At 49.6% G+C, this 144,179-nt stretch overlaps 2 protein-coding genes across 5 annotated transcripts; both read left to right on the plus strand.

The window, feature by feature from the left end:
- Positions 1 to 26,837: 26,837 nt before the first annotated feature.
- Positions 26,838 to 88,473, plus strand: SLC38A10 (solute carrier family 38 member 10). Of its 4 annotated transcripts, none has more exons than XM_040330965.1 (18): positions 26,838 to 27,173; positions 30,395 to 31,001; positions 32,933 to 33,050; positions 37,259 to 37,304; positions 40,626 to 40,719; positions 42,509 to 42,652; positions 46,697 to 46,821; positions 53,066 to 53,168; positions 54,584 to 54,766; positions 56,323 to 56,434; positions 59,119 to 59,225; positions 65,674 to 65,833; positions 75,534 to 75,701; positions 77,445 to 78,029; positions 80,240 to 80,320; positions 82,860 to 82,883; positions 84,698 to 84,847; positions 86,639 to 88,473. In XM_040330965.1, exons 2-18 carry the CDS (start codon positions 30,912 to 30,914, stop codon positions 87,610 to 87,612), a joined length of 3,264 nt encoding a protein of 1,087 aa, XP_040186899.1. In that variant the 5' UTR covers positions 26,838 to 27,173; positions 30,395 to 30,911; the 3' UTR covers positions 87,613 to 88,473. The 4 variants fall into 4 exon arrangements, with proteins under 4 accessions (XP_040186899.1, XP_040186897.1, XP_040186898.1 ...); XM_040330963.1 differs by having other exon boundaries at positions 26,839 to 27,173; positions 80,237 to 80,320; XM_040330964.1 differs by having other exon boundaries at positions 26,839 to 26,966; positions 80,237 to 80,320.
- Positions 88,474 to 97,168: 8,695 nt separating this feature from the next.
- TEPSIN (TEPSIN adaptor related protein complex 4 accessory protein) lies at positions 97,169 to 115,013 on the plus strand. The gene is made up of 13 exons (XM_040330967.1): positions 97,169 to 97,268; positions 100,051 to 100,123; positions 101,722 to 101,813; positions 101,888 to 101,981; positions 103,586 to 103,653; positions 104,604 to 104,682; positions 104,884 to 104,955; positions 106,155 to 106,352; positions 106,556 to 106,733; positions 109,138 to 109,251; positions 110,328 to 110,406; positions 111,744 to 111,878; positions 114,361 to 115,013. Exons 1-13 carry the CDS (start codon positions 97,233 to 97,235, stop codon positions 114,811 to 114,813), a joined length of 1,671 nt encoding a protein of 556 aa, XP_040186901.1. The 5' UTR covers positions 97,169 to 97,232; the 3' UTR covers positions 114,814 to 115,013.
- The last annotated feature ends 29,166 nt before the right edge of the window (positions 115,014 to 144,179 follow it).

Raw genomic sequence — 144,179 nt, forward strand, 5'->3', positions numbered from 1 at the left:
CTACGCAAATCCCTATTCGCGAACGACTTACAACGCAATTTTTTTTTTAATTCTACGCGGGAACGACGGCCATACTTAACATTGAGTACGCCTCATATCAGCAGCTTTAACTATACGCTGGAAAAAGCCGAACGAAAACGGCGTAAAAAAATGCGCCGGCCGGACGTACGTTCGTGGATCGCCGTAAATAGCTAATTTGCATACTTGACGCGGTGCACAAATATATATATATATATATATCTCCAGAAGCTATGGGAACATCAGTAAAATATTGACATGGAAACACTTGCCTAATAATCTCAGCTTCTGGTCTGGATTAGCAACAGTTCTTCCATGGGGACATGTGGTCTCAGCTCCTCTCTTTTTCTCACTAGTTCTTTTCAACCCAACCCTTCAGAGACAGTAAGTGATGCACATAAATATGTCTGATACATTAGCTGAACAGCCACTTAAAAATGCAAACAGTAAAGGACAGCAGATCCCTCATTCCTAGATCCTGTGGCAGCTGACGTGTTCTTTTCTTCTGCTCTGGGATCAGGTTGGGCCTCTTGAATTCATCCCATACAATGTAGGACCAATGGTGGCTGCTGGTTCTGCAATTAGCCACAACAATGTTGATGAGAGGGGGGGTGTGACCGGAGAAAGAGGAGTGGCTTCACTACATCAGCCTTACTACCAGGGTTGGACTGGGACAAAAATTTGGCCCTGGACTTCATCCAGACTGGCCCACTTTGACAGGTCTCTCCCATGGTGGCCGGACAACTCCTGCACCCCCCCCCCCCCGGCCACCCAAGCCCCCTCTCCCCCTTCACTAGCCACTAGCCGTTCTACTTTAATAGAGTAGAACAGCTGGTACTGGTACTCTTATAGGCAGTACCAGTAGGGAAGCTAGACATCATTTCACCCGGGACAAAGAATCAGTTAGGTGCCCCCTTTATGGGACAAGATTAGGCAGAAGTGAGAAACTCCCAGGCCATAGCTGTTGAGTCAGCTGTCTGTCCCTCCCCCCATGCTCCTCTATTGCCCCCCCTGCCCCTCTGGTCCTCCTCTTGCTTCTCTGTTCCCCCCCAGGTGAGCGATGCGGGGAGGGATAGGAGGTGAGCGCCGCGGGAAGTGAGAGACAGAGGAGTGGAGGGGGGCGGCGGTCTGCTGTCACTGAAGCCGGCCCACTGAGCCATCGGCCCACCGGGAAACTCCCTGTAGTCCCAATGACCAGTCCATCCCTGCTTACTACTGGAGTGGTCAGGAAGGAGTCCTATGGGACTGATAAGCAACATAAGTATTCTTCTTGTTAAAGTCCCCCTCCCCTAGACTAAACAAACATTGCGTCCTGCAAATACACAGTGGACTAGTGAGTAGTGCTTCTGCCTTATAGCACTGGGGTTCTGGGTTCCAATCCCAACCACCACATTGCCAGATATGCCGTCGTAACTCTGAGTCCGAGGCGTCGTATCTATGCGCCTGATTCTTAGAATCAGTTACGCATAGATTTGTATTAGATCCGACCGGCGTAAGTCTCTTACGCCGTCGGATCTTAACTGCATATTTACGCTGGCCGCTAGGGGCGTGTACGCTGATTTACGCCTAGAAATATGTAAATCAGCAAGATACGCAAATTCTGCCAAGTCTAATTCAATCCAAAAATAAATAAATCTTGGTCGGAGTCGGGCTTTAGGTTCCTGAGACTTCTTGGCACTTTCTTTGGGTCATTATGAGTGTCAGGATGGCAGGAGAAGATAAAACTACAAAAAGTGCGGAGTGTTTATTTTCAGATTCCTCCCCGGATTCGGTTACCTGCGTTGGCTGGCGGCCATGACAGAGCGGACGGATTGGCTGCCCCCAGGCGGTGTGAAAACAAAAAAAAAAGTCTTTAACCTCCAACCTGTATGGAATCTATGGGGTAGATTCAGATAGATCAGCGGATCTTTAGATCCGCGTAATCTATCTTATTTACGATCCGCCGGCGCAAGTTTTTGAGGTGCTGTATTCAGAAAGCACTTGCCTCGAAAGTTGCGCCGGCGGATCGTAAATCCCCCGGCGGAATTCAAATTCCGCGGCTAGGGGGAGTTTACTATTTAAATCAGGCGCTTTCCCCGCGCCGATCGTACTGCGCATGCGCCGCCGGCTAAATTTCCCAGCGTGCATTGCTCCAAATGACGTCATTGGTTTCGACGTGTACGTAAATTACGTCCATCCGTATTCGCGAACGACTTACGCAAACGACGTAAAAAAATTCAAAACTCGGCGCGGGAAACGACGGCCATACTTAACATAGGATACGCCGCATATAGCAGGGGGTAACTATCCGCCGGAAAAAGCCGAACGCAAATGACGTAAAAAAAAAAAAGCAACGGGCGGGCGTTTGTTTCTGAATCGGCGGATCTCCTCATTTGCATATTTGTTGCGTATACAAATGGAATCCCGCCCCCAACCTAAACCCAGCAGAAAATGGATAAAGATTAGCGTAATTTCTGATCAGGGCCGTCTTTAATATTGATTGGACCCTGGGCAAATACAGTTCTCAAAATCTGTTTGCTGAATGAGATCAGGCAGCAATTGAGATTGGTTGCTAGAGGTTACAGCACACATTACGGCTCACTGATTAGTTGCTAGAGGTTACAGCACAGGATTTATGCTTGTTGATTGGTTGCTAGAGATTACCGTACATCAATGGGATGCTGGGGATGCTCTGGGATGCTGTATGATGACATCATCAAGGTAGCAATAATTATGTCATCAGGCCTGAGGTACAATGGCCCAGATTCAGTAAGCAATTGCGCCTGCGTAACCATAGTTACGCAGCGCAATTGCTGACTTGCGCCGGCGTAACGAGTTCTCCTGATTCAGAGAACTCGTTACGCCGACTGCAGCCTAAAATCTGCGTGGCATAAGGCTCTTATGCCACGCAGATTTTAGGCTGCATTCTTGCGATGACCGCTAGGGGGCGCTCCCATTGTGGTCAGCGTATGGTATGCAAATTGCATACTTACGCCGATTCACAATGTTGCGCGCCCCCTGCGTACGCAAGTTACGTCGTTTCCGTACGGCGTGTTTAGCGTAAGGCTGCCCCTTCTAATAGCAGGGGCAGCCAATGCTAAACTATACCCGGCGTTCCCAGCGTCACGACGTTCGAATTTTACGTCGTTTGCGTAAGTGAATCGTGAATGGCGCTGGACGCCATTCACGTTCACTTTGAAGCAAATGACGTCCTTTGCGTCATTTGCCGCAATGCACGTCGGGAAAGTTTCCCGACGGAGCATGCGCCCTACGCTCGGCCCGGGAGCGCGCCTAATTTTAATGATTCCCGCCCCCGGTGGGATCATTTACATTGTGCGCGCCTACGCCGGGCAATTTTGCCGGCGCGCCCTCGCAATTTACGGAGCTACTGCTCCGTGAATCGAGGGCAGCGCAAAAATATTTGCGGGGGCGCAGGGCAAAATCGTTGCCCTGCGCCTCCGCAAATAGAGCGCAATTCTTTCTGAATCCGGGCCAATGTGTGCGAGTTCTGAGCAAAGGGGCAAATGATGGTCCACAGATGTCCCCCCAGCAACCCGAGCAATGCCAGGAATTAGCGTCACATCAGACCTAAATCCCATTGAGAATCTGTGGCGAGACTTGAAAATTGCTGATCAGACGCTCTCCATCCAATCTGACAGAACCTGAGATATTTTACAAGGAAGAAGAATGGGGAGAAATGTCCCTCTCTAGATGGGCAAAGCTGGTAGAGACCCCCCCAAAAAGACTTGTAGAGAAAGGGGGTTCTACAAAGTATTGACTCCGGGGGGCGCCATACAAAAAAAATGAAAACAATGTATCATTTTCCTTCCACTTTGTGTTGGTCCCTCACATAAAATCCCAATAAAATACATTTACGTTTTTGGTTGTAACATGACAACATGTGGAAAATTGCAGGGGGCATGAATACTTTTTCCAAGGCGCTGTACCCCTCGGTCCCTCCTGGGTGCGTCCCTCTCTTATCAGTCACAGAAATGTGGATTTTCCGGTACAATATCTGGTGCCGGGGGCTCCGGGGGGCCGATAAGATGAACACACAGCTGGTGGGGAATGTAAAGTATGTGGATTTCTATGACCCATGGAAGTGTTTCACCTGCAGCTGTGTCGTCCTCGGCAGCTAACGCAATCAGACGTGTTCATACTCGCCCCCCCGGCCCCCCCCCCCGGGTACAGGAGGAGGCTTTCTTCTGCTCCCAGGCCCCGCTCTCCCAGCCAATCCCCTTCATCTGTCCACGTCTGTGTCACCACACATGTTACAATCTCCATACAATCTACTTCAGAACTTCCCCCCCTTACATCACAACCCCCTCCCCCCTTACATCACAACCCCCTCCCCCCTTACATCACAACCCCCTCCCCCCTTACATCACAACCCCCTCCCCCCTTACATCACAACCCCCTCCCCCCCTTACATCACAACCCCCTCCCCCCTTACATCACAACCCCCTCCCCCCCTTACATCACAACCCCCCCTTACATAACAACCCCCTCCCCCCTTACATCACAACCCCCTCCCCCCTTACATCACAACCCCCTCCCCCCCTTACATCACAACCCCCTCCCCCCTTACATCACAACCCCCTCCCCCCCTTACATCACAACCCCCTCCCCCCTTACATCACAACCCCCTCCCCCTTACATCACAACCCCCTCCCCCCTTACATCACAACCCCCTCCCCCCCTTACATCACAACCCCCTCCCCCCTTACATCACAACCCCCTCCCCCCCTTACATCACAACCCCCCCTTACATAACAACCCCCTCCCCCCTTACATCACAACCCCCTCCCCCTTACATCACAACCCCTCCCTCCCTTACATCACAACCCCCTCCCCCCTTACATCACAACCCCCTCCCCCCCTTACATCACAACCCCCTCCCCCCTTACATCACAACCCCCTCCCCCCCTTACATCACACCCCCCCCTTACATAACAACCCCCTCCCCCCTTACATCACAACCCCCTCCCCCCTTACATCACAACCCCCTCCCCCCTTACATCACAACCCCCTCCCCCCTTACATCACAACCCCCCCCCCCCCTACCTCACACCCCCCTCCCCCCTTACATCACAACCCCCCTCCCTTCTTACATCACAACCCCCTCCCCCCCTACATCACACCCCCCCTTACATCACAACCCCCCCTTACATCACAACCCCCATCCCCCCCCTTACATCACAACCCCCATCCCCCCCTTACATCACAACCCCCTCCCTTCTTACATCACAACCCCCTCCCCCCTACATCACACCCCCTCCCCCCTTATATCACAATCCCCTCCCCCCCTTACATCACAACCCCTCCCCCCCTACATCACACCCCCCTTACATCACAACCCCTCCCCCCCTACATCACACCCCCCCTTACATCACAACCCCCATCCCCCCTTACATCACAACCCCCCTCCCCCCCTTACATCACAACCCCCTCCCCCTTACATCACAACCCCCTCCCCCCCCTTACATCACAACCCCCCTCCCCCTTACATCACAACCCCCTCCCCCTTACATCACAACCCCCTCCCCCCCTTACATCACAACCCCCCTCCCCCCCCTTACATCACAACCCTCTTCACGTCACAACCTCTCACCACCTTTCTCCTCTCTTTTCCTCACCTCTCCCCTATCCTCTCTTCACCTCTCATCTAATTTCCTCACCTCTTTTCTCTCCTCTCTGCTATTCTCTTCTCATCTGTCCCCTCTCCTCTTCTTACCCATCCTCACCTTTCTCCTCTCCTTACCTTTCTCCTCTGCGCTCCCCTATTCTCTTCTCACCTCTCTCCTCTGCTCTCCCCTATACTCGTCTCACCTCTCCCCTATTCTCTTCTCACCTCTCTCCTCACCTCTTTCCTCTCCTCCCTATTCTCTTTTCTTCTCTCCTCATTCCTATCCTGTCCACTATTCTATCCCCACCTGTCCCCTCTCCTCTTCTCACCCCTCCTCACCTTTCTCCTCTCCTCACCTCTTTCCTCTGCTCTCCCCTATACTCGTCTCACCTCTCCCCTATTCTCTTCTCACCTCTCTCCTCACCTCTTTCCTCTCCTCCCTATTCTCTTTTCTTCTCTCCTCATTCCTATCCTGTCCACTATTCTATCCCCACCTGTCCCCTCTCCTCTTCTCACCCCTCCTCACCTTTCTCCTCTCCTCACCTCTTTCCTCTGCTCTCCCCTATACTCGTCTCACCTCTGCTCTCCCCTATTCTCTCCTCACCTCTTTCCTCTCCTCCCTATTCTCTTTTCTTCTCTCCTCTTTCCTATCCTGTCCACTATTCTATCCCCACCTGTCCCCTCTCCCCTATTCTCTTCTTACCTCTTCTCTCCCCTTTCCTCTCCTCCCTTTTCTCTTCTCTCCTCTCCTCTTTCCTATCCTCTCCATTATTCTCTCCTCTTCTCACCCCTCCTTACCTCTCTTCTCCCCTATTCTCTTCTCCCCTATCCTCACCTCTTTCCTCTCCTCTCTATTCTCTTCTCCCCTATCCTCACCTCTTTCCTCTCCTCTCTATTCTCTTCTTTACCCTCCTCATCTCTTTCCTCTCCTCTTCCCTATTCTCTTCTCACCTCTCCTCTCCCCTATTCTCTTCTCACCTCTCCTCTCCTCACCTCTTTCCTCTCCTCTCTTCTCTTCTCACCTCTTTCCTCTCCTCTCCCCTATTCTCTTCTCACCTCTCCTCTCCTCTTTCCTCTCCTCTCCCCTATTCCCTTCTCTTCTCACCTCTCCCCTATTCTCTTCTCACCTCTCCTCTTTCCTTTCCCCTACTCTCTTCTCCTCTCCCCTATTCTCTTCTCACCTCTCCTCTCCCCTCTCCTCTCCCCTCTCCTCTTCTCACCTCTCCCCTATTCTCTTCTCTCCTTTTTCCTCCCCTCTCCACTATTCTTTCCTCACCCATCCCCTCTTCTCACCCCTCATCATCTTTCTCCTCTCCCCTCTTCTCTTCTCACCTCTTCTCACCTCTTTCCTCTCCTCTCTCCTATTATCTTATCTCTTCTCCTCTCCTCACCTCTTCCCTCTCATCTGCCCTATTCTCTTCTCACCTCTCCTCTCCCCTACTCTCTTCTCACCTCTTTCCTCTCCTTTCCCCCAATTCTCTTTTCACCTCTCCTTACCTCTTTCCTCTCCCCTACTCTCTTCTCCTCTCCCCTATTCTCTTCTCACCTCTCCTCTCCCCTCTCCTCTTCTCACCTCTCCTCTTCTCACCTCTCCCCTATTCTCTTCTCTCCTTTTTCCTCCCCTCTCCACTATTCTCTCCTCACCCATCCCCTCTTCTCACCCCTCATCATCTTTCTCCTCTCCCCTCTTCTCTTCTCACCCCTCATCATCTTTCTCCTCTCCTCTCACCTCTCCTCACCTCTTTGCTCTCCTCTCCCCTATTCTCTTCTCACCACCATGCTCATATATGTACAGAGGAGCACACACCAGACTCTTCTCCCCTCTCTCAGTCTTGGTGGTGACATGTGATTTTTGTCATACAAATGGCAATGCGCGGCGCGCTCTCCTCTCCTGTTTATCCTTCCCAGTTAAGCTCCCCAGAATCCGGAGATAATGGTCCTCCAGTGCAAACATTTACACGTCCCATTTATGAGAAGTCTCTCTGGCGCAGATACTGGAAGCCCCGGCGCGCAAATGGGGGCTTTAAGCAGCTTTACCATTGGCGAAGGCCGGGCGCCCACCGGCCAATCCGATCGCTCCGTGCCTCTAAAAACCTTTGAAGGGTCTTAATTCTGAGATTTTCCTACCAGAAGCCTCCAATACAGGAGACAGATGGAACGCGTTAGGTGGGGGGTAGGGAGGGGGGGGGGGTAAAAGCACACTGAGTGAATATAACGCAAACATTTGTACGATCCTTATAAACAGACCGCCATCCTCCGACCGATACAAATTGTTCAAGTGTCCCAAACACCAGCTAAAAAAGGTGCGCTCACATTTACAAGCATACGCTACAAATCACTTCTAACGAGCGCTCCACGCTTCCATTCCCCCGCACAGCGAGGGCCCGCCTTCCTAAAGAAGAACCGCGACTTCGCCAAGGTCTCTGCCAACCCCCAACAATCAACTCATCTTATGGATTTTCTTTTACATTGTTACATTGTTATTCTAAATCAGATCCTTTTTTTTATTTTTATATGCAAACAACATTGAGACAATACAGACATTGGGCTAGATTCAGATAGCCCGCCGTAAGTTTGTGCGGGCGTAGCGTATCTCAGATACGCTACGCTGCCGTAACTTAGTGAGGCTGGGGCTGGATTTACAAAGAACCTGCGCCCTAAGTTGCGGCGGCGTAGCGTAAATCTGCCGGCGTAAGCACGCCAAATTCAAATTGTGAAGAGGTGGGCGTGTTTTATGTAAATAAAACATGACCCCACGTACATGACGTCTCTAACGAACGGCATGCGCCGTCCGCAGGGATGGACTGGCCATTGGGACTACAGGGAGTTTTCCGGTGGGCCGATGCCTCAGTGGGCTGGCTTCAGTGACAGCAGACTGCCGCCCCCCTCTGCTCCTCTGTCTCTCCCTTCCCACAGCGCTCACCTGGGGGGGAAAAGAGAAGCAGGGGGAGGACCAGAGGAGCAGGGGGAGGACCAGAGGAGCAGGGGGGACGACAGAGGAGCATGGGGGAGGGGACAGACAGCTGACTCAACAGCTATGGCCTGGGAGTTTCTCACTTCTGCCTAATCTTGTCCCATAAGGGGGGCACTGAACTGATTCTTTGCCCCGGGTGAAATAATGTCTAGATTCCACTGGTGCCTAGTCTACCTTCATCCCTGCTGGGGACATCTCAAGTATTGAGCTATATGCGTTATGTGATGGAGGCACCTCTGATGTGATGGGGGGACCTCTGATGTGATGGGGGGACCACTGATGTTATGGAGGACCTCTGATGTGATGGGGGGACCTCTGATGTGATGGGAGGACCTCTGATGTGATGGGGGGGACCTCTGATGTGATGGGGGGGACCTCTGATGTGATGGGGGCACCTCTGATGTGATGGGGGCACCTCTGATGTGATGGGGGCACCTCTGATGTGATGGGGGGACCTCTGATGTGATGATGGAGGCACCTCTGATGTGATGGAGGCACCTCTGATGTGATGGAGGCACCTCTGATGTGATGGAGGCACCTCTGATATGATGGAGGCACCTCTGATATGATGGAGGCACCTCTGATATGAAAGGGGGACCTCTGACGTGATGGAGGAACCTCTGATGTGATGGGGGAACCTCTGATGTGATGGGGAGGACCTCTGATGTGATGGGGAGGACCTCTGATGTGATAGGAGGACCTCTAGTGTGAAGGAGGAGGACCTCTGATGTGAAGGAGGAGGACCTCTGATGTGATAGGAGGACCTCTAGTGTGATGGAGGAGGACCTCTGATGTGATGGAGGAGGACCTCTGATGTGATAAAGGAGGACCTCTGGTGTGATGAGAGGACCTCTGATGTGATGGGAGGACCTCTGATGTGACGGGAGGACCTCTGGTGTGACGGGAGGACCTCTGGTGTGACGGGAGGACCTCTGGTGTGATGGGAGGATTCTCATGTTATAGGGGGACCTCTGATGTGATGGGGTGGCTCTGATGTGGTAGTGGACCTCCCATGTGATTGGGTGGGGGGTCTGGGGTGATGGGGCCTCTAATATTAAGTTTCCTCTAGGCAGTTGTGCGCATCGTCCCAGGCTCAGGTTTCCCATTGATAAGTAACATTTTACGTGTTTTAGACGGGGGCTCCAGATTTTGTACTTCTAAAGGGCGCTGTACTGGAGATGGATTTTCCGGCACAATTTTCTGTCACAGATGCAAAGTTACGGTTTTCATTGTTCGGGATGAAAACAGCGTCACCGGTGTACAGATCTCAGCACCGCGCCGGCGCCATCGTACATCTCCACGGAGCAAACGGCGTCCTCCGAAAGCAAACGGCTGATGATACCAAACAGCTAATCAGCGTTGTCTGTTGTAAAAAGCGGCGAAGCTCCGGCGCTCATCCTACGCAGAGAGATGTGGCGCTCTTCATGGCGGCGTGTGACAGACAAACAATACGGCGATGACAGAGCAAGGACAGGTGAATCCGCCGGAGAGAGCAGACGGCCTGCGAGAAGCCGATTGTAAAGACGAGGGCATGTTTCTCAATATGAAATTACGGCGGCGGAATTGGCGTTTTTGTCACCGGCTGTCACGGCGTAAAAACATAAAACTGCATTTATTCGCGGCATAAAAACACGGAGGGCTTTAATTTATGCCTTTCAAGCCTCATTCTGCCTCTTCTTACGGGGATTACACAGAATGAGAATCCCGATCTCTTCTCTGAACGAGGAGCGAAGGGAACCCCGGAGGAAAGAGGGAACACCGCCTGAGGGGGCCGCTGGAAATGACTTCCCCCAACAAGACTTCTTAAAGGGCCAGTCCATTCAAAAGTCATGTTTTGGTTATAAGTGGAGCGCCTAGATTCCTACATTCTCAAGCAGTGGGAACCCCTCATAATGGGCACAGCGGGTGTACAGACCCGGGAACTCAGCACAGGGATGGTGGGAACCCCTCATAATGGGCACAGCGGGTGTACAGACCCGGAGACTCAGCACAGGGATGGTGGGAACCCCTCATAATGGGCACAGCGGGTGTACAGACCCGGAGACTCAGCACAGGGATGGTGGGAACCCCTCATAATGGGCACAGCGGGTGTACAGACCCGGAGACTCAGCACAGGGATGGTGGGAACCCCTCATAATGGGCACAGCGGGTGTACAGACCTGTGAACTCAGCACAGGGATGGTGGAAACCTCTCATAATGGGCACAGCGGTGTACAGACCCGGAGACTCAGCACAGGGATGGTGGAAACCTCTCATAATGGGCACAGCGGTTGTACAGACCCGGGAACTCAGCACAGGGATGGTGGGAACTCCTCATAATGGGCACAGCGGTTGTACAGACCCGGGAACTCAGCACAGGGATGGTGGGAACTCCTCATAATGGCCACAGCGGGTGTACAGACCCGGAGATTCAGCACAGGGATGGTGGGAACCCCTCATAACGGCCACAGCGGGTGTACAGACCCGGAGATTCAGCACAGGGATGGTGGGAACTCCTCATAATGGGCACAGCGTGTGTACAGACCTCGGAACTCAGCACAGGGATGGTGGAAACCCCTCATAATGGGCACAGCAGGTGTACAGACCCGGGAACTCAGCACAGGGATGGTGGGAACCCCTCACATCACAGCTTAAACCAGAACACACCCCTAGCCTGCTGATTGGATGACTCCTCTTATTAGCATGCTCATCATGTGCTCTGCATTAGAGTCTGATTGGCTGCTGGAGCTGCCCGTCTTCCTCCCAGGCTGCCAAAATCAAGACAAATTCAAAGTCCTCATACCGGTTTATTTTTCAATAAGAACATAACTGTCTCCTCTCCGCCCCGAACTCGCTGCCTTTGTGTGCTTTGTTGTTTGTTATGAATCATTATGGGATGTTTTCTGTGACAACACTCCAGACGTTTGTCTTAATTCTCCGCGCAAACATCCAGGAATCTCCTCCCCGGTAGAAGCCGCTCCGCTATTTATTGGGAAACGATTTTATTCCGACACCTCGGTGTTTGTGGAGAGTTTGGTAGGCAGATTATTTTATTTTTACTTTTGCCGGAATTGATATCATTTAAAGAGACCCCGCCGTGTTTTCCCCAAACCAGAAATACATTTTATTGCCTTTGCCTGGAAATTCAACATCTCCGGGAAATGTCAATTCCCTGCACGGCTCCCTCCCTTCCTTCCTCCCTCCCTTCCTCCCTTCCTTCCTTCCTTCCTTCCTCCCTTCCTTCCTCCCTTCCTCCCTCCCTTCCTTCCTTCCTCCCTCCCTTCCTCCCTTCCTTCCTCCCTTCCTTCCTTCCTTCCTTCCTTCCTCCCTTCCTTCCTTCCTTCCTTCCTTCCTTCCTTCCTCCCTTCCTCCCTCCCTTCCTTCCTTCCTCCCTCCCTTCCTCCCTTCCTCCCTTCCTTCCTCCCTCCCTTCCTTCCTTCCTTCCTCCCTTCCTCCCTCCCTTCCTTCCTTCCTCCCTCCCTTCCTCCCTTCCTTCCTCCCTTCCTTCCTTCCTTCCTTCCTCCCTTCCTTCCTTCCTTCCTTCCTTCCTTCCTTCCTTCCTTCCTTCCTCCCTTCCTTCCTTCCTTCCTCCCTCCCTTCCTTCCTCCCTTCCTTCCTCCCTCCCTTCCTCCCTTCCTTCCTCCCTCCCTTCCTCCCTTCCTTCCTCCCTTCCTTCCTTCCTTCCTCCCTTCCTTCCTTCCTTCCTTCCTTCCTTCCTTCCTTCCTTCCTTCCTTCCTTCCTTCCTTCCTCCCTTCCTTCCTTCCTTCCTCCCTTCCTCCCTCCCTTCCTCCCTCCCTTCCTTCCTCCCTTCCTTCCTTCCTCCCTCCCTTCCTCCCTTCCTTCCTTCCTTCCTCCCTTCCTTCCTTCCTCCCTCCCTCCCTTCCTCCCTCCCTTCCTTCCTCCCTTCCTTCCTTCCTTCCTTCCTCCCTTCCTCCCTCCCTCCCTCCCTTCCTTCCTTCCTTCCTCCCTTCCTTCTTTCCTTCCTCCCTTCCTCCCTTCCTTGCTTCCTCCCTTCATTCCTTCCTCCCTTCCTTCCTTCCTCCCTTCCTTCCTCCCTTCCTTCCTTCCTTCCTTCCTCCCTTCCCTCCCTTCCTTCCTTCCTCCCTCCCTTCCTCCCTTCCTTCCTCCCTCCCTCCCTTCCTTCCTTCCTTCCTTCCCTCCATTTCATTGCTCTCCACCAACAACTTCCATAACATGTCCCCAGTCTCCAACATCTCCTATATCATGCCCCCAGTCTCCAACATCTCCTATAGCATGTCCCCAGTCTCCAACATCTCCTATAGCATGTCCCCAGTCTCCAACAACTCCTATATCATGTCCCCAGTCTCCAACATCTCCCATAGCATGTCCCCAGTCTCCAACATCTCCTATAGCATGTCCCCAGTCTCCAACATCTCCTATAGCATGTCCCCAGTCTCCAACATCTCCCATAGCATGTCCCCAGTCTCCAACAACTCCTGAAGCATGTCCTGTCTCCAACATCTCTTATGACATGTCTAGAGTCTCCAACATATCCTATAGCATGTCCCCAGTCTCCAACATCTCCTATATCATGTCCCCAGTCTCTAACATATCCTATAGCATGTCCCCAGTCTCCAACATCTCCTATAGCATGTCCCCAGTCTCCAACATCTCCTATAGCATGTCCCCAGTCTCCAACAGCACCCATAGCATGTCCTCAGTCTCCAACATCTCATATATCATGTCCCCAGTCTCCAACATCTCCTATAACACGTCTCCAGTCTCCAACATCCCTTATAACATGTCCCCAGTCTCCAACATCTCCCATAGCATGTCCCCAGTCCCCAACAACTCATATATCATGTCCCTAGTCACCAAGATCTCCTACAATATGTCCCCAGTCTCCAACATCTCCTATAACATGTCCTCAGTCTCAAACATCTCCTATATCATGTCCCCAGTCTCCAACAACTCGTATAGCATGTCCCCAGTCTCCAACATCTCCTTATACCATGTCCCCAGTCTCCAACATCTCCTATATCATGTCCCCAGTCTCCAACATCTCCTTATACCATGTCCCCAGTCACCAACAACTCCTACAGCATGTCCCCAGTCTCCAACATCTCCTATAGCATGTCCCCAGTCTCCAACATCTCCTATAGCATGTCCCCGGTCTCCAACATATCCTATATCATGTCCCCAGTCTCCAACAGCACCCATAGCATGTCCCCAGTCTCCAACATCTCCTATATCATGTCCCCAGTCTCCAACATCCCCCATAGCATGTCCCCAGTCTCCAACATCTCCTATAGCATGTCCCCATTCTCCAACATCTCCTATAACATGTCTCCAGTCTCCAACATCCCTTATAACATGTCCCCAGTCTCCAACATCTCCTATAACACATCCCCAGTCTCCAACATCCCTTATAACATGTCCCCAGTCTCCAACATCTCCCATAGCATGTCCCCAGTCTCCAACAACTCCTGAAGCATGTCCCGTCTCCAACATCTCCTATGACATGTCTAGAGTCTCCAACAACTCCTATAACATGTCCCCAGTCTCCAACATCTCCTATAACATGTCCCCAGTCACCAACACTCCTATAACATGTCCTCAGTCTCCAACATCTCCTATAGCATGTCCACAGTCTCCAACATCTTCTATATCATGTCCCCAGTCTCCAACATCTCCTATAGCATGTCCCCAGTCTCCAACATCTCCTATATCATGTCCCCAGCCTCCAACAACTCCTATAGCATGTCCCCAGTCTCCAACATCTCCTTATACCATGTCCCCAGTCTCCAACATCTCCTATATCATGTCCCCAGTCTCCAACATCTCCTGAAGCATGTCCCGTCTCCAACATCTCCTATATCATGTCCTCAGTCTCCAACATCTCCTATAGCATGTCCCCAGTCTCCAACATCTCCTTTAACATCCCCAGTCTCCGACAACTCCTATAACATGTCCCGTCTCCGACAACTCCTATAACATGTCCCGTCTCCAACATCTCCTATGACATGTCCTCCAACATCTCCTATAACATGTCCTCAGTCTCCAACATCTTCTATAACATGTCCTCAGTCTCAAACATCTCTTATAGCATGTGCCAAGTCTCCAACACTCATATAGCACGTCCCCAGTCTCCAGAAAAATTCCGATGGAGCCTACACACGGTCCGGAATTTCCGACCAAAAGCTTACATCGAACTTTTCTTGTCGGAAGTTCCGACCGTGTGTACGCGGCATTAGTAGGGTTTTTAAATAAAAAAAATTCAATAAAGAAAGAAATGCCCTGCTGAGCTTATTTAAAAAATGCTAGTTGCCTGGCTATCATGCTAGCCCTATGGAGAAAGTCAGAGAAAAGTCAAGGGACCTGATTTGCATACTTCTTCTGGGTCATCAGCTTAGTGTTGAAGTCGGCATGACAGCCTGGGAACTTGCAGATTGGTCATTCTGGGGGAATGTGCAGCGCGGGGTCAAGCTGAACATTTCACTCCTCCTCCTCTCCCTCTTCTCTTCTCTTTCTTCATCCGGGGGAACAAGGGTCCATTCACAGGAGGCCGAGCGTCTCATCCAGAACACAGGCCCGCGGGCACAGAGGCGGGGGGGAAGAAAGGGGCCTTGTTCCCCCGGCGCGGCTCACAGCCCTGCTCTTTATTGCCGGGCCTAATGCGGACGGGGATGGAGATGAGTTGTGGAAGGAGGAATGTATTGGGACATTGTGGAGGACCCCACCACCTGGCCCTCTCCGCTGGGCGCCGCACGCACACGCACACACAGGGGCCACTGTGCACCGAGATGGCGGCGGAAAGATCGATAACAAAAGAATGGCGGCCAACCTTATAAAATAATATCCAGGGACACTTCGCCGCCGAGCTAATACCGCTAATCTGGTTGTGGACCGTACCGGAGAACGCCGCATACCCAACAAACGGCATTTATATTGTAGGGAATGGTATACGCTTCGGAAAAAAATCCATATATATATATATATATATATACACACAAACAGTATATATACATGAATATAGATATACTGTATATGTTCTGGGTCTGTACACCCACTGTGCCCATTATGATGGGTTCCCACCATCCCTGTGCTGAGTTCCCAGGTCTGTACACCTGCTGTGCCCAATATGAGGGGTTCCCACCATCCCTGTGCTGAGTTCCCGGGTCTGTACACCTGCTGTGCCCATTATGAGGGGTTTCCACCATCCCTGTGCTGAGTTCCCGGGTCTGTACACCCGCTGTGCCCATTATGAGGGGTCCCCCCCCCCCATCCCTGTGCTGAGTTTCCAGGTCTGTACACCCGCTGTGCCCATTATGAGGGGTTCCCACCATCCCTGTGCTGAGTTCCCGGGTCTGTACACCTGCTGTGACCATTATGAGGGGTTCCCACCATCCCTGTGCCAAGTTCCCGGGTCTGTACACCCCGCTGTGCCCATTATGAGGGGTTCCCACCATTCCTGTGCTGAGTTCCCGGGTCTGTACACCCGCTGTGCCCATTATGAGGGGTTCCCACCATCCCTGTGCTGAGTTCCCGGGTCTGTACACCTGCTGTGCCCATTATGAGGGTTCCCACCATCCATGTGCTGAGTTCCCGGGTCTGTACATCTGCTGTGCCCATTATGAGGGGTTCCCACCATTCCTGTGCTGAGTTCCCGGGTCTGTACACCCCGCTGTGCCCATTATGAGGGGTTCCCACCATCCCTGTGCTGAGTTCCCGGGTCTGTACATCTGCTGTGCCCAAACCCCCCAGGTGGACAGTAGGGAATTATAGATGGGAGCAGTGTGTGCAGCGCACCGATTGGATAAATGACTAAGGCTGGGCTCACACTAGTGCAGCCAATGTGGTCGCCCCAGGCGCAACATTTAGAGGGGCGCAAGCTAACCTTCCTGTCCCTGGTGCTGCAGGACCGGTGAGATGTGGGGGGGATTGTGTGTGTGATGGGTGATCAGAATGGAGGGATCTGGTGGGTGTGATCAGAGTGAAGGGAAATGGAGGGGTGATCAGCGTGAAGGGATCTGGGAGTGTGATTAGAGTGTGATCAGGGTGGGGGGATCTGGGAGTGTGATCAGGGTGGAGGGATCTGGGAGTGTGATCAGGGTGGAGGTATCTGGTGAGGGATCTGGGAGTGTGATCAGGGTGGAGGTATCTGGTGGTTTGATCAGGGTGGAGGGATCTGGGGGTGTGATCAGGGTGGAGGGATCTGGGGGTGTGATCAGGGTGGAGGGATCTGGGGGTGTGATCAGGGTGGAGGGATCTGATGAGGGATCTGGGGGGGGTGATCAGGTGAGGGATCTGGGGGTGTGATCAGGGTTTAGGGATCTGATAGGGGGTCTGGGAGTGTGATCATCAGAGTGGAGGGATCTGGGGGTGTGATCAGGGTGGAGGGATCTGGTAGGGGGTCTGGGGGTGTGATCAGAGTGGAGGAATGGAGGGGATTTGGTGTGTGTGATCAGAGTGGAGGGATCTAGGGGGGGGGGGTATGTAAAAGTCCATGGGTTAGGGGGTGCAAATGACTTGCCTTGCCCCGTGGGCTGACGCCCCCCACTCTACACCACTGCTTGCAGACGGCCATACAGGAACAGTCAGTTGTAAACTCACTTTGCATAATTTCATCGACCAAAGAAATGAAAGGAAGAAAACAACGATAATCAATAACGAAACGTCCGCAATCTGCTTTATTGTAACGCGCGATTCCACGAAGCATCGGTGTGAACGATCCGTAATTCCCTCCCCCGGCCTTACATGTCTCATTTTGTAGAAGGATCGCTTGTCTCTTATCACCCAACAAACATATAATAACACAACACACAATATATCCGTATTATATACAAAGTGATTTCCATACAATACATATCAAAGGAGAAGAGATCTGGACTTCAAAGTGCTGATCTGTGGGAAATGCTATTGGCCAGGAATCTGCCTGATTACGATGTGTACACACCTCCCCCTATTGGCGAAGCCGGGTAATTGCCCACATTTGCTGAGTGCGGGAGGTTAGGTTGGGATAAAGTGAACCTGTCATCATTATCCTTCACTTACAGCATCGCTCCCAACTGTCCCTGAGTCAGAACAAAGTCCCTCCTTCCTCCTCATTGGTCCCTCATGTTGTTCTGATCTGTAGAGTTCTATATAAAATGCACTTTTTATCTCACACTGATAAACATTTCATCCAATTTCTAAATTGCTGCATTTGTAAAATTCCAAAATCTAATATAAAGAAATAGTAGTTGTAATAAAAAGAGCACTTGTGGGTTTAACTAGTCATTTTTTTTGTATAAATCTCCTTGCAGAGGGCGTGGCAGGGGGCGTGTCCTATACAGGGCTGTCTTAATGAGAGGGCACACCTGGGCACTGCCCAGGGGCCCAAGCTGCATGGGGGGGGGGGCCTGAACTTTCCCCAAAGCAGCTGGTCCTTGAGCCCACACTGCCCTGAAATTGGGGGCCCCATGATGGCACTGAGAGTGATAGATGCACAGGGGAGACAGTCTGTCTCCTACCTACTTGATGGCTGTTTACCTGCACTGTCATCATTGTAGGGGCCCCAGAGCATTACTTTGCCCAGGGGCCCATGATGCTATTAAGACGGCCCTGGTCCTATACCTACATACTTTTTCTAACAAGTCTCCCTCGTTCCCATCTCAGAAGTTGGTTGGTAAGATACAGGTGAATAGACGAAGGTCAGGTGTATATAACAGGGGAATACACGAAGGTCAGGTGTATATAACAGGTGAATAGACGAAGGTCAGGTGAATATAACAGGTGAATAGACGAACGTCAGGTGTATATAACAGGTGAATAGACGAAGGTCAGGTGTATATAACAGGTGAATAGACGAAGGTCAGGTGAATATAACAGGTGAATAGACGAACGTCGGGTGTATATAACAGGTGAATAGACGAACGTCAGGTGTATATAACAGGTGAATAGACGAAGGTCAGGTGTATATAACAGGTGAATAGATGAACGTCAGGTATATATAACAGGTGAATAGACGAACGTCAGGTGTATATAACAGGTGAATAGACGAAGGTCAGGTGTATATAACAGGTGAATAGACGAAGGTCAGGTGTATATAACAGGTGAATAAACGAAGGTCAGGTGAATATAACAGGTGAATAGACAAACGTAAGGTGTATATAACTGGTGAATAGACAAAGGTCAGGTGTATATAACCGGTGAATAAACGAAGGTCAGGTGAATATAACAGGTGAATAGACGAACGTCAGGTGTATATAACAGGTGAATAGACGAACGTCAGGTGTATATAACAGGTGAATAGATGAACGTCAGGTATATATAACAGGTGAATAGATGAACGTCAGGTGTATATAACAGGTGAATAGATGAACGTCAGGTATATATAACAGGTGAATAGATGAACGTCAAGTATATATAACAGGTGAATAGACGAAGGTCAGGTGTATATAACAGGTGAATAGACGAACGTCAGGTGTATATAACAGGTGAATAGACGAACGTCAGGTGAATATAACAGGTGAATAGACGAACGTCAGGTGTATATAACAGGTGAATAGACGAACGTCAGGTGAATATAACAGGTGAATAGACGAAGGTCAGGTGTATATAACAGGTGAATAGACGAAGGTCAGGTGAATATAACAGGTGAATAGACGAACGTCAGGTGTATATAACAGGTGAATAAACGAAGGTCAGGTGAATATAACAGGTGAATAGACGAACGTCAGGTGTATATAACAGGTGAATAGACAAAGGTCAGGTGAATATAACAGGTGAATAGACGAACGTCAGGTGTATATAACAGGTGAATAGACAAAGGTCAGGTGAATATAACAGGTGAATAGACAAACGTCAGGTGTATATAACAGGTGAATAGACGAACGTCAGGTGTATATAACAGGTGAATAGACGAAGGTGGATTCAGGTAGGGGCGCGCAAAACTGGGGCGGCGTAACGAATGACATTTACGTTACGCCTCCGCAAGTTTTACGGGCAAGTGCTTGATTCACAAAGCACTTGCCTGTAAAGTTGCGGCGGCGTAGCGTAAAAGGGGCCGGCATAAGCGCGCGTAATTCAAATGATCCCGTAGGGGGCGTGGATCATTTAAATTAGGCGCCTTCCCGCCCCGAACGTACTGCGCATGCGCCGTCCCTAAAATTTCCCTGACGTACATTGCGGTAATTGACTTCGCAAGGACGTCATTGGTATCGACGTGAACGTAAATGGCGTCCAGCGCCATTCACGGACGACTTACGCAAACGACGTAAAATTTTCACATCGCGACGCGGGAACGACGTCCATACTTAACATTGGCTGCGCCTCCTAATAGCAGGAGCAGCCTTACGACGAAAACGACAAACGCAAACGACGTAAAAAAACTACCGCCGGGCGCACGTACGTTCGTGAATCGGCGTAAGTATGTCATTTGCATACTCTACGCTGACATCTATGGGAGCGCCACCTAGCGGCCAGCGTCAGAATGCACCCTAAGATACGACGGCGTAAGAGCCTTATGCCAGTTGTATCTTAGGCTACAGTCGGCGTATCTAGCTTTCTGAATACATAAAGTAGATACGCCGGCGCTACTTAGCAATTACGCGGCGTATCTATGGATACGCAGGCGTAATTGCTCTCTGAATCTACCCAACTGAATCTAATTAAAGGGAATCTGTATAAGGACAAGTCGGGGCAGAGAAGTCCTTTTGTTGGAGGTGTCAGAACGCGGCTGCTCAATCACTCCCCCCCCCCCATGACTGATGACACACCCCCGTCGCCATTCTGCGTCATCCGTGTAAAAATAATGGATGACAAAATGCAAATATTTTCTTTACTGCCTCGAATGGTGAGAATGTGAAAAATACTGAAAAGAGATTAAAAGATTAGAATTCCGGTAAAACCCGGACAGGTGTGTTAAAGGTGAACTCCGGGATAAGCAAACACGGTCTGAATACAAGAGGCGTGTGTGTACTGGAATCTGTGGTGGGGGGAGGGGAGGGGGGGGGTATTTATAACAATAAATTAATAAAATTCCCCCAAGTGAAAGTTTATGGACGTTCATTCTGTGCAAACGGGGTAAAAAAAAAAAAAAAAATGTGTTTAAAAGAGAAAACATCACATCTGACTACTAGATGGCGCTACTTATCATAGGAAATAATACTGAGCACCATCTAGTGGCCAAGTGTGGTATGTTCTATTTTAAGTCATTAAAAAAGGAAACATTTACAAAAACTCTTTTTGACTACTCTCTTCCTTACTACCTGCCCTGACCTCTGCCTGGATACTGACTACGCTCTTCCTTGCTACCTGCCCTGACCTCTGCCTGGATACTGAATACTCTCTTCCTTACTACCTGACCTCTACCTGGATACTGACTACTCTCTTCCTTACTCCCTGCCCTGACCTCTGCCTGTATACTGACTACTCTCTTCCTTACTACCTACTCTGACCTCTGCCTGGATACTGACTACTCTCTTCCTTACTACCTGCCCTAACCTCTGCTTGGATACTGACTACTCTCTTACTTACTACCTACCCTAACCTCTGCTTGGATACTGACTACTCTCTTCCTTACTACCTGCCCTGACTTCTGCCTGGATACTGACTACTCTCTTTCTTACTACCTGCCCTGACCTCTGCCTGTATACTGTTTACTCTCTTCCTTACTACCTACCCTAACCTCTGCTTGGATACTGACTACTCTCTTCCTTACTACCTGCCCTGACCTCTACTTGGATACTCACTACTCTCTTTCTTACTACCTGCCCTGACCTCTACTTGGATACTCACTACTCTCTTTCTTACTACCTGCCCTGACCTCTGCCTGGATACTGTTTACTCTCTTTCTTACTACCTGCCCTGACCTCTGCCTGGATACTGACTACTCTCTTCCTTACTACCTGCCCTGACCTCTGCCTGGATACTGACTACTCTCTTACTTACTACTTACTCTGACCTCTGCTTGGATACTGACTACTCTCTTCCTTACTACCTTCCCTGACCTCTGCCTGGATACTGACTACTCTCTTCCTTACTACCTGCCCTGACCTCTGCTTGGATACTGACTACTCTCTTCCTTACTACCTGACCCCTGCTTGGATACTGACTACTCTCTTCCTTACTACCTGACCTCTGCCTGGATACTGACTACTCTCTTGCCTGCCTCCACCTGAACCATGACCTCATGCAGTATCTCTCTCCCGTTTTCGGCAGCATAGTCCCTGTGACCCTTTTTTGGGGTGATCCCTAGGGTCACAACCCGTGTCACCTTGGGTCACTGGCCTATTACTCAGGGTGACCCGGTGAAGACCACGTTGTCTCTAAGCCTTGGGAGAGGCCGCGTCACCTACCAAGGGGTGTCACCTATCACAGCATGTGACCTCCTCCTTGCATGATGCTGAGGCGTAGGACGTGGCTTTGGCCCCCCATCTGTCAGCCCCAATACCAGAAGACATTGGATATTTTGAGGTGGGGGAAGGAAAAGTCGGAAAGGTTGGGAGGCTTTAAAGAGACCCTGTCACTTCACCTTGAATGGACAAGATGACAAGGTCTCTTCATTGACATTCCTCCCAATGTGGGGGGGGGGCTCTGCAACCTCCATGGCCGTCCGTTATTAGCCCGCGGCTAATGGAATTTATTACCAATGTCTCCGGTGACGGCAGCCACCATCCTTCCCCGCCAGGCACCGCGGCGGCGTCCTCTCCGCTAGAATCCGTGTCCCTCTTTGTCCCCGGCTCCACACGTGGGGGGGGGGGGGAACCCAGGAGACCGGATTTCCCGCAGATCCTCAGAAATTCACGGAGAGGGCCCCCCCCCCCCCGAGCGCGCCATTAGCGGGAGCTCAATTTCACACCGAAGGAATAATTTTATGCAGAGAAATGTCGGGAAGTTGATGCGGAAGCGATGTGAAATCTTTTGGGGTGGGGGGGGGGGGGCGGAGGAGAGGGGGGGTGGAGGAGGAGGAGTGGAGGAGGAGGGGGGGGGGCTTTTGAGAAACATAATTGAGTAAATGAAGTCTAAGTGTTCATTATACAGATGAGCGCCTTTGTCGCCGTGTCATTTGCATACTTACAATTTTCGGTCTCCTATTGATTTCTCCCCAGAAGTCGGAATCGCCGCAAAGCCGTTTTCTGAAAGCGCCAATGATTAATAATAAAACCGCGTTATCTGGCTCATTAGACATCAGGAATTTGGAGAAGGGACTCCGGCGGCTCCGGCGATCGCTTGACCCTTCGGCTGCCGGAGAAATGTTTAGACTTCTAATAAGGGGGTCTCTTACGCCGACGGATCTTAACTGCATATTACACTGGCCGCTAGGGGCGTGTACGCCAATTTACGCCTAGAAATATGTAAATCAGCTAGATATGCGAGTTCACGAACGTACGCGGCCGACGAAGTACAGATACGCCGTTTACGTTATGGCTTTTCCCAGTGTAAAGTTGCCCCTGCTATATGAGGCGTACCAATGTTAAGTATGGACGTCGTTCCTGCGTCGAATTTTGAATATTTTACGTTGTTTGCGTAAGTCGTCCGTGAATGGGGCTGGACGTCATTTACGTTCACGTCAAAACCAATACGTCCTTGCGGCGTATTTGGAGCAATGCACACTGGGATATGTCCACGGACGGGGCATGCGCCGTTTTTGTGAAAAACGTCAATCACGTCGGGTCACAAGTTATTTACATAAAACACGCCCCCCCTGTTCCACATTTTAATTAGGTGCGCTTACGCCGGCCTATTTACGCTACGCCGCCGTAACTTAGGAGGCAAGTGCTTTGACAATACAGCACTTGCCCGTCTAAGTTGTGGAGGCGTAACGTAAATCGGATACGCTACGCCGGAACAAAGATACGCCGATCTACGAGAATCTGGCCCATAATGTTTTTCTTTGTTTCCGTTATAAAATTTTGTAAATAAGTAGTTTTCTCCTTCACTGATGTGCACGGATAGGCTGCACTGATGGGTACTGATGAAATGGCACTGATGGGCACTTGAGAGGCAGCACTCATGGGCACTGATGAGGCGGCACTGTACTGATAATGAGGCACTGATGGGCACTGATGAGAAGGCACTGATGGGCATTGTACTGATAAGCAGGCACTGGTGAGGAGGCACTGATGGGCACTGTACTGATAAGGAGGCACTGATGGGCACTGATGAGGAGGCAATCTAATGCAGCATTGATAGGCGGCACTGATATGCAGTACTGATGGGCACTCCTAGACACCACTTTTGGCCACTGATAGGCGGCACGGATAGACGACACTGATGAGCGCAGATAGATGGAACTGGTGGGTGGCACTGATAAGGAGGCACTGAAAGGCATCACTGATGGGCACTGACAGGCTGCACTGATAAGGAGGCACTGATGGGCACTGTACTGATAAGCAGGCACTGATAAGGAGGCACTGATTGGCATTGTACTTATAAGCAGGCACTGATGGGCACTGATAAGGAGGCACTCTAATGCAGCATTGATAGGTGGCACTGATATGCAGTACTGATGGGCACTGATAGGAGGCACGGATAGACGACACTGGTAGGTGGCACTGATGAGGAGGCACTGAAAGGCATCACTGATGGGCACTGGCAGGCATCACTTATGGGCACTGACAGGCTGCACTGATGGGCACTGACGAGGTGGCACTGGCGAGCATTGATAAGGAGGCACTATTTTTAGTCTGATCACTGGGGGGAGGGGAGACTGGGGAAATGCCTCCTCCTCCTTCTACAAAGTTACAATGAACAGTCTGATCACTGGGGGAGGGGAGACTGAGGAAATGCCTCCTCCTGCCTGCAGCAGACTGATGACATCATCCCACCCTAGGTCGGGTCACCTTGTGGAGTTTTTCTGAAGAATGATCCTGTTGCTGTATATTGGGACACCTCCGGGATTTATTCATAGGAGACATTTATAGAAAGTGAATACAATGTATCGGGTGATTCGCACGGAACGGATTAGGAATCAATGTAGATAAATCTCGGTGTTCAGGTTCAGGATTTTTGTTGAACAATGTGGGGGAGGGGCTTGGTTTAGCGGGCAGTGCCCGACGCCTGGCTGTGCTCGGTGATATTCGGAGTAATACTTCTGCAAACAGACGGAATGTACGCTGAGGAAGGTATTTGCAGAGATGGAAGGCGGGTGCCAGGAATTAGATGGGGTGTAATTGTGGACATCCTGCTTGGCCCCTCCCTTATCAAACGCAATAAGGGGCCCTTCCCACGGGCCGAACGCAATGTACGCGCCGCGCCGGAACTTCACCGCCGCCAGGCAGACATTTAATTGTATGAATAATCCTCGTCACATTTCTGAGTTTATTAATTAGGGCAACGCGCAATAACGCGCAGCAACCAATCAGAAATGGCCTGTCCGTGTTCTGACTGTACCTGAGATCTGATTGGTTGCTGTGTGTGGCGCATCCGCACCCTGGTGGTGCCCTTCACCAGGGCCCCCATCAGGGGGGTACAGGCAGTACACCTGTAAGGGGCCCGAAGGTCCCCAGGGGCCCGGATGGCAACCCCCCCTTTTTTTTTTTTTATATATATTTTTTTATTAAAGGGCCATTTTTTTTAGGGGTCCCCAGGGACCCGGAGATCCCCAGGGCCCCAGATGACAACCCCCTTTTTTATAAAAAAAAATATTTTTTTTATATATTTTTTTATTTCTTTTATTTTATATATATATATTATTAAAGGGCTCAGAGGTCCCCAGGGCCCCATGTGGCAAACCCCCTTTTTTTTAAATGTTTATTTTTTTATTTTTGTTTATATATATTTTTTTTATTTTTTAAAGGGCCCAGAGGTCCTGGAAGGCAACCCCCCTTTTTTTGTAATTTGTTTTTATAAAAAATAATAATATTAATATATATATATACAGGGTCCAGAGGTCCCCAGGGCCACAGATGGCAACCACCCTTTTAAAAAAAATATATATATATTTCTTATTTCTTTTTATTAAAGGGCCCAGAGGTCCCCAAGGCCCCCCTTTTTTATATATATTTTTATTTTTTTCTTCTTTTTTTGTAAAGGCCCCCCCCCCTTCTCAATTTGCGGCAGCACCCCCCACCCCCCTCCTTTTCTCAATTTCAGGCGGCAGCCCCCCCCCCCCCCCCCAGTTGGTTCTCTGCTCCAGGGGGCCCATGCCTGAAGCTGTGTAAGGGGCCCTATAATTCCTGATGGTGGCCCTGCCCATCACCGTTGCTGTTTGTGGGGGTTTCCTCCTGAAGGTGACCATCTTCTTCCCTTGGCATTTTCTAAAGGTAGCACGATGCTAGGCGGAAGCCACATTGATGATCCTCGTTGGGGGCCTCCGTCTTAGTGTAGACAGTTCCATACACAGTAAAACCTTGGTTTGAGAGTAACTTGGTCTGAGAGCGTTTTGAAAGACAAGCAACATTTTAAAATAAATTTTGCCTTGATATACAAGCGATGTCTTGATATACAAGTAGCGTCATGTCACAACGGAGTATAAAAGAGAAGAGAGGCGCCTCTAAGTGTAGCAATATGGGTACATTTAACCGATCGAGGTCCGCCGCACGCAGATATACGTCGACAAAATGGCACGGCTGGGCACAAGGGCGTACATGTACGTCCCCCTTTAAGATCCCAGCCATGGGTCGCGAGCGCAGAAATCCGATCGTCTGTAGCAATTCCGACGCGCAAAATTCCGACGCATTGCTCGGAAACAATTCGACGCATTCTCGGAAGCATTAAACTTCATTTTCTCGGGAGGGGGCGAAGACAAGACCAGTCCCCCTGCACAAGGAGAGAGAGCAGAGCTGTGGGAGGGGCCCAGCAGGCTCCACCCGCTACAGGAGGGGGCGGAGACAAGACCAGTCCCCCTACACAACGAGAGAGGGCAGCAGCGGGCGGTCTTTATTACAGGAAGTCTCACACTGGATTACTGCACAGATCTGGGAGAAGATTCTAGAAGAATGGTCGATGGATTTATTATCCCAGGAATTCAGATTTAATAATAAAATTGAATGTAAAACATAAATATAACGTAATTCTCTTAATAACAATAGGATGTGAAAATGTAATATGAATATAATAAAGTGAAATGAACTTCTATTTATCAGTAGTAATAATACACAGTGTAGTGCAGTGCTGGTCATGTGATGATAATAAAAAATATAAAATAATATCATCTGATTCTGCTGGTAATAAACGTGGCAGGGGATTCCCCTCTAGCGGTGTATTGTTGGTCCTCCAGCCGTGCGGTGTCGCTATTTTCCCTCTCCCCCCTCCAGTGGCCGAGCTGTCCCCTCCCCTCAACTCGCTGGTGTGGCTCACTTCCTGGATACGGACTGTGGCGGAGAGAACCCGGAAGTGGAGAGAAGCTGCCTGTCTGTCACGCCGGGGATACGGGGCTGGGGGGTGAGCGGAGACCGGAGCCGGGGGAGAGGTCGGGAAGTGAGAAGAAGGATCCGCCGAAGGTGAGGGGGAGAGCGGTGACAGCGCGGCTCTTCTACCGCCACGTCACGTCTGTGTTTACCAGAGACACGTCATCCGCCCGGGGCATGCCGGGAAATGAGACTGACAGCCCGGAGCATGGAGCCCTGTAATCACCGGAGACCGGAACCCTCCGCCTGACCGGGGACACCGAGTGTGCAGAGCGAACCCTCCACCACCCCCCGATACCGGTACATGGATCGTCTGACTGGTCCCCTCTATCCCCCCCTGACTGGTCCCCTCTATCCCCCCCTGACTGGTCCCCTCTATCCCCCCCTGACTAGTCCCCTCTATCCCCCCTGACTGGTCCCCTCTATCCCCCCCTGACTAGTCCCCTCTATCCCCCCCTGACTAGTCCCCTCTATCCCCCCCTGACTAGTCCCCTCTATCCCCCCTGACTGGTCCCCTCTATCCCCCCCTGACTAGTCCCCTCTATCCCCCCCTGACTAGTCCCCTCTATCCCCCCCTGACTGGTCCCCTCTATCCCCCCCTGACTAGTCCCCTCTATCCCCCCCTGACTGGTCCTCTCTATCCCCCCCTGACTGGTCCCCTCTATCCCCCCTGACTGGTCCCCTCTATCCCCCCCTGACTGGTCCCCTCTATCCCCCCCTGACTGGTCCCCTCTATCCCCCCTGACTGGTCCCCTCTATCCCCCCTGACTGGTCCCCTCTATCCCCCCTGACTGGTCCCCTCTATCCCCCCCTGACTGGTCCCCTCTATCCCCCCCTGACTGGTCCCCTCTATCCCCCCTGACTGGTCCCATCTATCCCCCCCTGACTGGTCCCCTCTATCCCCCCCTGACTGGTCCCCTCTATCCCCCCCTGACTGGTCCCCTCTATCCCCCCCTGACTGGTCCCCTCTATCCCCCCCTGACTGGTCCCCTCTATCCCCCCTGACTGGTCCCCTCTATCCCCCCCTGACTGGTCCCCTCTATCCCCCCTGACTGGTCCCCTCTATCCCCCCCTGACTGGTCCCCTCTATCCCCCCCTGACTGGTCCCCTCTATCCCCCCCCTGACTAGTCCCCTCTATCCCCCCCCTGACTGGTCCCCTCTATCCCCCCTGACTGGTCCCTTCTATCCCCCCCCTGACTGGTCCCTTCTATCCCCCCCCTGACTGGTCCCTTCTATCCCCCCCCTGACTGGTCCCCTCTATCCCCCCCTGACTGGTCCCCTCTATCCCCCCCTGACTGGTCCCCTCTATCCCCCCCTGACTGGTCCCCTCTATCCCCCCCTGACTGGTCCCCTCTATCCCCCCCTGACTGGTCCCCTCTATCCCCCCCTGACTGGTCCCCTCTATCCCCCCCTGACTGGTCCCCTCTATCTCTCCCTGACTGGTCCCCCTCTATCCCCCCCTGAGTGGTCCCCCTCTATCCCCCCCTGAGTGGTCCCCCTCTATCCCCCCCTGAGTGGTCCCCCTCTATCCCCCCCTGAGTGGTCCCCCTCTATCCCCCCCTGACTGGTCCCCCTCTATCCCCCCCTGACTGGTCCCCCTCTATCCCCCCCTGACTGGTCCCCCTCTATCCCCCCCTGACTGGTCCCCCTCTATCCCCCCCTGACTGGTCCCCCTCTATCCCCCCCTGACTGGTCCCCCTCTATCCCCCCCTGACTGGTCCCCCTCTATCCCCCCTGACTGGTCCCCTCTATCCCCCCTGACTGGTCCCCTCTATCCCCCCTGACTGGTCCCCTCTATCCCCCCCTGACTGGTCCCCTCTATCCCCCCCTGACTGGTCCCCTCTATCCCCCCTGACTGGTCCCCTCTATCCCCCCCTGACTGGTCCCCTCTATCCCCCCCTGACTGGTCCCCTCTATCCCCCCCTGACTGGTCCCCTCTATCCCCCCCTGACTGGTCCCCTCTATCCCCCCCTGACTGGTCCCCTCTATCCCCCCCTGACTGGTCCCCTCTATCCCCCCTGACTGGTCCCCTCTATCCCCCCCTGACTGGTCCCCTCTATCCCCCCCTGACTGGTCCCCTCTATCCCCCCCTGACTGGTCCCCTCTATCCCCCCCTGACTGGTCCCCCTCTATCCCCCCCTGACTGGTCCCCCTCTATCCCCCCCCGACTGGTCCCCTCTATCCCCCCACCCCCGACTGGTCCCCTCTATCCCCCCCCCCCCGACTGGTCCCCTCTATCCCCCCACCCCCGACTGGTCCCCTCTATCCCCCCACCCCCGACTGGTCCCCTCTATCCCCCCACCCCCGACTGGTCCCCCTCTATCCCCCCCTGACTGGTCCCCCTCTATCCCCCCCTGACTGGTCCCCCTCTATCCCCCCCTGACTGGTCCCCCTCTATCCCCCCCTGACTGGTCCCCCTCTATCCCCCCCTGACTGGTCCCCCTCTATCCCCCCCCGACTGGTCCCCCTCTATCCCCCCCCCCGACTGGTCCCCTCTATCCCCCCACCCCCGACTGGTCCCCTCTATCCCCCCCCCCCCGACTGGTCCCCTCTATCCCCCCTCCCCGGCTGGTCCCCTCTATTTCCCCCCCTCCCCGGCTGGTCCCCTCTATTTCCCCCCCTCCCCGGCTGGTCCCCTCTATTTCCCCCCCTCCCCGGCTGGTCCCCTCTATTTCCCCCCCTCCCCGGCTGGTCCCCTCTATTTCCCCCCCCCTCCCCGGCTGGTCCCCTCTATTTCCCCCCCTCCCCCCTCCCCGGCTGGTCCCCTCTATTTCTCCCCCCCCCCTCCCCGACTGGTGCCCTCTATCCCCCCCCCCCTCCCCGACTGGTGCCCTCTACCCCCCCCCCCCTCCCCGACTGGTGCCCTCTATCCCCCCCCCCCTCCCCGACTGGTGCCCTCTATCCCCCCCCCCTCCCCGACTGGTGCCCTCTCTACCCTCCTAAGTAGTCTTTTTTAACTGCTTACTAGTATTCTTTACCCCTGGCTAGTACTCTTAGCTTATTACTTATTCCCCTCTACTTCCTGACTAGAAGTCTCTGTCTTCTGACTAATACCTTTTACCTGCTGTCTGGAACCTTCTGTCATCTGGCTGGTAAGGATGAGCTCCAGCGTGTTCACATGCTACACGTGCAGAGCCCGCCAGAAAGTCTGCACTGCGCTGCGCTAATCACAGCCAGGGAGGCATTTCCCGATCTCTGCAGCCGGCTGTAATTAGCGCAGCGCCGTGCAGACTTTCTGGCGGGCTCTGCACGTGTAGCATTCAAACACGCTGGAGCTCATCCTTACTGGCTGGTTACCCTCATGCCTCTGACTGGTATCTGGGCCTCTGCCCCCTAACTAGTACCCCCTGTCTTTTGACTAGTACCCCCTGTCTTTTGACTAGTACCCCCTGTCTTTTGACTAGTACCCCCTGTCTTTTGACTAGTACCCCCTGTCTTTTGACTAGTAGTACCCTCCACTTATCTCCTGATGCTGTCCTCTAACTAGTACCCTCTTCATCATATTTCTCTTCATTTCCAGATCCCCAGAAAAAAGGACCAATCAGGACTCTGCTAATCTGCGGGGCCCCTCCTTTTCCAGGATCAGAGGAAGGTGGCCCCGAGGACGCTGTGAGCTGAATTGTATTACAGAAGGAGGAGAACTAGTCACCTGACCCGGATTGTCATATAAAGAGGGAATACAAAGTGACATTCGCTGCTCAGGAGTTACAAGTTACATCTCTTCCAACTTCACACCCCTCCCCCACCAAGATCCCAGACCGCCATATCGGATCTCTTCCCAGTTACCGATTCGTCCGCTTTCACCTTTCCGGTCAGATATCGGACTTCCCATTTCTGTGCCGGCAGGAAGTTTTCTGTTTTTCTCTCCAAGTTGCAGTTTTGTCTTTTTTTTTTGTTTTTTGGACTCGTTTTAAAGGAAAAATTCTATATTTTGTATTTTTGGAACGTCCGATGTAACTTTTTATTTTTGCACAATTGAATATATATATCTTTATTTTGTATAATATAATTTATTTATACATCTCCACGCAACAAAGATGGCGGCTTCTTACTGGGGACTCATCATGAACATTGTGAACAGCATAGTGGGGGTCAGCGTGCTGACCATGCCGTTCTGCTTTAAAGAGGTGAGTGTGACTGTTGTCAGATGATTGGCTCTGTCATATGGGGGGGGGGGGGGTCACATTGTAGCCAATCAGCGATCACACAATTACTTTTTCTCTTCCGTTCATGGACGGACACAGCAGCCTTTGACCTTAGGGTTATATCCGCTTCCCTTCAGGAAGCGGATATAACCCTAAGGTCAAAGGCTGCTGTGTCCGTCCATGAACGGAAGAGAAATGGATTTTACGGTGAGTACAAAAATCCTATTGTTTCCCACCTTAGTACCGGCCCCCAAAAAAGGGGCCGCCACATCACCGCTTTACTCATGGACAGTACTTGTCCTGGCCAGGAATGCCTGGAGGAGCACAATCCCCACCCCCTGCTTGTGATTGGAGAAATCATAAATCCCGCCTCTTGTGTCCAATCACTGTGCTGTGATTCGTTATTGCACAAGCTGATTTTTGGGAAGGGGGGTGTCCCTGAATGGTAGTTTTGGAAATGTGGTCACCCTACCGGATGCTCCTAAAAGCAGCTGCAAAAACAGTCCACAATCGTTGGTGATCAGGGGTACATTAAACCCCCGCCCCCACATAAAAAACACCAATCATTGGTGATCAGAAGTGTTCAGTGGTACATAAAAATCACCCCCCCCCCCCAAAAAGGATTTCTCATCAGTGGTAAAATTAATCCCCCCACCACCTCAACAATCATTATTGGTGATCAAAGATACATTAACCCCCCCCCCCCCATTAAAAAAAATATCAGAGGTACGTTAACACCCCCCCACCACAAAAAAAGAGATCAGAGGTACGTTAACACCCCCCCAATAAAAAGATCAGAGGTACGTTAACACCCCCCCACCACAAAATAAAACATCAGAGGTACGTTAAATGCAGAAACAATAGTGCGCATTTTGTTTTGTGTTTTTTTTTTTTTTTTTTTAATCCTGCCTAAAACACACCGACACTTACTGATAACTAATTAATTTTATTTATTTTAAAAAAAAATTATCCTGACCTTGACCTTTTGACCCTAACACTAACCCTGGCACTGAGCTTGAGCTAGGTTGTTTTTTTGTTTTTTTTTAACACACACACGTTTGTTTGTCTCTCTCTCTCTGCAAAGTACCTTTCCTTCTTCTTTTTTTTTTCATTTTATTATTATTTTTACACAGTTGTTTGTTTATCTCCTTCTGTCTGCAAAGTATCTGCCCTCCTTCTTTTTTTTTATTATTTTTTTTGAAATTAGAATAAGATATTTTAAGATACAGTAAAACCTCGGATTGTGAGTAACGCGGTATACAAGCGTTTCTCAATACGAGCTATTTAAAAAAAAAAAAATTCTGACTCGATTTGCAAGCGTTGTCTCACAAGACGAGCAGGATTCAAGCCGCTGGGGCGCGCAGTACCGCATGTGGCCAGAGGTGCGGTGGCGCTGGTTAAGCTCGGAGACGCTCGGTTCCCGAATGTCTCTGGCGCCCCCCCACATCTCTAGTCAATCGGAGGCTATCACAGCGATCAGGTGACCCCGATCTGGGAGTTTTGGTTCCCTCTGAGACCCCCGGTCTGGAAGCACACTGTGTGGCGCACTCCCAGCACAAGGGCAGATACACATATATGCTTCCCCCCCATGGCAAAAAGCCCAGTTCAGTGAGGCCGCATATATTGCATAAAAGGGGTTAGTGGGGAGTATACTGTATATGAAGCCATTTTCCATCGGTTTGGCATTATACAGCAGTGTATACAGTTTTTATTTTTTTTGTTTTTTTTGTAAAGGTTAATGGCGGGATCTTCAGGTAAGAAATTTTGACAAAAATGTTCTGAAGAAAACTGTTTGCAGTGGACAGGATGCCAAACACTTAGAACTAGTCCTAGTGGACATTCACTGTAACTGCACTCATTACTTCCCGTCTCCTGAGCCGCCATCCTGAATTGTGTTGCTGTTTTTGTTGCAGTGCGGTGTTGTGATGGGCACTCTGCTCCTCATGTTGTGCTGCTGGATGACCCACCAGTCCTGTATGTTCCTCGTCAAATCCGCCAGTCTGAGCAAACGCAGGACCTACGCGGGGCTCGGTAAGTACATCGCATTTCTCCAAGAAGAAACTCGTTCAACCGGTTCGGCTGTACGACATTTTCTGCATTTTTATTTTTGTTTTGCACGCATGTAAAAAAATCTTCATTTTTGGCCATAAAATTACTTCTCACCCCCCCCCCCCTGAATGTTCTATATTTTCTCAAAGCGGAGGCCCTGGAGAATAAAACGATTGTAGTTGTCATTTTTTTTTTATGTCGCACGATATTTGTGCAGGAAGTGAGGTGGAATCTCCCCATGGAGACATCGATAAAAAACCTGGCAGATGTTCTAACCCTTCACTGCTGTATCCATAAGGAATGTTTATGCAGAGGGATAGCTGTAATGATGCTGCTGCACAGAGCTGTGGATGATGATGTCTGATTGGCTCCTTTATATAGGAAGAATAATAACATTTCTCAGATGTTTGAGGTTAAAGAAACCGCGTAAAATCTGACAGTGCCGATTCCTTTCTATGGGAAGGTTAGTGAAGGCCGATTCACACAGGACACATTTGTGTTATCAGTCTGGTGGTGAGTATGATGGCAGAGTGGTCAGCATTTATTGCAGCGTTGAGGGTCCTGGGTTCAGATCCCACCAGGGAGCCCCCCCCCCCCTCATCTGCTTGGAATCTTCCCAGAGCTCCGCATTTCCCCCTAAATTCAAATCCACACATAAAGATTAAAGGAGGACTCTGGACTAGTGTGAAAAGCCAGACTCTGTTTAAAGGGAACTCTTTTCCTACCAATGTGGGAATTACGTTTATAGTGATTTGTATCTCAGACGCTCATGGAAATAAACTTGTGCATCTTATTATGTCGGCGACCATCTCTGCATTCACTTCTAAGGCTTAGCTGAAGATCACTGAAGGAGAGCGATTTTTGTAGCTGACAGAGCTATGCTGCTTGTGAGGCTCACTGAGGTGCCCCCCCCCCCCCCCCCGGCAGCACTTATGGAGGCCTGATGCATGCCTGTTCAGCCTCAGGGCCACACAATGTTATTGGATGTTCAGGTGGCCTCCTATACCATAGCAAGCAATGATGCTGTGCAGCCCCACTGCTGGCATCCTACCAACCAGTGACACTGTGCAGCCTTACTGCTGGCATCCTACCAACCAGTGACACTGTGCAGCCCTACTGCTGGCATCCTACCAACCAGTGACACTGTGCAGCCCTACTGCTGGCATCCTACCAACCAGTGACACTGTGCAGCCCTACTGCTGGCATCCTACCAACCAGTGACACTGTGCAGCCCTACTGCTGGCATCCTACCAACCAGTGACACTGTGCAGCCCCACTGCCGGCATCCTACCAACCAGTGACACTGTGCAGCCCCACTGCCAGCAACCAGTGACAATGTGCAGCCCCACTGCCGGCATCCTAGCAACCAGTGACAGTATGCAGCACCACTTCTAACATCCTTGCAACCAGTGACAATATGCAGCACCACTTCCGGCAACCAGTGACAATATGCAGCCCCACTGCTGGCATCCTAGCAACCAGTGACTCTGTGCAGCCCCACTGCTGGCATCCTAGCAACCAAATATGCTATGCAGCCCCATCCCCAGCATCCTATCAACCCTGTGCAGCCCCCCGCCCCCCTGCTCATATTGTAGCAACTAATGACACTGTGTGGCATGGTCGCCAGCATCCTAAAAACCAATGGTGGAGGGCAGCAAAAATGGCAACCTCCAGTGTACATGCGCCTCCCAGTACAGCCCTAGGCATATATTTTAGGTATCTATTTAATTTGGGTATTGTATTGTGTTTTGTTTACTAAAGCTCATTAAAGTATATTTTTTCCTAAAAACTTGTGTTCGATAAACCTATACGCCCTAAAAATTGCAACAACCACCGTTTTCTTCTACAGGGTCTAGGCTTACAAAATATATATTAATAATTTATGTAATTTCCTAGCAAAAAAAAAAAAAAATGCAGATTTTTACATGTATGAGAGAGATGTCAGAATTGACCTGGACTGGAAGTGGTTAACCATGCCCATGCAAACTCCATGCTGATAGCCTCCTGGCTGGGATTCCAACCAAGAACCTCAGTGCTGTAAGGCAGAAGCTGTAACCACTGCCAGCAACCAGTGACAGTGTGTAGCCCAACTTCTGACATCCTAGCAACCAGTGACAGTGTGTAGCCCAACTGCTGGCATCCTAGCAACCAGTGACAGTGTGCAGCCCCACTACCAGAATCCTAGCAACCAGTTACAGTATGCAGCACCACTTCCGGCATCCTAGCAACCAGTGACGGTGTGCGGCCCTGCTCCACGGTCCAGCGACACGGCCGCCCAGAGCTCCGCCCACCCCCCTTCTCAGCCAGCGCCTCCATTCACAGTGTGGGCACCCAGTCGTGACGGCCTTCTGCTTCACCACGGCCGGGCACTCACTGCGCATGCGCGAGTCGCGCTGCGCTCTAGGAGTGGACAGGCGATCTCCTGGGACCTGTTACGGCTGCAGCACTGAAAGTGTATCAAACCTAAAATAGTCAAAAAAGGGGGGGGGGGGGGGTAATGCTGCGCTGTATAGGGTGAGTGGGAAAGGGACTAAGTGAATATAACTAGTATTAAAGGGGTTGTAAAGGTAAATGTTTTTTCACCTTAATGCATCCGACGGTAATACCACCCCTCCCCCCCCGAACCCCTGTTTTACTTACCTGACATCTCGAAAGTCCCGCGTGCGTCCACGTGATCCTCTTCGGTTCCCAGCCTGGCCGTTCATTGGCTAGGCTGGACGGATTGATGGCAGCGCAGTCATTGGCTGGTGCTGCTGTCAATCACAGTGGATGACGCAGCGCGCCGGGGGGCGGGGCCGAGTGATACAGTCGGGTGGCTATGCCCGCCGCTGTATCACGGGAGCGCGCTCGCAAAAGCTTTCCACCATGCAAGCTCGCTCGCATGAAGGTGGAAAGCTTTTGCGAGGAGGAGCCGAGTCAGCTGCGAGGGACCCCAGAAGACACGGATTGGGGACACTCTGTGCAAAACGAGCTGCACAGTGGATGTTAGTATAACATGTTTGTTATTTAAAAAAAAAAAAAAAAAAAAGTTTGCCTTTAGTGTCCCTTTAAGAAATAGTGATCAGTCAATCAAATGTAAGACGTATGTTAAAACAAATGAAACATATGTAACACTCAAACAAATATAAAGCCAAAATAAACCTAAAAAGATAAAGTGCTGAGTGCAATTGTGCAACAAACATGCGTAACGAAGAAAGTCCTCAAATAGAATGTTGTATTCAAAAATCTTCAATATTGCAACAATGTATAAACTTCAGTATTCATGTGCAAACAGCAACAACATAAAGTGCCAGTGCTGGTGTCAAGTTGCCAACGTGGATATCGAATAGGAAAGCGCTCATTTTCCCCTTGTGATTAGCTATGGAGGGGTGGGGGGTTCATTGGCTAGTCTTTCAGTAGCCCCTACTAAGTAGCCCCATTACTATATCTACAGCTCATTGTCCTCATTAGTGTAATGGTCATTGGGAAGAATCCCCCCTTTACAGATCTCTATAAAGATCGTTGCTGTCAGTAATTACTCCTCAGATCCGCAGATGTTGCTCATTGGACGAGGGGCCCTCAGCAACCTGTGGAAGGACCCCAGACTTGCATGCAGCCCTGGTTGGGAAAGGCTGCATCAGACTGTAAGCTCCTTTTGGGGGATGGGAGTGATGTGTATAATATGTCCAGGCTATAGAAATGCTGGAAATAAATACATGTTGCTGCAGTCGGTGGCAGGCTGGCTTGTATTGAATCCCCCCTATACTTATGTCCCCCCTCCCACTTATACTTATGTCCCCCCTCCCACCTATACTTATGTCCCCCCCTCCACCCTATACTTATATCATGCTTATGTCCCCCCTCCCCCCTATACTTATGCCCCCCCCTCCCATATGACTGAGTTTCTGGCTAGAAGCTTCCCACAGCATCAGAAGAGAGAGAAGACCGCCATACCGCACTTCACTGCACAGCTTTGATCTATAGATAGCGCCATTTATTACCGCAGCGGTCCTGTGTGCAGAGGCCGGCGCGGCTGTAATCCGAAATCCCACATCTGATGCGGAGCAACTCTATAATAGTTCTGTGTGAGGACGGGGGATGGGAATACTGGCCCCTCTTCCCAGCGTTCCTCTAATCTTTCCATGTATTTTATTTCCCATTGTAACCAATATTTAATGTTCCCCTTTTTTTTCTTTCTTTCTTTCTTGTAGCCTTTCATGCCTATGGAAAAGCTGGGAAAATGCTGGTGGAGACGAGGTGAGCGCTGTGATTCGCTGTAAAGGGGACCTGTCGTGAGAGACGCACACGGAGGGCCGTCTTTAAAGGGGGGCGGCTGCCCTGGGCCCTGTCACTGTTGTGTGGCCCAAAGCGGCTGCCTCATACTTGCCAACTATCCCAGTTTAAATTCCCTTGAAGATTTCGTTTTTAAATTCCCTTGAAGTGCTGCTACTAATGCTGTTCAGCTCTGCCCTATTGTTGTGTACAGATGACTCACCTGCAGACCCTGGCCCGGATTCAGAAAGGAGATATGACGGTGTATCTCCTGATACGCCGTCGTATCTCTGAGTGCGGGCCGTCGTATCTATGCGACTGATTCATAGAATCAGTTACGCATAGATTTTCCTAAGATCCGACCAGCGTAAGTGTCTTACACCATCGTATCTTAGGCTGCATATTTACGCTGGCCGCTAGGTGGCGCTTCCGTATAGTTACGCGATGAATATGCTAATTAGGTAGATACGCTGATTCAGAAATGTACGTCCGGCCAGCGCATTTTTTTTACGTCGTTTGCGTAAGGCTTTTTCCGGCGTAAAGTTACCCCTGCTATATGAGGCGTAGCTGATGTTAAGTATGGACGTCGTTCCCGCGTCGAGTTTTTAAAATTTTACGTCGTTTGCTTAAGCCGTTCGCGAATAGGGCTGTACGTAAGTTACGTTCACGTCTAAAGCAATGACGACTTGCGGCGTAATTTCGAGCATGCGCACTTGGATTTTTTCACGAACGGCGCATGGGCCGTTCGTAAAAAACGTCAAATACGCGGGCTCACAGTTAATATACATAAAACACGCCCACATCATCCCCATTTGAATTAGGCGGGCTTACGCCGGACCAAATACGTTACGCCGCCGTAACTAAGGGCGCAAGTTGTTTCTGCATACGGAACTTGCGCCCTAAGTTACGGCGGCGTACCGTATCTGCGATACGTTACGCCCGCCCATAGATAGACCATTCTATCTGAATCCGGGCCCCTGTGTTTACATGTAAATAACTGTCATTCATATGTATATCATGCCCCTCTGCAATGAAGAAATTATGTGCTAGAACCTCTAGCAACCGAGCAGTATTATTGTACAGTAACCTCTAGCAACCAATCAACAAGAAGAAATCATGTGCTGTAACCTAGCAACTAATCAGTGAGCCGTAATGTGTGCTGTAACCTCTAGCAACCAGTCAGTAAGCGATGATGCACTGTAACCTCTAGCAACCAGTCAGTACGTGGTAATGATATGCTGTAACCTCTGGCAACCAATCGCAATCACTGCCTGATCTGATACAGTAAACTGATTTTAAGTCTATCTGATATTTATTGTATGTCTCAGAGCAGGATGAGAGCAAAATTGCATGGGGGGGGCCCAAGTGGTAATGATATGCTGTAACCTTTAGCAACCAGTCAGTAAGCAGAAATGATACGCTGTAACCTCTAGCAACCAGTCAGTAAGCAGAAATGATACGCTGTAACCTCTAGCAACCAGTCAGTACGCGATAATGATACGCTGTAACCTCTAGCAACCAGTCAGTAAGTCGTAATGATATGCTGTAACCTCTAGCAACCAGTCAGTAAGCTATAATGATACGCTGTAACCTCTAGCAACCAGTCAGTAAGTGGTAATGATACGCTGTAACCTCTAGCAACCAGTCAGTAAGCATAAATGATACGCTGTAACCTCTAGCAACCAGTCAGTAAGCAATAATGATACGCTGTAACCTCTAGCAACCAGTCAGTAAGCAATAATGATACACTGTATCTCTAGCAACCAGTCAGTAAGCAATAATGATACACTGTAACCTCTAGCAACCAGTCAGTAAGCATAAATGATACGCTGTAACCTCTAGCAACCAGTCAGTAAGCGGTAATGATACGCTGTAACCTCTAGCAACCAGTCAGTAAGCGGTAATGATACGCTGTAACCTCTAGCAACCAGTCAGTAAGTGGTAATGATATTCTGTAACCTCTAGCAACCAGTCAGTAAGTGGTAATGATATTCTGTAACCTCTAGCAACCAGTCAGTAAGTGGTAATGATATTCTGTAACCTCTGGCAACCAGTCACTGCCTGATCTGATACAGTAAGCTGATTTTAAGTCTAGCTGATATTTATTGTATGTCTCAGAGCAGGCGGAGAGCAAAATTGCATGGGGGGGCCCCAAGACACGGGGTCACAGCTTAGGCCGGCCAGAGACGGGGCGTATTTCTTTCCTGCAACCATGGGGGGGGGGGGGGGGGGGGAATCATGTCCATCAGGGGAACACAGTGATTATTGTAAAAGGCTATAACAGCCACTGGCAATAATTGCATGTAAAATTTGGCAGGCTGGTTGTACCCAAGTTGATGGATTGAGTACATACCCATACATGGTTTAAATCTCGGCTGGCTGCTTCTGAGCCAAGATTTGAACCATCTAGGGAGCTGCGGTGGCTCAACGTGATTGGCACTGCGCTGACAAGCCATTCACCTCTGCAGCTAGAGGTTTGGATTCCGGTCTCGGCTACATGTGAATTGAGTTTGGTGGTCTCAGCCCGGCTCCCGGTGGGTGTGCTATGCAAGGTAAGCCTGCGCTTAGTACGCCCACCCCCCTCCCACAAAAACCACCACACTTACACGCACTCGAAATTGGGTTAACATGCACGCACTTTGACCATGCGGTCTCTAAAAAGAGAGGCGAAGGACTAACGGGGCTGGTTGAGCGGGCTAGATCCTCTCACTCCCTTATAGGGAGTCCCTCTGCCCCGTTGGGCTTCAAAGCGGAGCAGGTAGGGCGGGCTGTGTGGGAGGACCCCCTCACACACCCGCCATTGCCACCCGGGGCATGGAGAAAGGTGGCAGATTGCCTCTGGGGGAGGCCTGCCTACTCCCAACTCCTGCAGTCCGGCTCCTCTCTCGAGTACACGCACAAAATACACTTTAAAAAAAAAAAAAAGAAGAAAAAAAGATTTGAACCATCTATAGCCGGTCTTGGGATTCGCTCCAATCGGGGGCGGAGTCATAGGCCAGAGCCTGGTGTAGTAGCTGAGCGGGGGGTAGTGAAAGCCACACAGTGAATACAGAGGACTTGGCTGGCTGCTTCCTTAGTGGTGCTGGGAGCCTTGAAAGTGACCGAGGTGCAGAATATAATATTTTATATTATAAATATATATATTTTTTTTCTATGCCCTTCTCCTTTATTGGAGCACATGTCCTCTTGGGAGACATTTCCTTTAATCCTATTGGCTGCCAGTATTGTATCTTCTTTTTTTATTTATTTTTTTTGTGCGTTGCTCAGACAATGTTTGCTGTAATCCTGTCTCTTTATATCTCACAGTATGATTGGACTGATGCTGGGGACCTGCATCGCCTTCTATGCTGTCATCGGAGACCTCGGTTCCTCTTTCTTTGCCCGTTTGCTTGGCCTTCAGGTAAATTTTGTTTTAAAAAATAAAAATAAAAAATAAATGAAAAGAAAAAGTTCTTCTTTATTAACCACTTAAGACCCGGACCAAAATGCAGGTAAAGGCCCCTTTTTGCACTGCGTCGCTTTAACTGACAATGGCGCTGTCGTGCGACGTGGCTCCCAAACAAAATTGGCGTCCTTTTTTTCCCACAAATAGAGCTTTCTTTTGGTGCTATTTGATCACCTCTGCGGTTATTAGTTTTTGCGCTATAAACAAAAATAGAGCGACAATTTTGAAAAAAAAATGCAATATTTTTTACTTTTTGCTATAATAAATATCCCCCAAAAATATATGGAAAAAAAAAAATCCCAACACAAACCCCCCCCCCCCCCCCACCATATGTCCTCTTCTAGCACACATGCTCCTCCCCCCCCGCTCTTAATACAAATTCCTGCCAAAACACCGTTCCTAGCACACCCCCACCCCCAAATTTCCTCACCTAAAACCATTCTAATCCTCTGCTCCAAATTCTCCTTCCCAACACATATCCCCCCCCCCCCCCCCAAAAAAAGTGAATAAAAAAAATGCCCCACCTAGAACAATCCCCCTCCCCTCTACCATATATCCGCTTCTAGCACACATGCTCCTCCCCATCCCTCCCTCCCAACACAAATCTTTGCCAAATCATGACTCCTATCACCCCCCCCCCCCCAATTTCCACACCTAAAACCATTCTTAATCCCTGCTGTGCCCCAAAATACTCCTTGCCAACACAACCCCCCCCCCCCCCCCCAAAAAAATCCCCTACTAGTACAATCCCCCTCCCCTCTGCCATATGTCATCTTGCTCCTCCTCATCTCTCCCCCCCCCCCCCCCCCCCCCCCCCAACACAAATCACCACTCCTAGGTAAGGATGAGCTTCGGCGTGTTCGCACAGTACATGTGCAGAGCCCGCCAGGAAGTCGCCATCGTGCTGCGCTAATCACAGCCATGGAGACATTTCCCGATCTCTGCAGCCAAGCATCGGCACAATGTCTTCCTGCCTGTGTTCAGTGCGAAACGCGTCAGCAGTCAGGTTTTATTTTATTTTGCTGTGACTTGTAGTGCTGTCCTTCTTTTAATAAAAGGCTACAGTTTGTTCAGAGTGCGGCTGTCCAGAGACAATCTTTGTTCCTGCTGCGATTAGCGCAGCGCCGACTTCCTGGCGGGCTCTGCATGTGTACTGTGTGAACACGCCGGAGCTCATCCTTACTCCTAGCACACACGCACACAAATTTCCCCACCTGAAACCATTCTCATCAACTACTGTGCCCCAAATTCTCTTTGCCAACACAAATCAACACCCCCATTATGCTTGCAGCGCCCCCCCCCGCCAGCTCGCATGATACCACACTCGCTCCTTCTGCCCACCCCTTGTCCCAGCCCTGGCTACTGTCATAATTGGCTGATCCTTTAAGCAAGTACTGGTGTTATGAGAAGCCTGTTTGTGTCTTTTCTCTTCCGTTCATAGACGGACACAGCATCCTTTGACAGTAGGGTTATGCACCTTCCTTCTAGGAGAGTTTAGGCAGAATTTACAGCACTTAAAGCGTTAACAACCTTTCCTTTGTGCCGCTCCTCCCAGGGGGCGTGGCTCCCCAGGCATAACCCACACCCTGCTCTAGCAGCCTCAGTTCGTAACAAGCAGTACAAACAAAGGAGGGGTGGGTGCTGTGTCCGTCTATGAACTCAGAGAAATGGATTTTACGGTGAGTACAAAAATCCTATTTTTGCCATTATTATGTTATATTTTTCTATACCTTTGTGATTGTAGGTGACGGAAGGATTCCGTATCTTCCTCCTCTTCGCCGTATCGCTGTGCATCGTTCTCCCGCTTAGTCTTCAACGCAACATGATGGCCTCCATCCAGTCATTCAGCGCTATGGCTCTCATTTTCTATACAGTCTTCATGTTTGTGGTGAGTGTGAAATGTACACTTCTGTCATGCTAAACGTTCATATTTTTTACTTATTAGATCCATCTGAACGTCAACCTACAACATCCCACCTGGATGTATACCCGTCTCTGCGAAGGCTTCATCGCATACAAATCTCCACCACATGCCGTCATCTCCTCCACTCCTGACCAGTGAATAGAAATAGAATAGAAATTAAAGACTGACTCCATGTTTATTCTCCTTTTTACATCGTTTATTTGGACCAGCTTGGTACATATAAACTATCGTGCATGCTGGGAGAGCAGTATTAAATCTGAATTCCAGGAATTCAGACACTTTGTAAAAAGTGAAGGCTCACTAGGAGTTAAGCCCAAGGAGCTGCATGATATCTCCTGGACTTGGCTCTATTATTTACATTAGATGGGATTATTGCGCTGCTGGAGAGACACCCTGAGGTTCTGAGAGGAGAGAAACACCCAGAGCAGCTATGCTGGCTCCTCCCCCTCTGCTGCCCATTCACAGAAGCCTTTGTGTATTTTGGAATGTTTTCACAGAATACCAAGGCTTCTGTGATTGGGCAGGAGGTGGGGAGGGGCGGACATAGAAGCTGCGGTGACTCTACTGTTGAAGTTCCAGAGATCAAAAGGATCGGCATCAGCCAGAGCTGTTTTCCGGGAGTACTATAAAGCTGTCAGCTATAAATAATAGAACTAAGTCCAGGAGGTGTCATGCACCCCGCTGGCCTTAACCACATGCAGACTGCCTATCTGGGAATGTACGTCATGTCCTTGACACTAAATGCTGGGGTTATTGCTGTAGCTAGATGCCATAACCACAGTATAGTTTTTCCCCCTTAGGCAGTCGGCTTTCCGATAAGTGATCCTGGCAGCGGATTTACCACAAGATCTTTTAGAAGAGGCGGGAGACATGCCCCCCCCCCGCTTACCAGAGCCCTCAGTAATGCCGAAAGCAATCTGATGCGATCGTTTGCTGGGCAGGAAGTCGAGTGAGGGCAAAATGGTACCCACTGGCCTCTATGCCCTTGGAGGACCAGAAGGACCTCTGACAGCAATTACGGTTGTCAGGCATAAGCATTTTTATTAGTCAAAATGTCAAGAAAATAAAAAAATTATTTTTATTTTTGCTTTTAAAGGTAATTGAGAGATCTGGGGTCTTTTTGACCACAGATCTCTTAATAAAGAGGACCTGTCATGTTTATTTCTATTACAACGGATTGTTTGCAAAGAATAATAAAAAATTAAAGACACAGTGTAAAAATGTAAAAAAAAATTAATAAATACCATTTATTTATTTATTTATTTATATATATATATATATATATATATATATATATATATATATATATATATATATATATATATATATATATATATATATATATATATATTTTCCTTGTTGAATTTATAATGTGAAGCATGAAGGCAAAAGGGGGTCCAACCTAGTATTAGCAAGGTGTACTTAATAAAGTGGCCGGTGTGTATGTGTATATATATAGATGGATAATATATATAATCTGTGGGCTAGATTCACATAGATCAGCGGATCTTTAGATCCGCGTGATCTATGTGATTTAAGATCCGCCGCCGCAAGTTTGAGAGGCAAGTGGGTAATTCACAAAACACTTCCAAACTTGCGGCGGCGGATCGTAAATCCCCCGGCGGAATTCAAATTCTGCGGCTAGGGGGAGTGTACTATTTAAATCAGGCGCGTCCCTGCGCCGATTTAAATGCGCATGCGCCGTCCGCGAATTTTCCCGGCGTGCATTGCTCCCACTGACGTCGCTAGGACGTCAGTGGTTTCGGCGTGAGCGTAACTTGCAACGAGCGGGTTTGAGAATCGACGTACGCAAACGATGTAAAAAAAATTAAAATTTGACGCGGGAACGACAGCTATACTTAACATTGGCTGCGCCTCATAGAAGCAGGGGTAAGTATACGCCGGGATAACTGCTACGTAAACGTCGTAACAAACTGCGTCGGGCCCGCGTACGTTTGTGAATTGTCGTATCTCGCTGATTTACATATTGCTCAGCGTAAATCGGCGGGAACGCCCCCAGCGGCCATTTTTAAATTGCAGTTAAGATCCGACGGTGTAACACAGTTACACCTGTCGGATCTTAGGCATATCTATGCGTATCTGATTCTATGAATCAGTCGCATAGATACGACGGCCGGACTCAGAGATACGATGGGAGATACACCGTCGTATCTCTTTGAGAATCTGGCCCTATATCTCTATCTGTAGAGATATACATATCTATATCTAATAATTCTGTGGTATTGTTGTTGCAGAACGATCGCGTGTTAAACGGACAGGCAGGGTAGCTGGGGGTCGGTCACAGTAAAGTTGGGATCAAAGTTCAGTTTATTTTTCTAAATGCGGCTCCAAGACAAATATGTTTTAGGGCTAAAAATAGGAATCTGGTATCTGCAATGACTTCAATGCTAAGGCCACAGGTGACGACAATCAATACATGTAACTGACTTTTAGCACCACGTGTTATGTGTTTATTTTTTTCTTTTGCACACACTTTAAAAAATAAAAAATGTAGGTCTGTAGATTATGTAAAACCCAAAACATGATTTATTTTCTGAAAGCAGACACCCTAAAGAATAAAATAGCGGTAGTTCCAGTTTTTTAAGTCACACAGTATTAATCATGTGATTAACTGCTTGCTGACCGCCGCATGCACTTGTACTACAGGAGAGTCAGGACGCTCTCTACGTTGCAGACAGTGGCCCAGATTCAAGAAGCAATTGCGCCTGTGTAACCATGAGTTACACGGCGCAATTGCTTACTTGCTCCGGTGTAACGAGTGCTCCTGATTCAGGAACCTCGTTACACCGGCTGCAGCCTAAAATCTGCGCGGCATAAGGCTCTTCTGCCTCGCAGATTTTAGGCTGCATTCTTGCGGGGGCCGCTAGGGGGCGCTCCCATTGTGTATCAGCGTGTAGTATGCAAATTGCATACTACCACTGATTCACAATCTTGCGCGGGCCCCGCGCAAGCCAGGTACGGAGTTTCCGTACGGCTACTTTAGCGCAAGGCTGCCCTTTCTAATAGCAGGGGCAGCCTGTGCTAAAGTATACCGCCGCTCCCGCGTCGCGACGTTCAAATGTTACGTCGTTTGCGTAAGTGCTTCGTGAATGGCGCTGGACACCATTCACGTTCACTTTGAAGCAAATGACGTCCTTGCGACGTCATTTGCCGCAATGCACGTCGGGAAAGTTTCCCGACAGAGCATGCGCTGTTCGCTCGGCGCGGGAGCGCGCCTAATTTAAATCCCGCCCCAGGCGGGATCATTTAACTTGCGCACGCTTACGCCGGGCAAATTTGCCGGCGCGCCCTCGCAAGTCACGGAGCTACTTCTCCGTGAATCGAGGGCAGCGCAAAATATTTGTGTGGGCGCAGGGCAAAATCGTTGCCCTGCTCCCCCGCAAATATAGCGCAAGCTATGCTGAATCTGGGCCAGTGAAAGGAGCTGTGTGTTAGTGGGCGTCCTGACTCTCCTGTAGTCCAGGGGAGGGGGCGAGCACGACACTCCACACCAGGAAGAAAGCCTCGCATTACTGTGTGGAGTTACAGACAGAAGAACAGGAAGTGAGGATTTCTCAGAAGAAATAAGGACATTTAAAAGCAAAATGGAAGGATGAGGTAAGTGAAGGAGGACTGCACTAAGGTAAAGGAAGATATTTAGGAAAATAATTGTACCTTTACAACCCCTTTAAGCAGATCAGGGCTCAGTGGTCGGGGCTGGTGACGGCCCTCGCTGGGTGTTTTATCCCATCAATCGGGACCTGGTGACTGTAAGCAGATCAGGGCTCATTGGTCGGGGCTGCTGGGTGATCTGTGCCCCGCACTTTATAGGTATTTTCCCTAACTTCCTGTTGTGTCTCTGGAACAGGAAGTGAAGTGAAATCTGTTCAACGGGAAATGAGATTTGAAGTGTTTTTTCCTCCATCCGAAGCGAACTTTTATTTTCTATGCAGTATTTGTCTTTCCTGAGACTCCGGATTTTATTTATCATGTCTCTCCTGTCTGTAGATCATTCTCTCCTCATTCAAACACGGCCTCTTCAGTGGGCAATGGGTGCAGCAGGTCAGCTACGCTCGCTTCGAAGGAATGTTCCGCTGCATTCCCATCTTCGGCATGTCCTTTGCCTGCCAATCGTAAGTATCTCTGTTTTTTTGGTGATGAGTGTCATAAGAGTCCTCGTAGGAAAGAATTCACGTCAGGAATGGGAGATTCAGCAGAAAGAGCCAATCAGTTGCCTTGCAGTGCTCATGTGATAACAATGGAAATGCTGATAGGAGGAGAGAGCAGAACATTAGCTCATTATTATATGATTGTCTTCTCATTTCACTGTCCAATCACAGGCTGGGGGACGGACAAGACCTGTAAGTGTTACTAAAGAGCAGTAGAAAAGAATCAGTCACTTGCCCCTAGAGCCAGGGCTGTGCAGGGGCGGACTGACAACTCATGGGGCCCCCAGGTAATAGGAGATCATGGGGCCCTCGGGCAACAGGAGATCGTGGGGCCCCCGGGCAATAGGAGATCGTGGGGCCCCCAGGTAATAGGAGATCATGGGGCCCTCGGGCAACAGGAGATCGTGGGGCCCCCGGGCAATAGGAGATGGTGGGGCCCCCGGGCATTAGGAGATGGTGGGGCCCCCTGGGCAATAGGAGATCGTGGGGCCCCCTGGGCAATAGGAGATCGTGGGGCCCCCGGGCAATAGGAGATCGTGGGGCCCCCGGGCAATAGGAGATCGTGGGGCCCCCGGGCAATAGGAGATCGTGGGGCCCCCGGGCAATAGGAGATCGTGGGGCCCCCGGGCAATAGGAGATCGTGGGGCCCCCGGGCAATAGGAGATCGTGGGGCCCCCGGGCAATAGGAGATCGTGGGGCCCCCGGGCAATAGGAGATCGTGGGGCCCCCGGGCAATAGGAGATCGTGGGGCCCCCGGGCAATAGGAGATCGTGGGGCCCCCGGGCAATAGGAGATCGTGGGGCCCCCGGGCAATAGGAGATCGTGGGGCCCCCGGGCAATAGGAGATCGTGGGCCCCCCGGGCAATAGGAGATCATGGGGGGCCCCCGGGCAATAGGAGATTATGGGGGCCCCCAGGCAATAGGAGATTATGGGGCCACACAGTATATACACACACACACACACACACACAAAAGAGAGCGGCCATGAAATGGCTGGGAGAGCCCAGGATTCGGTGAACCCCATGCAAATCATCAATTGACGACCCCCCCCCCCCCCCCCCCAGGTTGAGAACCACTGGGTTAGGGCAGTGGTCATCAACCTTCTCCTCAGGGCCCACTAACAGGCCAGGTTTGCAAGATAACCGTTATACATCACAGGTGATGCCATTTGCTGCCCAGTGATTGCAGTATTCTAGTCTGCATCTCCCCAAGGTAATATTTAAAGCGGGGGTTCACCCGTACATAACACTTTTTCCCCTTAGCTTCCTGCTCGTTTTGTCTAGGGGAATCGGCTAGTTGTTTTAAAATATGAGCAGTACTTACCGTTTACGAGATGCATCTTCTCCGTCGCTTCCGGGTATGGGCTTCGGGAATGGGCGTTCCTTCTTGATTGACAGTCTTCCGAGAGGCTTCCGACGGTCGCATACATCGCGTCACGATTTTCCGAAAGAAGCCGAACGTCGGTGCGCAGGCGCAGTATAGAGCCGCACCGACGTTCGGCTTCTTTCGGCTACTAGTGACGCAATGGATGCGACCGTCGGAAGCCTGTCAATCAAGAAGGAACGCCCGCTCCCGAAGACCCATACCCGGAAGCGACGGAGAAGATGCATCTCGTAAACGGTAAGTACGGATCATATTTTAAAACAACTAGCCGATTCCCCTAGACCAAACGAGCAGGAATCTAAGGGGAAAAATTGTTTTATGGGTGAACTCCCGCTTTAAAATCTGGCCTGTTAGTGGGCTCTGAGGACAGGGTTGATGACCACTGGGTTAGGGGATCTGAGACTGGCTTGAGGCTCAGCAGTGCCTGGTGGTTGAAAAGACTGGTTTAGACAAAGTTGCCCACTGGTCTTGTCTTGCTGAACATTAGTCCCCCCAAGAGTCTCTGGTACCACCTAGCCAGGTCATGTGACTAGCTGCCACAGGTAGATCGGATGCCCATTTTCTCTATAAAGAAGGCTCTGTTACCTTTTCTTTACCCTACGCCCACCCCCACCCTTCCCCCTTTTACATAACGTGTTTACTAGTTTAGAACAGGTGCACTTTTAAACTAGATACATACCCTTCACTTAAGTGTGCTGTTACATTGCTGACATTTGGAGAGGCGTGAATAAAGATTCCATGTTTGTGTCATCCCCAGACCAGTGACGAGAGGTCACATCTTCACTTTCATCTCATTGGGCTTGTGGCCGACCAAAGTCTTAGAATTTCCCAACACCGACACAACCTGCGGCATTCACAAACGTCAACCATGCATCCATTTAAAGTGACGGTCAATCATTGGTCTGGTCCCCGCGGGCCCCAGTTGTGCTGTAGCCATTGACGTACGCCGCTAAACCCCCCAAACCGATGACACATGTCACCCATCTGCCCTCCTGAACCCTGGTCGGTCAGCAGTTGTGCTTTCCGGGAACAGCGGCCATAAAACTATTGCCGCAGGAAGGCTCTCTTTTTTTATAGGATCTAGCCGTGACCGAGGTGCAGGCCCGTTTCCTCTCTCCGCTGTGGCAGAGATCAGGTTGCACGGCTTGGCATATAACACTCCATCCTGTCACAGAGGGGGGGGGGGGGTCCCATCACATGGGGGGCCTGGAACTGTAACCAGATCATGGGGGCTGCTGGATGCTCTGTGTCCCTCAGCACCTTCACTAAGTGTTCATGATTATGGAAATCCCGCTGACAACATTTACTCACCAAGTACAGCTTGCGGAATGAGGTGTAAACAAAGCGTCATTCTGTACCCGGCCCCCACCCTGCCCCCCCTCATTTCATGGTGAGAACATCCATATCAGCACAGCAGCTTCAGAAAACCAATAAACCCCAAATTGTAATTTCATTCATAGAAAGAGGAGGACATATTCTCTAAAAACTGTGATTGTCGATGAGCTATTATTAAAGGCTAACTCCACGTTTGTCAAAAAATAATAATACATGTAGGACAGAAATGTCCATCTATTATTATTTTATTTATTTTTTTGCAATTTTTTTTGGAGGGGGAAGTGGGGGCTTTGCTAGGAGCGGGTTTTCCTATCCCATTTCCTACTTCCACCTAGGGGCCGCTTAGGCTCCTCTGCCCCTAGGTGGCCCCCCCCTCTAGGCAGCCCCTCCCTCTAGGCGATCTCCTGGGACACGTGACTGGTCCACTCCGGGAGCGCAGCATGACTCGTGCTCTCCTGACACGGGGGGGGGGGGGGGGGGAGGGGTGTCTGCCCTAATTGTTTTTCAGCACAGGCCCCACATACATGGATGCTACCAGGACCACCAGGGAAGCCCCCAACACGTGGATGGCCAGATATGTCCCCCAGGGATTCCACAGTGTGCCCAATATATGCCAATCAGTGCCCACAAATGGGCACTGACTGGCACCATTATGAATGCCTGCCAGATCGGTGATGTCCATCACTGTTCACTCATCAGTGCCACCTCATTGGTGCAGCCTCATCCTTCACCTCATTGGCGCAGCCTCATCCTTCACCTCATTGGCGCAGCCTCATCCTTCACCTCGTTGGCGCAGCCTCATCCTTCACCTTGTTGGCGCAGCCTCATCCTTCACCTCGTTGGCGCAGCCTCATCCTTCACCTCGTTGGCGCAGCCTCATCCTTCACCTCGTTGGCGCAGCCTCATCCTTCACCTCGTTGGCGCAGCCTCATCCTTCACCTCGTTGGCGCAGCCTCATCCTTCACCTCGTTGGCGCAGCCTCATCCTTCACCTCGTTGGCGCAGCCTCATCCTTCACCTCGTTGGCGCAGCCTTATCCTTCACCTCGTCGGCGCAGCCTCATCCGTGGCCGTCGGCGCAGCCTCATCCGTGGCCGTCGGCGCAGCCTCATCCGTGGCCGTCGGCGCAGCCTCATCCGTGGCCGTCGGCGCAGCCTCATCCGTGGCCGTCGGCGCAGCCTCATCCCTGCCCGTCGGCGCAGCCTCATCCCTGGCCCGTCGGCGCAGCCTCATCCCTGGCCCGTCGGCGCAGCCTCATCCCTGGCCCGTCGGCGCAGCCTCATCCCTGGCCCGTCGGCGCAGCCTCATCCCTGGCCCGTCGGCGCAGCCTCATCCCTGGCCCGTCGGCGCAGCCTCATCCCTGGCCCGTCGGCGCAGCCTCATCCCTGGCCCGTCGGCGCAGCCTCATCCCTGGCCCGTCGGCGCAGCCTCATCCCTGGCCGTCATTGAAGGAGAAATCGTACTTTTTTACAACATTTTATAACAGAAACAAAGAAAAAAAAAAAATCCGAAATTTTTTCGGTCTTTTTTTATTTGTTGTGCAAAAAATAAGAATCCCAGCAGTAATCAAATAACAAAAGAAAGCTCTATTTGTGGGGGGGGGGGGAGAATTATAAAGAGTTTAAGTACAGTGTAGCATGACCGCGCAATTGTTATTCAAAGTGCGACAGCGCTAAAAGATAACAATTGGCATGGGCAGGAAGGGGGTGTAAGTGCCCGGTATTGAAGTGGTTAATGTTACTTTAAAGCGGTGTTTCACCCTGCAGAACAACATTTTTTTATCGCCGTACTCACAGTGTAATCGTACATAGTAGATTCTAAATGCCCGCGGGGAATGGGCGTTCCTTTCAAGAGGGAGGGTGATTGACGGCCGGCTCTGGCACGCCACGCTCCCCGAAGACAGCCGGAGTAGGTCTCGGCTCTTCACGGCGCCTGCGCACAGACTATGCGCAGGCGCCGTGAAGAGCCAAGCCTATTTCGGCTATTTCCGGAGAAGCGTGACGCGCCAGAGCCGGCCGTCAATCATCAGGAACGCCCATTCCCCGTGGGGAGTCGGAATCTACTATGTACGATTACACTGTGAGTACGGCGATAAAAAAATTAAGACCGGCATACTGTAGCTCGCGCTACAATGCCGAATTTTAGGCTAGAAGAAAAAAAAATATTTTTTTATTTTATAGGGTGAACCCCCGCTTTAAGGTAAAAAGAAAAAAAACCTTCAGCCTATAGAAGGAATTTCAGTTTTGAGTGGAGTGTACAGGTTTTGTAGCCCAGTCCTGGTAAATTCTGAGGAAGAGAACGAGAAGCGTCCCCATAGAAAATAATGAGGTTTATTCTTTTAGGTGTTGCTTTTTTCACCTTTACAATGTCCAGAGATGTTAATCCGGAGGAATTCATTAAACTGGAGAAATCTCGGAGATGTAATTTGCAGCCAGGTCTGGTGCAGCCGCTCTCTCTCTCTATATTCCGAAGGCACTTAACACAGCGCAGCCTCGGTGTCCCTCCAGTCATCTGTCAGCGCCTGTGCTGGCCTCTCACATCCAGCGGCAGCTCATACATTTTCTCACACTCCCATAATGAAATGTTAACATTAACATGCTGCGGCTAATGCTCCATCGCAGCAGAGGAGAGGGGGGGGGGGGGGGGGCTGTACTCGGGCAGACTGAAAATGCTTTTCTTTCAGGCAGTTCCTGAATACATCGGGTCTCTTCATCATCTAAAATCCTAACCTGGTATTCTGGGTACCATAACAGGTCGACCCCCCCCCCCCCGGGGTACACCTCACCCCGCTCAGTCAACTCCAGAGGAACTGCAGTCCGCTCACATAATTTGTAATGAAAACATCTTTGCCATTCTGAAGCTTCCCTCCAACCACTTTGCATATTATTTTATATAGACTGCGATTCTGTACTTGCCAAATATGCTGCAGAAATCTCCCTCCACTGAGCCGGGCTGCAGCCAATTTAACTGTGGGCTGCTGAAGCTGCTGCCTGTTCACTTCCTGGATTTACACACACAGGGGGCACGCCTCCAGCTCTGCAGCTCTCATTGGCACTCTTATGACTCCCACCCCCCTCCATTCCTGACAAACCTTCACGAGAGTGAGAGAGCTGTGCATGATGTCCTAAGCCTAGCCCAGTGATGGCACCCCAGGTGTTTTGGAACTACATTTCCAATGACCGGGAGGGTTCCATTGGGTCATTTTCTTTTTTATACATTTCCAATGATGCTCAACTACACTGCAGCGTTCATGAGCATCATGGGAAATGTAGTTCCAAAACATCTGGGGTGCCAAGGTTCCCCATCACTGGCCCAGGCTTATAACCAGACAAACAGGAAGTGGGCTGTATAAGGGATTTATTGGCAAAAAAAAAAAAAAGTTTTACTACCCAAAGTTAAAAACGACAACAAGGGCAGAAGATTTAACAAAAGGAAAGATGAAAAAATTACTGAAGGTCCGCTTTTAAATTTGAATATTTTCTCCTCTTCTAGCCAAGTCCTCCCCACATATGACAGTCTGGATGAACCTTCTGTGAAAACCATGAGTTCCATCTTCGCCCGTTCTCTGAATATTGTCACCATATTCTATGTCCTGGTAAGTAGAAATAAATAGAGGGAGAGGGGAGGGAGGAGTGGGGAGTGGAGGGGGGAGTGGAGGGGGGAGTGGAGTGGAGGGGGGAGTGGGGAGTGGAGTGGAGGGGGGAGTGGAGGACGGGGGGGGGGGGGGGGGGGGAGGGGGGGGGGGGGGGGAGTGGAGGAAGGGGGGGAGTGGAGAGGAGGAGGAGGAAAGAGTGGGCAGAGGAGGAGGGGGGGGAGAAGAGGGGGAGAGGAGGAAGGGGGGGGGGGAGAAGGGGGGGGAGGGGGGGGGAGGAGAGGGAAGAGGGGGGGGGCAGGAGGGGAGGAGAGAGGGGAGGGGGGGAGGGGGGGGAGGAAGGAGGGGAAGAGGGGGGGGGGAGGAAGGAGAGGGAAGAGGGGGGGGGGGCAGGGGGGGGGAGGGGGGGGGAGGGGGAGAGAGGGGAGGGTGCAAGAGGGGAGGGGGCAGGAGGAGAGAGGGGAGGAGGAAGAGATGGGGGAGGGGGGAGAGATGGGAGAGGGGGAAGAGATGGGAGGGGGAAGAGAGGGGGGAGGGGAGGGGGAAGAGAGGGGGGAGGGGGGAGGGGAAGAGAGGGGGGAGGGGAGGGGAAGAGATGGGGGGAGGGGAAGAGGGGGAAGAGATGGGGAGGGGAGGGGGGAGGGGTTAGAGATGGGGGGAGGGGAAGAGATGGGGGAGGGGAGAGGGGAAGAGATGGGGGAGGGGAGAGGGGGAGAGGGGGGGGAGGGGGAGAGGGGAAGAGGGGGGAGGGGGAAGAGGGGGGGAGGGGGAAGAAGGAGGGGGGAGGGGGGGGGGAGGGGGAAGAAGATGGGGGGAGGGGGAAGAAGATGGGGGGAGGGGGGAGGGGGAAGAAGATGGGGGGAGGGGGGGAGGGGGAAGAAGATGGGGGGAGGGGAGAGGGGGAGGAGGGGGAAGAGATGGGGAAGAAGATGGGGGAGGGGAGGCGAGAGTGCCCCCATGGAATGCGGCTCTTGGTGGGGGCACTCCATGCGGAGTTAAATAGAAGTATGGGATTTTTTTTTATCCCATAATTTTACTTGCATCTGTCCCCCACCGTCTCTTCACTGATAACCAAGCCACCAATGGCTCGGTTCTCTCACCTCACCAAGTGGAGAGCTGCTGCCTGTCAATCAGCAGCTCTCCTGCAATGCTCCTCCACGCTCACTGGAGCGCTGAGCTGTGGAGGGGCGGGGAGCGTCAGTCTCGGCGGCTCGCTGAGAGGCTTTAAATTATTTTTTTTGATCACTTTTTCCTTTGTAATGAGAATACGGCAATGCAGGTCCAGTCGCTTGTTGTCCTAATCATGAGGGCAGTCCAAGGTGACAATGCTGCTCCTCCAAAATAATTGATCCTGCGCTGGGGTTAGGCCTTAAATACAAGTCTCCTGACATTGGAGCTTTTTCTTGCGATTTTTCCAGGTTGGTTTCTTTGGTTACGTCAGTTTCACAGAAACGATCGCCGGCAACGTGCTGGTCAACTTCCCGTCCAATGTGGTGACTGAGATGATCCGAGTGGGCTTCATGATGTCAGTGGCGGTTGGGTTTCCGATGATGATCCTTCCCTGCCGGCAGGCGCTGAGCACGCTCCTATTCGAACAGCAGGTTGGTGTAACCATTAGATAGAGGAGATCTAACTTAAAGTGTAACTCCAGCCCCTGGAAATACTGCCTCTATGGATGCTAACTCGCCCCAGGGTATCCTTGCACACCCCTCTCCGCCCTGCATACAAAATTGAGACAAATGTTTTTTCTGTGTTTCGTTACCCTGGGGCAAAGTAGTGTCCATTAAGCTGTATACTGGGGCAAGGTAATGTCCGCTGGGGGTAGTGTCCATGGATTCCATCTCTAAGGCTGAGCCATACCCTGGGGCAAGGTAGCATCCATTGAGGCATACCCTGGGGCGAGGTAGCATCCATTGAGGCATACCCTGGGGCGAGGTAGCATCCATTGAGGCATACCCTGGGGCGAGGTAGCATCCATTGAGGCATACCCTGGGGCGAGGTAGCATCCATTGAGGCATACCCTGGGGCGAGGTAGCGTCCATTGAGGCATACCCTGGGGCGAGGTAGCGTCCATTGAGGCATACCCTGGGGCGAGGTAGCGTCCATTGAGGCATACCCTGGGGCGAGGTAGCATCCATTGAGGCATACCCTGGGGCGAGGTAGCGTCCATTGAGGCATACCCTGGGGCGAGGTAGCGTCCATTGAGGCATACCCTGGGGCGAGGTAGCGTCCATTGAGGCATACCCTGGGGCGAGGTAGCGTCCATTGAGGCATACCCTAGGGGGAGGTAGCGTCCATTGAGGCATACCCTGGGGCGAGGTAGCGTCCATTGAGGCATACCCTGGGGCGAGGTAACATCCATTGAGGCATGCCCTGGGGCGAGGTAGCATCCATTGAGGCATACCCTGGGGCGAGGTAACATCCATTGAGGCATGCCCTGGGGCGAGGTAACATCCATTGAGGCATGCCCTGGGGCGAGGTAGCATCTATTGAGGCATACCCTGGGGCGGGGTAGCATCCATTGAGGCATACCCTGGGGCGAGGTAGCATCCATTGAGGCATGCCCTGGGGCGAGGTGGCATCCATTGAGGCATACCCTGGGGCGAGGTAGCATCCATTGAGGCATACCCTGGGGCGAGGTAGCATCCATTGAGGCATACCCTGGGGCGAGGTAGCATCCATTGAGGCATACCTTGGGGCGAGGTAGCATCCATTGAGGCATAGCCTGGGGTGAGGTAGCATCCATTGAGGCATACCCTGGGGCGCGAGGTAGCATCCATTGAGGCATACCCTGGGGCGCGAGGTAGCATCCATTGAGGCATACCCTGGGGCGAGGTAGCATCCATTGAGGCATACCCTGGGGCGCGAGGTAGCATCCATTGAGGCATACCCTGGGGCGAGGTAGCATCCATTGAGGCATAGCCTGGGGCGAGGTAGCATCCATTGAGGCATGCCCTGGGGCGCGAGGTGGCATCCATTGAGGCATACCCTGGGGCGAGGTAGCATCCATTGAGGCATACCCTGGGGCGAGGTAGCATCCATTGAGGCATACCCTGGGGCGAGGTGGCATCCATTGAGGCATACCCTGGGGATCACTGTATTAATATTTGGAGAACTTCTTCTAACGCACATTATACAATGTTTCCCTTTCGCACAGCAAAAAGATGGCACGTTTACTGCTGGAGGGTACATGCCACCCCTACGGTTCAAAGTTTTGACGTTAGTCGTGGTGTTCGGAACCATGATAGGTGGAATTATGATACCAAATGGTAAGTGGTTGTAAACCCATCGCATATTCCCAGTGAAGTGACTGGCCTCAGGTGATCCACAGAGATTAAACAAATCCTACATAAGTTAGCTGTACCTGTTAATCTGCAGCCCTCTCTCCTCCAGATATGTTCAAAGTACACAGATCAAAGGCTATTTCTCAGCTCCAGGAGGCAAGGGGGGCCCGGGGGGATCTAGCTCACGCACTGCACAGCAGAGAGCTGAGTGTAATCTGAGACCTGAGTGAAGGGAATGAATATCCCTCTACAAAGTCTCGGTGGAACATGCAGATGAGGCTGTCGGTTTCCTTCTGTGTGTTGGGGGAGGGGCACGGCTGAACATAAGTCGGAATATACATCTTGCTTAGACAGGTTAGTCAGCATAGGTGTTAGGAGGGGTGGATAAGTCGGCTTTAGCCCGGAATTCTACTTTAACGTGCCCCTAGGTATATTGCTTTAATTTTCAATATGTCCAGGAAGGGGAAAAAAGGATTTTTGTACTCACCGTAAAATCCATTTCTCTTTCGTTCATAGACGGACACAGCCTTCATTGACCTTAGGGTTATGCTTCTTCCTACCAGGTAGGAAGAAGCATAACCCTAAGGTCAATGAAGGCTGTGTCCGTCTATGAACGAAAGAAAAATTCTATTTTGACTTTTTGTATATGTAGGAAAGGTGATCTGTCCCCCACCCCCGCCGTGCCCCCCCCCCCCCGCCTGTGTTTTGCAGGGAAGGTCTATTCACAGATCACATGGAGAGCTGATTACTTTTCCACAGCTGCTTCAGACATAATGGATGTTTGTGAATCAAAGTCATTCTGCTGAATGGAAAGAAATCAATGTTCCATTGTTCGTTCAGCCAGGAAATCTCTATCTTACCCCTAAATCACAGGAGTGGTCCTGGGGGTCGGGTCCTCGAGGATTCTCCTCCGCCAGGCCCTTCAAAGAGAACAGACCCGTCCACTCTGAGGCTTTGTCTAAACCAGGGGGGTCTCAAACTGGCGGCCCTCCTGCTGCTGCGAAACTACAAGTCCCATCATGCCTCTGCCTGTGGGAGTCATGCTTGTAACTGTCGGCCTTGCAATGCCTCATGGGACTTGTAGTTTCGCAGCAGCTGGAGGACCACCAATTTGAGACCCCTGGACTAGAGCAACTGTGGCCTTCCAGCTGTTGCAAAACTACAAGTCCCATGAGGCATTGCAAGGCTGATGGTTACAAGCATGACTCCCACAGGCAGAGGCATGATGGGACTTGTAGTTTTGCAACAGCTGGAGGGCCACAGTTGCTCTAGTTTAGGGGTCTCAAATTGGTGGGCCTCCAGCTGCTGCGAAAACTACAAGTCCCATGAGGCATTGCAAGGCTGAAAGTTACAAGCATGACTCCTCCCACAGGCATGATGGGACTTGTAGTTTTGAAACAGCTGGAGGGCCGCCAGTTTGAGACCCCTGGTCTACACAATAATAAGCCTGTCGTCGTTTCGCAATGTGCTCCGGAGGTTCCTCCAGTGCCGCAAAATGCGATTATTATAAACTACTTGGGGGGGGTGTGTAACGGGTAAGTCCTACACAGTTGTACAGATTCCCCTGCTGCACTGAAATGGCTTCCTCTGATTTCACTGCACACTGTGAGCTTCTCATAATGTGCATTAGAAGCTGCAGCAAGCCAGATAGGCCCAGATTCACAGAGAGCAAGGCGCACATTACGCCGCCGTAGCGCGTACGCCACGCCGGCGTAGCGCAGAGAGGCAAGCATTGAATTCAGCAAGCCAGTGCTCCCAACGCTGCGCCAGCGTGGCGTGGGATTAGAAGGCGAATGAGGCGTAACCCCATGCAAATGATGGGCCGAGCGCCAGACAGATACGCATCAAGAACTGCGCGGCGACGTGGACGCATCCCCCTGCGCACAACCACGTCGGAACAACTGCCTAAACTACGCCGGATCACTGTGTACGCCATGAACGTAACCTACGCCCAGCCAGACACATGTCCAACGTAAAATACGCCGGACGTACAACTTACGCGCACCTATCGTAGCCTGCGTCGGGCGCACGCAGGTTCGTGAATCGCCGTATTTACCCTCATTTGCATATTTGAATGGCTATCAATGGGAGCGGCACTATGCGCCCAGCCTAAATGTGCACCCACTCTACGCCGGAGTAAGCACGATACGTCGGCGGGATGTAGCCTGTTTTTAGGCGCATATCTGTTCGTGGGTCTTGCGCACACATACGACGGCGCACATTTGCACTTACGTCGGCGTAAGTGCTTTGTGAATCTGGGCCATAGAGCCCCTCCCCATTTATTGGCTGGAGGATGTCCAGGTGTGGGCAACTGCGGTCCTTCAGTTGTTGTGGAACTTCTCGTCCCATGAGGAATTGCGAGACTGAGCATGACTTGCAGAGGCATGATGATTCTTACTTTTCATACATCCAATATGGCGGTTTACCTTTTATTTAATCTGTTGAAGCAATACTGACCAAGATTAAAATTGCCGCTGTTGTGAATTTTTGGTGCACGTGGCGGTATTTCTAATGAAAAGGTTGCACGGCCTACATTCATTCGATGTACGGTTTCCAACAGAACCCACACTGCCAGAAATGTGTGGGAAATGTCTTATTGTGTGGGAAAGCCCCGACTTGTGTTTTTCTTCTTCTTGTGATACTGAAAGTGATTTATTTGCATTTCTCAGTGGAAACCATTCTGGGTCTGACTGGAGCAACCATGGGAAGTCTCATTTGCTTCATCCTTCCAGCCCTCATTTATAAGAAGATCCTTAACAAGGGTGTGACCTCACAGGTATGTAAAGCACAATGGAAATTTTACCCAATTTTACGTGGTCTTCTTTGTTGACTCCTCCCCCTTCCCTTTTGCACATTATCAAAAAAAAAAAAAAAAACGGATTGAAAAGCAAAACTTTTTCTTCCTGTCTCCGGCCCAGGCCAGAACAGTGCCGCGTCACCAAATGCAGATACTCCGCAGGGCTAGGTTCACCTTCAGGAACATGTTAAACCTGTATTTAAGGTGTAACATGTTCCCGAAGCACACTCACACCACCCCCTGAGCCCCATCTCACATAAGAGTGGGCAGGGGTTCCTCTCCCCCGCAGCCGCTGTCGCATTTAAAAATCAGCGTGGTTCTTCGGGACTCCGAGGGATCTGTGAATGAATAAACTACAAGTTCCATCTGTAGGTGCACGTGGGACTTGTAGTTATCAATGGATTATGAGTATGCTACTCAGGGGGTTATTTACGAAAGGCAAATCCACTTTGCACTACAAGTGCACTTGCTGAAAATCTGAGGGGTAGGTCTGAAATGAGGGGAAGCTCTGCTGATTTTATCATCCAATCATGTGCAAGCTAAAGTGCTGTTTTCTTTTATTTTCCTTGCATGTCCCCCTCAGATCTACAGCGACTGCACTTCCAAGTGCACTTGCAGTGCAAAGTGGATTTGCCTTTAGTAAATAAACCCCTCGGTGTACTTTTAGATCATTGATACTTCCTTGAGCTTTCTAACTGAAAGCCTGTATAGAAGTACAGGCCGAAGAGCTGGAGGGGGGGATTGGGGGGGGGGGGGGGGGAGTGTGCACTCCTCCTCCTCCTCCTTCTTCTTCCTCCGTCTTCCTCCTCCGTCTTCCTCCTCCGTCTTCCTCCTCCTCCTTTTTCGTCTTCCTCCTCCTCCTTTTTCGTCTTCCTCCTCCTCCTTTTTCGTCTTCCTCCTCCTCCTTTTTCGTCTTCCTCCTCCTCCTTTTTCGTCTTCCTCCTCCTCCTTTTTCGTCTTCCTCCTCCTCCTTTTTCGTCTTCTTCTCCTCCTCCTCCTCCTCCTCCTCCTCCTCCTCCTCCTCCTCCTCCTCCTCCTCCTCATAGCACAACATTGGCAGAAGTTGCCCAAAGGGTGGCGCTAAAGAGCTGAAAAACCACATTGTTTCATATTTGTTGGCTGACAACGTTTTGCCGCCTGTATGCAGAACAAGTTCCTGGCCAGCGCCTTTCGGACAAAATTCGACAGATTTGTCCAATTGGAAATCCGATCGTGTGTACGAGGCTTTAGCCTCTGAGAGCAGATGCCTAGAGACCGGCACCAGCATGTACAGCGTGCATGAGATGGGATGTACCAGCATGGAGCCGTTGTGCGATCCAAGCCTTACTTAAGATTTTTCAGCCTGGACATGATGTCACACAGGACCCAAAAGTGATGACCCCATGCACTGACATATGTTTTGCCCAAAAATTACGTCTTCAGGAAGTGACATCCCAGGGGGGGATGCCTCTGAAAGCAGAAAAACACTTTTTGACCTACCTGTAAAAAGGGGTCCATCGCCTCTGGTGAGTGCGCATCCATTTTTTAAAGCACAAGTGGTGAAGGAATTTGGAAAATTCCGTCGAAGATTTTTTTGTGTTGGGATTATATCGGCATATACGGCGTGCATGTGATGGGATGTCACTGCCGCTACCAGCATGGAGCCGTTGTGCGTTTCAGCCTGGACGTGATGGTCCCATGCCACTGACGTATGTTTTGCCCAAAATGACGTCTTCAGGAAGTGACATCCCAGGGGAAACCATAGCCTCTGAAAGCAGAAAAGCACTTTTTGACCTACCTGTAGATTGTGGTCAAACACCTCTGGTGAGTGCGCATCCATTTTTTTTTAAGTACAAGCGGTGAAGGAATTTGGAAAATTCCATTGGAGGATTTTTTGGTGTTGGGATTATATCACATTGGGCTATTTTACCCAACTCTCTATGTAAATTATATTTACATTTACATTGTACACATATATATATATATATATATATATATATATATATATATATATATATATATATATATATATATATTCACCTATGTATATGGATTTGTGCCACACCTTTTATGTTTATGTGATAAGTCAATTAGAATATTTGTCATGCCCTGAGGTATGAAGTATATGGAAAGCTCCGATATGATCAGCAGAATATACAGAGAAGCCGTATATAGAGCAGTGTCTTGCATGGCCACCATGTACCCCCCAGGACCTGTGCAGTCCAGATGTTACAGCTGGACCGCCAACGCCTTATAATTCTGCCAACAAGTAGTTAATTACAGAAAACAGGAAGCCCCGACTGGCGCGGTGAAGAGGAGGAGATCGGCAGTCCAGGCAGGCCAGAGGAAGTTGAAAAGGGCAATTTAGCAAAGCTGTGAAGAGATGAGAACCTGTGAAGGTCCTATTAATCCTTCGTTGTCCTCGGTTTCATGGAGCGGGTCACCCCGGGGACACTCACACCTGTGACTGGCGACGGGTCGCAATTTTCGTTCTGCGTGCCACAGCGGATTTAAAGCAGTTGCTATTGTGGAGCAGGCAGTATTTACATACCCCTATCAGAAGGGAGAGGTAGTAAGTCCTTGCTTTAGGAATTGTGGGCGGAGCAGGTAAAATCTTTCACTCATTTTTTTTTTTTTGTCCTGAAAAGATGGACATGGTACCTAAATTTGACCTCTATGCAAACCGATGAGATGTGTCACAGGACTTGGGGACCTAGCAGAGACCTGCCGCACACCGGCGCACATGAGGGCTGATTTATTTTGCGTGTACGAAGACGGAGCAGGTATAGAAGTCCCAGATCTCAGCATGTGCGTTACACCACCGCCTGTGTTTAGATGCTGAAGCCTGGCTTCATTGCATCTGTGCACACACCAGAGAGGGAAGTGCGTTCAGGAGACCAAAAGTGGTTCTATAGGTTGAAGGTTTTTTACCTCTATGTGCAGCAGCCTCCCCAGTCCCTTTTATACTTACCAGAGCCCCATCGTGATCCAGCGATGTTTATGAAAGCCTCGGCTCTCCGGGGACTCTTCCTCCCCATTGGCTTAGAAAGCAGCAGGAGCCATTGGCTCCTACTGCTGTTAGTCACAGCCAGTGAGCCATTTAGGAGAGAGAGAGGAGGGGCCAAACTGCGGCTCTGTGTGTGAATGGACATGCAGGGCAGCGGCTTGGGAGCGAGCCTGCTTAGGTGCCCCTATAGCAAGCTGCTTGCTCTGGGGGCACTCGACAGGAGGGAGGGGCCTGGAGCACCGGCGGGGGACCCCAGAAGAGCAGGATTAAGGCTGCTCTCTACAAAAACTTGTTGTTAAAAAAATTGTTTTTTTTAAATAATATAAAAAAAATCTAAAAAACACACTACAGAAAATGACAGGAGGCGGAGACAAGTCCAGTCACCCTGCAAAGAAGAGACAGAGCTGTGGGAGGAGCCCAGTAGACTCCGCCCAATACAGAGGACAGGAGGCGGAGACAAGACAAGTGTTGCTGCATAAGGAGAATAAGCAGAGCTGTGGGAGGGGCCCAGTAGGCTCCACCCACAATAGAAAACTACTGGAGGGGATGGAGACAAGGCCCTAGTCTCCCTGCACAAAAAGAGAGCAGAGCTGTGGAAGGAGCCCAGTAGACTCCACCCAATACAGAGGACTACAGGAGGGGGGCGGAGACAAGACAAGTGTTACTGCACAAGGAGAATGAGCAGAGCTGTGGGAGGGGCCCAGTAGGCTCCACCCACAATAGAAAACTACTGGAGGGGGTGGAGACAAGGCCCTAGTCTCCCTGCACAAAAAGCTGTGGGAGGAGCCCAGTAGTTTCCACCCAATACAGAGGACTAAAAGGGGAGACAAGACCAGTAGTCCCCCTGCACAAGGAGAAAGCAAAGCTGTGGGAGGAGCCCAGTAGACTCCATCCAACCACTACAGAGGACAACAGGAGGGGGCGGAGACAGGACTAGTGTTCCTGCACAAGGAGAATGAGCCGAGCTGTGGGAGGGACCCAGTAGGCTCCACCCACAATAGAAAACTACTGGAGGGGGCGGAGACAAGGCTCTAGTCCCCCTGCACAAGGAGAGAGCAGAGCTGTGGGAGGAGCCCAGTAGGCTCTACCCAATATAGAGGACTACAGGAGGTGGTGGAGAAAAAAACAATCCACCTGCACAAGGAGAAAGGGCAGAGCTGTGGGAGGGACCCAGTAGGCTCCACCCACAACAAAAGTACAGGAGGGGGGCAGAGACAATACCAGCCCCCTGCAAAAGGAGAGCGAGAGAGTTGTGGGGGGGGGGGGGTGGCAATCAAGCTCTATCCACTACAGAAACTACAAAGCTGTGGGAAAGACCTGGCAGTCTCCGCCCACTACAGTAGGGGGCGGAGACGAGACCAGGTCCCCCTGCACAAGGGGAGAGAGCAGAGCTGTGGGTGGTGCCCAGCAGGCTCCACCCACTACAGGAAGGGGCGGGACAAGACCAGTTCTCCCGCACAAGGAAAGAGGGCAGCAGTGAGCGGTCTTTATTACAGGGTTACTGCACAGATCTCGAGAAGATTCTAGAAGAAGACACATGAGATAAATGTATTTATTATCAAAAAAAAAAAAAAAAGCAATTTAATTAACGGGCAGAATATTGTTTTAAATTAGAAGCCGTTTAAAGATACAAATGGTAGAAGTCTTAAATACAAGAGATATTCCTCTGGTACAGTACTGTGGGGAGGCTGATGGATATGATATGCCCCTCGGTCAGCTTACACCATATGTAATCATTGTGAGGTAAGTCTCCGGGATGATGGAGTCTCTATGAATTGCCCCCACATGAACTCCGGAAAGCCCTTTACACCCAGCAGCTGGTGCGGTCTCTCCATCGGCCCCCGAGTGCCTGTATGGCACAGTGACCTGAATCTCCCACAGCTGAGCGGAGGAGGGGGATTATGGAGCAATACGGAGGAAAGGGCAGCCGTATGATGTGTCAGGGAAAGTGGGTCAGGTCAGTAGAATCCCAGGCCAGATCCTGCCACAGGACTGCGTAATGTTCATTCCACCCACATCTCCCCCTTCCCGGGATCTGGGACAGTCAGAGAGGAGAGCAGAGACGTTAACCCTGCGAGAGCGAGGCCTGGGAGGTCGTATCTCCTGATTTACTTGGTAATCCTTTAATGTCACTTATCCTCCAACTCTCCTGAGTAAACCCCTTCCTACCTTTAAATCATTCTATGTGCCAAGGGGGTGGGCCGGATCGGCAATAATGTCACCACTGACCACCAATGTAAGAGGACATCTCCTTACTGACCACCAAGGTAAGGGGACATCTCCTTACTGGCCACCAAGGTAAGGGGACATGTCCTTACTGGCCACCAAGGTAAGGGGACATGTCCTTACTGGCCACCAAGGTAAGGGGACGTGTCCTTACTGGCCACCAAGGTAAGGGGACGTGTCCTTACTGGCCACCAAGGTAAGGGGACATGTCCTTACTGGCCACCAAGGTAAGGGGACATGTCCTTACTGGCCACCAAGGTAAGGGGACATTTCCCTTACTGACCACCAATGTAAGGGGACATTTCCCTTACTGACCACCAATGTAATGGGGCATTTCCCTTACTGACCACCAATGTAATGGGGCATTTCCCTTACTGACCACCAAGGTAAGGGGACATTTCCTTACTGACCACCAAGGTAAGGGGACATTTCCCTTACTGACCACCAAGGTAAGGGGACATTTCCCTTACTGACCACCAAGGTAAGGGGACATTTCCCTTACTGACCACCAAGGTAAGGGGACATTTCCCTTACTGACCACCAAGGTAAGGGGACATTTCCCTTACTGACCACCAAGGTAAGGGGACATTTCCTTACTGACCACCAAGGTAAGGGAACATCTCCTTACTGACCACCAAGGTAAGGGGACATCTCCTTACTGACCACCAAGGTAAGGGGACATCTCCTTACTGACCACCAAGGTAAGGGGACATCTCCTTACTGACCACCAAGGTAAGGGAACATTTCCGTACTGACCACCAAGGTAGGGGAACATCTCCTTACTGACCACCAAGGTAGGGGAACATCTCCTTACTGACCACCAAGGTAAGGGAACATTTCCGTACTGACCACCAAGGTAGGGGAACATCTCCGTACTGACCACCAAGGTAAGGGAACATTTCCGTACTGACCACCAAGGTAGGGGAACATCTCCTTACTGACCACCAAGGTAAGGGAACATCTCCTTACTGACCACCAAGGTAATGGGGCATTTCCCTTACTGACCACCAAGGTAATGGGGCATTTCCCTTACTGACCACCAAGGTAATGGGGCATTTCCCTTACTGACCACCAAGGTAAGGGAACATTTCCGTACTGACCACCAAGGTAGGGGGACATCTCCTTACTGACCACCAATGTATACTGATATTTGCTAGGAATGTACATAATGAAGGATGTGACTGCATGTGACTCGTCTTCTCTGTTCATGCGCAGTTTATTCTGGGAGTCGGCCTGGTGATTCTGGTGATCAGCACGTACGCTACCATGATGGTTCCCCAGGAACCATTGCCGCAAGTCAAGTCGGAGGTGCTGGGGAGAGAAGGAATTCAAGACGGGATGGTGGATCTGGAACAAAACATTCCCAAAATATCAGGTACTTCCTCAGAAGAAGATGAACTCTTCTGGTGCAACTCACCACCGAGTATGATGACGTCACAATTGAGGTGATTGTAGCCATATTAGTGCACTTGTAACAAAAACAAGTTCTCTCTGTGATTCTTGTTTTATTTGGACTAACACCCAAATTTTTAGGACATGCTTTCATGGTGTGTTCCCCCTTCTTCAAGGTGGGTATTAACCAGTTTCCACCCGGCCATGATTGTACTATAGGGCTGGCGGGAACCGGTTAATACCCACCTACTTTGAAGAAGGGGGTACACGTCATATGACGACCTCACAGGACGCACTGTGGTACGATCTGTCACCTGCTGTGTCCACCAGACACATCGGTTGACATATCGGTCTACCGGACCCCTGCCGGTACCATGTGATCACTGTGACCAATCGGAACAGATCATATGACAATTCTACACAATGGATGACCTTGGTTCATGCCATTCATTGTGTACTATTGTGCTGATCTCTGTGATTGGTCACCGTGATCACATGGTACAGACAGGGCCAATCACAGACCATTTGTACTATGTGATTGTAGCCAGACAAAGATAATCACAATAGTAAACCCTGAATAAATCACATTTTTTATGCAGTGAAAAATGATTGCTTATACCAGTGAAATTCAGTGCGGAATCGCAAAAAGTGCTCTGGTCAGGAAGGGGGGTAAATTATTCCGGGGCTGAAGTGGTTATTAGAAAAAATATATGTATAGTTTATACCAGGGGTCCTCAAACTTTTTAAACAGGGGGGCGGTTCACTGTCCCTCAGACCGTTAGAGGCCCGGACTATAAAAAAAAAAACTATCATGATCATTGCAAGCCCCCCCCCCCCCCCCCCCACCTACCTCACCATCATCATTACATCATCAGCCCCTCATTGCAAGCCCCCCTCACAATCATTATTTGCAAGCCCCCCATTCATCATTACATCTTCAGCCCCTCATTGCAACCCCCCTCACCTTTGCAAGCCCCACCCCTGACTATCATCATCAGCCCCTCACTGCAACCCCCCTCACCATCGCAAGCCCCTATTTGCAAGCCCCCCCCCCCTCCCCTCACCATCGTCCGCACAGCCTTACTCTTACTGTGCCAAACTGCTGCTGTGTCACGGTCCCGCTGTGTCACGAAGCTCACAGTGTTGGTAACAGTTTGGGCGCGCTATGATAAAAGTCCCGCCCTCCTCTTCCTAGACCAGCTTGTGTGATAGACAGAACCCCGACTCTATCACATGAGCTAGTCTAGGTCAGGAGGAGGGCGGGACTTTTATCATAGCGCGCCCGAACTGTTAACACTGTGAGCGCCATGACACAGCCGGATCGCTGTGTTACAACCTGCCTTGCAACCTGCTGTGCATGTCAGGGTGTGGTGGGCCGGTTAAATGTCCTCCGCGGGCCGCATGTGGACCCCTGGTTATACTATAAAAAATAAAAAATAAAATTGCAGTGTGCCGCTAAAGAGTTCGGGTTTGACTTGAAGAAAGGGTGGCACCCCCTGCTGCACCCCATGTTTTTCTTATTGCTGTGGCATAAGCATTTTTTTTGTTAATACTTGCATTGCACGGGGCATCATTACAGACAGTAACCAGCAGCTGCGGGCCCCAAGATACAATTGTATTATTTACATTTCACCCACAAGGGGGGATATAAATATCCAAGGCTTCTTTAACCACTTAAGGACCCCTTCACGCCCAAATACGTCGGCAGAATGGCACGGCTGGGCACATCAACGTACCTGTACGTTGCCCTTTAAGACCAGCTGTGGGGTCACGCGCACGCGACCCGGTCCGAAGCTCCGCGGCCGCGGGACTTGCGGACCCGATCGCCGCTGGAGTCCCGCGATCGGTCCCCGGAGCTGAAGAACGGGGAGAGCTGTGTGTAAACACAGCTTCCCCGTTCTTCACTGTGGCGCCGTCATCGATCGTGTGTTCCCTTATATAGGGATACATAATCGATGATGTCACACCTACAGCCACACCCCCCTACAGTTAAAAACACAGATGAGGTCATACATGACCCCTTCAGCGCCCCCTGTGGTTAACTCCCAAACTGCAATTGTCATTTTCACAGTAAACAATGCATTTTTATAGCCTTTTTTGCTGTGAAAATAAAAATGGTCCCAAAAATGTGTCAGAATTGTCCGAAGTGTCCGCCATAATGTCGCGGTCACGAAAAAAATCGCTGATCGCCGCCATTAGTAGTAAAACAAAAAGTAAAGTAAAAAAAAAAAAAATTATAAAAATGCAATAAAACTTTAAAAATATTTGTAGACGCTATAAATTTTGCGCAAACCATTTGATAAACGCTTATTGCGATTTTTTTTTTTTACCAAAAATAGGTAGAAGAATACATATCGGCCTAAATTTTTTTTATATATTTTTGGGGATATTTATTATAGCAAAAAGTAAAAAATATTGCATTTTTTTCAAAATTGTCGCTCTATTTTTTTTTTATAGCGCAAAAAATAAAGGCCCAGATTCACAACCGAGATACGACGGCGTATCTCCAGATACGCCGTCGTATCTCTGCGTTGCGCCGTCGTATCTATGCGACTGATTCTTAGAATCAGTTACGCATAGATATCCATTAGATCCGCAGGCGTAAGTCTCTTACGCCGTCGGATCTAAACTCTGCATTTTTTTTTTTTGACCGCTAGGTGGCGCTTCCGTCGAATTCCACGTTGAGTATGCAAATTAGCTAGATACGCGAATTCCCGAACATACGAGCGGCCGACGCAGTAAAGTTACGACGTTTACGTTAGGCTTTTCCCGGCGTAAAGTTGCCCCTGCTATATGAGGCGCAGCCAATGTTAAGTATGGCCGTCGTGACGCAGGCCATGACGGTGGGTCCGACGGTTCGGCGTTTACTCGGGCCTGACTATTAACTGGACCAAGTCCTTCCTTGCTACTGCTTGATCGACGATCTATCCCGCCCGTGAATAATATACAAGATATCCCGGTATCTGAATCTTTTCGGTACCTGGGTATCCAAGTCACGCCATGCCCACTAGATTACATTAAACTCAACCTTACCCCGCTGATTAATCGCTGCAGGGACCGGGTCAAGGTGTGGAGCAAACTTAAACTGTCACTGGTGGGGGAGGGTGAATCTAATAAAAATGATCCTTATGCCACAACTGCTATACATATTACATAACTCCCCGATGGTCATCCCTCTGAAAAAAATTTCGAATTATTAATTCCCTCTTCCGCTCATTAATCTGGTTAGCAAAACCTCCCAGGGTCAAATTGGAACAACTGCAATGTCCAAAGGAGGCCGGCGGATTGGCATTGCCCAACCCCTGGCTCTACTATTTAGCCTCCCAGGCGCAGCATATTGCGAGAGGGTCTGCCCCCCAAGGGGACCTCCAGTTGAACCTGAGGACTCTTCGTTCGCCTGCTCAGTTCACGACCGGGGGCGGAGGTGGCGGAGGGATTGGAAGCATTGCAGTATGCTAAATCCAAACAGGCGGTTCCCCACGTATGTCCTCATGCAAAAGGTCTGGAACAAGATCAGGAGATGCAAGGCGTGACAGGGTTCACAAAATACAGCCCCATATGGGATAATCTACACTACCGAGAGATAGCTAAGATACCGTACGATCGAGATGGAAAGGGCATGGGAATATCCGCAATGTCACACATTGTAAGGCGGGCAAGCTGAGACCTTTTGCAGAACTCAGGGAGGACTTTCAACTCCCTACGTCCATGCAATTTTATTACCTACAACTTAAACATGCATTCGATGCACAGCAGGAGGATGACATATGGACGTTGAATGTAGCCCCGGTATTTAACTACTTATTAGATGTGTCCACATATAAGGGTTTTATATCCAACTGCTACGCTATGTTGCTAAACCTCTTCCTACCGGGTGCCCCGCATAAGGCGTGGCGCAGTGGGAACGGGATGTGGGTGCGTTTGAGGATGAGCAGTGGGAAGAGGCCTTGCAGGCGATCCCCGCCTGCTCCCTGAACGTGGCACATAGACTATCACAACTTTACATCCTTCTACGGGTACACTATACGCCGGCCCGGCTGGCCGCGGATGGGACTGGAGGTGGACCCCGGTTGCACTAGATGCTACAGGGACCATGGTGACCTCATTCACCTTTTGTGGCGATGCCCGACAGAGCTCCACATGTACTGGTCGGGGGTGGTGGACTCGATTAATAAGGCCTTTCAGGCCCAAGTCCCTTTGGATCCCAAGGTCTGTCTTCTTGGGATCACGGAGGGTATCCTGGCAGAGGCTATCCCTAGACAGGCTATAGGCAGGGCTCTGTTTCCAGGCCCGCCTGATGATACTAAGACACTGGAAGGACACTGAACCCCCAACAGTGCAGGAATGGATTACACAAATGGGAGTCACTCTTAGATTAGAGAAGGTGGTATATCAGAAACGAGGGTCGAGCGGTAAATATGAAAAGTTATGGGCAAGGTGGCTGGATGTTCCTGGTTGGCCCCAATAGACTTGGTGTATGACAGACGTTCTAAGGCGGATGCCGCTGAATAGGGGACGCCGTTACGGGCCTCGGAAGGGATAGGGAGGGAATTGTCTCCTGGAATCCTTACAAGGTGTTGGGGATTTGATACTGTAATACACTGCTTGGTTTTTATGTGTACTCTCCCATGTAATGTTCAATGTTTTAAAAAGCTCTGGAGAATGTAAACTGAATTTATTTTATACATGCTCAATAAAAGACCTTTGTTTTGAGAAAAAAAAAGTAGGGCCGTCGTTCCCGTCGCGTCGAAATTTTAAACAGTTACGTTGTTTGCGTAAGTCGTCCGTGAATGGGGCTGGACGTCATTTTACGTTTCACTGTCGAAACCAATGATGTCCTTGCGACGTCATTTTGGAGCAATGCACACTGGATATTTTAAACAGACGGAGCATGCGCAGTTTGTTCGGCGTCGGGGACGCGCTTGATTTAAATGATACACGCCCCCTACCTGCTGAATTTGAATTCCGCCGGGTGATTTACGCTACGCCGCCGCAACTTACGAAGCAAGTGCTTTGAGAATACAGCACTTGCTCGTGTAATTTGCGGAGGCGTAACGTAAATCAGATACGTATACGCCCACTACAATTTTGCGGCGGCTGTACGTGAATCTGCCCCAAAAAACCGCAGAGGTGATTCAAATACCACCAAAAGAAAGCTCTTTTGTGGGAAAAAAAAGACGCCAATTTTGTTTGGGAGCCACGTCACACGTGCAATTGTCAGTTAAAGCGACGCAGTGCCGAATCGCAAAAAGTGCTCTGGTCTTTGACCAGCAATATGGTCCGGGGGTTAAGTGGTTAAAGGCTTTTTTTTTCATGGCCACTCTATAACATAGGGAATGTTTTTTTTTCCTGCTTGTGGAGATCTGTAGATTAATTCTAATGACTCTTCAGGCTGTTGATAGAACAAGGACAGCGAGGCAGTGTGAGCGGCACTGACCATGTTTCTGCTGGCAGTATGGCGGCCGCGTGTGATCTGAGCCGGGCAGCTGCTTCCTGACATTGTACAGAGAGGAGCGAGGAAGCCGAGGTCATTGCCGCTACCTGCGTATCTTCTGATAGCAATCCTCCAAGTGTCCACCGGGGAAATATCACTCGCGTCCTGTTTTCCAGCACAGGGAAGTTTTATCTCAGGGTAGTAGTCGGTTGTTTGTAAGAAGAATTGTTTGTGTTCTAAAGTGCAATCCAAACACAAGTGTGCAAAACAGTCCAGAGAGCACAAAGGTCTTCACAGAAGCACAAAGACTAATGTACTAGTCCTTCAAGTGGTTCTAAAGCCTTAAGGTTTTGTATTCTATGCATGAAGGTGAAAAAAACTTCTGTTCCCCCTGAACCCCTTATTCTTACCTGAGTCTGATCGGATCCAGCCATGTGCACGAGAGCAGCGGGCAGATTGGAAGCAGGCTCCTGCTGCTGTCAATCAAGTGCTGTGCCAAGCAAGCAGGGGGGGGTGCAGGGCTGAGCCACCCGCTCTGTGACAATAGATGCAGAAAGGGCAGTTTAGGAGCGAGCATGCATTGGCGCGCCCATCGGGGCAATTTTCTAAGAGGAGGAGTTTGTTGCGCCAGTGGGGGACACCAGAAGAGGAGAAGCCTGGAGCGCTGTCGGACCACAGAATAGGAGAAGCCTGGAGCGCTGGCGGGGGACCCCAGAAAAGGAGGAGCCTGGAGCGCCGGAGGCGGACCCCAGAAGAGGAGGAGCTTGGAGCACCGGCGGGGGATCCCAGAAGAGGAGGAGCCTGGAGCGTCGGCAGGGGAACCCAGAAGAGGAGGAGCCTGAAGCGTCGGCGGGGGACCCCAGGAGAGGAGGAGCCTGTAGCGACGGCGGCGGACCTCAGAAAAGGAGGAGCCTGTAGCGCCGGCGGGGGACCCCAGAAAAAGAGGAGCCTGTAGCGCCGGCAGGGGACCCCAGGAGAGGAGGAGCCTGTAGCGCCGGCGGGGGACCCCAGGAGAGGAGGAGCCCTGGAGCGCCGGCGGGGGACCCCAGGAGAGGAGGGGCCTGTAGCGCCGGCGGGGGACCCCAGAAGAGGAGGAGCCTGTAGCGCCGGCGGGGGACCCCGGGAGAGGAGGAGCCTGTAGCGCCGGCGGGGGACCCCAGGAGAGGAGGAGCCTGGAGCGCCGGCGGGGGACCCCAGGAGAGGAGGGGCCTGTAGCGCCGGCAGGGGGCCCCAGAAGAGGAGGAGCCTGGAGCAGCTTTTAAAACCACTTTAAACCAGAATTTCTGAACTGGGGTGCTGTTTGGGTTCTCCTGGGGTGCCACAAACCCAACATGCAGTTTGCCCTGGATCAGCCTCATGTGCTGCCATGGTGCAGGCAGCTATGAGCACCATAACAACCAATGAAACTCTAGGGCTAGGACGCACGATGTCCGGCCTGCACCACGGCAGTCTGTGGCACTGGTCTATTGCAGATGCCATGCAGGGCGGCGTGCACCCCGTCCAGAAACAAAAAGATGAATCCAAAATATCGACAGCACAATGCTAAGCTAATACTGAATCCAAGATTCACATCAATTCCACGGTATACAACCGATATCCTTCACCAGTGCTGCCCTCTTCCCATAGGGGAAATCTTACTGCTGAACAAAATGAAAATAAGAGGGCGCAACGGTTGAGGGCATTACCTGATAAAGATTATCAAAACCAAAACATGAAAAAAACATAGAAAAAGCTGAAAGGCAAATGGCGTTGAATGGAACAAAAGCCAAGTGATAAGGAGGATGACCTTGGTTGACCTCATTGCTTGGATTTTGTTCTTTCAGCGCTTTTAATAAACTTTGTCAGGTAATGCCCTTGGTGGTTGCGCCCTGTCCACTCTTTCTCCGCCGCCTCCCGCCCTCTGCCATGCCAATGGAGTATGGAAGGAATGTGATGGAGATCTGATGGGAAAAAGAGGACTCTGTGATGGGGGGAGGGGGGCTCTGATTTGTTGAGATGATTCTTCTACAGCAGTGTGCGGTCATCTAGTGTCCTCCACCTCTGACTGGTGGTCTCTTCAGATCTGGAACGAGATTTGGTGATGTCACTACTGGCGAGGAACGAGGTTAACAATGTCCCCTTCAAACATATTTATTAGTCGCTATAGAGAGAGCGAGGAGAGAGCGAGCGAGAGATGGAGAGAGCGCCACAATGGCACCCTCCCTGCCAACACATGACTGTGCTGCTCCATACAACTCATCATCATACCACTTCACAAACCTTGACCCTCTCCATAGAAATCTCCAATAATGAGCATCAAAGGCAGCTCTTCCTTTCAAGTCTTAACAGGCAGAGAAAAAAAGTCATTTATTGGATCGGAAATAAGAATGTTCTGCAAATCAGGAGATCGGGCTTCACTGTGCCCTACATGTAGCCTCATGCCCTATTCTTTCTTTTCTTTTCTTTCCTTTCCTTTCTTCCTTTCCTTCCTTCCTTTCTTTTCTATCCTTCTCTTTTTATTGCTCTTTCTCTGTCTCTGTCTCTGTCTCTGTCTCTGTCTCTCTCTCTCCCTCTCTCTCTCTCTCTCTCTCTCTCTCTCTCTCTCTCCCTCTCTCCTCCCCATCTCTGTCGTCTCTCATTCCTCTTTGTGCACCCCCGTTTCTCATCACTTGTTGACCCCCCTCCATCTCTCTTCTCTCATTCCTCTCTGTTCACCACCAATTCTTATTCCTTTCCCAGTTGACCCCCTCCATCTCTCACCACATCCCTCTCCTTGTGCACCCCCCATCTCTCTGCCCTCTTTGTGCACCCCTATCTCTAATCTCTCAGTGCACCCCTATTTCTCATCCCTTTCTCTGTTGGCCTTCCCATCTCTTTTCTCGCATCCCTCTCTCTGTGCACCCCTATCTTTTTTTCTCATCCCTCTTTTTGTCCCCCCCCCCCCCCCATCTCTCATCCCTCTCTCTGTGCACCCACCTATCTCTTGTATCCATCCCCTCTCTCTGTGCACCCCCTCATCTCTCTTCTCTCATACCCCTCCCTGTGCCCCCCCCCCCATATCTATCTTCTCTCATACCTCTTTCTGTTCCCCCCCCCCCCATCTCTCTCTTCTCTCATACCTCTTTCTGTGCCCCCCTATATCTCTCCTTTCATACCTCTTTCTGTGCCCCCCCCCCCATATCTATCTTCTCTCATACCTCTTTCTGTTCCCCCCCCCCCATCTCTCTCTTCTCTCATACCTCTTTCTGTGCCCCCCTATATCTCTCCTTTCATACCTCTTTCTGTGCCCCCCCCCCCCCATATCTCTCTTCTCTCATACCTCTTTCTGTTCCCCCCCCCCATCTCTCTCTTCTCTCATACCTCTTTCTGTGCCCCCCTATATCTCTCCTTTCATACCTCTTTCTGTGCCCCCCCCCCCATATCTCTCTTCTCTCTCTGTGCCCCCCCATATCTCTTATCTCATACCTCTCTGTGCACCCCCCATTTCTCATCCCTTTTTTATGGACCCCCCATCTCTCATCACATCCCTCTCTCTGTGCGCCCCACCCACATCTGTCTGTACTCCCCTTATCTCTGTGCACCCCCCATCTCTCTTCTCTCATCCTCTGTGTGCCCCCACATCTGTCATCATCTTCCTCTCTCTGTGCACCCCCCATCTCTCATTCCTCTCTGTGCACCCCCCATCTCTCATTCCTCTCTGTGCACCCCCCATTTCTCATTCCTCTCTGTGCACCCCCCATCTCTCATTCCTCTCTGTGCACCCCCCATCTCTCATTCCTCTCTGTGCACCCCCCATCTCTCATCCTTCTCTCTGTGCACCCTCCATCTCTCTTCTCTCATCCCTCTCTCTGTGTATGCTCTCCCTGTGCCTGTTTCTATTTTGCCCTTTGGCTTTATCTCTGTTTGATGCCCGAGAATATATTACAACCTCTGACAGACTTTCCTCATTACAGACATATTTCTGCAAGGATAACTTGTGCCCTCATCCTACAATCCAGGGGGAATAAAAACAAATGATTAACAGACATTGCCCGCTACTCTCGGTCATTGTCCTTCAGAGCGCTTCCATTAGAATGGGGTTAAACCGATCAGTTCTGCATGTTATGATGTTATATATACATAACAGGACAACCAAGCCGGTATGTCTTGTTCACATAGCGCCCCCTGCTGCAGACATAGAGCAATACACATAGTGGTACATGTCCGTCAGTAACAAAGTGTTTTGGGCATCTCCATGTTATTTATCAGATGGTCTCTTCTGTGTTCTCAGTCCAGAAACCTGTTGTGGAGGAGCCCGCTGATGACCGGGACAAACCCAAGTTACCTCCGAAGAAGGATGAAGTGGAACAGCCCCAGATTAAGGGCCCCATTGAAGTCCCCCAGCCAGTGGAGGAGAAAAGGAAGCAGGAAGAGGTCCAGCTGGACCGACCTGACAAAGGTATTCTGTACGGGGGCAGGAAATGGGGAACAGATAATTGTATACAAAACTAGCTAAAACGGAAAATACTCAGATAATGCTGAACTTTCCAAACTTTTGGTCAGCTGTGTGACGCCATCAAAGTGCGGAAAGTCTACGGCTAGAGTTTTGCTTTGGAGATGTTATCCGTCACTGCGGAGTCTTATCCACAAACTCCACACGGCGTAAGCCCATCATCTCCATTGCAAGACAGTCGTTTTCCTTTTGGCGAAAGTGTTAAAGGGTATGCCCAGGCGTTGCTCAACTTCACCTCCAGTCCTCCTTCTCTAGCTCCATATCCAAGCTTTTTTTTTTTTTGTTCCTGTAGCGAGAAACCGCATTCCCTTCTTGTCCACTGAGGGACAAAAAGTCTTATGCCGCGTACACACGACCGGTTTCTATGACACGAAAAATGCAATTTTTTTAAATTGGTCGTGAAAAACGGTCATGTGTATGCTCCAGAGCATTTTTCTCGACAAGAAAAATGCCCGTAAAAAATTTAGAACCTGCTCTATTTTTTCTCGTCATGTGTACGCTTTAACGAGGGGACAAAAAAAACTTGCATGCTCAGAAGCAAGTTATGAGACAGGGAAATTGGCGAAAGCAGCCCAAAGGGTGGCGCCATTTGAATGGAACTTCCCCTTTAGGCTAGGTTCACACTGGCCGCCTCCAGGCAGGTGACCGCGTTAGATTTTGATTGCTTAAACCACCAACGCACTGTAACCAGCGCGGCCGCCCAGAAGTATACCCTCAGATTGGGCGAGGCGAGACCCCCGCCACTCACAGGGAGCTGGAGCCGATTTCTCAAATTCGCAAGTCGTTTAAGTTACATAGTTTAACATTAGTGCCGTTCACATCGTTGCGAATATAACCTGCCGGGGGGGGGGGGGGATTGTTTGATCCGTGTGCGATGCAAATTCGGCTCTATAGACTGGCATTCCCTGAAATTGCAGCCGTAAAAATGCAGCCGCAAATTCTCGGCAAAAATGCATCCGTGAATTTGCGGCAAAAACGCAGCAGCAAAATGGCAGTAAATTTACGCGATTTTGAATTCGCAGCAGTATGAACCTAGCCTAATAGTGCCGTCTTATGTGTTGTACGTCACCAGCAGCGTCTCCTAGCAAGAGACCAAATCGGGTAAAACAAACACCCAATCGGTACAGAGACTGGGCGTGGCCAGTCGCCCAATCAACAGGGCTATACTGGCCAATTGATTGGATGACTGGCCACACCCAGTCTCTGTATTGATTGGGATATTTTTGTTTTATGTCCTGACAGTATACATTTTTCCCTCCTAGAGGGGGGCGGGTCTGCCTAAAGAAGGAGGCGGCGCCTCGAAAATGCATTGCGGCCCGCCCCTGTGCTGATTTGTTTTTTTTTTGTTATCGTGTTTCCCCAAAAATAAGACCTAGCGTTATTTTCCAGGAGGGCTGCAATATAAGCCCTTCCCCGAAAATAAGCCCTAGTTTAAAATGCTTGTAAAATCCTATAATCCACTCTATTACTGTAGTATATAATGTACAATGTGTGCGTTTTTGTAATATTGCGGGGAAGAGAGCTCCGAAGGGTCACAGTAGCGTAGAGCGGCGCTATACCGAAGGTATTTGGCACAATTATTATATATATTTTATAATTTTTTTTCGTTTGTTTGCGCCCCCCCCAAAAATTTTGAGCACCAGCCTCCACTGCTTCTAATCCTTTTTGTTTCTTGTCTCCTTGACCCAGGCATTGCAGTCCCTGTTGGAGAGGCCCATCGTCATGAGCCCCCAGTTCCACGGGACGGAATAGCTGTTGATGAAAGGATGGACCAAGAGGAGTCCGAGGAGAAGGTGGCCCCGGAGGCCAAGGTGGGAGCTGGTCTGAAGGATGACAAACCACAAGCAAAACAAGAGAGCAAAATTGAAGAGCAGCTTCCACCCCAAAATGAAGTTAATGGACCCCCACCTCAGCAGCCTCCCCAGGAGGAAGGGGTAGAGCAAAAAGATCCCGAGAAGGTACCCGTAGTTAAGAAACAGGAGGTCGCACCACCAAAGAAAGATCTGCAAGGAGACAAAGCCGAGAACCAAGTGGTGGAGAAGAATGCAGAAGCAGCACCAGGAGACGAGATGGACTTGGCAGAGGCGGAAAAAGCTCTAGAAAACCAGCTGAAGAATGGTGATGGGGGGGCAGGTGAGAAAGAGGGAATTAATCTGGCCCTGGCAGAGAAATTTCTAGAAAAGCAGCTCCAGAAGGCCGACGTTGCAGCTGAAGAGAAAGAAAAAAATGACCTGGCGTTGGTGGAGAAAGTCCTGAAAAAACAGGTTCAAGAAGGTAAAGAGAAAGTGTAAAAAAATATAGAAACGTGTCACCTTATTTATTTATATATTTTTTTTCAAAATGTGCCCTTTTGTTTTTGCTGAGGACATTGTAATATGCTAAAGTAGACCTGTTGTCTTCCCGCAAGTCCTAATATTGAGAGAGAGCTCCAATTTTATCCAAATTTCCCATCATTTCTTCTTACTGACAATTTTTTACACACCTTAGAGCAGCCTTTCTCAACCAGGATCCTCCAGAGGTCGCTCGGGGGTTCCTTGAGCAATAGGTAGTAGCAGACCTCCCGACTGACAGTCATGGGCGTCCACAGAAGTTTTTTCGGGCGCATCATTTTAAGGTCACCCATGCTCCGCCACTTTTTACGATGTCATGAAGGAGAGGGGCGCAGATTCGAGGCGTGTGCTATGTAACGGGGCGCAGATTCGAGGCGCGTGCTATGTACAGGGTGCAGATTCCAGTCGCGTGCAATGTACAGGGTGCAGATTCCAGGCGCGTGCTATGTACAGGGTGCAGATTCCAGGCGCGTGCTATGTACAGGGTGCAGATTCCAGGCGCGTGCTATGTACAGGGTGCAGATTCCAGGCGCATGCTATGTACAGGGTGCAGATTCCAGTCGTGTGCTATGTACAGGGTGCAGATTCCAGTCGTGTGCTATGTACAGGGTGCAGATTCCAGTCGTGTGCTATGTACAGGGTGCAGATTCGAGGCGTGTGCTATGTACAGGGTGCAGATTCCAGTCGTGTGCTATGTACAGGGTGCAGATTCCAGTCGTGTGCTATATACAGGGTGCAGATTTCAGTCGTGTGCTATGTACAGGGTGCAGAATTCAGGCGTGTGCTATATACAGGGTGCAGATTCCAGGCGTGTGCTATGTGCAGGGTGCAGATTTCAGTCGCGTGCTATGTACAGGGTGCAGATTTCAGTCGCGTGCTATGTACAGGGTGCAGATTTCAGTCGCGTGCTATGTACAGGGTGCAGATTTCAGTCGCGTGCTATGTACAGGGTGCAGATTCCAGGTGTGTGCAATGTACGGGGTGCAGATTCGAGGCGTGTGCTATGTACAGGGTGCAGATTCGAGGCGTGTGCTATGTACAGGGTGCAGATTCGAGGCGTGTGCTATGTACAGGGTGCAGAATTCAGGCGTGTGCTATATACAGGGTGCAGATTCCAGGCGTGTGCTATGTACAGGGTGCAGATTTCAGTCGCGTGCTATGTACAGGGTGCAGATTTCAGTCGCGTGCTATGTACAGGGTGCAGATTTCAGTCGCGTGCTATGTACAGGGTGCAGATTTCAGTCGCGTGCTATGTACAGGGTGCAGATTTCAGTCGCGTGCTATGTACAGGGTGCAGATTTCAGTCGCGTGCTATGTACAGGGTGCAGATTTCAGTCGCGTGCTATGTACAGGGTGCAGATTTCAGTCGCGTGCTATGTACAGGGTGCAGATTTCAGTCGCGTGCTATGTACAGGGTGCAGATTTCAGTCGCGTGCTATGTACAGGGTGCAGAATCCAGTCGCGTGCTATGTACAGGGTGCAGATTTCAGTCGCGTGCTATGTACAGGGTGCAGAATCCAGTCGCGTGCTATGTACAGGGTGCAGATTCGAGGCGTGTGCTATGTACAGGGTGCAGATTCGAGGCGTGTGCTATGTACAGGGTGCAGATTCGAGGCGTGTGCTATGTACAGGGTGCAGATTCGAGGCGTGTGCCATGTACAGGGTGCAGATTCCAGTCGTGTGCTATGTACAGGGTGCAGATTCCAGTTGTGTGCTCTGTACAGGGTGCAGATTCCAGTCGTGCGCTATGTACAGGGTGCAGATTCCAGGCGTGTGCTATGTACAGGGTGCAGATTCCAGTCGTGTGCTATGTACAGGGTGCAGATTCCAGTCGTGTGCTATGTACAGGGTGCAGATTCCAGGCGTGTGCTATGCCAGTATGCATTGAGTGGCTGTAAATAACCCGCCCCCTCCTCTGTTGTATAATGCAGAGCTAGGCAAAACCTGTGCGCTTGCCTATGACGGACACCTTGCCGATCCCTGATTCCAGGGGGGGGGGGGGACATACATCTTATATTGCAGTACACGGTGGTAAAGGGTTACCACAAAAAAGTAGTTGTGAACGAAATCCTCAATGTTGCTTTCATTTGAAAAATGTATGTTTAAACATTGCAGTGTTATAAATCTAACCTCCCGCTGCTGTCTTTCCAGAAGACCAGAAGGCACAAGCGCCTGGCGACGCAGTACCTGAGCATCGTGAAGTCAGAAACGCTGAAGCAGTGGAGAGTCAAGAAGGTTGGTGCTTTTCTGCATGTCTTCCCTCCCGTGACGCAGCCAGCCAGCGAGAAGGCTTATGTGGAGCATCTTCAAGCTGCTCTGCTCGGCCTCGCCGCTTTGCACTCCGCTAAGTCGTGTGTTACAGATATGCTCTAGTGTTATAAATATCATTTTTCTTGTGCTGTGCATCTGTAGCTTTAAAGTGAACCTGTGTCTTGCTGACAAAGGGCAAAGAAACCGGTTGACATTAAGGCTGGACCTCATAGCATTTTGTACGATATATGGCCAGAACACCTATTTTATGAGCTTGTTGGCTATCACATTCTAAAACCACGGCGTTGCCCTTTCTCCTGTGACTATAACAACCTCCACGCTTCCAGGAAGGCTTTCCTCAAGATTTTAGAGGGTATCTGTAGGAATTTGTGCCCATTGGCGAGGTTGGGTACTCAAGACCTGGCTTACATGTTGGGCCTCACATTGGGCACCAAAAAAAAAAATTACCTGGCTCGCATATTGGGCACCAAAAAAAAAGACCTAGATCACATGTTGGGCCTCACATTGGGCACCAAAAAAGACCTGGCTTACATGCTGGGCCTCACATTGGGCACCAAAAAAATGGCCTGGCTCACGATTGAGCACCAAAAAATGATCTGGCTTACATGTTCATGTTGGGCCTCACATTGGGCACCAAAAAAGACCTGGTTCACATGTTGGACCTGACATTGGGTGCCCAAAAAATGACCTGGCTCACATGTTGGGCCTCACATTGGGCACTAAAACAGACCTGGCTCACATTGGGCACTAAAAAAAAGACCTGGCTGACATGTGCCTCACATTGGGCACCAAATGTTGGACCTCACATTGGGCACTAAAAAAATGGCCTGATTTACATGTCGGCCTCACATTGGGCACAAAAAAAGACCTGGCTGACGTGCCTCACATTGGGCACCATAAAAATGACCTGGCTCACATGTTGGGCCTCACATTGGGCACCAAAAAAAAAGACCTGGCTTACATGCTGGGCCTCACATTGGGCACCAAAAAAATGGCCTGGCTCACGTATTGAGCACCAAAAAATTACCTGGCTTACATGTTTGTTAGGCCTCACATTGGGCACCAAAAAAGACCTGGCTCACATGTTGGACCTGACATTGGGTGCCCAAAAAATTACCTGGCTCACATGTTGGGCCTCACATTGGGCACTAAAAAAGACCTGGCTCACATGTTGGGCCTCACATTGGGCACTAAAAAAAAAAGACCTGGCTGACATGTGCCTCACATTGTGCACCACATGTTGGGCCTCACATTGGGCACCAAAAAAATGACCTGGCTCACATGTAGGGCCTCACATTGGGCACCAAAAAAATTACCTGGCTCACATGTTGGGCCTCACATTGGGCACCAAAAGAAAGACCTGGCTCGCGTGTAGGGCCTCACATTGGGCACCAAAAAAAAATACCTGGCTCACATTGGGCACAAAAAAAGACCTAGTTTAAATGTTGGACCTGACATTGGGCACCAAAAAAAAGACCTGTTGGGCCTCTTATTGGGCACAAAGAAAAAAGACCTGGCTTGCATGATGGGCCTCACATTGGGCACCAAAAGAAAGACCTGGCTGACATATTGTGCCTCACATTGGGCACCACAAGAAAGACCAAGCTCACATGTTTGGCCTCACTATGGACACCAAATAAAAACACCTGGCTGACTTGTGGCCTCACATTGGGCACCAAAAAAAAAAAAAAGACCTGATTCACCAATGTCTTTCCAGTTGATCCCAGAGGTGTTCAGTAGGGGTGGGTCCAGGGCTTTGTACAGGACACTCTGGTTCCTCCATACCAAACTGGTCACACCATGTCTTTATGGAGCTGGCTTTGTACACACAGGGGGGGGGGGGTCTTCACCAAACTGTTGCTACAAGGTCGAAAGCACACAATTGTCTACAATGTATTTGTATGATGTCGAATTATCAGTACTTTTCACTGGAGACACCTGAACCTACTAATTTGTAGGGCGTCCATATGCTTTTTATAGGTAGGTTTGATGGTCAGGTGTAACCTGCTTTTGGCCTTATTGTGTCTTCCCTTTGCTCTCCAGCTGCTCCATTTGCTGCTTGGAGAGAGACAAAGCCCTGCATAAGCTCCAAGCTGGTCCTAGTCAGAGCTTCCACAGGACTGAGGTATCTCTTCCTGCGACATGACTAGGCCAGCTCTGTCACATTGGAGAAAAGGGAGTGAGTCACATGCTCCCCTATACCTGGAAGTACTGGGTTTAGCTCTTTGCTCCCAAAGGTAATCGGAGAGCTGGGAGAGCAAAAGGAAGGCGAGTGTAAGCTGCTGCAACTTACTAGGGAGGTGGGCAGTCAGCAGACCTTATCACCAGATCTCCTGATATGCATTTCATAGTGTCAGACATCTTGGCTTCTGTTCAGGAATTTCTATTTGTCCTACAAACAGAACCAGGAGTGAATGGCGGTCTATTCTGTGCTTTGTTGTAACCTGCTTATCTCTCTCTTCTCTCGTCTCATCTGTCCATGTTGTCGTCTGGATGCTCACAGCTGAGCTCAGGAGGCTACAGCAACGTAAGCATGGCGTGTAACACGATGCATGTGTAGCTGTAGACATGGGTGCTATCATTTACTAATACTGTTCAGAGATGTGGCATGCAGTACTCCAAAGCAACCAATAAGATAGAAGCTTTCATTAGTATAGCGCAATAAGAATGATGAAAACTGCTCTGATTGGTTGCTGTGCATTTTTTCTTATTGCACATTGCATTATGCCTATCCATTCACTAGAGACCAATGACATCTTCATAGTCATGAGAACGCAGCCTATGTGATCACTAGAGACCAGTGACATCACCGAGACCCTTCATATACATGAGAACGCAGCCTACCCAATCACTAGAGACCAGTGACATCATCAAGACCCTTCGTATACATGAGAACGCAGCCTATCCAATCACTAGAGAACAGTGCGATCATCGAGACCCTTCATATACATGAGAACATAGTCTATCCATTCACTAGAAACCAATGACATCTTCATAGTCATTAGAACGCAGCCTATGTGATCACTAGAGACCAGTGACATCACTGAGACTTTACATATACTTGAGAAAGCAGCCTACCCAATCACTAGAGACCAGTGACATCACTGAGACTTTACATATACTTGAGAAAGCAGCCTATCCAATCACTAGAGAGACCAGTGACATTACCGAGACCCTTCATATTGATGATACCAGTGACCTACCTGAGACCCTTCATATACATGAGAACACAGCCTATCCAATCACTGGAGACCAGTGACATCACCGAGACTCTTCATATTCATAAGAATGCAGCCTATCACTAGAGAACAGTAACATCACTGAGGCTCCCCATATTTGAGAACACAGCCTATCCAATCACTGGAGACCAGTGACATCACAGAGATTCTTCATAAGAATGCAGCCTATCACTAGAGAACAGTAACATCACTGAGGCTCCCCATATTTATGAGAACACAGCCTATCCAATCACTAGAGACCAGTGAAATCACAGAGACTCTTCATATTGATGAGACCAGTGACCTCACCGAAAACATTCATATACATGAGAATGCAGCCTATCCAATCACTAGAGACCAGTGACATCACCGAAACCCCTCGTATACATGAGAAAGCAGCCTACCCAATCACTAGAGACCAGTGGACTTACTGAGACCCTTCATATTTATGAGAACTCAGCCTATTCAATTGCTAAAGACCAATGATATCCTGAGGCCCTTCATATTCATTAGAACGCAGCCTATCCATTTACTGGAGACCGGTGACATCACGGAGACTCATCATATTTATAAGAATGCAGCCTATCCATCACTAGAGAACAGTGACATCACAGAGACCCTTCATATGCACAAGAACGCAGCCTATCCATCACTAGAGAACAGTGACATCACAGAGACCCTTCATATACACAAGAACGCAGCCTATCCATCACTAGAGAACAGTAACATCACAGAGACCTTTCATATGCACAAGAACGCAGCCTGTGACATCACTGAAACCTTTCATATAGACCAGTGATATCACCAAGACTTATCCTATTGATGAGGTCATAGCCTATCCATTCCATATGCGGTGTATGTATTCTATATTAACTGGCATAGAAGAGCATTGCTCACACCGGTATACACCTGCGGTCCTGCCAAAGGTACAGACGCTCACCCTTCATCCGTCACTTTTCGTCTTAACACCGTTTTCTAACACTTTCAGATTTTCATAATCATTCGTAACTCTGTATAAAATGACTGGCCCAGAAATATAAAAGAAATACAATAAATGTTAATAAAATTTAATGTGATAATTTTGACTTCTTACTGAGTGTTTGTTTTCTTTGTGATTTCACAGATGCCGGGAAAGCAGAGATGCTGGATCACGCCATCTTGTTACAAGTCATTAAAGAACAACAGGTGCAGCAGAAACGTCTTCTGGATCAGCAGGAGAAGCTGTTGGCCGTCATCAAGGAGCAGCACATGGAGATCCACCAGGAGCAGCAAGGTGAGGCCATTGGAAGCCGTTGGAGGGATTCTAGGCTATCGCACATTTGTTTCTGATGGACATTGAAAGTGGAGTACCACCCAAAGGTGGAACTTCCGCTTTAATGCCTCCTCCTCGGCTCCTGTTTGTGAAACTGAGCTTTTGGTAAGGAGGGGGGGGGGGAGCAGGTACCTAATTTTGACAGGTACCCACTCCCACTTCCGTTCTGGTTGCCTTAGGCACATGACCAGTCCTAGAAGACTTCAGGACCAGTCACAGGGCACAGCGCCACTCGTGCAAGCACAGTGGGCAGCCGGCTGTGAAGTTGCAAGCCGTCGCAACCGGGTGCCCATAGTGAAGATGCCGCCGAGGGGTGACATGGGGAAAACACGGCTGGGGTGAGTGCACCGCTGGACCGTGGGACAGGTGAATGACTGTTTATTCAAAGTCAGCAGCTACACTTTTAATAAACAAAAAAATGACTGGAACGCCGCTTTAACTACATTTAAATTGGCTAACGGTGGCTTATGTATCTTGGGCTTCTCAGTCAAGTTCCATCTTATTGTGTTTTTGTTCTGGGACATTTTTTGGTTTATTTGACAGAGCGCCTTGAGGACTGGAGTTGAGAAACACTGCCGTAGTGTATATGCTGCCGGTGTTTTTTGTGAAACGGGTAACCCGCTTCGAAATCTCCAATTATTGCTGCTGGAGAGTCACCGGTAGTGATGTGGAGTCTACGGCAGAACACTGGTTATCAGCATTCCTCTATGACGCTCATGCTGACAGCTCCCTTGACAGGTGGGGGGTCTGCGCTGATGATCCTTGCATCAGCGCAGTCCAATCAGCGGTGCCCATCAATGCTGCATATCGGGGCTGAATATTAGTGACACCTTATCAGTGAAGGAGAAAAATTACTCATTTACAAAATTGTGTAACAAACTAAGAAAAACTTTTCTTTCTTTTTTTCAAAATTCTCATTTTGTATAGCAAAAAAAAACCCCAGTGGTAATTTAAATACCACCAAAAGGAATCTCTATTTGTATGAGAAAAATGTCATGTGTACAGCGTTGTATGACCGCGCAATTGTCATTCAAAGTGTGAGAGCGCTGAAAGCTGAAAATTGGCCTGGGCAGGAGGGGGGTTACAGTGTCTGGTATTGAAGGGCTTAAAGGAGTTGTAAAGGTAGAAGTTTTTTTTTATCTTGATGCATTCTTTGCATTAAGATACAAAACCTTTTGTGTGTAGCAACCCCCAGCACACTTCCATTTTCCTACCTGATCCCCTTCTCTCTCCAGCGATGTCCACGATCCCCCCTCAACCATCCAGAACACTCTTCCGGATTGGCTGAGACAGCAGTGGCGCCATTGGCTCATGCAGCCTTCAATCAAAGTCAGTCAGCCAATCGGGGGAGAGAGGGGGTGGGGCCAGGCCAGGGCTCCGTGTCTGAATGGATATACAGGGCTCTGACTCGGTTTGGGTGCCCCCATAGAGAGCCACTGGCTGAGAGGCACTCACAGGATGGAGGGGCCAGGAGCAGCAAAGATGCACCCGAGAAGAGGAGGATCCGGACTGCTCTGTGCAAAACCAACTGCACAGAGTGGGGAAGTATAACATGTTTGTTATTAAAAAAAAAAGAAAAACACAAGCCTGTACAATCACTTTAATAATTAGCAGAGGTTCCTTAGGAATCTAATGTTGTTTGAAGGGTTCCTCCTTGCTAAAAAGGTTCAGAAAGGCGGGTTTAGTGTTTTTGTTTTATCAGAATGTACCAATCACAATGTCACCCAAACATCTCTCTTATATTGTTTTTAGGTGACAAGGCGGAGGGCCTCGCTCCGGAACATCCACGGAGTAAAGAAGAGCTGAAAGCTGGGAGAGCAGAAGATGAAGATCCTGGTAATAAGGATCCGGCGCCAAACCAGCAAAGAAAAGACGCAGAGAGAGTCGCCTTGCCTGCACCTGAGATGAAAGCCGCCCAGGAAAACATTGTCCTGCAGAACAACAATGATCTGAATGTCGTGAAAAAGGCTCCAGAGCCTGAGGTGGTGAAGAAGACGGAGGACCATCTCGCTGTTCAGAGGGTTGGTGTTCCACAGCAAAAAGCAGAAGCTATACTTCCAGCTGAGCAGGTGATCCATATACAGAAGCCAGCGCAGGAAGAGGAGGGGCCAGGGATGAAGCAAAACCAGGACAAGAGCATTCTCAAAAACCAAGATGGTGACCGTAATGCAAAAGTGAACGAGGCCTTGCCTGGTCCTCCGGAGCAGAAGATTGGTGTAGAACAGCAGGTCCCGGCAGATAAGGTGGTAAAAATAACAGGCTTGGAGCAGCAGAAGGCCCAACCTCAAGAGGGAGCTAAAGAGGTTAAAGTTCAAAGAGTGGACCAAGATCTGCAAAGACCAATTCCGAACCTTAAAGAGCTGAATAACAATCCAGCTGATGCAGAAGCAGTGGAGGTGCCAAGGAAAGAGCCTGCAGTACCGGGAGAAGCTGGGGAGAACAAGATGGAAGACGGCAAAGACGGGGCAGTGCCAGACAACGAACAGGGCAAACCCAACCGAGACCTGAAGCTGCAGAACGATTTCGATCTCCGGAGAAGAAAGAGAGACCTTGCCAACGAAGCGATGGAGAGCGACGGGTCTCATATCATCGGCTTCAACCACGCCCCCGACCCCAGAGTCAACGACCTCCACGGCGCACTTGAGGCTCATCTTAACGCCGAAGCCGGAATGCAAGTGGTCTACAGCCGGCAAATCAAACAGCTGACCGAGAAGAAGAGGAGATGACAGCCGATTTGGACGGGGTTGTCGATGGAACTGTGGAGACCAAAGTGGGTAACGGCTTGAAGAAGCCACCAGCTGCACTGCCTGAGCAGCCATGAGAACCCCAAACCAAGCCAAATCCTGCCAGTACTTGTATTCCGCCCTCACTTCCGTCACATGACCAAAATAACTGAACTGTGTGCTGCCTCGGAAGTTTTATTTTTGGTTTTTAAAGAGGACCTTTTATTATAGGAATATGGACACTGCCACAGGTAATGTGCTTTTAAAGAGACTCTGTCACTTGTGGCAGGCTTTCCTGGAAGAGCAACCCCCCCCCCCCCCACTATCCGCTTATTCCATGTCTTTGCTGCTTCATTACAGCCCTCAGTACTTCTGGGTATGGGGTGCATGTGACCTCCTCCCACAATGCAGCGTGAGGGCTTGAGCAGCCAATCACCAGGCCCAAACTGTGTCACATGAGGGAGGGGCGCAAGAGATTACCGCTGTATAATGTCCGACAGCAGCCAACATGCAGGTTACACAAAGTTTGAACTCCCTGCACTGAGAGAGGAATATTTTTTTTGGGGGGGCAGAAAAGAAGTGCATCAGTGGGGGGCCTTTTCGCTTCACTTTGAGGTTCATTTACACTATTGTCTGTAGTTGGGGGTTTGTGCACATCAAATTATTTTTCAAAGACGCACATTGGTGTGATTTGCACTGCCGTATGAATGAGGCCTTCAAAACAAGGAAAACCGCATTCTCTCCCATTTCCCTGTCCTGACGAAGTCCCCCATGAATGAGGTCTTCAAAAGAAGGAAGCGCTATTCTCTCCCTGGCCTGACGAAGTCCCCCATGAATGAGGCCTTCAAAACAAGGAAGCGGTATTCTCTCCCATCTCCCTGTCCCGACGAAGTCCCCCATGAATGAGGCCTTCAAAAGAAGGAAGTGCTATTCTCTCCTTGGCCTGATGAAGTCTCCCATGAATGAGGCCTTCAAAACAAGGAAGTGGTATTCTCTCCCATCTCCCTGTCCTGACAAAGTCCCCCATGAATGAGGCTTTCAAAACAATGAAAGCGGTATTCTCTCCCATCTCCCTGTCCTGACGCAAGGAAGCGGTATTCTCTCCCATCTCCCTGTCCCAACGAAGTCCCCCATGAATGAGGCCTTCAAAAGAAGGAAGTGCTATTCTCTCCCTGGCCTGACGAAGTCTCCCATGAATGAGGCCTTAAAAACAAGGAAGCGGTATTCTCTCTCATCTCCCTGTCCTGATGAAGTCCCCCATGAATGAGGCCTTCAAAAGAAGGAAGCGCTATTCTCTCCCTGTCTTGACAGTCCCCCATGAATGAGGCATTTAGAACAAGGAAGCCGTATTCTCTCCCATCTCCCTGTCCTGACGAAGTCCCCTTGAATGAAACATGGCTCATCCTCCAATATGCTGCAAAATATCACACTGTGTGTGTGTCAGCACATGTCTCAGGTACTTGGGGAAAATAAACTGTTCAACGTTTTACAAAAAAAAATGAAAATAAAACTGGTGGCTGAGAAGAGGATTAGCAGATGGTCGGTGACCACGGTGGACAGAATTCACCACTTCCTGTTTGTCCTCACTTCCTGTGCACACAGAGAGGAAGGCCACAGACAAGAACTTTTTTTTTTTTACTGCACCGAACCGCAGTAAAATGAGACCAAATGTTGTGTTTATTCGGATTTTTCTTTTATGTCATTGCTCTTGAGCGTTGCAGCGAAGGATTTCTTCCTCCCAGACTCTGTGCCTTTTCCTGGTTTTACCTGTGAACATCGGCTTTCCTGGCCTCCTCCACCACCCACACCGATGCCACAACCGACCCGTAATTGCTGAAACCGTCCAGTAGAGGGCGAGCGTTGCACACACAGGACTTTTCCCGGGTTTGGTGACCATAACTGATATCAATGCTACACGAGCCAATCTGTTATTAAAGAATTACCTTTCACCTTCGCTTTGCACCCCAGGGATGATTTTCATGTGTTGGCAAACGGTATTCTCTTTATAAAATGCATTCTCTCTCTCTTTTGTATTTAAAGGGGATGTAAACCCTCATGTTTTTTCACCTTAAAGCGGGGGTTCACCCTAAAAACGGTTTTCTAACATTACATCCAGCTCACTCTCTACATTTACAGTATGCGTTATTTTTTTTTCTGTACATACATTTGTACAGCTATTTTCTTCCCCGGCTTCCGGGTGGGGCCTCCCGCGGGAGTGGGCGTTGCTATCCAGCAGGTGATTGACGTGATGACAAAAACGACCTCCACCCGTCGCATAAGGAGCGTCACGGGTTGCTGAAAGAAGCCGAACGGCGAGTTGGCGCTATACGGCGCCTGCGGCTTCTTTCGGCAACCCGTGACGCTCCTTATGCGACGGGTGGAGGTCGTTTTTGTCATCGCGTCAATCACCTGCTGGATAGGAACGCCCACTCCCGCGGGAGGCCCTAACCGGAAGCCGGGGAAGAAAATAGCTGTACAAAGGTATGTACAGAAAAAAATAAAGCATAATGTAAATGTAGAGAGTGAGCTGGATGTAATGTTAGAAAATCGTTTTTAGGGTGAACCCCCGCTTTAACCAACCTGGACCATATTGCTGGTCAAAGACCAGAGCACCTTTTGCGATTCGGCACTGCGTCGCTTTAACTGACAATTGCGCGGTCGTGCGACGTGGCTCCCAAGCAAAATTGACGTCCTTTTTTTCCCCCACAAAGAGAGCTTTCTTTTGGTGGTATTTGATCACCTCTGCGGTTTTTATATTTTTGCGCTATAAACAAAAATAGAGCGACAATTTTGGAAAGAAAGCAATATTTTTTACTTTTTGCTATAATAAATATCCCCCAATTTTTTTTTTTTTTTTAAGTTTTCCCCTCAGTTTAGGCCGATACGTATTCTTCTACATATTTGTGGTAAAAAAAAACGCAATAAGCGTTTATTGATTGGTTCGCGCAAAAGTTATAGCGGCTACAAAATAGGGGATATTTTTATGGCATTTTGATAAAAAAAACTTTTTTTTTACTAGTAATGGCGGCGATCAGCAGTTTTTATTGTGACTGCGACATTAGGGCGGACACTTTTGGCGCTATTTTGGGACCATTCAAATTTGCACAGCAATCGGTGCTATAAAAAGGGAAGGGGGTTAACCAGGATGGGGCGCTGAAGGGGTTGTGTGTCCTAGGGAGTGATTCTAACTGTAGGGGGGATGGGCTATGTGTGAGACGACACTGATCACCGCCCCCCAATTACAGGGAGCTGTGATCAGTGTCCTGTCACTAGGAAGAACGGGGAAATGATTGTTTACATCAGCATTTCCCCGTTCTCCCTCTTCGTGAGACGATCGCGGGTATCCATCCGTGGGACCCACGATCACACTCGCGGAGCTTGCGGCAGGCGCGCCCACAATAAAGGCGACGTACGGGTACGTTAATATGCCTGTACGTGCCATTTTGCCGACGTATATCGGCATGAGCCGGTTGTCAAGGGGTTAATGTATCCTATGCATTAAGGTGAAAAACGTCTGTCACTGACCCCCCCCCCCCCCCCGTTTTACTTCCCCGAGTTCTGTAATTCACACACCAGAGACGCGCTCTTTCCCTCTGCCCGTTGGCTCTTGATTGGATAGATTGATAGCCATTGGCTCCCGCAGCTGTCAATCAAATCCAATGCCTGGGGGGCCAGGCCGAGGCGGGCATTCTGCATCTATGGAGGTTATATGATGCAGGTAGTGAGTGTATAACGGTGTAAATTTGCTGTTCCCTCAAAATAACTCAACACACAGCCATTAATGTCTAAACCACTGGCAACAAAATTGAGTACACCCCTAAGTGAAAATGTCCAAATTGGGGCCAATAGATTTGTTGAATTAGATTTTTTTTTTGTTACTAGTAATGGCAGTGATCAGCGATTTTTAACGGGATGGCGACATTGCGATGAACACATCTGACACTTTTTGGGGACCAGTAACACTAATACAGTGATCAGTGCTAAAAAAATATGCACTGTCACTGTACTAATGACACTGCTGGGGAAGGGGTTAACCGGGGCAATCAAAGGGTTAAATGTGCTCCTAGGACAGTGATGGTGAACCTTGGCACCTCCAGATGTTTTGGAACTACATTTCCCATGATGCTTAACTACACCACAGAGTGCATGAGCATCATGGGAAATGTAGTTCCAAAACATTTGGGGTGCCAAGGTTCACCATCACTGTCCTAGGGAGCGCTTTCTAACTGTGTGGGGGAGGTGCTTGGGGGAAGACAACGATCCGTGTTCCTACTTGGCAGGAACACATGATCTCCATCTTGCCCTTTTGCAAAACGGTGGTCTGCCTTGTTTACATAGGCAGATGTTCTGCCTCACCTAAAAACGATTGGTATGTCCCAGCGAACAATGCATCCGCTGGACCGGCTCCTGATGTGTCCAATCACAGTGAGAGCAGGCCTCTGGCGACTCGTGCGTGAATCCTCATACCTGTATAGGAGGGCCACCCTGCCGTGTTATACGCGGGCGGTTCTTAACAGATTAAAGAAGATCTCCGGTGATGGGATACACTCTCATTCCATAACATCGGCATTGTAATAAGAACACAAACAATCCAATAGAAAATTACTGGGAAAATTCCCTTTCATGCTGCGAGTGCTACCTCTTTCCACAACTTCATGGATTCCCAGCATGCTTTGCAGCTTCTCCTCCATTTCTAAAGACTACATATCCCATGGTACCTTGCTGACTCCGCCTCCTGAAACCCCTCCTCTCAGAAGGCGGGACATGTGACACATCGGTGCCGCCTCCGTATCCCAGAATGGAAATGTGTGGGATCTTCACAAACTTCCAGATGGTTGGGAGTGATAGGAGGAGGCTAGAAATTGTCGGAATACAATGTATCCAATGAAAATAAGATTTTACATCCTCACCAGAGATATATACATTTTTATTTTAAGAAGAATAGCTTTTGTTTCTTTCAGTGATAATAATCGGAGCAGACCGCAGTATACAGCTGGGTGGTCTTTGTACAGAGAACGGGGAGCAATACATTGAATCTATGACGGTGGAGAGATTATCACACAGCAATAGGATTTATCTGTACAGCCAATCAGGATGCAGGAAATGTAGTGAATACAGTCCCGGGGGGGAGAGAAGACGGATGGAAGGAGATTCGGTCATCTTGTTTTCCTCTTTGCCTGTAATAATGGAAGAGATACAGAGATTTGTGAGCTCCATCCTGTATACACCTATATATATATATATATATATATAATGCCAGCAGCATAAGGGTTACAAAGTCATGTCCCCCCCCGGTCATGTGACCCCAGAGCTCCAGCTCAATCCTCCTTCCTCTGTGGCTGGCGGTGATGAACTCTCCCCGGGCCGCCGACAACGCCGTGCGCAGCGGAGGGATGATGTCACTGCTCTGTAGGACTCAGCAGGGTTGTCGGCAATCCACAGGACAAGGCGGAGCTTTAAAGTCACATGACCACAGGGGAATACTTAACCAGTTCCCGACCCCCGCATGTACATATACGTCCACAATATGGCACGTACAGGCACATGGGCGTACACGTACGTCCTCGCCTATTAGCGGGTGGGGGGTCCAATCGGGACCCCCCCCGCTACATGCGGAGCTCGGGTCCGCTCGGGGAGCGATCCGGGACCACGGCGCGGCTATTTGTTTATAGCCGCTCCGTCGCGATCGCTCCCCGGAGCTGAAGAACGGGGAGAGCCGTATGTAAACACGGCTTCCCCGTCCTTCACTATGGCGGCGCATCGATCGCGTCATTCCCTTTATAGGGAAGACACGATCGATGACGTCATTCCTACAGCCACACCCCCAAACAGTTGTAAACACATACTAGGTGCACCCTAACTCCTACAGCGCCACCTGTGGTTAACTCCCAAACTGCAACTGTCATTTTCACAATAAAGAATGCAATTTAAATGCATTTTTTGCTGTGAAAATGACAATTGTCCCAAAAATGTGTCAAAATTGTCCGAAGTGTCCGCCATAATGTCGCAGTCACGAAAAAAATTGCTGATCGCCGCCATTAGTAGTAAAAAAAAAAAAAATAATAAAAATGCAATAAAACTATCCCCTATTTTGTAAACACTATAAATTTTGCGCAAACCAATCGATAAACGCTTATTGCGATTTTTTTTACTAAAAATAGGTAGAAGAATACGTATCGGCCTAAACTGAGGAAAAAAAATGTTTTTATATATGTTTTTGGGGGATATTTATTATAGCAAAAAGTAAAAAATATTGCTTTTTTTTCAAAATTGTCGCTCTATTTTTGTTTATAGCGCAAAAACTAAAAACCGCAGATGTGATCAAATACCACCAAAAGAAAGCTCTATTGTGGTAAAAAAAGGACGCCAATTTTGTTTGGGAGCCACGTCGCACGACCGCGCAATTGTCTGTTAAAGCGACGCAGTCCCGAACTGTAAAAACACCTTGGGTCTTTAGGCTGCATATTGGTCCGGGGCTTAAGTGGTTAAAGGGCTCTTTCAGTAAAAAAAAAAAAGACAGCCGACGTTCATTACCAATCAGCTGATGAAATCACGTGATCGCGACGATACGCGTCGGGATGGATGGACAGGCACACCGGAAGTGATGCCGGAATACGAGCTCGCTGCTTGTGGATTATATGCTGCTTTTAAAAACGGAATCCCCCCCCCCCGTTCTGTACCCTCCCCTCCCCCCCGTTCTGTACCCGCCCAGCCCCCCCCCCCCCCAATTCGATTTTGGCATCGAACTCACAGCTTTGGTGATGCATCGCTTTAACTCTTCGAACTCCTTTTCACACGCTCCTCTCTGTAGCTCCACCTTCCCGGTGACTCCGCTGGCCACACACTTCCCATAGGCTGCCGCCTGGAGGGGAAAACAAATTAAATATGTTAATTATTTCCTGAATGTGAGCAGAGGAGACTGAGGCCCGGATTCACGTAGAGCCGCGTAAAATTGTGCGGGCGTAACGTATCCGATTTACGTTACGCCTCTGCAATTTACACGGGCAAGTGCCGTATTCTCAAAGCACTTGCTCCGTAAGTTGTGGCGGCGTAGCGTAAATCGGCCGGCGTAAGCGCGCCTAATTCAAATTTGGATCAGGGGGGGGCGTGTTTTATGTAAAACTACTGTGACCCAACGTGATTGACGTTTTTGCGGAACGGCGCCGTCCGTGGAATTTCCCAGTGTGCATTGCACCAAAGTACGCCGCAAGGACGTCATTGGTTTCGACGTGAACGTAAATGGCGTCCAGCCCCATTCACGGATGACTTACGCAAACGACGTAACTTTTTCAAATTTCGACGCGGGAACGACGGCCATACTTAACATTGGCTGCGTCTCATATAGCAGCGGCAGCTATACGCCGGGAAAAGCCTAACGTAAACGTCGTAACTTCACTGCGTCGGCCATGCGTACATTCGGGAATTCGCGTATCTAGCTGATTTGCATACTCAACGCGGAATTCAACGGAAGCGCCACCTAGCGGTCAAAAAAATGCATTTAAGATCCGACGGCGTAAGAGACTTACGCCTGTCGGATCTAATGGATATCTATGCGTAACTGATTCTAAGAATCCGGCTCAGAGATACGACGGCTCGGATTAGGACTTACGACGGCGTACATGGCGCTGCGCCGTCGTAAGTCCTTTCAGAATCTGGGCCTGAGACTCCTGTCTTCTACAAAGTTATAATGTACAGTCTGATCACTGGGGGAGGGGAGATGCTTCTTCCTGCCTGCAGCAGATTGATGACATCATCTCCGCCTAAGCAGGGGAGGAGCTCTGTGTGAATGATGTCATGTATTCGGGGGACATGCCCGGGATTTATTTGTACAGATTGCAGATCCAGTGTAAGGAGGAACTATAATATAATATACAATACATCATGGACAAAATATCAAATGTGAGGAAATTCCAGACACGAAACGTGGGAGGGCTTTAAGAAGAGATTAATTATGGGCATCAGCCAATGGGCAACAAAATAAATCCAAAACCCCGGATGGCTGAATATGAGCAGAAAAAAGGCGCCTTAAAGAGAAGAAAAAACTGTCCTTTAAAAAAATACATATAAAAGCAGAGGGGTCATTGTTGGCATTCCAATTCTACAAGGAATGTAATAAGAAATGTAAGAGAGCAAACAGGCCAGCAAAAATATACTGTGAGAGACACATTATGGTGGGGGGGGCTGTGTAATGTAAAAGGGTCCAGAGGTGGGGAGGTTGTGTAATGTATTGGGTGGTCCAGAGGTACGGGGGCTGTTTAATGTAAAGGGGTCCAGAGGGGCAGGGGGCTGTGTAATGTAAAGGGGGGCAGGGGGCTGTGTAATGTAAAGGGGTTCAGAGGCACGGGGGCTGTGTAATGTAAAGGGGCCCAGAGGCGCAGGGGGCTGTGTAATGTAAAGGGGGACCAGAGGCGCGGGGGCTGTATAATGTAAAGGGGGAGAGGGGGCTGTGTAATGTAAAGGGGTCCAGAGGCGCGGGGGCTGTGTAATGTAAAGGGGTCCAGAGGCGCGGGGGCTGTGTAATGTAAAGGGGTCCAGAGGCGCGGGGGCTGTGTAATGTAAAGGGGTCCAGAGGCGAGGGGGCTGTGTAATGTAAAGGGACCCGGAGGCGCGGGGCTGTGTAATGTAAAGGGGGAGAGGGGGCTGTGTAATGTAAAGGGGTCCAGAGGTGCGGGGGCTGTGTAATGTATTGGGTGGTCCAGAGGGGCGGGGGCTGTGCAATGTAAAGGGGTCCAGAGGTGCAGGGTGCTGTGTAATGTAAAGGGGTCCCGAAGGCGCGGGGGCTGTGTAATGTAAAGGGGTCCAGAGGTGCAGGGTGCTGTGTAATGTAAAGGGGCCCAGAGGCGCGGGGGCTGTGTAATGTAAAGGGGTCCAGAGGTGCGGGGGCTGTGTAATGTAAAGGGGTCCAGAGGCGTGGGGGCTGTGTAATGTTTGGGGGTTCTCAGTAATATTCTAGCAACAAATACAGATTGACACATAATGAAAAAGACTGGACTGGACGAGATTCTTTACTGTTAGAGCGGTGAGGATGTGGAAGAATGTACAGGGATATGGTATATGGGGGTGACATAGATGCACACAGGGTGGACTGATGTCTCGCCAATCATGTAACAATGAAAGGAAAGTGATGTTCAGGGTCATGCTGACTTTACTGCCTGGATTACACCGGAGAGGAGATCGGACTTCACTGGCTGCATACTTGTTGTAGGTCAAGGCCCCTCCCCCCTCTCTCACCTGAGCCCCGCATTCCGCCATCAGCCCGGTCAGACCCCCGACCCTCCCCGGAGTCACCACCTTCCCGGACATCACTCTTCTAAGCGCGCCGCCATATTGCCAAACAGTGCGGGAAAAGCAGCCAACCACGTCCTGATTGGTCGGCTGCCAATAACTACGCCCATCAGGGAGGAGAAACCAGCGAGTGGGAAAACAAAGTCTCGATTGGTTGAGGGTGCAAAAATGAGCGCGGTGATTGGCTGGAGGGAAGAAATACCAACAAGGTGATTGGCTGGAGGGACGAGGAACTTAATTGAGAGTGCTGATTGGCTGGTGGAGGGAGGAGACTGTACTGTGATTGGTGGGCAGTGGCTGGCCCTGTCAGAGAGGCCACAGTCTGTCAGGGGAGGAGGATGGCTGTGTTGGACCGGCTGGCATTCCTTCACCAGGTACCGGGGCGCATTCGGGGGGTGCGGGAAGCTGAGTACTCAGTATGGGGGTCCCACAGATATGAAGAGTGATCAGTGGGGCCCTCCATACCTCAGGGCCCCTCACCAGCCTATTAGAGCCCCACCTACCCCCCAGTGTCTGTGAAGGGTTAAATATCTGTCACACTTACATTTCTTGCCTGTGACCCCCAATGAGGGATTTCCCCCTCACTTCCTGTCCTGGTGACACCTGAAGGGAGTGGTTGTCATGGTGACAGGAGCCCCTCCCCCTCCTGTGTTATGAATGAAGAGGAGCCAGAATTTCCTCATTTTTCCCCGATGACTCGGGCCAGGGAACCGCCAGGACCAACCGGATCACATTCCCGCCAGAGATCCCGATTTCCCCTCCCCAATCCCAATCATACCCTCTGATCACATCCGCTAACCCCCGCATGATGCGGCACGGGGGGGGGGGGTCTTTTCAGGGGCTTGGCAGTCCTTACTGCATGTGAAAAGGAGCCCCAACACTGACCCCCCCCCCATACTGACCCCCCCCCAACACTGACCCCCCCAGCACTAACTGCCCTGACCCCTATGATGACACACTGATCCCCCTGACACTGACCCCCCTCCACACACACACACAACACTGACCTCTTCAGCGATTACCCCCCTCAACACTGACCCCCCCAACACTTAATGCCCCCAACACAGATCTCCCAACACTAACTGCCCTGACACGAACACTGATCCCCTCAACCCTGACCTCAACACTGACACACTGACCCCCCCAACCCTAAATGCCCCTACTCTGATTCCCCCCCAACACTAACTGCCCTAACGCTGATCCTCCCAACACTAATTGCCCCCAACACTGACCCCCCCCTCCTACACACAACACTGATCCCTTCAAAGATGACCCCTCTCAACACTGACCCCCCCCACAACACTTAATGCCCCCAACACTGATCCCCCTGACACTAACACTGACCCCCCCCCCCCCCACACACAACACTGATCCCTTCAGCGATTACCCCCCTCAACACTGACCCCCCCCCCAACACTTAATGCCCGCAACACAGATCTCCCAACACTAACTGCCCTGACACGAACACTGACCCCCCCCCCAACGAACACTACTCCCCTCAACACTGACCCTGCCCCCAACACTGACACACTGACCCCCCCAACCCTAAATGCCCCCAACTCTGATTCCCCCCCAACACTAACTGCCCTAACGCTGATCCCCCCAACACTGACCCCCCCCCCCAACACTAGTTGCCCCCAACACTGACCCCCCCCCCCCACACACACAACACTGATCCCTTCAAAGATGACCCCTCTCAACACTGACCCCCCCCACAACACTTAATGCCCCCAACACTGATCCCCCTGACACTAACACTGACCCCCCCACACACACACACACAACACTGATCCCTTCAGCGATTACCCCCCTCAACACTGACCCCCCCCAACACTAACTGCCCTAACGCTGATCCCCCCAACACTGACCCACCCCCCCAACACTAGTTGCCCCCAACACTGACCCCCCCCCCCACACACAACACTGATCCCTTCAAAGATGACCCCTCTCAACACTGACCCACCCCCCCAACACTAACTGCCCCCAACACTGACTTCCCCCACAACACTGATCCTTTCAACACTGACCCCCCCTAGCACTGACACTATCACTGATCCCCAAAACACTGACCCCACCCCCCAGCACTGATCACTTTCCCAACACTGACCCCCCCCCCACCCCAGAACACTGATCCGTTCAACAATGACCCCCCTTAACACTGCCCCTGCCCCCAACACTGATACTTACACTGACACCCCCCCAACACTAAATGCCCCCCAACACTGAACCCTTCCCCCAGCACTGATCCCTAAAAAACACTGCCCCCCCAACACTGATACTAGCACTGACCCTCCCCAACACTAAATGCCCCCAACACTGAACCCTCCCCCCAGCACTGATCCCTAACCCTCCCCCCCAACACTGATACTAGCACTGATCCTCTCCCCAACACTGACATCCCCCCAATACTATCTGTGCCTAACACTAATCCCCTCCCCCAAAACACATCCCTTCAACAATGACCCCCCCAGAATACTGATCCCTTCAACAATGTCACCCCCCCCCAGCACTGACACTGAACCCAAAAATAATGACCCCCCCAACAATGCCCCCCCCCCCCCCAGAATACTGATCCTTTCAACAATGTCACCCCTCATCACTGCCCCCCCCCCCCCAGCACTGACACTGAACCCAAAAATACTGACCCCCCCCCCAACACTGACACTAACACTGGTCCCCTCAACTCTGCCCCCTAAACGAACACTGCCCCCCAACACTGATCTGCGGTCCTGCTCCCCTCCACTCTGACCCCCCCCCCCCGAACACTGCCCCCCAACACTGGCCCTTCCTGTCTGATTGAAGCATTTCATGATTATTCTCAGCCTTGTCTTCAGATACAATGTATCGTTCTTTCCTCAATCTACACATCTTGGGGTACAGCTCTGGGGGGCGCTCCGTTCTCCCACATATCGGGGTGTATTGCTGCCAGGGGGGGGGGGGGGGGTTCCTCTAAATGTTCAGTGTACCTGTCACCTGCAGACATCTCCATCCTCCACCAGGATTCTGGTGTTGCACACAGTATAGGGGGGGGGTCACTGGCTGCATGGCAGGAATAAGGGAACATCTCCCCAGTGATACGGTCCAGGAGGTCTAGTCCGGTTCTGGGGTTCCGGTCCTATCATTCCTCTAATACTCTATGATCTCTTCTATTCCCAGCTTCCTGTGCTGCTGAAGGGGACCTCCGATGACGACACCCCCTGCCCGGGGTACCTGTATGAAGAGATTGCCCGTATCCTTTCCTTTGTGGAGGGATCTGATAGGGATCTGAAGATCGGGGTTCAGGTGTTTCTTATTGGGGGACACAGCAGTACAGAGTCAGTGTGGGGGAGGGGGCAGTAAAAATATGAAAGCTCTGTATTTGGCCTCAGTTGGGGTCCAAGAAGCCCCAAGCATAGCAAAGTGACATCACCAGTGAAACTCATTGTGGTTCTACACCCACAGTGACCCCTGTGGGTGGCATGACCACCATCGTGCCACACCTACGGGGGGCACATGAACGGGAGCTCCTTGTGCCTCCCTGCCACTGACCAGACAAATGCAGGCTCCTCCCCTAAAGAAATCAAGCAGAAGAGTAGTCAGTAAACAAGCTAAGGGTCAGTAACAAGTGATTGCAAGTTGGGATCAAGCAGAAGCATAGTCAGTAAACAAGCTAAAGGTCGGTAACAAGTGGTTGCAGGTTGGGATCAAGCAGAAGAGTAGTCAGTAAACAAGCTAAAGGTCAGTAACAAGTAATTGCAAGTTGGGATCAAGCAGAAGAGTAGTCAGTAAACAAGCTAAGGGTCAGTAACAAGTGGTTGCAGGTTGGGATCAAGCAGAAGAGTAGTCAGTAAACAAGCTAAGGGTCAGTAACAAGTGGTTGCAGGTTGGGATCAAGCAGAAGAGTAGTCAGTAAACAAGCCAATGGGTCAGTAACAAGTGATTGCAAGTTGGGATCAAGCAGAAGCATAGTCAGTAAACAAGCTAAGGGTCGGTAACAAGTGGTTGCAGGTTGGGATCAAGCAGAAGAGTAGTCAGTAAACAAGCTAAGGGTCAGTAACAAGTGGTTGCAAGTCGGGATCAAGCAAAAGAGTAGTCAGTAAACAAGCTAAAGGTCAGTAACAAGTGGTTGCAGGTTGGGATCAAGCAGAAGAGTAGTCAGTAAACAAGCTAAAGGTCGGTAACAAGTGGTTGCAAGTCGGGATCAAGCAAAAGCATAGTCCGTGATCAACAAGAAGCAGAGTCAGTAAACAAGCTAAAGGTCGGTAACAAGTGGTTGCAGGTTGGGATCAAGCAGAAGAGTAGTCAGTAAACAAGCCAATGGGTCAGTAACAAGTGATTGCAAGTTGGGATCAAGCAGAAGCATAGTCAGTAAACAAGCTAAGGGTCGGTAACAAGTGGTTGCAAGTCGGGATCAAGCAAAAGAGTAGTCAGTAAACAAGCTAAAGGTCAGTAACAAGTGGTTGCAGGTTGGGATCAAGCAGAAGAGTAGTCAGTAAACAAGCCAATGGGTCAGTAACAAGTGATTGCAAGTTGGGATCAAGCAGAAGCATAGTCAGTAAACAAGCTAAGGGTCGGTAACAAGTGGTTGCAAGTTGGGAGCACAATAATCTGGCAAACAGGAAGTGCAGAGACACGGCTTAAATCAGGAAGTTCATGGGAGGAGCAAAGGGGTTCAAGGTTCACCAGAAACAAGGTGATAGAAGAAAATACTGGAGTAGCAAAAAAATAAGCAACGCGTTTCAGGTCACAGCCCCTCCCCCCTTTTTTAGGGCTTGAATGTCGGTGAGAAGTAAAAAGATCTGAAAGGAATCTCTTTGTTTTGGTTTCCCTAACCCCGCCCCCCCCCAGGAATGTCCCGCGACTCCCCTGGCAGCGGGCAGTGCCTCCTGGAATACCTGCTGAACCGCCTACAGAACAACTCCTGCCGCGTGAAGTTAAAGGTGGGTTTACCTCTGGAGGGGGGAGGGGACTGGGAGCTGCTTAGACTCTTCCTGAACTCTGTGTGTCTCCTCAGGTGCTGAAGATCCTCCTGTATCTCTGCGCTCACAGCACCGACCTTTTCCTCCACGATCTCCGGCGCAATGCGGCGTACATCCAGGAGGCTGCAGGTACGGCCGTACGTTTCACGAACCGCCAATTAGAACGGAAATTCCAATACCTAGAATGTAATCGTCGTTATTAGTTACCGTATTTATCAGCGCATAACGCGCACCTTCATTGTAAGACGCAAGTTTCAGGGAAAAGCGATCAGTCGTAAATTTAGGCGTATTCTGGAAACCATATACGCTTAAATTAGGCTAACATACGAGCGGCGCAAGTCTCCTATGCGGTCGTCTCTTAGGGTGCAATATTTACGCTGGCCGCTAGGTGACGCTTCCGGCGATTTCGGCGTAGAATATGCAGATGAGCTGGATACGCCGATTCAGAAACGTACGCGCGCCCGGCGGATTTTTTTTTACGTCGTTTGCGTAAGGCTTTTTCCTACGTTACTCCTGCTTCTATGAGGCGTACGCAATGTTAAGTGTGGACGTCGGGCCAGCGGCAAATTTAGCGTCGTTTGGGCAAGTCGTTCGCGAATAGGACTTTGCGTAAATTACGTCCATGTCGAAAGCATTGACTATTTGCGACGTGATTAGGAGCATGCGCCGTTCGTGAGAAACGTCATTTACGTGGGGTTTACATAAAACACGCCCACCTCTTCAGAATTTGAATTCGGCGCGCTTACGCCGGCAGATGTACGCTACGCCGCCGTAACTTAGGGCGCAGGTTCTTTGTGAATCCAGCCCCAGCCTCACTAAATTACGGCGCGTAGCGGATCTGAGATACGCTACGCCCGCACAAACTTACGGCGGGCTATCTGAATCTAGCCCTATATTTTTTAAATAAAGAACTTTGAAGCAAAATAAGGGTCGGTTTCCATCAATGCAGCCTGATTAGTGCCCATCAATGCAGCCTGATTGGTGCTCATCAATGCAGCCTGATTAGTGCCCATTTTCCGCCTCATTGGTGGCCATCAGTGCAGCCTGATTGGTGGCCATCAGTGCAGCCTGATTGGTGCCCATTTTCCACCTTCGGTGCCCATCAATGCAGCCTCATTAGTGCCCATCAGTGCAACATGATTAGTGCCCATTTTCCACCTTCGGTGCCCATCAATGCAGCCTGATTTGTGCCCAATTTCCACCTTCGGTGCCCATCAATGCAGCCTCATTGGTGCCCATCAGTGCAGCATGATTAGTGCCCATTTTCCACCTTCGGTGCCCATCAATGCAGCCTCATTAGTGCCCATCAGTGCAGCCTGATTAGTGCCCATTTTCCACCTTCGGTGCCCATCAATGCAGCCTGATTGGTGCTCATTTTCTTCAGATTTTCTTTCTTATTTTCGGATTTATGAATTTACAAGTTGCGATCATAATCACTGTCTGCCTAGGCTTTAGTCACATGACTGGTAATAGGGAGGAGCTTGGAGCAGCATTTTCCCCTGGTAATGAGATGTGATGTGCCGAGGGGGAGGGGCCAGCAAGCATCATTACCGTCTCCTGTGTGGCCCCTCCTCCTCGGCAGGTCTCGACTCTGTACTCCCCTCCTCCCTCTGTGGAGGGTCATGTGACTAGAAGCCCAGGCGTGTGGTCATGTGATACCTGTGGGAGGGGCTTGTGTAGCTGGACAGGCTGTGATGTACAATGTCTGGTATGCTGTGTTCTTTATATTGTAGCCGTCAGCGGGCCTCCGGACCCCCTCCATGGCATCAGCCTGTACCAGAGAGTCCGATCTTCAGCTCAGGTGAGTCCGTGCCAGAGGTTCCCCCCCGGGGGTGCAGAGAATGTGGGGAAGTGTCACTCGCTACACAACATTGGAGATGCAAATAGGTAGGTGCGCGCTATTTTGCGGTGGCGTAGCCTAGCGTGTTTACACTACGCCGCCTTAAGTAAGAGAGGAAAGTACACGATTCTCAAGGCACTTACCTCCTTACTTAGGGCGGCGTAGTGTAAATGCGGCGGGCGTAAGGGCGCCTAATTCAAATGACTTGGAGGGGGGCGTGTTTTATGGTAATGAGGCTTGACCTCGCGTTTTTTGAAGTTTTTTTTTTAGTTACTGCGCATGCGCCAGGCGCCTACATTTCCCAGTGCGCTTTGCGGCTAAGTACGCCGCACGGGCCTATTGATTTCGACGTGGACGTAAACGACGTAAATCCCGATTCGCGGACGACTTGCGCAAACGACGTAACAAATTTGAATCTCGCGGCGGGAACGGCGGCCATACTTTAACATTGTTATTCCACCTCATAGGTGGAATAACTTTAGGCCGCCTAAGGCCTTACGGAAACGACGTAATTCGACTGCGGCAGCCGGGCGTATGTTCGTGAATCGGCGTACAAGCTCATTTACATAATCTACGCCGGCCGCAATGGAAGCGCCACCTAGCGGCCATCCGAAATATTGCAATCTTAGCTTTGTTTAAGCGTATCTCTGTTTGAGCATACGCTTATACATAAGTCGGCGTAGATTCTGAGTTAGGTCGGCTTATCTACTGATAAGCCGGCCTAACTCTACCTGAATCTACCTAACTCTGTCATTTCTTCAGTGTTGTCACATGAAAAGATGTGAGGGGTGTACTTACTTTTGTGAGATACTGTAACGGTCAGCGGCTTGCCTCGTGCGACTTGCAGTTTCGCCCCTCCCCCCTCTCCAGTACAATGTCGATGTTCATGTGCTGCTTTTTCTCTTCTTCAGGAACTTGTCGGCAGTTTGTTCACCGACGTGTCTCCGCCGAGCGGCGCCGCGCCGCCTGCGAAGGAGAAACCCCCAACAGGTAACCCAGAGGAACCCCCAAAGTGTACCCGTCTATTCTATCTTCTGAGAAAGTTCTTCTCAGCCAGGATTCAGGGGGCTCTAGGGGTTCCTGACGGTCCGGCTGTGGGGGGAGGGGCTAGATCCTGCGGAACGTCCTCCAGCCTGGAAAGGAGGCGGCCTCTATGAAAAATGTCACTGACCCCAAATTTCTCATTTCCAGGAATGGGGTCCCAGGTGTGTCCCCCCCACACTCTGCAAGGGTTTGGGTATTCCCAGGAGAAACCCGCTTCAGGTAAATTACATTGTTCCTCTCCTGTATTTACTGACAGCCCGAGAATCTGTTTTCTATTTACTGACAGCCTGAGAATCTGTATTCTATTTACTGACAGCCCGAGAATCTGTATTCTATTTACTGACAGCCCGAGAATCTGTATTCTATTTACTGACAGCCCGAGAATCTGTATTCTATTTACTGACAGCCCGAGAATCTGTATTCTATTTACTGACAGCCCGAGAATCTGTATTCTATTTACTGACAGCCCGAGAATCTGTATTCTATTTACTGACAGCCCGAGAATCTGTATTCTATGTAATCCATTTACTGACAGCCCGAGAATCTGTATTCCGTGTAATGCATTTACTGACAGCCCGAGAATCTGTATTCCATTTACTGACAGCCTGAGAATCTGTATTCCATGTAATCCATTTACTGACAGCCCGAGAATCTGTATTCTATTTACTGACAGCCCGAGAATCTGTATTCTATATAAATTATTTACTGACAGCCCGAGAATCTGTATTCTATATAAATTATTTACTGACAGCCCGAGAATCTGTATTCTATATAAATTATTTACTGACAGCCCGAGAATCTGTATTCTATATAAATTATTTACTGACAGCCCGAGAATCTGTATTCTATATATTCCATTTACTGACAGCCCGAGAATCTGTATTCTATTTACTGACAGCCCGAGAATCTGTATTCTATTTACTGGCAGCCCGAGAATCTGTATTCTATATAAATTATTTACTGACAGCCCGAGAATCTGTATTCTATATAAATTATTTACTGACAGCCCGAGAATCTGTATTCTATTTACTGACAGCTTGAGAATCTGTATTCTATATTAATTATTTACTGGCAGCCCGAGAATCTGTATTCTATTTACTGACAGCCCGAGAATCTGTATTCTATTTACTGGCAGCCCGAGAATCTGTATTCTATATTAATTATTTACTGACAGCCCGAGAATCTGTATTCTATTTACTGGCAGCCCGAGAATCTGTATTCTATATTAATTATTTACTGACAGCCCGAGAATCTGTATTCTATTTACTGACAGCTTGAGAATCTGTATTCTATTTACTGACAGCTGAAAGTTTGCATTCTATGCTGGCTTTGTACACGGGGGGGGGGGGGCACAGTCATATGTGTATGGAGATGGCGGGGGGGTCATGTAATATAATTCAATGTTCTTGTGTATTCAGGAAGGACCGGGGAAGCTCTGCTCAGCGGTTTGCAGCGGGCGGCGGTGGCGGTGACCCAGGCGGTGGTTGGAGCCGCCGCTCAGTCTCCCTCCCCCGGTGACCAGGCCGATCACTCATACAAACCTGTGGTGGTGCCGCCGGGTGTTGGGCGACCTCCTGCCGAAAATCCTGAATCCAAAGGATCCCGCCGCAACCGAGGTGATCAACCCTTCATGGTTTTTTTTATTTGCGTTTTATGGCAGAGCGGAATGTGAAGAAATCGCCGATCACCCTACAGCCCCCGGAGACAACCAAACCATTCACTGGTCTGGTCCAGAACAGCCAATCAGACGATTGCAGCATTCACCGGACCAGCGTGATGTAGCCAATGGGTGTATTCGATTTTTTTTCACATCTTGCAGGTTGTCACCGCTCGGGGGTGCCCGGCGGGGGCTGGGACGACAGCGACAGCGGCCACAGCTCACAGGACTCCGCCCAGGACAAGTCCTCCCGCAGTCTCTCCTCCGACGCCGCCAGCAAAACCGGCAGTGACTGCCAATCCCGGAGCAGCAACAGAGAGGGGGCGGACACCGCCGACAGGTAAAGTGACATTTAGACTCTTTTTTTCACACTGAGCCGCCCATAGCGTCGGTGGTAAAACGCCGCTATTTTTACCGCCGTCGCTATGGGCGGAACTTGCGGCTTTTTTTGCCCGCTAGCAGGGCGCTTTTAACTCCCTCTAGCAGCCGAGAAAGGGTTAAAACCGCGATTTGAAGCGATTTGCGTCCATACAAAATGAATAAGCTCGAATCGCAGTGCTAAGAATCGCATGCAATTTACCTAATTTACACGCTCCTGTGTGTGTGAACCCAGTAAAGAAAGCGAAGCGCCACGTAGTGCGGCGATAGGCAGCTTTATTAAAATGTTATAACCGCTTATAAAGTAAATATCTAGTTAAATCCATATCTGCAGCGTCCCCGTCACCGCCGCTGATGGCAAACTACGGCCGATGGAGGTGCTCCTGAGGCTGGAGATGTCCGGTGGTGTCTGCCCCCCAAGCCAAGAAAGTATTGTTAAAAAAAAATTAAAAATGAAATAACAAGAATAAAAAAAAAATTGTAAATAAAATTGTAAAAAATAAAAAATCGTAAAAAAATAAATAAAATAGAAAATAAATAAACTGACGCAGTCCACTGTCACATCACATAAAAGAATACAAATAATAATAAAAAAAAAAATGTAAATTAATAAAAAAATTGTAAATAATAATTGTAAAAAATAATAAAATTGTAAATTAATAATAAGTCTATATAAGAGTAGCAGTTCCTTCTCATTGTAAGGCCCCTGGTGGCATTTTTTTTTCAGACTTGACATTTGTACTTGGCATTCTGATGACAAAAGAGCAGTGTAAATAATACAAAAAAAAATAAAAAATTGTAAAAAAATAAATTAAAATAGTGGACTGAGTCAGTTTATTTTCTATTTTATTTATTTTTTTACAATTTTATTTTTTTAGTATTATTTACACTGCTCTTTTATCAGAAGGCCAAGTACAAATGTCAAGTCTGAAAAAAAATGCCACCAGGGGCCTTACAATGAGAAGGAACTGCTACTCTTATATAGACTTATTATATATAGAATTTTACACTGATACCACTTTTTAAGGCCGAGTACAAGTACCGATACCCACCCACCCAAACCCCCCCCTCCCAAGTACTCACCGATACTGATATATATATTTTTTTAATGTCATGCAACAGTGGACTGTGTCAGTTTTTTATTTTCAATTTTTTACAACTTTATTATTATTTATAATTTTTTTTATTATTAATTTACAATTTTTTTTTATTTACAATTATTATTTACAATTTAATTTTTTTATTATTATTTGTATTCTTATTATTTTTTTTTTTTATGTGATGTGACAGTGGACTGCTTCAGTTTATTTATTTTCTGTCACATCACATAAAAAAAAAATAACAAGAATACAAATAATAATAAAAAAAAAATTATAAATTAATAAAAACAATTTTTTAAATAATAATTGTAAATAATAATAAAAAAAATAGTAAATAATAATAAAATTGTAAAAAATTGAAAATAAAAAACTGACGCAGTCCACTGACATAAAAAAAATAATAATAATATCGGTATCGGCGAGTACTTGGGGGTGGGGTGGGGGGGGGGGGGTTGTGTGTATCGGTACTTGTACTCGGCCTTAAAAAAAGTGGTATCAGTGCAAATTCTATATATAATTAGTCTATATAAGAGTAGCAGTTCCTTCCCATTGTAAGGCCCCTGGTGGCATTTTTTTCCCCAGACTTGACATTTGTACTTGGGATTCTGATAAAAGAGCAGCGTAAATAATACTAAAAAAATGTAATTGTAAAAAAATAAATAAAATAGAAAATAAACTGACGCAGTCCACTGTCACATCACATAAAAAAATAATAACAAGAATACAAATAATAATAAAAAAATAAAATTGTAAATTAATAATAAAAAAATTGTAAATTAATAATTGTAAAAAAAAAAAAAAAAAAATGTAAATTAATAATTGTAAAAAAAAAAAAATGTAAAATTAATAAAAAAATTGTAAATAATAATAAAATTGTAAAAAATTGAAAATAAAAAACGACTGTACTTGTACCCGGCCTTAAAAAGTGGTATTGGTGCAACACTATATATATATATATATATATATATATATATATATATATATATATATATATATATATATATATATATATATATATATATATATATATATATATATATATATATATATATATATATATATATACCTCTAAGAGTAGCAGTTCCTTCTCATAGTAAGGCCGCTGGTGGCATTTTTTTCAGACTTGACATTTGTACTTGGCATGCTGATAAAAGGTCAGTATGTACCCCCCTCTCTTCCCCTCCCCCACCCCCTCAGTCTGTAGGGTATGTACCAGTGATGCCGCATCGATCAGACTGACCCCCTCTCTCTCCTCTCCCTGCACAGAGTGGAGCCGTCTCACCCCGGCGATTGTCTACAGGAGGCTCAGCTGGTTCTGACGGTGACCCGAGGGGACAGAACGTTCCTGACACAAGACGAGGTGCAGCACTTCATCAGGGGGTGAGTGGGTGACCCTGGCGGGACGGAGCTCCTCCTGACAGATACATCTTGACAGGAAATCCGCACACACACTACAGTCAAGGTTAAAGTCGCTGCACAGAGAAATAAAGGGAACCTGTCTTTTTTTTATTTTTTTTATAGATCTGTACATCTTTAACCCCTTCTAGCTCAGCCGTGTTGTCGCTTTAGAGAGGGTCCTTCAGCTGACCACCGTCGGGAGGACTGATGCTGCTAATCCCTCCTGGGTCGGGCCTCATCCGCTCAAAAGGGGGGCCTGGGCACCAAGCAGGAGGAATGGCTGTGCTGCCTTATTGTTCCCCCCTGTAGCACTGTCAGCCCCCCCACCCCTGCTCTCTCCGGGGTGATCCATTCATGTGTCCGTGTCCATCCCCCCCACCACTGCCCCCTGTGATTGGCTGTCACATGATTGGGAGCCAGTCTCACCAGCCACCGATCTTGAGTGTGTTTGACGGCTCGGTCACCCATCATGGACGCAAATGTGCAGAGGGCGGACTTTCCCGTTCTACAGCTTCCACATAAACCACACGAGTATAAGATGGAGATGTGATCAGTCTAAAAAAACATTATTTTTTTCTAATTTCGCATTTTTAAATGTATAAATCGGGGGTCGGCCATGTTTACCGATTTACATCGCAGGACGTGCGTTCTGATTAGTAGCGCTGCACAGTGATTGCACTTTACTAATTCTCTCTCTCTCCCGTTGTGTCTGAACCAATAAAAGTGGCCTGCAGGGGCGGACTGACAACTCATGGGGCAATGGAAGGTCATGAGGGCCCCCTGTGTCCCTGCGGCTGGCCTGTCTTGTAAATTATTTTATCTCAGCCAGTCGTAAAGTTTGTGTTTGTTAATATTGTGTGGGTGCCGACAGAAAATCTACCGGGGTCTCCACTGGTGAGATAATGTCCCCTCCTACAGGTTAAGAACCAAGGAGATGGGGGGGGGTTCAACACACTACACCCACCCCCCACCACCCTCAGAAACTGACATTTTATTACAAGGTGGTATTGACCTGTAATTGGTGCTTTCATTCATGTGATCTGTTCTCCTTCCCTCAGATGCTCTCTCCTGAACTGTGAGGTCGTCTTTGAGATGTTAAATCGCTCGCTGGAAGATGACAACGCTTGCGTGAAACTGGTGAGGAGAAGACGTGGAGCTGAACCCCTTTCATGTCACCCAATTCCCCCCCCCCCCCCCCCATATCCCCCCTCTATGTATATAATCATAGGAGTACACCTGGGGACTCCGGCATCCTGTTACCCGATGGTCGGGGGGGGAATGCGGGCTGCATTTATCGGTTCATACAGGACTTGGTACTTCACTACCAGTCCGAGGTCATGCCACTGTATACCAGCTGCCGGTGCCACTTTCTCTGCGTCTGTTCCTCCGAGCCAGGGCAAGATTTCTCAATTCTCAAACATAAAGTGATAGATTTTCTATACAAAATCTGGAGGCACCCCGGTCTACAATGTAAAAACATCAGAGCCCCCCCCCCCATCAGATCAGATGTCTCTTGCTCCCCCTCCTTCACATCAGAGACCCCTTCCCATTACATCAGAAGTCCCCCTTCACATCAGATGTCTTTTCCCCCTCATTCACATCAGATGTCTCTTCCCCCTCATTCACATCAGATGTCTCTTCCCCCTCATTCACATCAGATGTCTCTTCCCCCTCATTCACATCAGATGTCTCTTCCCCCTCATTCACATCAGATGTCTCTTCCCCCTCATTCACATCAGATGTCTCTTCCCCCTCATTCACATCAGATGTCTCCCCATGCCATCAGAGGTCCCCCTTCACATCAGTAGTCTCTTCCCCTCCTTCACATCAGATGTCTCTCCCCCCTCCTTCACATCAGAGGTCTCTTCCCCCTCCTTCACATCAGAGGTCTCTTCCCCCTCCTTCACATCAGATGTCTCTTCCCCCTCCTTCACATCAGAGGCCCCCCCCCCCCCCATTCCCATCAGAGGGCTTCCCATCTCATCAGAGGTCCCCCTCCCATCATATCAGAGCCCCCCCCCCCCCCTCAATCGAATCAGAGGTCCACCCCATTACATCAGAGCTTAACTTTATATTAGAAGCCCCTCATCATGTCAGGTTTCTGCCTTCAGGTCAAATGCCCCCCCCAATGACATCAGAGTCGCCCCTATACATGGGTTGCGTCACATCAGAGCCTCCCCATTAGCACAATGAATTGGTGTATGAATGGAGCTGCACATCGCTGTTCTGGATAGGTGAATCCATTTTATTCTTTTTAGCACATCAGAGAAAGCTCCACACCAGCACTACCTACAGACGCATTTCACCCCCAGTAGGGGGCGTAACATTCAAGAGGCGATAGTGTGAAGTGTTCTCTGATGTGTTGAAACACTAAAGTTGATTGTAGCTTTGCGCGGCTTCATTCATCCATACAGAAATGTTGTGTGTTTGAAATGTTGTGTCAATCTATAATCCAGGTTGTATTTCTCTTGCAGCGCTCCATGTGTGCCATCGCTTCCCTCATGACCTCTGACCTGTTGTCACATGACCACATGTTGGCCGTAGTGAGATGCAACCTGCAAAAACTAAGCGGAGGACCCCCGGGCCCGGTGATGGACAAAGCCAGAAAGGTGATGCTCATAGTTTTACTAAAGCCGTGTGTATTTTTTTTTTTTTTAATAAACCTGGTGAAGACAAACCTATCACAGGGTGACAACTTAGCCTTTCACCGCTGTAAGCTGCTCCTTCCTCTGCATCGATCCCACCAGTTCCCGGTCGGGGATCGCAGAGTCATAACCTCATCACTACTCGCACTCCCCGGGACTAGATGTCCAGTCTGTTCTAGGGACAATATGCATAACACATCACATGCACCGTCGCATGTACAGGCAGCAGTGGCGGTGCGCCCATAAAGGGCGTGTGGATGCCTCCCCCCCTCTCTCCTGCCACCTCTCTATCACCATAGATAGATTCATGTAATGCATTAATCTATCTATGGTCGCCGCTGCCGCCCCCTATTCAGGTGCTGGGAGCTTAAATCACAGCGGCGGGGTGTTTTTTTGGAAGCATCTGATTAGGCTCTAATCAGGTGCCCAAAAAGGTGAACAGCGGGCACCATGCTGGGCGCTGGCAGTTCACTCAGCATTGTGTTAGGAAAGCGAATGAATATTGGCTGAACCGCCTCTCAGCCAATCAGGTGCTCGGGTCTGTTATAAAATTAAGGATTGTATCCCACAGGGCATTCCATTCTGTGTTTTCTTCACCTGTGGGATACAATCCTTAAATTTATGCAAGTTTTTGGCTATGGTGGTGGCCTCCTGGTTTTGGAGGAGTGACAATACAATAGGCACACTGGGTTTTATGATGTATACATCAGCAGGGGTATGCTCATTTTTGTGATATATATGCTCGGGTCGGTTACCTGAAACGACAGGCGCTGTGATTGGACGCCTATCAGGCATCCAATCATAGCAGAGGATGGGAGGAGACATTGAGGCACGTGGAGGACACCGCCGTGACCCGCTGCCCCAACGAGACAGGTAAGCGCCGGGCGGGGGGTGCACAGTGTATGGCTTTAGCTGTAAGCTGATGGTGACTTCGTTTTTAAAAATGTGTGCCCGGTAATTATGTAGTGCAGGTCTCACTACGAGACAGGAGAAGAGGAGCACGCTCCAGCGGTGAGAGGCTGGGCTCACAGGAATACAGGGGTAGCGATATGTATGAGGGTCCACCATTCCCAACCACATGTGACAGTAATACAGAGAGTCCCCGGGTACAGGGATCACACTGGAAGGCACTGGGAATACTGGTGGTATATGGATCACACTGGAAGACATTAAGGGTACAGGGATCACATTGGAAGCATTGGGAGTACAGGGATCGCACTGGAAGTCATGGAAGGTATAGGGATCACACTGGAAGGCACTGTGAACTCTGGGGGTACAGGGATGGCACTGGGGGTACAGGGATGGCACTGGGGGTACAGGGATGGCACTGGGGGTACAGGGATGGCACAGGGATGGCACTGGGGGTACAGGGATGGCACTGGGGGTACAGGGATGGCACTGGGGGTACTGGGATGGCACTGGGGGTACAGGGATGGCACTGGGGGTACAGGGATGGCACTGGGGGTACAGGGATGGCACTGGGATGGCACTGGGGGTACAGGGATGGCACTGGGGGTACAGGGATGGCACTGGGGGTACAGGGATGGCACTGGGATGGCACAGGGGTACAGGGATGGCACTGGGATGGCACAGGGGGTACAGGGATGGCACTGGGATGGTACAGGGATGGCACTGGGGGTACAGGGATGGCACTGGGGGTACAGGGATGGCACTGGGGGTACAGGGATGGCACTGGGGGTACAGGGATGGCACTGGGATGGCACTGGGGGTACAGGGATGGCACTGGGATGGCACTGGGGGTACAGGGATGGCACTGGGGGTACAGGGATGGCACTGGGAGTACAGGGATGGCACTGGGGGTACAGGGATGGCACTGGGGGTACAGGGATGGCACTGGGATGGCACTGGGGGTACAGGGATGGCACTGGGGGTACAGGGATGGCACTGGGGGTACAGGGATGGCACTGGGGGTACAGGGATGGCACAGGGATGGCACTGGGATGGCACAGGGGGTACAGGGATGGCACAGGGGGTACATGGATGGCACAGGGGGTACAGGGATGGCACAGGGGGTACAGGGATGGCACTGGGGACTCTGGGGGTACAGGGATGGCACTGGGGGTACAGGGATGGCACTGGGGGTACAGGGATGGCACTGGGATGGCACTGGGGGTACAGGGATGGCACTGGGGGTACAGGGATGGCACTGGGGGTACAGGGATGGCACTGGGGGTACAGGGATGGCACTGGGATGGCACTGGGGGTACAGGGATGGCACTGGGATGGCACTGGGGGTACTGGGATGGCACTGGGGGTACAGGGATGGCACTGGGGGTACAGGGATGGCACTGGGGGTACAGGGATGGCACTGGGATGGCACTGGGGGTACTGGGATGGCACTGGGGGTACAGGGATGGCACTGGGGGTACAGGGATGGCACTGGGGGTACTGGGATGGCACTAAATATTTTTTTGCTTTTCCGCAGATCCTACTCCAGTTTGAAGCACTTACCGGACATTCTCCTAAAGGTGAAGCTTCCCAGCATGCTCTGTTACCGGCCCCGCCCCAGAGGAGTCCCCTGGACCTTTTAAATGACATTGTACCCCAATCGGAGGAGGAGACCCTACTGGCCCCGTCCCATGTCCCCCCTTCCCCCTCTTCAGAACTGACTCTTGGTAATTGTAGCACATTGAAGGAAGGCCAAGTTATGGACCCGGACACATCGGCCCCTGATCAGGATTCTGGACCTCACCTGAACGGCGTGCACGGGTGTCCGTCGCTGTTTGATGGAATGGATTTGGTGACGCCGGTGCGGAGCGGTGCAAAAACCAAACCGGCCTTAGAGCGTTCCGTCACAAAACTTCACACAGATTCAGTGTTACAGCAGAGAACTGCCCAGCCGTGCCTCCCCTCCGCATTCTCTTTCCTGAACACATGAGGGCGCACTAACCTTCACACACAGCGCCCCCCTCTGGTGTGGACGAGAATCTGCAGCGCATTGCATGACGGCGAATCTGTTCGGTGATCAACAAAAATAATTTGAGGCCGCGGCGCCCTGGACCGCCCCCCCCCCGCCGGAGAACACGCCGCACGAGTAACCACGGTGACCGAGTATTAAAGTCTAAGTAATCCCAATCACTTCCGTCTCATGTCATTTCAAATGGTCTCTTCAATTGTCCGAGGCTTTCATTAGAATAATTCTGGTGATCCTGCCATGAAGATCCTTAACCACTTAAGACCCAGACCATTATGCAGCTAAAGGACCAGGCCCCTTTTTTGCGATTCGGCACTGCGTCGCTTTAACTGACAATTGCGCGGTCGTGCGACGTGGCTCCCAAACAAAATCTGCATCCTTTTTTTCCACAAATAGAGCTTTCTTTTGGTGGTATTTGATCACCTCTGTGGTTTTTATTTTTTGCGCTATAAACAAAAATAGAGCGACAATTTTTTTTAAAAAAATTCAATATTTTTTACTTTAATAAATATCCCCCAAAAATATAATTATTTTTTTCCCTCAGTTTAGGCCGATACGTATTCTACATATTTTTGGAAATAAAAAATCGCAATAAGCGCAAAATTTATAGCGTTTACAAAATAGGGGATAGTTTTATGGCATTTTTATAATTTTTTTTTTTTTTACTAGTAATGGCAGCGATTTTTTTCGTGACTGCGACATTATGGCGGACACATCGGACAATTTTGACACATTTTTGGGACCATTGTCATTTTCACAGCGAAAAGTGCTATAAAAATGCATTGTTTACTGTAAAAATGACAATAGCAGTTTAGGAGTTAACCACTGGGGGGCGCTGAAGGGGTTAAGTGTGACCTCATATGTGTTTCTAACTGTAGGGAGGCCGGGCTGGACGTGTGACGTCAGTGAGCATTTCTTTACCCAGGGTCCCATGATGCTAATTAAGACGCCGCCCCCCCCCCCCCCCCCCAGTGGCGTATTTTGGGGGGGGCACTGTTTGCCATGGCCACAAAGCTAAGCATTGCAGCCGCAACTTGTGAACATCCCCCATCCACTGCCTCTGCATCCTAAAGGGGAGGAGGTTGGGGTTGGTAAGAACATGGCACAACCACATGTTTTCACCCCGCTGCGCAAATACGGTGTGACAGAAAGTATTGCAACGACCGCTATTTTATTCTCTAGGGTGTTGGAATAAAAAATATATATAATGTTTTGGGGGTTCTAATTAGAGGGAAGGATATGGCAGTGAAAAACACATTAGAACTGCTGTTTTGTTACTTGTAATGCCAACGGCCACCACAAGATGGCGCCAGATCGCAGAAGGAAGCTTAGGCCTGCAGAAGGCCGCAAAGCCGCGGCCTCAATTACCGGCCGGCCGGTAATTGAGGCCGTGGCTTTGCGGCCTTCTGCAGGCCTAAGCTTCCTTCTGTGAAGGCCACAAAGCCGCATCCTCAATTACTGGCGGGCGTGCGCCCGCCGGTAATTGAGGACGCGGCTTTGCGGCCTTCTGCAGGCCTAAGCTTCCCTGGGCGCCAGGTCACAATCCCGACCGGGCGCCCGGATTTTGTCAAGCCCTGCACTATAGGATTGTAACAGATCTGGCACTGCCCAAAGAGAATACTAATGCGGCGGGCATAGCGCCCCCTTACCATCTTGTCAGGCCCTGTTCCCGAGCCACATTCCTGTCTGATAAACGTGTCCGGGGTTTCAGGTGGACTGAAAACCCGGACGCATGACTCAAAACCTGGACTTGTCCAGGTGAATCCCGGACCGGTGGCAACCCTTAGGTAACGGGCCCTTCCATAGAGCGCCGCCGGGAAGGAAATCTCGTCACCCAATCAGCTGCGGCCAAATTGTGTAAATCTGATGACGCAAAATGAGAGACGATATCAATGCTGCGGAGTATACACACGTTTTATTACAGATATATTTTGATATAAAACTAAACAAAATCAATAAATGTGAAAATAGTAAAAAAAATTATAAAATGTATCTTTTTGTTTTCCTAGAAGAATATTCATGTAAACAGGAAGTACCAATCGATACAAATTATCACCCCCAGTGTTCTGTATTTCCCGACACACAAGGTGCAGGAATCACTGGCGGCAAATTATTATTATTATTATGCAGGATTTATATTGCGAATTTTTATTAATTATTATTTTTTTTTTACTAGTAATGGCGGCGATCAGCGTTTTTTTTTCGGTACTGCGACACCATTGCGGACACTTTTGACACATTTTTGGGACCGTTGTCATTTTTATAGCGATCAGTGCTATAGAAATGCATTGGATTACTATAAAAATGCCACTGGCTGGGAAGGGGTTAACACTAGGGGGCGGGGAAGGGGTGAAGTATGTTCCCTGGGTGTGTTCTAACTGAAGGGGGGGGTGGGACTGACTTGGGGAAATGACAGATCGCTGTTCATACATTCAATATAATGATTTATTTTGATGTTTTTGGGTTATTCAGCCATTACCTCCTTGGGTGGCGTCCCTACGGAACCCGATTGGTGGCATCCAGGACGCATGGGCCCCGCCTCCTGGATGCCAAGAATTCTCGCCCTAGACCTCCTCTGTAACTCAAAACATGCAACCTGTAGAATTTTTTTTAAACGTCGCCTCTGGGGATTTTTAAGGGTAAAAGTTTGTCGCCATTCCACGAGCGGACGCAATTTTGAAGCGCGACGTGTTGGGTATCAATTTACTCGCCGTAACGTTATCTCTCACGATATAAAAAGAATTTGGCTAACTTTACTGTTGTCTTATTTTTTTATATTAAAAAAAAGTAATTTTTTTCCCAAAAAAAAGTGCGCTTGTAAGACCGCTGCGCAAATACGGTGCGACAGAAAGCATTGCAACGACCGCTAATTTTATTCTCTAGGGTGTTAGAATTTTTTTTTTATAATGTTTGGGGGTTCTAAGTAATTTCTAGCAAAAAAAAAAATTGTTTTTAACTTGAAAAACAGGCTTTGGTCCTTAACCACTTAAGACCCGGACCTTTAGGCAGCTAAAGGACCCTGGCAGTTTGTGCGATTCGGCACTGCGTCGCTTTAACTGGCAATTTGCGCGGTCGTGCGGCGTGGCTCCCAAACAAAATTGGCGTCCTTTTTTTCCCACAAATAGAGCTTTCTTTTGGTGGTATTTGATCACCTCTGCGGTTTTTATTTTTTGCGCTATAAACAAAAAGTGCGACAATTTAGAAAAAAAAAACAATATTTTTTAGTTTTTGCTATAATAAATATCCCCCAAAAATATATAAAAAAAACTATTTTTTTTCCTCAGTTTAGGCCGATACGTATTCTTCTACATATTTTTGGTAAAAAAAAAAATTTGCAATAAGCGTTTATTGATTGGTTTGCACAAAATTTATAGCGTTTACAAAATAGGGGATAGTTTTATTATTTTTATTTTTTTTTACTACTAATGGCGGCGATCAGCGATTTATTTTTTGTGACTGCGACATTATGGCGGACACTTCGGACAATTTTGACACATTTTTGGGACCGTTGTCATTTTCACAGAAAAAAATGCATTTAAATTGCATTGTTTATTGTGAAAATGACAGTTGCAGTTTGGGAGTTAACCACAGGGGGCGCTGTAGGAGTTAGGGTTCACCTAGTGTGTGTTTACAACTGTAGGGGGGTGTGGCTGTAGGACTGACGTCATCGATCGAGTCTCCCCTATAAAAGGGATCACACGATCGATGCAGCCGCCACAGTGAAGCACGGGGAAGCCGCGTGTACACGCGGCTCTCCCCGTTCTTCAGCTCCGGGGACCGATCGCGACGGAGCGGCTATAAACGAATAGCCGCGCCGTCGTCCTGGATCGCTCCCCGACCGGACCCGACCTCCGGATGTACCGGGGGGGGGTCCCGATCGGACCCCCCACCCACGTCTAGGCAGAGGACGTACAGATACGTACATGTGCCTGTCCGTGCCATTCTGCTGACGTATATGTACATGAGGAGGTCGGGAAGTGGTTAACTTGTAATGTTTAACTTGTAATACCAACGGCTCACCACCAGATGGCGCCAGCTCACAAGCCAAGTCGCCAGGACACCCGACCTGGCGTCCGGGATTTGTCGAGCCCTGAGCTAGGAGAATGCGCGTCCTGCGATTTTTTTGTTTTTAATAAAACGGACCTCTTTGAGTAAATTGCCCTTTTTATTTTATTGCGTTTTCAGCGACATTTTTATCTCTCCATTTATTATTGTAGCCCAGAAACGCGACTCAATTCAAAATATCCGGTATTAAAAATAAAAGTATGCAAGAGAAAAAGAAACAAATGTATTTACTGAGATGTGCGGGAGATCTTGTACCAGCCAATGAAGTCAGATGTTTTTTTTTTGGAAGCCCCCTTCGGCCTCTACGATTGGCTGTTGGAAGGTCGGACCTTTTTGACCCTCCGTGTCGGCGTTCCTTGATTGGTCAGAATTCCCGGCAATAGTTCCAGACCCGGGACTTGGCCCGATCTCTCCGGGTTCGGGGGAGGCCTCGCGGGTTGGATTTGCCGGCCGGCGCTCATCTGGTCCACGAAGGCCTCCACCGTGTCGAACTTGGTGGTCAGCTCCCCCAGCCGTTCCTTCAGGGCGCTGAACTCCTTGTACAGGTCATCCAAGGCTTCGGAGAGGGATTTAATCCTGGGGGGGGGAAGAGAATAAGGCTGGGGGGGTCAGAAAAATCTACCAGCAGAAGGCGTATTCCAGTATACAACTACAGAGGATCCTCGGATAACGAGTATAATCCGTTCCAGGAGAACGCTTGTAATCCAAAGCACTCGCATATCAAAGCGAGTTTCCCCATAGAAGTCAATGGAAACTAAAATAATTTGTTCCGCATTGACTTCTATGGCATGCAATACCGAATGTGGCCAGAGGCGTGGGGGGCGCTGAAGAGCCTCGGAAACACATGGAAAGGCCCGAAGACAGCTCAGCTGTGAGTATTTCCGAGTCTTTCCAAGCATTTACGAACGGCACCGATCAGCGCCGTCACCCCCCCCCCCCCTCAGGCCAAACCCGGTACTGCACACCGCGTTGGCGTTAAGCGCGTTACTCGCAATCCGAGGTTCCACTGTAGATTGACCTCCTGGCCTTCAGAAGGTTTTACCTCCTTCATGACCGGGGCATATTTTACTATTCAGCACTGCGCTGCTTTAACTGGTAATTGCGCGGTCATGCAACACTGTACAGGAATTCGATTTATATCATTTTTTTTTTTTCTTTACACAAATAGAGATTTATTTTGGTGTATTTCATCACCACTTGGGTTTTTTTTTTTATTTTTTGTGATATAAATTAAATAAAACCGAACATTCTGAAAAAGATATTTTCTACTTTTAGTTTTAAAAAAAACATATCCGATAAAATAAAATGTCTTTATAAATTTGGGCCAAAATTAATTCTGCTACATGTCTTTGGGTAAAAAAAATAAAAATAAAAATCCAAATAAGTGTATATTGAATGTTTTGTGTGAAAGTTATAACGTCTAGCACCTAATCAGTGCCGCCTCATCAGTGCCCTTCAGTGCAGCCTATCAGTGCCACCTCACCAGTGCAGCCCATCAGCGCAGCCTATCAGCGCAGCCACCTCATCAGCGCCACCTCATCAGCGCCACAGCCTATCAGTGTTGCCTATCAGTGCCACCTCATCAGCGCAGCCCATCAGTGCCACCTCATCAGCGCAGCCTATCAGTGCCAGCCTATCAGTGCCAGCCTATCAGCGCAGCCTATCAGCGCAGCCTATCAGCGTCGCCTCATCAGTGCTGCCCATCAGTGCCACCTCATCAGTGCAGTTCTACTTGTGGGAAGAAAATGATAAAAATGTAGTTTGGGTACAGTGTTGCATGACCACGCAATTGTCATTGAAAGTGCGACAGTGCTGAAAGCTGAACATTGTCCTGGGCAGGAGGGGGGGGGGGGGTGGGAAGTGCCCCGGTATTGAAGAGGTTAAGCAGGGAGGCTGAATGAGGGCGAGTCTTATACAGAGCTCCCCCTGGTGGTTTGTGTAGAAATCTCTATATTGCATACAATCACAAAAATATGGAAAAGTGGAAACGTCACACCGGAAATGACCAGGAAAGGACAGAGGAGTCACGTGAAAGATTATTCTGCAGGAGCCGACTAGAGCGTTGCTAGAAGGACACTTACCTCCCGTAGTCGGGTAGAACCGTGTGATGGTCATAAAGAAGAAGGTTCCGGAACTGCGTCATGATAGCAAACTTCCAGTTGTCCAAGACGTTGGTGAGATTCGCACATCCACGCATATTCACCTTCTCCGCTGCAGAGACAAAGATGGAGGACATTGTTCAGAATGAAGCACCATGTGACTGGGCTCTGATAGAAGCAGTCCCTCCCCCCCCCACCCACTTATATCATCTATGCTTGTTCCAGGGCTGGCACTCGGTGTAAAGATTAAGCATCACTGTCCCAGAACCTGGTGTGGCAGATTAATCTGAGTCTGCTTCCATCAGAGCCTAGTAACACAGGAACCCAGGGGGGATGGGCACACCAGAGCTGACAAGGCAAAGGCGCCAGGTCCAGGACTGTCACTAATTATCTGAGATCTGTACTGTGTATGGCACCCCAGGGGAGGGGCTGCAGAAAGAGGCGGTCCCTCGGGGGTGGGATCAGTGGGGTTGTGTGTAGAAGTCAATCCTCTGCATTGACTGAGATCATGTGACCAATACTCAGCAGGCGGGGAAATTACTGAATATTTTAGTGGAGTTATGAAGAAGGTTAGTGTTGGGGTTACAGGAATGGTTAGTGTTAGGGAACAGAGAGGATTAAAGTTAAACAGCGTTGGGGTTACGGGGGGGGGAATCAGCGTCGGGGGTACGGGGAGGAATCAGCGTCGGGGGTACGGGGAGGGTTAGCGTTGGGGGTACGGGGAGGATTAGTGTTGGGGGTACGGGGAGGGTTAGCGTTGGGGGTACTGGGAGGGTTAGCGTTGGGGGTACGGGGAGGGTTAGCGTTGGGGGTACGGGGGAGGGTTAGCGTTGGGGGGTACGGGGGAGGGTTAGCGTTGGGGGGTACGGGGGAGGGTTAGCGTTGGGGGGTACGGGGGAGGGTTAGCGTTGGGGGTACGGGGAGGGATAGCGTTGGGGGTACGGGGAGGAATAGCGTTGGGGGTACGGGGGAGGGTTAGCGTTGGGGGTACGGGGAGGGTTAGCGTTGGGGGTACGGGGAGGGTTAGCGTTGGGGGTACGGGGAGGGTTAGTGTTGGGGGTACGGGGAGGGTTAGCGTTGGGGGTACGGGGAGGATTAGTGTTGGGGGTACGGGGAGGATTAGTTATGGGGGTACAGGGAAGATTCAGGGACATTATGGTAGAAGTTCTGTGATGAGTAGAAGGTGGGTGTATGATGATATTATTATGGATTTTACCTTCTGAGCGATAATCCCACTCCAGGGGTTCCCTCTTCTGCTTCAAGGCGAAGCCCACCGCCAACAGCAGCACCAGACACAGCAGACTCCTCTCCATGGCTGCACCCAACACACTGAAGACTGTAGATACACTCCTGCGTTTGCTGCTCTGGACCCCGGCGCTGTAAGGAGGGGGGAGGAGGATAAAGTGAGATTCTCAGAAAATACTAAACTTACCCTCAGCCTGGCTATGGAGCGGGATAGGTGTGCCAGCAATGTAGGAGAGGGGCTTTTCAGCGCTGTAATATTATTGCGTATGATAAGCACAGAGCACACAGCGGCGCTGTAAAACGCTCACCTGGCAGCGCTGAGGCTTTGGTTTCAGTCTATAGCAGGTGCATTGTGATAGATTTATGCAGCTTTTATATTTATTGTTGCTGTTGTATAATAAAGTGCCAGAAATCCATATTATTTCCCCAAAATTCCCCGTCACTGGAAGGGGCAATCCCCAGACTGGAGTCACAGCGATAAAATCATGACAGCTTCTTTATAAGGTTGAAGTCCGGGCAGATATATAAAACCCTGCAATATAAGCAAGCTAAAAATGTATGAAAAATATATATGTACCACAAGTACAAGACCGCCTTGAATCAGAGATGGATGAGAGGACTTTGTGATTAACTCTCATTAATAGGGGGCTCTGATGTGATGGGGAGACCTCTGATGTGACGGGGGGGGGCCTCTCATGTGATGGGGGGGGACCTCTCATGTGACGGGGGGGGGGACCTCTCATGTGACGGGGGGGGGGACCTCTCATGTGACGGGGGGGGGACCTCTCATGTGACGGGGGGGGGACCTCTCATGTGACGGGGGGGGGGACCTCTCATGTGACGGGGGGGGGACCTCTCATGTGACGGGGGGGGGACCTCTCATGTGACGGGGGGGGGGACCTCTCATGTGACGGGGGGGGGGACCTCTCATGTGACGGGGGGGGACCTCTCATGTGATGGGGGGGACCTCTCATGTGATGGGGGGGGGCCTCTGATGTGACGGGGGGGACCTCTGATGTTATTTGGCATTTAGATATTAATGACCTCATCACCATAAAACTTTCTCCTGACCCGGCGTATGTTCTCATCGGAAGCAACAATCTGTCCAATAAAATCTTTTTACTGGAGTCGCAGTTCTGGACGTAGCGTGACTGCGGGAAATATTCTTCAAACACCAAAGACCTCTGATGTGATGGGGGGACCGCTGATGTGACGGGGGACCTCTGATGTGATGGGGGGACCGCTGATGTGATGGGGGGGACCGCTGATGTGACGGGGGACCTCTGATGTGACGGGGGGACCTCTGATGTGATGGGGGGACCTCTGATGTGATGGGGGGACCTCTGATGTGATGGGAGGACCGCTGATGTGATGGGGGGGACCGCTGATGTGACGGGGGGGACCGCTGATGTGACGGGGGACCTCTGATGTGATGGGGGGACCGCTGATGTGACGGGGGACCTCTGATGTGACGGGGGACCTCTGATGTGATGGGAGGACCGCTGATGTGATGGGGGGGACCGCTGATGTGACGGGGGGGACCGCTGATGTGACGGGGGGGACCGCTGATGTGATGGGGGGACCTCTGATGTGATGGGGGGGACCGCTGATGTGATGGGGGGGACCGCTGATGTGACGGAGGACCTCTGATGTGATGGGAGGACCTCTGATGTGATGGGGGGACCTCTGATGTGATGGGAGGACCTCTGATGTGATGGGGGGACCTCTGAAGTGATGGGAGGACCGCTGATGTGATGGGGGGACCGCTGATGTGATGGGGGGACCTCTGATGTGATGGGGGACCTCTGATGTGATGGGGGACATCTGATATAAAGGGGGACCTCTGATATATGGGGGGACCTCTGATATATGGGGGGACCTCTGATATATGGGGGGACCTCTGATATATGGGGGGACCTCTGACGTGATGGGGGGACCTCTGACGTGATGGGGGGACCTCTGACGTGATGGGGGGACCTCTGACGTGATGGGGGGACCTCTGATATAAAGGGGGACCTCTGATATAAAGGGGGACCTCTGATATATGGGGGGACCTCTGATATATGGGGGGACCTCTGATGTGATGGGGGGACCTCTGACGTGATGGGGGGACCTCTGACGTGATGGGGGGACCTCTGACATAAAGGGGGACCTCTGATATAAAGGGGGACCTCTGATATAAAGGGGGACCTCTGATATAAAGGGGGACCTCTGATATAAAGGGGGGACCTCTGATATAAAGGGGGGACCTCTGAAGCGATGGGGGGGACCTCTGAAGCGATGGGGGGACCTCTCATGTGATGGGGGGACCTCTGGTATAAAGGGGGACCTCTGATGCGATGGAGGGACCTCTGATGTAAAGGGGGGGCACCTCATGTGATAGGGACCTCTGATATAAAGGGGGACCTCTGGTGCGATGGGGGGACCTCTGATGCGATGGGGGGACCTCTGGTATAAAGGGGGGGGGGTTCTTTCAGCAGTGTGTACAGATGGGATGGGATCTGGGAATGGATGATGTAAGTGTAGCACAGGAAGCGGGATCTGCAGGCACATAAAACACATCTGTCGTTGGAATATTTGAAGCACGCATGAAAAAGAATATTTCCCGCAGTCACGCCACGTCCAGAACTGCGATTTCAGTAAAAAGATTTTATTGGACAGATTGTTGCTCCCGGTGAGAACATACGGAGGAAAGATGCGGCGTGGACGGGTCAGGAGAACGTTTTATGGTGATGAGGTCATTAATATATAAACACCAGAAATACAACAACAACACGAGGGGTAAAAAAATAAAAAAAGGGGGGGGGGGCGTCCAATGAGTGCGTCCAATGAGGTATTTGTAAAGAATGAAGAATTAGCCAATCATTTGCCACATTTATAAAGCCCATCTGATGACAGGAATTGTCCAATCAGCTCTCTTTGGATTTCCAATATGTTAATTGGCCACGATTGGATTGAGCAATGCCCATGTGCCTGGCTTTTTTTTTTGTCTAGTTTTGGAAAACTGGCCAATGAAATCTTTCCAACATCCACCCGATCCAGGGATCCGCTTTTCACACTCACTGTTTGCTTATGGAATAATTAATTATATTCATGTCTCAGCTGACCGCATAACTACTATCAAGAAAAAAAATGTCTTCCAAAAAATGGTGTTCACGGGGGACCCAAAAATGCCCATAAAGCGTGGACACTCGTCTTCAGTATGCGCAGAATATGGAGGTGGGTCCAAATGCCGTATAGGGAGTGTACAGATGCCACAAGCCAACCACTTCAAGTGATAAAGCAGGGGCGGGCACAGACAAAGCACACCTCCCACTGACACTCAATGATCAAGCAGGGGTGGGATCATAAACAGCACATCTCCAACCGAGTCCCAATAATAAAGCAGGGGAGGCCACAAAGTACCCCAATGATAAAGCAGGGGCGGGCACAGACAAAGCATACCTCCCACTGACACCCCAATGATAAAGCAGGGGCGGGCACAGACAAAGCACACCTCCCACTGACACTCAATGATCAAGCAGGGGTGGGCACAGACAAAGCACTCCTTCCACTGACACCCAAGGATAACGCAGGAGTGGGCACAGACAAAGCACACCTCTCTATAAAACCCAACAATAAAGTAGGGGTGGGCACAAAGCACACCTCCCTCTGACACCCAATGATAAAGCAGGGGCGGGCACAGACAAAGCACTCCTTCCACTGACACTTAATGGTAAGGCATGGGCGGGCACAAAGCACACCTCCCTCTGACCACCTAATGATAAAGCAGGGGTGGGCACAGACAAAGCATACCTCCCACTGACACCCACGGAAAAAGCAGGGGTAGGCACAGACAAGGCACACACCCCCCCCCCCCGACAACCAATGATAAAGCAGGGGCGGGCACAAACAAAGCACACTTCCCAATAAAATCCAATGATAAAGCAGGGGTGAACACAGACAAGGCACACCCCCCTGACAACCAATGATAAAGCAGGGGCGGGCAAAGAAAAAGCACCCCTCCCACTGACACCCAATAATAAAGCAGGGGCGGGCACAGAAAAAGCACCCCTCCCACTGACACCCAATAATAAAGCAGGGGCGGGCACAGAAAAAGCACCCCTCCCACTGACACCCAATAATAAAGCAGGAGTGGGCAAAGAGGAATGCAATTGAAAAAAAAAAAACACTTATCGGGTTCAACCAAAAGACGAAATCAAAGTATATCTAACGCCCCAATTTTTTTTATTTCTATACAGAATATGTGGGGGCGGGGTGGGTCCTGACATCACTCTAAATGAACGCACAGCGCGCCTTGCGTTACGGCGACTTGAGAAAAAAGCACATTTCAAAAGCGATTGTATACAAATCTTCACCCAACAATTTCCTCGCCGTGATCTGAGCAACAAACGTTCATTACCCGATACAAAGTTGGTAATTGTATCCACAATCCCAACACCCGATATCTATTGTATAGAAATTATATATATTTTTTAATAATTAAAATTTGTTTATATAATTAAAAAAATATTTTTGTACCCGATATCTAAAATTATATATATTTTTTAAATAATTAAAATTTGTTTATATAAATTAAAAAAATATTTTTGTAACAGATATCTAAAATGATATATTTTTTAAAATAATAAAAATTTGTTTATATAATTAAAAAAATATTTTTGTGCCCGATATCTAAAATGATATTTTCTTTTAATATTTAAAATTTGTTTATATAATTAAAAAAAGAAAAAAAAAATGTTTAATACATTTTAATTTAATCGTTGGTTTGAACTCGACCAACATGCATCTTTTTCCAACCTATCATTTCCTAAAAGCGATAATAAACCCCCAAAAAAAAACAGAAATGTCAAAAATTGCAGCTTACCGATCATTGGATGTGGCGGCTGCATTAGTTTTATTTTATACATTTTTTTGTCTTCCCCCCCCCCCCCTCTGTTCACCTTAGTGGTCTGGCCAGTAACACACCTCCTGTATTAGAGCCCCCCCCCCCCCACTCTGGAGGAAGGAGCACAGGGGGCACCTCTGGACAGCAGCATTGTCAGTCTGGGGGGAAGGGAATGTTAGACTAGCAGATTTAGATACACTAAGAAATTAATATTATAGAGGATTTATAAAGCGCCAACAGTTTGCACAGCACTTTACAACATGAGTTACAATGCAATTCAATACAGGAGGGTAAAGCCAACAGCACTCCATGGGGTCCTCTAATAAGGTGTGACGGGGTAGGGGCCCCTGTGCTCGGGGGTCTTACCTGACACCAGCAGCTCGCCTCCTGATCGTCGCTCTGGTCGCTCGCTCTTCTCTCTCCAGTTAAATCCTCGCCCACCGAATTTTTTTTCCCTGTCCTCTCCTCCCCCCCCCACCCTTTGTGGGCCGTTCCGACTCTCCGAGGATCACAGGCTACAGAGGTCTGCCGACAACCTGTGAGAGAGGGCCCCCAGTGACACCAGTTTTGGGGCCCCCGAGTGACGCCAGTTTTGGGGCCCCCAAGTGATGCCAGTTTTGGGGCCCCCGAGTGACGCCAGTTTTGGGGCCCCCAGTGACACCAGTTTTGAGGCCCCCAGTGACACTAGTTTTGGGGCCCAGAGCGACACCAGTTTTGGGGCCCCAGAGCGACAAGTTTTGGGACCCCGAGCGACGCAAGTTTTGGGGCCCAGAGTGACACCAGTTTTGGGGATCCCAGTGACACCAGTTTTGGGGGCTCCCCGAGTGACACCAGTTTTTGGGGGCTCCCCGAGTGACACCAGTTTTGGGGGCTCCCCGAGTGACACCAGTTTTGGGGGATCCCCGAGTGACACCAGTTTTGTGGGCCCCCGAGTGACACCAGTTTTGTGGGCCCCCCAGTGACACCAGTTTTGTGGGCCCCCCAGTGACACCAGTTTTGGGGCCCCCCAGTGACACCAGTTTTGGGGCCCCCAGTGACACCAGTTTTGGGGCCCCCATTTACTCCCTACCATTTATGTCCCCCCTTCCCCCGTGTATTAAATGACAGCTCAGTAGAAGTCGCTGTGACTGAAGGAGGGCTGCCAGCACCCACATCTGCTATAAATTGGCCCCCAACTCCCAGAGGGGCCCCTGTGCTCACAAGTGGCACGTTGACCCCCTGCAAGGTGACAACTGAAAGAGCCCACTTCATTTCCTGGCTGGAAGACATCCAGCATCATCTTGTCCTTTCCTCCCCTTTCATTCATTGGGTTTCAGTTCTTTCAATCATGGGGGGCTCAGTGCCCAGGGCAGCCCCCCCTTCTGCCCCCCCCCCTGTCCCCGCCCTGGATGACATCATTGGGTGCAAAATAAGCTGTGCATTATTATATGATTGGGGGCCAAGGAAAGGCAAAATATAAACAGAATAAACTTCAGCTTTAAACCTCCCGGGATTGGAGGATGAATATCGGAATTACCGCGTCATGTCAGACAATCGCTTTAATTACGATATCGCTGCTAATAACTCGCCACAGCGATAACCTTCTGGATCCCAGAGCCCCCCCCCCCCCCCAAAATCTGTACTAATAATCAGAGATGACATATGGCGGCAGTAATGGGAACTGACAGGTTTGGCCGCCGGTGACGCTCAGGGGGGTGTTTATTCGCAGATCGCGCCGTAAATCCGTAATCGGTAATTCCTTCAAGATGGAGGGGGGGGGGGGGGGGGGGGGAGGAGGGGTAAGAGGAGGATTTGATGGGATTTCTATGGAAGTGGTCTGGAAATTGTTCCTTCATGACAGCTTAAAAAACACGGAGAGTCAGCGAGGGGGGGAGGGGGGGGACAACGTTTTATTTCTTCGCAGAACGCGATCAAATCTTATTATAGGGAAAACACAGGAGAGTCGGAAGCACCGTCAGTTTTATTCTGTGACCCCATTGGGGAAATTTCCTTCACGTGACCCCAAGAAATGGGGGGGGGGGGGGGGACGATACAGGAAGGCACATACAGAAAATAAAAACCTTACAGAGGTTTCAGCCCCCCCATCCTGGAGTATTAAAGTGCTTTTTCTGGAGCCAATATGGCAGAATTCTACCAGGATGGCGCCAGGAAAGGAAAATTATGGTAAGTATTTGATAAAAAAAATTTTTTTATATAGTGGAACCTCGGATTACGAGGAATAATCCGTTCCAGGAGAATGCTTGTAATCCAAAGCACTTGCATATCAAAGCGACTTTCCCCATAGAAGTCAATGGAAACTAAAGATAATTTGTTCCGCATTGACTTCTATGGAATGCAATACCGCATGTGGCCAGAGGTGAGTGGGGGCGCCACAGAGCCTCAAAAATACTCGGTGAAAGGTTCGTAAATTTAGTATTTCCGAGTGATTCAGAGGCCCGGATTCAAAGAGATCTGCGCTCTATTTGCGGAGGCGCAGGGCAACGATTTTGCCCTGCGCCCCCGCAAATATTTTGCGCTGCCCTCGATTCACGGAGCAGTAGCTCCGTAAATTGCGAGGGCGTGCCGGCAAAATTGCCCGGCGTAAGCGCGCGCAATGTAAATGATCCCGCCGGGGGCGGGAATCATTTAAATTAGGCGCGTTCCCGCGCCGATCGTAAAGCGCATGCGCCGTCGGGAAACTTTCCCGACGTGCATTGCGGCAAATGACGTCGCAAGGACGTCATTTGCTTCAAAGTGAACGTGAATGGCGTCCAGCGCCATTCACGTATCACTTACGCAAACGGCGTGAAATTCAAATTTCACGACGCGGGAACGGAGGGTATACTTTAGCATTGGCTGCCCCTGCTATTAGAGTATTAAAGTGTTTTTTCTGGAGCCAATATGGCAGCATTCTACCATGATGGCGCCAGGAAAAGAAAATTATGGTAAGTATTTGATACAATTTTCTTTTTGATACAATTTTCTTTTTTTTTTATACAGTGGAACCTCGGATTACGAGGAATAATCCGTTCCAGGAGAATGCTTGTAATCCAAAGCACTCGCATATCAAGGCGAGTTTCCCCATTGAAGTCAATGGAAACTAAAGATAATGTGTTCCGCATTGACTTCAATGGCATGCAATACCGCATGTGGCCAGAGGCGGAGGGGGAGTTCGCAGGAGAGCATCAGAGACACTCAGAAAAGGGGCGAGGACGCCTCGGCTAAACTCGGAAAGGCTTGGGAACGGTTCCGAGCGGCGCTGATCGGCTCTGCTTTCTTCGGCGCCCCCCCCCAACCACAGGCCAAACGCGGTACTGCACACCGCTTTGGCTTGAATCCTGTTTGTTTTGCGAGACAACACGAGTCCGTTTTTTTTTTAAATACAGCCAGGGCCGATTCGCCCTATAGGCTCACTATGCAAGCCGCTTAGGGCCCCGCAAAGCTGCGGAGGGCACCACCTGGTGAGAAGTCGTCATTTTCGGCCCCTCACCCCGCTTCTCAACCTCGCTGGCTGCATGGGAGAAGAGGTAAGAAGTCAGCACCCCCAGTAATGTAAGATGTCATTTCCGACAGCGGAAAACACCCCCCCCCCCCCACACACTTCACTTCTCAACCTTAAAGTGGAGTTCCACCCATAAATATAACATTACATCAGTAGTTTTAAAAAAATGTCATTAGTCCTTTACGAACATTTTTTTTTTTTTTTTTTTAGATGCCTTCAAAGTGTTGTTGCTAGGCAGAATAGTTAATCTTCCCACTTCCTGCACCTAGGTGCTTAATGCTTACTAACCTACACCGCACAGACTCCTGGGAATGTAGTGGGTGTAACTTTCCAGGAGTCTGTGCACTCCCCAGTCTCGAAGAATCATGTGACTTGGACAGCCCAGGTGCTGAAACCTGATCTGACACTGCTTGTGCAGCACTGAGCATGTGCGAGATCTGCAAGGCTGAAATCCAGGAAGTCATACAGTCTGGCTTCATGATGCCCACACTTAAGATGGCCCCAGTCAATTTCTATTTTTATAAAGTGTCTAAATGCTGTAACAACCTAACAAAACGGACCTTAGTTTACAGACTAACTTTACTAGAATACATTAAGCTTGTGTATTACAGGGGTATTTATATTTAAAAAGTGAAATTGTGGCCGGAACTCCGCTTTAATGTGACATGTCATTTTCGGCAGCCCCCCCGCTTCTCAATTTTTTAATGTGTCATTTTGCTTAGGGCCCCCTGGGAGGTCAGGATCGGCACTGAATACAGCGCTCGTATTGCGAAACGCTGGTTAACTGCGTTACCCGCAATCCGAGGTTCCACTGTAATTCGTTCCACATTGGCATGCAATACCGCATGTGGCCAGAGGTGGGGGGGGGGGGCGCCGGAGAGCCTCGTTAGTACTCAGGGACAGCTCGGCTGATCTCAGAAACCCTCAGTCGGGAACTGAGTATTTCCAAGTGACTCAGAGTATTTCCGAACCGTTGCGAGTGTCACCGGCGCCCCCTGCACCTCTGGGCAAATGCGGTACTGCACATACCATTAGCTTGAATTCTGCTTATGTTGCAAGACAACACTCACAAATCGAGTCAGAATAAAAAAAAAAAAAAATGCTCAATATTCAAAAGCTCGTTAACCGCGTTACTCGTAAACCGAGGTTCCACCGTCACCGACAGGAAGTGTAGAAGAAAAACTCCCCAGCAGGTACACCGACACTGGTTGCAAAAAAAAAAACCTGATGAGATTCCTGGTCTTCCCCGCTCCCTAAAATGCCCCCCCCCCCCCCATCTAACAATTTAATTAAAAACTCCAACATACATTTTTTTACTTGCCCGAGTCCATCTCTCGAGTGTTGATTCCGACACTGACCGCTCCCCTCGCTGTGATGTCATCAGGCCTCCTTCGGTCTTCAGGAGCTGGAGAAGGCCCCACCGCCGGACAGCCAATAGGAACAGTCCATATCACCCAGACGTGGCACCAGAAGAAGGACCTTTTTTCTCTATGCAGTGAGGCTTATAAAAAGACTTGGGGCCGGGCACGTCACGACGTCACCACAGGGTTAGGTACAGAAATGGGGCTTTCAGATAGAGATATTGTATATGAGGTGGAGAGCATGACATCACCGGCCCACCTCATCCAATCAGATAATGCTTTGCATTCATTGAGAAAAAGCAAAGGCAGGGGTTCCTCTAAGGCAGCGGTCTCCGAACTGCGCCCCTTTGCTTGCCTTTATCGGGCCCTTGAGGCACTGTTCCTCCCACCGATGCACTATTTCTGCCAACTGACAACAATGGGGCACAATTCCTCCCACTGATACCAACAATGGGGTTCTGTTCCTCCCAATAATGGGGCACTCACTATTACCAATGATGGGGAACTATTCCTCCAACCAATGATGGGGCATTATTCCTCCAACGAATACCAATGATGGGGCACTATTCCTCCACCCAATACCAATGATGGGGCACTATTCATCCAACTAATAACAATGATGGGGCACTATTCACCCAACTAATACAAATGATGGGGCACGATTCCTCCACCTAATACCCATGATGGGGCACTATTCCTCCACCTAATACAAATGATGGGGCACTATTCCTCCAACTAATACCAATGATGGGGAACTATTCCTCCACCTAATACCAATGATGGGGAACTATTCCTCCACCTAATACCAATGATGGGGCACTATTCCTCCAACTAATACCAATGATGGGGAACTATTCCTCCACCTAATACCAATGATGGGGCACTATTCCTCCACCTAATACCAATGATGGGGCACTATTCCTCCACCTAATACCAATGATGGGACACTATTCCTCCACCTAATACCAATGATGGGGAACTATTCCTCCACCTAATACCAATGATGGGGAACTATTCCTCCACCTAATACCAATGATGGGGCACTATTCCTCCAACTAATACCAATGATGGGGAACTATTCCTCCACCTAATACCAATGATGGGACACTATTCCTCCAACTAATACCAATGATGGGACACTATTCCTCCACCTAATACCAATGATGGGGCACTATTCCTCCAACTAATACCAATGATGGGGAACTATTCCTCCACCTAATACCAATGATGGGACACTATTCCTCCACCTAATACCAATGATGGGGCACTATTCCTCCAACTAATACCAATGATGGGGAACCCCCCGCTCTAAGGTAAAAGGTTTGGGAAGGGCCGGTGTAGAGACGGACGCGATCTTAGGTTGCTTCCAGTCCTTTGACGATTAGTGAATCTTGTTTAGAATGTATTGGTTCTAAAATCCAATCAATCATTTGTATTGATCATTTTGTACAAATGGTAATTTACGAAATAATTGTTGTCCGCCGTTCTGAACAATTACCTTTGACCCCGATCTACGATTTGATTCCTTTCATCCAGGCCAAGGATTGGGAACCATCTCAATGCTTTGTGGCCTCCGCTAGAATAACCCAACTTCGTTGGCTGTGGGCAATTAGGTAGATTCAGGTACCTATGCCTAACTTTGCGGCGGCGTAGCTTAAGGCATTTAGGCTACGCCGCCGTAGGTTAGCGAGGCAAGTACATGATTCACAATGTACTTGCCTGCTAAGTTACGGCGGCGTAGCCTAAATCGGCGGGCGTAAGGGCGCCTAATTCAAATGTGTTTGAGGGGGGCGTGTTTTATGGTAATGAGGCTTGACCTCACGTTTTTTGCGAACTGCGCATTCACCCAGTGTGCATTGCGGCTAAGTACGCTGCACGGGCCTATTGATTTTGACGTGGATGTAAACGACGTAAATCCCGATTTACGGACGACTTACGCAAACGACGTAAAAAATTTGAATTTCGACGGGGGAACGGCGGCCATATTTGACATTACTATTCCACTAGGGCCTAGCTCTAACTTTACGCGGCCTATCTCTTACGTAAACGGCGTAAAAGTACTGCGTCGGCCGGGCGTACGTTCGTGAATCGGCGTATCTCCTCATTTACATATTCTACGCCGACCGCAATGGAAGCGCCACCTAGCGGCCATCCAAAATATTGCAATCTAAGATAGGACGGCGCAAGCCGTCGTATCTTAGATATGTTTAAGCGTATCTCTGTTTGAGCATACGCTTAAACATAAGTCGGCGTAGATTCTGAGTTAGGTCGGCTTATCTACTGATAACCCGGCCTAACTCTTACTGAATCTACCTAAAAGTGTTTTGGGGGGGACACGGTGGGTGCAGGAAATCAAAACCAGGACTTTTTTTTTTTTCAAGCATCTTTATTTCAATCCAACAGCTGAAATACACACGGCCCATTAGGAGGGCTCCTTCCCAACCCCCACCACACCCCCTGTATACCCGGCAAAGACAACACACCAAGACGGGGAGAGTCGAAGCAGAGCAACGCACCAAAATCCAGACTCTTTTGGTCATACACCTGCAGATTTTCTACGGTTAGATGGAAAAAGTGCAACAGATTTCTCCATGTACGCTAAACTGTGTGGATGGAGGAATCTCCCACTGAGCCAAGCTTCAGCATCTTGCTACCGTGTTTCCCCGAAAATAAGCCCGGGTCTTATATTAATTATGCCAACAAAAGACACAGTAGGGCTTATTTTCGGGGTAGGTCTTACCATGTAATGTGCTGTCTTCTCTCCCTCCCTGCCTGTCAGGAATCCCCAGTGTGAACTGAGTTAAAATGCTTGTACAATCCTATAATCCTCTCTATTACAGTATTATATAATGTACAATGTGTGCGTTTCTGTAATACAATTGTGCCAAATACCTTTGTTATAGCGCCGCTCTGCATTTTTGTTACCCGCCGGAGCTCTCTTCCCCCGCAATTATATTACAGAAACACACACATTGTACATTATAATCTACTGTAATATAGTTTATTATAGGATTTTACAAGCATTTTTAACTAGGGCTTATTTTCGGGGTAGGGTTTATATTGCTGCCCTCTTGGAAAATAACGCTAGGTCTTATTTTCAGGGTAGGTCTTATTTTTGGGGAAACAGGGTAGTCGGCCCCCGCTGGCTCTCAACCTAAACAACGCCTGCACCCAATCAGAATGTTCGGGTATTGTGAGAGCCAGCGGGGCCGACTAGCAAGATAAGGAAGCTTGGGCCAGTAGGGGGAATTCTTCCATCCACACACAGGAATTATGGGACCCCTTACACAGCTTCAGGCATGGGCCCCCCTGGAGCAGAGAACCGGGGGTGGTGCTGCCGCCTCAAATTGAGAAGCGAGGGGGGGGGTTCCGCCGATAGTTGAGAAGCGAGGGGGGGGGGGAGGGGTGCCGCCGCTAATTGAGAACCGTGGGTGGTGCTGCCATGTTATAAAAAGTCCACGTCCAAATTTATAGTCGTTTATCGAAAGTAGCAACAAATGGTCAAGCCAACGCGATTCGGAGAAAAAAAAATACCCCCCTTCCTCAGGGCTGCTGCTGTTTGCAGATGGTGAATAAAAATCAGTGAGTCTTGCAATTACCGTCTGACATCAGAGCTGCCATTAGGCCACGTGTCTGAACCTGGGCAACCACACTACGAAAAGCAGGTGGGGACTCTGTGGCGAAACAGCATCTTTACTCATTACATAGTTGGTAACAGCCCTGGATTGGCCATAGGGCAAGCCGGGCACTTGCACGGTAGGCCGGGGCTGCTGGGCCGCATGTCCTTGGCAGCTGGGCTGCTCTTTGAGCCCATGCCGCTCAATCGGCCTCTCTGCAGCCGCCCTACTGCCAGTTCAGCTCAGCCATCAGCACCAGGAGGGACGGAAACATGAAGGGGGGAGGAGCTTCGGTCTCTCCATGGCCGCCAGTGTAGTTCAGCCGTCTGTGCCAGGGGGCGTGACCATGAAGGGGAAGACGCTAGAGGAGCAGGGCCGCGGTCAGGGGGGTACAGGCAGTACACCTGTAAGGGGCCCGGAGGTCCCCATGGCCCCGGATGGCAACCCCCCTTTTTTTTATAATTTTTTTTCTTTTATATACATGTTTTATCTTTATGTTTGTTTTGTTTTTATTAAAGGGCCCAGAGGTCCCCAGGGACACATTGCAATGTTTTTTTTTTTTTTATAAACTTTATTGAAAGACAACAAACTTTTTCGTGCAACTCTATACACAGCAACACTTTGCGGCAGACTCACTATTGCGTGTCGCATTTTTTATCCAACATATGTGTATGTAGGATTGTGCATATGGGATTGTATGATTTTTTTTTATTTTTTATAATTTTTTGGTCTTTTTTAAACCTGACTAACTATGTAACTTAACCGCTTAACGACCCCTTCACGCCGATAGGGCACGGCTGGGCACACGCACGTACCTGTACGTCGCCTTTTTTTTTTAATAATTTTTATATATATTTTTTATTTATTTTTTGTTTTAATTAAAGGGCTCAGAGGTCCCCCGATGCCCGGATGGCAACCCCCCTTTTATTTATTTATTTTTTAAAAAATGTTTTAATTTTTTTTCTTTTATATAAATGTTTTATCTTTATGTTTGTTTTCTTTTTATTAAAGGGCCCAGAGGTCCCCAGGGCCCCGGATGGCAACCTCCTTTTTTTTTTTTTACAACATTTTTTTTATATATTTTTTTTATTAAAGGGCCCAGAGGTCCCCAGGGGACCGGATGGCTACCCCCTTTTTTTTTTTTATATATATATTTCTTTATTTTTTTCGTCAGCACCCCCCGCTTCTTAATTCACCCCCCCGCTTCTCAATCTGTGGCACCCCCCCCCCGCTTCTCAATCCGTGGCACCGCCCCCCGCTTCTTAATTCACGGCCCCCCGCGCTTCTCAATTAGCGGCGGCACCCCCCTGCTTCTCAATTTGAGGCGGCGGCAGCACCACCCCCCCCCCCCCTGGTTCTCTGCTCCAGGGGGCCCATGCCTAAAGCTGTGTAAGGGGCCCCATAATTCCTGATGGCGGCCCTGTAGACCTGTAGAGGAGACACCTATTGCAGACACCATGGAGCTGGATCAGAGAGAACGTGAGTGCGGCCCCCTGTAACCCGGATAGGAGGAGCGGTGGGAGTGGCTGCATATAGACCCGGGCCTATTTTTGGTCCCAGTCCGGGTCTTGTGGGTAAGGTTGAATAAAGACAATATAGTCCATACAGTTCAACCTGTGTAGGTTATCGTTTTATATTTTTTTATTATTATCTGTCATTACTTTTAATAGACATGTGCACTGCCGAAAAATGTGTTTGTTTTTCTTTTAGTTTCATTCGTTTTTTTTTCGAAAATTCGAAATTCAAAAATAAGAAAATAAGAAAGGAAAATCTGAAAATCCAAAAATTTGAAATAGAACTACTAACTATTAAAATTATAGGTATTGGAATTTCCTTGTAAATTTGGCTGTTAGAGAACGTAACGAATACAAAATGTATCTGAAGATACAAATTATCCGAAATAACACATGCCGTATCTAAACAAATGGAATGGAACGAAATAATAACAACGTTTTTATTATTATTGATGTTGTTTACTATTATTAATTCGTTACACGTTCCATTTTTTTAGATACGACATTCGTTATTACAGATACCGTATTTATCGGCATATACCGCGAGCCGGCGTATAGCGCGCACCCCAACCTGGGAAAGGAAGGTTTGGGAAAAAAAATTACTTTTTGGATGCTCAGCATTGTCGGTGTCCGTCTGCGTCCATCGGCGGCCTTGTCCGGCGTCCGTCTGCGACCTTGCACGGGGTCCGTCCAGCCTTGTCGGTGTCCGTCGTCCATCGGCGGCCTTGTCCGGCGTCCGTCTGTGGCCTTGCGCGGGGTCCGTCCAGCCTTGTTGGTGTCCGTCGCGTCCGTCTAGCCTTGTCGCATCCGTCTGCCGGGGGTTGCAGCGTTGAATTTGGCGCCTCGGTCGAGCTGTGCAGAGCCGGATTTCCAGTGTGTTTGGCTCCTCTCGCATGGCTTTGGGCGGAGCCGAGCCTAGTGCGCAGTAGACTCAGCTCGGTCTTTGTTGCCGGCGCTCGGAGACAGCGAGGATCGGCTGTCTCCGAGGAGGATCGGCGTATATCGCACACCCACGATTTCCCCCTGATTTCAAGGGGAAAAAAGTGCGCGGTATACGCCAATAAATACGGTAATTTGTAACTTCGGATAAATTCGTATTCGTAACGAATACGAATTTATCCGAAGTTACAAATTACCGTATTTATCGGCGTATACCACGCACTTTTTTCCCCTTGAAATCAGGGGGAAATCGGGAATTTCCTTTCAAATTTGTCTGTTAGTGAACGTAACGTTCACTAACAGACAAATTTGAAAGGAAATTCCAATAGGTATAATTTAATAGTTATTAGTTATATTTCAAAATTTTGGATTTTCCTTTCTTATTTTCCGATTTTTGAATTTCAAAATTTCGAAAAAAAAAAAAACGAATGAAACTAAAAACAAATGCAAACAAATTTTTCGGAAAGGAAAATTCCAATACCTATAATTTAATAGTTAGTAATAGTTAAATTATTTCAGGTTTTTGAATTTTCGTTCTAATTTTTTAAATTTCCAAATTTTTGAATTTCCAAAATTTTCACATTTCCAAAATTCTGAAATGACAAAATTTCAATATTTCCAAATGAACCAATTTGTCTAAATGTATTTTGGAACTAAACGTCCAATATCTAACTTTTAATAAATGTTATACTTATGTGATAGTTTACATTTAAGGGGTTGTATTCGATGTGTAAAAAGAAAAATCACACAAATACTTCTGACGGTGATAAAACATGAAGGTGCACCCTCCCTTTTGAACTTACCATCATCATGGACCACTTCACCTCACAAGCCCGACACTAGGAGCTTTCTTTAGGATACGGCATGTCTTGATTTGTGAATATCGTTCTTTGTATATGAAGGTGGTATACATTCCCTGTAATGTCTTTTTAATTGTGCTGATCCTAAAAAAAAATATTTTAAAGCAAAAAAAATAAAATAAAAAAAAGCTGAGATTTAATTGCCATTGTTGTGTTTTGTGAAAATGAATTTCTCTGCAACGCCCATAGCTACAGAGGTGAATGAATGAGGACTTGTTTTAAAGTGTTTTTACTGCTTGTTCAGAACATGTACACGCACACCTCCCAACTTTCTGAGATGGGAATGAGGGACACCTATTAGCAAAAGTATGTGAGCACAAGACACACCCCCTGACACGCCCCCTCCCGCTGCCTTCAAGGAGAATTGTATAATAAAAATTGTTTAAACCCAATTGGATGCAAGGTTTAGCACCGGGAAACACTTTGTTAAAGATGAAAAGTGCATTTTATTTTATTGAAGTGTGCATTCACTTGCCAGGGCCCCGGTGTAGTGTGCGTTCACTTGCCAACGCACACTACACCGGGCCCCTGGCAAGGGAACACATACTACACCGGGCCCCCGGCAAGTGAACGCACACTACACCGGGCCCCCGGCAAGTGAACGCACACTACACCGGGCCCCCGACAAGTGAACGCACACTACACCGGGCCCCCGGCAAGTGAACGCACACTACACCGGGCCCCCGGCAAGTGAACGCACACTACACCGGGCCCCCGGCAAGTGAACACACACACACACACAATACTGAACCTCTAGCAAGTGAACATACACTACACAAGCCCCTGGCAAGTGTAAGTAAACTTCACTGGACTGCTGGCAAGTGAACGTACACTACACCGGGCCCCTGGCAAGTATAAGTACACTTAACTGGGCCCCTGGCAAGTAGACGTACACTACACTGTGCCCCTGGCAAGTGAACGCACACTACACCAGGCCCGGCAAGTCAACGCACACTATACTGAGCCTCTAGCAAGTAAACGTACACTACACCGGGCCCCTGGCATGTGAAAGTACACTAAACCGGGCCCCCCGGATTCCTGGAAGTGGCGTGTGTCACACGGACTTGGTCCAGCTGGATCGTTTTAAGAGGCCGGGGGGAGACATCTGGAATTGGTTGCATGGCAATAAGGCACCATGCTGGTTTTGGTTGTCAATCCCTCGGATTCTGAACACTCAGCCCGTCCAGTTATCTGACATCGGGGGGGCATCTGTCCACTTATCTGACATCGGGGGGGCGTCTGTCCACTTATCTGACATCCGGGGGGCCGTCTGTCCACTTATCAGACATCCGGGGGGCCGTCTGTCCTGTCACTGACCTCCAGAATTCTTTCTTTTTTTATTTCTTAAAACACACCGCTGTGCTCCATTCTCTGGAGGAAAGATGTTTTCGAGTCAAATTTTCCACACAGAGATCTTGGCTGCTTTTCAAGCTTTCAGGGGCTTCGCTAATGTCATGTGATTTGGAGAGGAGAGAGATATTTAAAAAGAGGACCTGTCCATTATGAAATGTCTGAATCATCGGCCAACTGGGTCAGAGCTCACTTTAAAATGAGAAAACTCGGCTTTGGCTGAAGGACTCGGAGTGAAAGCTGGAGCAGGACTTTTATATTTTATATTTAGATAGTCTAAGAGGCTCAGTTTGTTTTAGAACTGATTGAAAGAGAGACTGGGGCCGAGGGTTTTATTGCCCTTCAACCGCTAGTGTGAATGATCCCTTAGGCTGGTGAATGAGGTGCTGCTGTGCAGACTTCCATCAGCTAATCACGTGCAAGCAAAAATAATTATTTTTTTCTTTTTATAGTCCTTGCATGTAATTGGGTATTATTTTCACCACATTCACCAGCAGCCTATTTGCATTCAGTAAATCAACCCCGCCATCTTTTTGCAGTGTCTTTGTAAAGTGCCAGAAGGATCCCTGATAACCCCCGACCCGTGTTTAAGGTGTACGGGGCAGGAGGTGGCCATCTTTCTTGTGACAGGACCTTGTTTTACCAGCCAAACGCTGGTCCAGAGTACGGTCACACGACCGAGGAAGTGACGTCGCTGCTCCTTTTAGCATTCGATGCAAACACCGGGGACTAAAGTTCTGGCTGTGACGGAGGTTGGAGCAGGGGATGGGTCTGGGTTTAGATTGGGGTGAGGTTTGGCTGGGGGTGGAGTTTGAGTTTGGTTTGGTTGGGGTAAGGTTGGGCTGAGTTTGGTTTGCTTGGATTGGGTGGGGTTTGGGTTGAGTTTGATTTGGGTTAGGTTTAGTTGGGTTGGGTTTGGGCTGAATTTGGTTCAGCATGATTGGAGCTAGGTTGGGTTTTGTTAGATTGGGTGGGGTATGGTTTGGGTTGAGTTTGGTTGGATTGGGGTTTAGGTTGAGTTTGGTTGGATTGGGGTTTAGGTTGAGTTTGGTTGGATTGGGGTTTAGGTTGAGTTTGGTTGGATTGGGGTTTAGGTTGAGTTTGGTTGGATTGGGGTTTAGGTTGAGTTTGGTTGGATTGGGGTTTAGGTTGAGTTTGGTTGGATTGGGGTTTAGGTTGAGTTTGGTTGGATTGGGGTTTAGGTTGAGTTTGGTTTAGTTGGGTTGGGTTTGGGCTGAATTTGGTTTGGCTTGATTGGAGCTAGGTTGGGTTTTGGTTGAGTTTAGATGGGTTGAGTTTGGTTAGATTGGGTGGGGTTTGGGTTGAGTTTGGTTTGGTTGGGTTTGAGTATGGTTTGGCTTGGTTGGGGTACAGTTTGGTTTGGCTTGGTTGGGGTAGAGTTTGGTTTGGCTTGGTTGGGTTGAGTTTAGTTGGGTTGAGTTTGGTTCGAGTTTAATTTAGTTGGGTTGGGCTGAATTAGGTTCAGCTTGGTTGGGTTTGGGTTGAGTTTAGATGGATTGGGTTTGGCTTGAGTTTGGTTTGGTTGGAGTTGGGTTGGCTTAGTTGTAGTTGGATTGGATGAGGTTTGGGTTGGGTTATGACCTTTACAAAGACACTGTCACTTTGCCCTGAAGAGGTCAATTCTTTTACATCATTTACACACTCAATGGTGGGTTAGATCAGTTCAGTTGGGCTTATTTTAAATCCCCCCCCCCATGATGTAAAAACTGCTGGGAAGAGCAACAAAAGTGACACCAGGCCAACACTAATAAGGCACTCATACAGCTTTATCACCTACGAAGGTCAAAAGTACAAAGAATTAACAACTCCTTAAAATCATAAACAGCTATGTGAAACAAACTGCGCAATTCTCAATAAACCTTAAGTCACAACCCCCCCGTGTCCATCTCCGATATATTAGAGGGCTAGTCCACCCAAAACTAAATTCAGCCCTGGGTGGCTGCCGGGCCTCAGATTACACACACGGCTTCCTTGTATCTCCCTGGGACTCGAGCGGCAATACTGCTATACTTCAGCTATGAGCTAGGCCTACTCACTGTGGTCATCTCACTGGCCGATCCCTACTGTTCCCTTGCAATGATGTCACTTCCTCTTCTGGATCCTGAGAAGGCCCACTGGGCAGCCAACAGGAAGTGTCAGTGTCATGCAGGCCGTGACGTGAACACTGGTAGAAGGACCCTGCCTGACGTATACAAAAGGAAAAAAGAAGACTTGGGAGGGGAGGATTACGCGGCTGTGGCTTTTGGCAAGTACCATTTATTTATTTACTACGGACAATAAGTTATAGGCTGGGGGGTTGATTAACCAAAACTGGAGAGTGTAAAATCCAGTGTAGCTCTGCACAGAAACCAATCAGCTTCCAGGTTTTATTGTCAAAGCTTGACTGAACAACCTGACGTTAGAAGCCGATTGGCTGCCATGCACAGCTGCTCCAGATTTCGCACTCTCCAGTTTTAGTAAATCAATCCCAGGGTGCTAGATATTTTGAAATGGCCGACTATGCCTTTAAATTAGAATTCAAGCCGAACACTAACAATTCTTAAGAATGTCCCCCCCCCACACCTCCTTTTACCTATCCTGTGTAGAAATGATCCGCATACTTATCATTTTAAGTCCGCTCCGGTCACATGACCTGACTGCTCCGGCTTTCTTGTGTCATAGAACGCTCAACAACCACCATGTCGTCACCCACAGGCTCCAATAGCTCAGTCACAATCCCCTGCACACAGAGCTGGAGCTGCAGGATCTTGTTAGTTTTAGGCTGGAATTCTACCCAAAAAGGTGGAGCTTCACCCAAAAAGGGGAGTTTCGCTCTCTTTCTCCACCCCCCTTAACATTTGGCCTGGTTTTGAAAAGGTACCCGCTCCTTTACTTCTGGTCAGATCGCCACGCCGATCTGGGCCTCCTTCCTTCCCCCCACAGCCTTCTGGGACATGTCACAGGTCCAAGAGAGCTGCAGGACCAATCAAACAGCACAGCTGTGAGGCACTCATCCAAAGTCGCATGACTTGAGTCATACAAGTGTGAATGGAGCCTTAGAATTATTATAGCTTATAGAAGGGCAAGTTAACTGCAATTTTTTTCCCCCCCACCCCAGTCTTCACTCTACTTACATCCTGGGATGCTGAGGTGTCAGTGCCGTGCAGGTCCAGGGACTTAAAAATCTGCTCCCTCTTCTATGTACTTCTGGGATGGATCAGAGGGATTCCGATTGGTCAGTGCCGGTAAAGCACACATAAGTACAGATTTGAAATCCCCCGACTGCTACACGGGCTGTGTGGGCACTGGCCAATCAGAATCCCTCTGATTAATCCTGGAAGTGCTGCACATAGGGAGCAGAGAAGGAATTTAAAGTCCCCGGAACTGCGTGGCACTCACAACTTGACATGCACAGAGGTAAGTACAGCAGGGACCGGGGGGGGGGGGGTTGGGTGTATAGGGGAAGGGTGTCCAGTGTTGTTAAAGCAAAGTTTCACCCAGAAATGGAACTTCCGCTTTTTGAAATCCTCCCCTCCCCCTCCGGTGTCACATCTGGCACCTTTCGGGGGGAGGAGGATGGAGCAGATACCTGTCTAATCCAGGTATTTGCTCTCACTTACGGGCATAGATCATCGTGGTGACCTACGCCACTTCCGGCACCTACTTCGCACACTGTGCGTTTCCCAGAAAACAGCGGAGCGGGGGACAGGAAGGGGCGTGCCTCCCGGAAGTGGGTGCAAATACCTGTATTATACAGGTATCTGCCCCCCCTCCCCCTGAAAGGTGCCAAAATGTGACACCGGAAGGGGGGAGGATTCGGAAAAGCAGAGGTTGCGTTTTCATGTGGACCTCCGCTTGAATGCCGATCTGCAGTGAGATTTCAGAATGATCACAGTGAGTAGGTGCAGCGG

The sequence above is a fragment of the Rana temporaria genome, chromosome 12, assembly GCF_905171775.1.
Source record: "Rana temporaria chromosome 12, aRanTem1.1, whole genome shotgun sequence".
Lineage (NCBI taxonomy): Eukaryota > Metazoa > Chordata > Amphibia > Anura > Ranidae > Rana > Rana temporaria.

What these genes read in the sequence shown, in the direction of transcription:
- SLC38A10 (XM_040330963.1), top strand. Translation starts at nt 30,912, where the DNA reads ATGGCGGCTTCTTACTGGGGACTCATCATGAACATTGTGAACAGCATA. An exon ending in ACAAGGGTGTGACCTCACAG is followed by an intron (nt 59,226 to 65,673) that starts GTATGTAAAGCA and finishes GTTCATGCGCAG; the next exon opens with TTTATTCTGGGAGTCGGCCT. An exon ending in GAAAAAACAGGTTCAAGAAG is followed by an intron (nt 78,030 to 80,236) that starts GTAAAGAGAAAG and finishes CTGTCTTTCCAG; the next exon opens with AAGACCAGAAGGCACAAGCG.
- TEPSIN (XM_040330967.1), top strand. Translation starts at nt 97,233, where the DNA reads ATGGCTGTGTTGGACCGGCTGGCATTCCTTCACCAG. An exon ending in GGCTGGCATTCCTTCACCAG is followed by an intron (nt 97,269 to 100,050) that starts GTACCGGGGCGC and finishes TTCTATTCCCAG; the next exon opens with CTTCCTGTGCTGCTGAAGGG. An exon ending in ACAACGCTTGCGTGAAACTG is followed by an intron (nt 110,407 to 111,743) that starts GTGAGGAGAAGA and finishes TTTCTCTTGCAG; the next exon opens with CGCTCCATGTGTGCCATCGC.